This window comes from Sorex fumeus, unplaced genomic scaffold, assembly GCF_029834395.1.
Source record: "Sorex fumeus unplaced genomic scaffold, SorFum_2.1 ptg000006l, whole genome shotgun sequence".
Taxonomy (NCBI): domain Eukaryota; kingdom Metazoa; phylum Chordata; class Mammalia; order Eulipotyphla; family Soricidae; genus Sorex; species Sorex fumeus.
Window position 1 is genome coordinate 60077375 of NW_026606063.1, and position 142154 is coordinate 60219528.

A 142154-nucleotide genomic window follows, 5' to 3' on the forward strand; every position below is an offset into this window, starting at 1 on the left:
CTTTTCCTCTCCTTCCTTTTCTCTTCCTCTTCTCCTTCTCCCCCTTCTCTTCCTCCTTCTCCTTATTCTCCTCCTCCACTTCCTCCTCTTGCTCCCCCTTCTTGCAAGATAGCTTTTAATTGAACAAAACTTACTTAGAAAGATCTTGAAGAGGGAAAGAAAACAATAAGTGCTCAAGAGAGCTTGAAAAAGCAAGAGAGATATGTGTTCCAGGGAGAAATGGTCTTGAAAAGCAAGCCAAATGTGCTCTTTTTTCATCTCATTTCTCTGATCCATTCAACTGCTGTCTTTTTTTAATACTCCACTAGACACGTTAGTAAATAAACAAAGTCTACACTGATAAACCAGGATAATCTCTCCAGTCCCAGGTCCTTATCCTTAATTGCATCAGCAAGTTTCCTCTGGCTGCCTGACAATTTAAATCACATTTAAATAATAGACATCCTTTTTTGGCTTTGTGTATTTACTTATTTGCAGTGATTGAACCCAGAGCATGTGGCTCAAACATACTTTCTACCACAGAACCACATCCAAGGAGCTCCTCAGTTATTGTACATGCCTGTACTTCCTGTTATCTTCTCTTATGATTTCTTTCCTTCTACCTATTTTGACTTTGTTTTTAAATTCCTTTTTAGTTTTTGTTTGGTTTCGTTTGGGGGCCAAATTAGATGCTGCTCCTAGCTCACTGGCTGTCACTCCTAGAGGTGCTGGGGGCTACCATATGGTGTTGGGGGTGCAATGCGGGGCTCAGCACACGAAGCATTAACTCCAACTTTTTGAGCTATCTCTCTGGTCCTCTTTCTTAGTTTATAAGAACAAAGCTTTTCTTTATGGTTTGGGCCCCTCACCCAGAGGCACTTAGGGATCGCTTACTCCCAATCTCTTGTGCTCAGGGATCACTCCTGGCAGCACAAGGGAATATGAGATGCTGGGAATCAAACCCAGGTCAGCCAACTGCAAGGCACGTGCCCTACCCCCGTACTATCTCTCTGGCCCCAAGAACCAGGCTTTTCAAGGATAGGGAACGTCCGGCCAGTCCCATGTATAACGTTGAGCCCCACATGCTATGTGTTCTGGCCGGCCCGCTGCTTGCCACCTGTCTGCCATGCTTTGTATGGCTAATGTCACAAATATCCAAATGATCCTTGGCAGAAAAAAGGTTCTGCATGCCTGCTTTCGATCATTTTTATTATTTATTTATTTATTTTACATTTTGAGTTACATCCCCAAACCCAGTGACTCTGGAGGTCCCAGCAGGCAGCAGAGCCAGTAGCCCCGGATACAGACTGGAATCCGATGAACTTCTCCATTGCAACAGTAGGTGGGAGATCTGGAAGGGCCCCTCGACAAATAGTGTCTAACGCTAGCGCGGCCCCTAGGGCCGGGGAGCCGGGGCTCAGCAGGCCGCAGGGCGCAGGCCGAGGCTGCAACCGAGCCCTAGCCGAAGGTGGGGGAGGCGCGTGGAGCGAGCGGGGGCGGGGGCGGAGCCGTGAGGGAGGGGTGGGGCGTGGCCGTACGGCAGGGGCGGGACCTCGCCGGCTGGGGCGTGGCCGCGCGGGGCGGGGGCGGAGCCGCGCGGGGCGGGACGGGGCGAGGCTGTGCGGCAGGGGCGGGGCCTCTCCGGGTGGGGCGTGGCCTCGCGGGGCGGGGGCGGAGCCTCGAAGGGCGGGGTGGGACGTGGCCTTGCGGCAGGGGCGGGACCTGACTGGCAGGGGCGTGGCCTCGCGGGGCGGGGGCGGTGCCGGGGAGCAGAGCCGGGCGCCGCGGGAGCGCCGGGGGCGCGGCCGGAGCGCGGCGGGCGCAGGAACCCGCGAGCGCCGGGCTGGCGGCGCGCGGAGCCGCCTCCTCGGCCGCCTCTCCCTGCGGCTGCGGGCTCGGAGTCCCGGGCGCGCGGCGCTGGCGCCATGTACACCTTCGTGGTGCGCGACGAGAACAGCAGCGTCTACGCCGAGGTCTCCCGCCTGCTGCTGGCCACCGGCTACTGGAAGCGGCTGCGGCGGGACAACCCCCGGTTCAACTTGATGCTGGGCGAAAGAAACCGGCTGCCCTTCGGGAGACTGGGTGAGCGCGTGCCCGGCGCCCGGGCGGGTGGAGGGGCGCTTTGTCTGAGGGTCGCGCCTCCTCCCCTCCGGGGCTTGCTCGAGCGCTTGCACACACAAAAAGGGTCCCTCTCGGGCCGGGTGCATCGTGGGCGGCGCCTCCGAGTCTCCGAAATCAGGCCCGCGGCTCGTATCTCCCGGCGATGCGCCCGACCATGACGGGTCCCTGCACCCGGGGCTGCCGCAGTTTGCGGGCTGGGGAGCCGCGTGTGCCCCCATTCCTTACGCCCCTCGGCTGGGGTTGTCCGGCGCAGTCCGTGTCCCCGAGGCCTGCGTGGGCACGGGAGAGGGACTCAGGCGTCTCGAGATGCCCGGGAGGATACGCCCTCCCCCTCCCCAACGCGGTGGGCTCCGAGAGATTAGGTGGGAGGATTTGGAAAAAAAATTAATGAATTAAAAATCCGGTTCCGAAAGCGAGGGCTTCTGAAGCGGGCCGCGCCACCAGGACGGGAAGGTAGGAAGGTGTCGGCCTCGCACTGCCCGATGCTGTTGCAAAGGTGCGTCTCCGCTGTCGTACACGCGCGGGTGTGGGGGGCACCTGCCCCGCTCCCTGCTGGGCGCCGGCTGTGCACCCCCACGTCTCCTTGGGCACCCCACATCTACTCCATCTACTCAGGTGGCTCCTCCCTGTAGGGTGACGTAACCCCAAGTTGTGCACAGGCTTCAGCTCGCAGCCCTGCCCCCTGCTCCCCCCCCCAACACGGCCCCCAACACACACACACACACACACACACACCCGGTTCCTGACCCCGGCGTGTGTGGCCCTGCCGCGGCCCTGCCCCGAGATGTTGGAGCCACCGTGTAGAGCCAGAGACTCCAGGGAAGAGATGAGAAGAGACGATAGTGCGAAAGAGAGGACAGTGCGGAAGCAGAGTCATCTCTGCTCCAAGGGACCCCAGAGGGCACGGGTGTCATCCCAGGGCATGGGCCAGGGCAGAAACCTGGTAGCGCTGCTGGCCAGCGGAGATGGAGGGTGTGGCGAGGGTGTCTGCATTCGTTAAGGGGTGGGGGGGTGATGTTGTGGCATGGTTTTCCCAGGGTCTTTAGAATGGCACCCTAGCCAACTTCTCCTGGTTAAAGGTTTTTTTTTTTTTTTTTTGCTTTTTGGGTCACACCCAGCGATGCACAGGGGTTACTCCTGGCTCTGTGCTCACCGAATCACCCCTGGCGGTGCTCAGGTGACCATATGGAATGCTGGGAATCGAACCCGGGTCAGCCGCATGCAAGGCAAATGCCCTACCAGCTGTGCTATTGCTCCAGCCCCTCCTGGTTAAAGCTTATGTACAGGATGAGGAGGGTCCATTTCATCCCTCCAGAAATGACTGCACAAAGGAGAAGAAAGCTTAGAGGATCTGGTAGGACACAGAAGTGCCAGTCCATGGTGTGGAAAAGGTTGGGGGTGTGGGGTTTCAGATGTGAGCCAGGGACTTGTGCCCCCCCAGGGTCCCGTGGAGTTGGGTAATGGCTGACACATTTAATCATCTGCTCTGCCTCCATGAATTATTGTCACCTCTGCCTGCTTCAATTCAAATGTTTATTGTTTGGTTTTTATTTTAGTAAAGTTCTCTGTCAATCAGTGGTTCGGATACAGGTGAGGGAGGGCCTCCCACTGCCTGGCTGAGACTCATTCTGTGCTCCAGTCCTGCACTTGCCAGCCCCGCACCAGCGATGGCTTTCCTTCACCCCCTGCTGGTACCACCTTCCTTCACCTCCCAGAAAGTGACTGCCCTATACACTTTAAGATACTACAGTGTCTGGGCTGGAGCAATAGCACAGCGGGTAGGGCGTTTGCCTTGCACGCAGCCGACCCGGGTTCGATCCCCAGCATCCCATATGGTCCCCCGAGCACCACCAGGAGTTATTCCTGAGTGCAGAGCCAGGTGGAACCCCTGAGCACCCCCCAAAAAATACTACAGTGTCTTCGTTCTCCTGTCTGCCTTGATGGCTGGCCAGAAGCAGGGAGTTTTCAAAGCCAGATGAAGGGCCTTTCTAGATAGATCATGACATCCTTGTGTGTATGTCCGAGTGAGAGTGAGGGCACAGTTGAGAGCAGGGAGAGGTGGAATAGAAAATGTTTCCCCCTTAATCCCCTGAGAAGGAACTGTAGAAGTAGCTATCTGCACATTTACAAAGTTGCCATCACAGTGTGCACTCCAGGGAGGGTGAGGAGGGAGACTGTGAGCTCAGGGACCAGACTTGTTCCTGTCTTCACCCCTCCCTGCCAGCCCTGCATGGGGAGTAGAGCAGGGCCTGACGGACCCACCCACCCAGCTGTTCTGCCCCTGCTGACGCTGTCATTTCCCACCAGTCCCATTCCCCCACTGAGCTGCCTCTTTCCTTCCTAGGTCACGAGCCTGGGCTGATGCAGTTGGTGAATTATTACCGGGGGGCTGATAAACTGTGCCGCAAAGCTTCCTTAGTGAAGTAAGTGCTCACCGGGGCCTCTTTTCAGCTTCTTACATGAGTGATTTTCTTGAACCTTGAAACACAGAAGCAAAGTTGTAATTGTTGGGCATGGAAGGGGGGTGGGGGGAAGGAATGCTGTTGGAAAAGCTACCAAAGACCAGTTTGAATGTTTTGCCCGAGTTCATCATATCTTTGTTGATGTATTGACCAATGAGACGGTCAAGACACAGAAGGGGAATAGGAAAGAAATTTATCTCATCTTGATGGTCCAGGTCCAGGGATCCCAATGGGTCTTGGAACTCTAATGAACAAATGATTCAAAGACTGAGGTTACATTTAAACATAGAAGCAGAGTGAAATCTTTTTTTCTAAGTTATTTTATTTTGTAAAGTAGTTTACAATATTTGATTACATTTAATATTCAAACACCGATCCCACCACCATTCTACCTTCCTCCACCATATTTCGGATGTTTCCATCCCAAAATCCAACCCCTGCCTCAAAGCAGAACTGAAATATTTTGTATTTTTTGTTACGAAAATCTGTGGAGAAAGCTAGAAAAAAAATCCTTAGGAGAAAGAGTGTGAAGATTGTTGTATTTACCCAGGGGTCATTAAGCCCTTCTATAAGAGATCACTGACATGTTAAAGGTTGAGCCTTGTGTTATATATATATATATATTTATATGTGTGTGTGTGTAAAAAAAAATGTATATTTCTCTCTAAGATTGGTTGCTTCCTGTTTTGAACCCTGTTAAATGTGGTGCAGTAATCCTGGTGTATGGGTAGTATTTGGTTTGAATTATCCTGCGGCCGTATTTACGGCTGCGCTGTCCAGTAATAGATGCACTGTGGGTGAGGCTTAGCCCAAGTGTGTGGAGAGCGGCCATGAGCGTGGCGGCAGTTGAATTCTGGAGATTTAATTGACTGCCGGGGCTGGGTCCCTTGGGGTGGGGAGGGGTCTCATTTGCCCCACTCTGGGGCATTCCAAGTGAAACAGCCTGGCGTGGGGTCTGGTGGCATGGTTATGGCGGATGTCATGTTGCTCCCTTCTGGAAGAGAAGGACATGGGATCTGGATGGTGGCCGATGATGTGACTATTTGACGCCAGCCAGAGTTGGGTTATGGGCGTGACTGCTGAGTCACCAGAGATGGGAATATGGGCCGTGGATCTCTATACCTGGTCCTGCTGAGCCCAGAGTTTTCAGTCACAAAATCCTGCATACCTGGGTTTTCTGGGGATTCACTCGTGTGAGGCTCAGCCCGAGTGTGTGGAGAGCAGCCTTGAGTGTGGCGGCTGCTGAATTGTGATGATCTTTGGCTGCCAGGGCTGGGTCCCTTGGGGTGGGAAGGGGTCTCACCCGCCCCCATCTGGGGCACCCCAAGTGAAACAGCCGGGCACGGGGTCCAGTGGCATGGTTACGGAGAGCATCATGTTGCTCCCTTCTAGGAGAGAAGGACTTGCCAGCTGAACGGTGGCTGATGACGTGATTATTTGGCACTAGCCAAAGGTGGGTAATGGGCATGACTTCTGAGTCACTGGAGACAGGGAAATACAGGCAGGGGATCTCCATACCAGGTCCCGTTGAGCCCACAAAAATCAGTCACAAAATCCTGCATACCCGGGTTTTCCAGGGAATTTCCTAGAATTCCCAGAGTGAAATCTTACAAGATTAACAATTTGTACTTATGTTTATATCAAAAACAAAGTAACATTCCCACATCCTAGTGTGGGAATGATATAAGGAGTACAAGATACATTTTATCCAAACATCAAAAGAGTGAGCAAGACACAGTTTAGGTGGGAGTGAATGGTCCTTCACACTGTTCAGAGTGCACCTTCTCCTACCTTATCAGCACAGATGTTCATCATAACCCCTATAGTCAGCACCAAGCTGTGGCTCTGATTACTCAAGACCTAACATTTGGATTTTTTTTTTCTTTTTGGGTCCCACCTGGAGATGCACAGGGGTTACTCCTGGCTCTGCACTCAGGAATTACTCCTGGCGGTGCTCAGGGGACCATATGGCCATATGGGATGCTGGGAATCGAACCCCGGTTGGCCCCGTGCAAGGCAAACTCCCTACCTACCGGCTGTGCTATGCTCCAGGCCCAACATTTAGATTCTGTGTTTAAATTTTAACATGAGGATGTTGCTGTCCTTAGTTAAGTGATATTTTAGAGGATTCTAACAATAACTTTAACTAATACATATAACAAAATAACTTTGGTACATAACATTTAAACTACTTCTAGTCTACTGTTTCCTCTCTCTAGTGGGGGCTGGGGGTAGGGCATGCCTGGTGGGCTCTAGCATGCACAGTCTGCCCTGAGCACTTGGAGCTATCTACTTGACCCTTTTTATTTGTTTGTTTATTTGTTTATTTTCCTTTCATTTGGGGCCCATATTCATTAGTTCTCAGGATCTACTCCTGGCTTTACACTCATGGATCACTTAGAGGACCATATGTGGTACTGGGGATCAAATTTGGGTCAGCCATGTGCAAGACAATGCAAGCAATAATATATTGTATTATTGCTGTCAGCCTGCCCTAGCTCTTTTTAATCTGACTTAATTGCTGTCCAAAGCTGCAATTAATGTTATCTTATTTTACTGCTTACTTAAAGCCTGCTGTCTCTTAGTGAGGCTCCCAAGGAGCTGAACTGAGCCAGGGATCCTTACATGAGTGATTTTGAGGGGAGGGCTCTCAAGAGAAACTTTCGGAAGCAAAGGGAGTTACAGCCAGGGAAGATGCCAAGTGAGAAAGTGATTGGAGAGAGAGTACAGGAGTTAATGTGGCTCACCTGGGTTCTGTCGCTGGCATTGGCATATGGTCCCCAGAGCACTGCTGGATGTGACTCAAAATCAAAAAGCAAAAATAAATAAATGTAAAGGAAGTGGTGAAATGGTTGAAGCTGAAATCTCATCTCAGCTTGGCACTATTGAGCTGGGAAGGAAATCAAACCTCTGAGTGGTAGCATCTTCAGACAAGGAGCCCAGACCAGTGAGCCATCAGCCGTGGGGAGAAGGGTAGATAGAGCATCCCCAGTGTTTCTGCACAGGGGCTGATCCCTGGAGAAGGGGCTTGCACAAATCTTTGGCAGTCCACATTCACTGCAGCCCTGGGCCCCCTCTTAAAGACTCTCTGGGTGGGGTAGAGCAGGATTTCCTCTACTGTTTGTCTTGAAACGGGTGGGCTATGGGCAGGAGTCACAGGCCCCAAACCCAGATGGAGCATTAGAGTGGAGAAATAGAAGGATGCAGCATGCCACAGTGACCACAGGCAGGAGAGCAGCAGCTTGAGTTCTAATCCCAAGTGCCCTTATTGGATTAAGCAAACACCTCGGCATCTCAGCAGGTACTCATAGAGCTTGTGAGCATTAAATAAAGTGAGGCGTGCGCGCATGTGTGTTTGTGTGTGTGTGTGTAAGGATTGTGGTGAGGATTGCTTGGATTAATAAAAGCGCATGTGTGTTTGTGTGTGTGTGTGTGTGTGTAAGGATTGTGGTGAGGATTGCTTGGATTAATGTATGCATAGACTCTTCCTGATGTGGTCCCAGGGGTCATGCTGTATAATCTAAAAGTCTTCATACTGTTCCAGAGCATTACTGCTGCTGCTCAGCTCTACTTGCAGCCCTCACTACTGCTGTTACCATTTTAGTGGGGAAGTATGAGATGTGGCACCCACAGGTCTGGGACAGGACTGGGACCAGTCTCTCAGATTTTTCCCACAATGGCTAGTAAATGGCTAGCGATCATTTGGGTGGACAAATGAATCATTTAGGAAAGAAAGCCCTGGAAGAAAATAGGATTCATTTCATAATGCCGTCCATCCCTCCCCGTCACTCACATTTTTTCCTGGGCTCTAGATATTTACTAGGCTGAGTGTTCATGAGACTGGCATACCTTTGCATTCAGCCTCACTGGTGCCAACCTCTTATGTTCCTTCTTTCTGTAATGGGTTCTCGTGATTTTTTTTTCTTTCTTTCTTTTTTGTTTATTTTTAGGCCACACCCAGTGGTGCTCAGGGGCTGCTCATTGGTCCTGGGGATTATACCTGGGCCTCCTGCATGCAAAACAAGGATGCAGCCCAAGCCCATCGAGCTCTCTCCCGAACCCGAGTTTCCTGATTCACTGGTTACACCTAGAGCAGAGTGAGCCCTCCTGAAGTTACTTATGTTTTATACCATGTATACGAAACCCATGCGTATGTGGAATACATATTTATATAAATGCATATATATATAAACATATATTTCAATGAAAGTGATTATTTTACCACAACTAGAAATAAAAAAGATAATGATGATTTTTATAGATTATTAATTTAGAGATTTTAATAAAATGCTTATTTTGAAGTTTTTGGGGGTTTTGGACTTTTTTGAATAGGGGCCATACCCAGCAATGTTCAGGGATTATTTCTGGCTCTGCACTCGTGAATTATTCCTCACAATGCTTGGGAGACCATATGGTATTCTGGGGATTGAACCTGGGTCATCTGCTTGCAAGGCAAGCACCCAACCCACTGTACTGACACTCTGGCCTTTGTTATGACATATATTTTTTTCTCTTTGCTTATTTATTTGTTTTGGTTTTTTTTTTTGAGCACACCCAGCGATGCTCAGGTGTTACTCTTGGCTCTACACTCAGGAATCACTTCAGTGGGCTTGGGGGATCACTCAGGGGACCATATGAGATACTGGGGATAGAATTCACGTTGGCTATGTGCAAGGCAAGCACCCTATCCACTACTCTCACTCTAGCCCCCTTGCTATGATATTGGACTATGAGTCTTTTCTGTCCAAGAATGAAGGCAGAGTTTTACTTTTAGAAATAGGAACAGAGATTGCTGTTAAAGATGGTGTCATCTGGAGAGGATCCTGTGAGTGAAATAAACCAGAGAAAAAAGGACAAGTATCGGATAGTCTGATTTGTCTGTAATATATAGAGAAGCAGACCACAGGAATAGACTATCAGTTGATAGTAAATCCTGGGCACTAGAGTACAGAACTAAGAGTACTGGGTTGCAAGGCAGGGGAGTAGAAGTGAGGAGGTGAAGTGGAACGAATACGAGGGCACTGGTGAAAGGTCCAGGTTCTTCGGTGGTGGTGAGGTGATATGACTGTGTGACATCAAAATCAGACTTGTCACCACAAGTGTCCACAGATAGCCTAAATTCTCATCATTCAATTAAAAAAAATTTTTTTCCCTAACATTGTGGGCACTTTTGGTAATGCAACAGCATTGTATGTCAGAGCTATAATCCTAACTACTCTTGTAAGCATGTTGTTGAACTATAAAAATATACATATAATTAAAATGAAAAGAAAATAGCACTCTGTGTCCTGGTTGGCAGCTATAATGAGGGAGCAGCTGGCCACCCTGGGTGGAGACCAGGTCTGAGTGGGTCCCGGCCTGGCGCTGACCGTGGATGGTGCCTGCTGCAGCTCTGTGCCCTGCAGGAGAACAGACAGGGCCTATGACTTCTGTGGTTCAGGAGCTGTCCACTTCCTTTGAGCCATTCAGGTATCGGGTACAGGACAGCTGTGACCCCTCTGTCACTGGGTGAAAGGACTCCAGGGGAAGTGATCGTGCCATCACAAATGAACACTCCTGCAGACGGCAGACTTGCCTCTGGCCCTTGGTGTCACATGACCAGATAGGGACTTTGTGACCAGCCTCTTCTCAGGACTTCCCAGGCCCCATGGGGCTCTGTACCATGAGTCACAGCTTCCTCCCATTACTTTAGGGCTTCTTGGAAACACAAGCAGGCCCAGGCTGTCTTTTGTATTTATTAGTATTTTATTTAATTTCTCAGGGCCATGAGGTTTCATCCTTATGTTCTGATCACAGAGGCCTGTTTCTGCCTCTGTTCAGTAGTGACCCTTAGTGGTACTGGAGGGACCATTTGTGGTGCTAGGGTTTTGAACCATGCAATGAAGAGCAGGCAAGGCAAGCCCCCTACCCACTGATACTTTGCAGTCTCAAGGTTGTCTGTAGGCTTTGAACTGGGAAAGGGTTTTCATTTCCCCTAGCCCAGGATGGTGGCTTGCTTTTGGGGTAAGGTGGAAGAGCACATCTAGTTGTGCTCAGAGCTTATTTCTGGCTCTCTACTCAGGCATCGTTTTGTTTTGTTTGGGGATGCGGGCACACCCAGCAGTGCTCAAGGCTTACTTCTTGCTCTGTGCTTAGGGATCACTCGTGACAGATCTCTGGGAACTGTATGTAGTGCTGGGGATCGAACCCAGGTGAGCCAAGTACAAGACAAACACCCTGTCCACTGTTTGATCACTCAGGCCCTGTGGCTTTTGAGTGTAAAAAAAAATAATTATATATATCAAAGTCTGGCAAGCTCCCCGTGACGTATTCAATATGCCAAACACAGTAACAAGTGTCACAATGGAGATGTTACTGGGCCTGTTTGAGCAAATCAATGAACGATGGGAGGACAGTGACAGTGATATATATATATATATATATATATATATATATATATGCACACACACATATATAGTGATAGTATATATAACGTACTATCAAATACTATCGCACTGACCCCAATTTTATTTTATTTTATTTTTTTCAAATAATAGAGTACTTTAATCCATAAAACAATAGTGTTATGTGTTATAGCCAAGTGTTATTGAGTATAGATAACTGGGAGACAAGATTGCACAGTTTATTTGTGGTCTATAAAATAGATATGCATTAGGGAGGGGAGAGGAATGAGCCATTGTGGAAAAAAATAAATAAATTAAAACTCACGTTTATCATAATCATCATCCAACTGCTTTTTCTTGACGCTTCTGAAGTTTTGATCTTAAGAACTTTACTATATCAGTTTGAAAAAGTAAAATAAAGTGAAAATTACAGTAGCATTCAAGCAGATTCACTCTGTTAAAGCTAAGAACATTTATAAGCTATTTCCAAAATTAACTAGCCCAATTTTATTTTAATATGTTATCTAACCAAATAAATCAAAAGCATCAGTTTGACTATAACTAGCATAAAATCAATAAGATATTTTTATATTACTTATTGAATTCCGACTCTTCAAAATCATGTGTATTTCACATTTGCAGCTCATTCTAATTCAGACAACTAATTTTCACCTGATATCCTTGATCTGTATTTAGATTTCATAAAAATGTATGGTGGAGGGAGGGGCTAGAGAGAGAGTGCAGCGGGTCAGATGCTTATCTTGCATGTGGCCTACCTGGGTTTGACCCCAGGAACCCCAAAGGATCCCCAGCCAGGCGTGATCTCTGAGCACAGAGCCAGGAGTAAATCCCAAGCACCACCAGGTGTGGCGCAAAAACAAACACAATTTATGTTAAAAGCAGATTTACCTTCCCATATTTGTTTCCATATTCATAAAAGTTGTTCAGTAACTAAATTAAATACCAAAACCAGGGACTGGAGCAATAGCACAGCAGGTAGGGCGTTTGCCTTGTATGCGGCCGCCCCGGGTTCGATTCCCAGCATCCCATATGGTCCCCTGAGCACCGCCAGGAGTGATTCCTGAGTGCATGAACCAAGAGTAACTCCTGTGCATCGCCGGGTGTGACCCAAAAAACCAAATAATAATAATAATAATAATAATAGTAAGTAATAAATACCAAAACCAATTTTTATTAAAATCATGTGCATGGGGTTGGGGCAGAGCAATAATACAGATAAGTGTGGCCCAACCCTGCACCCCCCAAATCACTTGCATATTGACAAATATTTTTATTTTATTCAAAAAGAAATTGATGTGGCTTTGAAGCAAAGGCATATCATTTTCAAAACTGTCCAAGTTAAAGACATTTATCATCTCTTGCTTCAACTTTCATTTATTCAAAGGAAGTATTGAATTAGTTGGAAAGAAACTAAATTAAAAATGATCAGCAATGTTTTTTTAAAAAGTGCTTTTCTCGCCAATTTGCATAATGCAGTCTATTGCTATTTAAATCTTCAGCAGATTGAGTCATATCACAAAAATAGGTAAAATCATTATTGTGTTATGAATTGGAACACAAAAACTCATACTCCCTCACTAGGTCTTTTTTCCCTTTCCTTGGAACTTTAACTTCCTCTTACGAAGTGTGGCTATCTGTGAGAAAATATAAATCAGAATGCTATTTTTAATATTTTTGATTATTGAACTAATGATCATTGAGTCAAAATAATTAGGTAATATCCTTTTAACTTAAGTTGGATTTTTCCCTTCAGTAAAGCTTTCTAATAAACTTCTGTCAATCACTGACCATTTTCAGAGACACAGTATCATATCATTCATTGGACTTTTTTTAAAATTGTAGTTTCGGTAGTAGAATTACAATATGGTTTTTTTGGGGTTTTTTTTTTCATTTTGGGTAACACCCAGTGATGCACAGGGGTTACTTCTGGCTCAAGCACTCAGGAATTACTACTGGCGGTGCTCAGGGATGCTGGGAATCTAACCGGGGTCGGCCACATGCAAGGCAAATGCCCTACCCACTGTGCTATCGCTCCAGTTCCGTCCCAAGATTTCTTTTTTTTCCCAAGAATCTGCAAGTCATTGTAGTATTTGCAAATAAATACTAAACCATTTGACCAACTGGTAGAATTCAGACAAGGTTTCAGGAAACTGCACAGTCTTTTTTTTTTTTTTCAATATGTTTCAAATGGTGTAATGTAACAAATGACTTTTTTTTTTTCTTTTTGGATCACACCCAGTGATGCTCATGGGTTACTCCTGGCTTTGCTCTCAGGAATTACTCCTGGCGGTGCTCAGGGGACCAAATGGGATTCGAACCCAGGTCGGCCCCGTGCAAGGCAAACGCCCTACCCGCTGTGCTATCACTCCAGCCCCACAAATGACATTTTTTAAAAAAATTTGAATTCATCTTTGATACTCTTAGGAAGTGCTTAGTGAGCAGTTCGTGACAAGTTTGCGCTTTTTTTTTTGGTACATTTTTTAGTCTTTTCCTCAAAATAATTCCTTCGTCATATTTCCATCTAATTGATTCCCTTTTTGTGTGCAAGAATGGAAGGAAGCACGACAGGCTCAGATGCTACTAAAATTTTGTTCATGAATTTTTGTTAGTGTGGCTGGAGAGATTGCTCAGAGGGTTAGAGCACTGTGTGGTTAGCCCTGATACTGCCTGTACTGCCTGGCCCCTGTGCTCCTCCTTGGGTGGCCTCTGGCCCCAGTGCTACTAGGCTTGAGAAATTCATATCATTGGGCCTGAGCCCCTTGGCTTCAGGCCAGGTACCACCAGGCCTGAAGTACCTGCAGTGACCCCTCAGCTTCCAGGCACAGCTGGGAAGGCCTGTCTCCGCTCAAATGCCTCCCCCCCACCCCCAAGAAAAGAAAAGGAAAAAAAATGGATTGGCAGTCAGTATATCAGATACTGATTTCTTTTTTCACTTTTATTTTTGGTTTTTGCTTTTGGGCCACACTTGGCAGTGCTCAAGGCTTCTTCCTGGTTCTGGGTTCAGTGATCACTCCTGGGTGGGATTGGAGGACCCTTTGGGGTGCCAATGATCGAACCTGGTTTGAGTGCATGCAAGACAAATGCCCTGTCCACTGGACTGTCTCTTCAGTCTGTAGTCCTAATTTTATTAATTTTCCACTGTTGAGAGGAAATTACTTGAGAAGTTCATTATGCATTTTCTGAAATGTTTTCTTTATAAGACGAGTAAACTGATTTTTCCTGCTAATTTGTGACAACAAACCACAGTTGCCTTTCATTATGAAATCAGTGACAGATCTTCCTGTTTTTATTTTTCCTCACTCTTATGGTCAAGGTCTAGCTTCTCCTAGAACTCAGCTTTTCATTTCTGCCTCTGTAGTAATGTCCTTATTTTAAATTTTGTCATACCGTTTTCTACTTGGGCAGGAGTGATAGCATAGCAGGTAGGGCCTTGCACGTGACTGTCCTGGGTTCTATTCCTCCGCTCCTTGGAGAGCCCGGCAAGCTACCGAGAGTATCCCGCGCACAGGGAGAGTCTGGCAAGCTCCCCGTGGCGTGTTCGATATACCAAAAACAGTAACGACAAGTTGTGAGACGTTACTGGTGCCCACTCGAACAAAGTAATGAACAATGGGAGGACAGTGCTACAGTGCTATTTTCTACTTAGAAGGACTACATATTGCACTTTAGTTACTGGTTAGGACTTGCTTAGCTGTTGCTATAACTTGTGCTTGCTGTGTAATTAACACATTATAATGTTTCATCACTGCATAGGGGAGAGAATTACTTGAGCTAACTCAGTCTGTCGTCTCTGAGCAATGTTAGAACAGCTCATGGACCTGACAGAGAAGCTGCGGCGTAGCCAAAGCCTCTTAGGCCATACAGTTGGTAAAGGGAAATGTCTTCCTACCAAAACAAGGAAGCCGTGCTTAGTGGAAACACTTTGTGATGCTTCCATTTTAATGTGAAAATTAAGCAGAACCTAAAGTTGCCTTCCAGGGCCGTGCGGACCATGTTTCAAGGGCTTTAAAACCATGTGACTGGCAACCACATATCAGACTATGCAGAGTTGAATATTCAGTGAGTTAGAAACTTAATTTTATTCTAATTTTGGGGATTTTTTTTTTGTGGGGGGCAGTGTTTTGGGCCACACTCGAAAGCCAAGACTTGCTCTTGGCTGTGTGCTCAGGTGTCCCATCTCTAGGAGTTTGGGGGACTAAATGCAGTGCTAGAAATTTTAGCTTGGGTAAGCAGAATGCCTTATTATATTCCCTGTCATATCTCTCTGGCTTCTAGTTTTCTCTTTTTTTTTTTCAAATAACTTTCCAATTACGTTGCCTTTAACTATAATATAACTTGTCACCTGTCATTTGTCATCCCGTCGATCATCGATTTGCCAGTAATGACTCCATTCGTCCCTGTTGTGTGCTAGTGTAGCCCAATGGCATATTGGGGGCTCTTGCAGGGTCAGGGGAATGAGGCCTGTTATTTTTACTGTTTTTTGGCATCTTGAATACGCCTTGGGGAGTTTGCCAGGCTCCGCCAGTATAATATGACAGCTTAACAAATTATTTTTTGTTTTTGACGTTTGCTCATATACCGATTCTTTTAGATGAATCTGATACCATTGAATATTGATTGTTCTCTGAAGGAAGAAGCATAGCTTAGCCAAGACTAGCACCCATGTCCCGCTCTCGTTCCTGGGTTGTAAGGGCCAACGGAGAGTTTGGACTTGGGAGTTGAGTCCTTCCATTCTGGCTCTTTGTTACTGTCATGGGGATCTTGGGAAATTTACTCCCCATGGCCTGATCCTGATCCCTGAAGTCTTGTTGCTGGTGTCCCAGCTCAGGATGAACTGAGAAAGGGGGTGAAACTTGACCTGGAACTCCTTGCTCAGCCTGGTTTCCTCCTGCGCTGTGTGATGCTTTGTGGGCTGGTGGAGGTGCTTTGAGCTTTCCCTTTTCCCTTTCTGTGAAGCCAGGCCATGCTCAAAGCAAGAAAGGAAGAGCTAAACTAAATCTCAATAATCCAAGTTCCCAGGTAATTTTCTTTTCTCACTAGAAAGCCCGGGAAGGTATGATTTTTACAAATAACCCAGATTGTTCAGTTCTCTCTTATTTTGGATGTGCTTAGTATGTGTTTACCTAAGACTCAGTGTGTATTTGCTGGAACAGTGTCCTTTGAGGATTCTTTCGGGTTATTTCCTCAGAGATGCATTTTTGTAGGTGCTTGACATGCAGGACATTGCCCCCACTTTGGAATGAATTAGAGTCTGACAGGTCTTAGTGATGTGCTACAGAGTGATTCAGTCTCTGGCCAGGAGGCTAATGACAGACCGGGGGTTAAGGAGACCAGCTTCACACTCCAGCCATACTCCATACCCAGGAAGAGCATGGGCAGGGGCTGGGGGGGGGGAGGGGTGACACATGATTTTTGAAGTGGACTAAGAAGGGTTCCCCCACTGTCATCTGTCAGACTAATCAAGACAAGCCCGGAACTGGCTGAGTCAAGCACGTGGTTCCCGGAGTCCTATGTGATTTATCCAACCAATCTCAATACCCCAGTCGCTCCGGCACAGAACGGAATCCACCTCCCCGTCAATAACACAAGGACAGACGAAAGGGAATTCTTCTTGGCTTCTTACAACAAAAAGAAGGACAAGGGGGAAGGCAACGTTTGGATTGCAAAGTCGTCAGCAGGTGCCAAAGGTGAGTTGGGACCACCAGCCTCCTTCCCTGGAGATGCCTGCTGTGCTCTATTCATGGTCGGTTAGAGTGCAGGGATGCCTTTACACAAGGTGATGGTCTACTCTGAGTCCTGGAGGGAGCATCCAGAGCTACTGCCATCCTTTTAAATCTCAGTGTACCCAGAGCTTCTAATTTTGGATCTCTCACAGACGTCTTCCCTTCAGAGGTCAGATGCAATAGGAGGAATTCCCCGCCGACTTGACTGCTACAGAACTCTTCATGTGCTGCTCAGTACCGCCCACCCTAGCAACCTCTCTGGCAGGCACCCTACTTAGTCCCTGCTGCTCCTCTGCAGCCTGACTCAAGAGCCCTGAGCCCAGGGTTCCTCCTCAGTCACCCTCTTCTCTGCTCTGGAAACCTAAGCGTGACCAGCCCTGTTGGCCCTGTACTGGCGGAGTCAGACTTTCTCCAGCTGTTCCTCCTGCTTCCACTTGAAATCAGAGCTGCCCCCTTTTTGTAGTCTGTGTAACTGCTGTGCCCCTCCTGTCTTCCCCCTTTCACTCAGTGATGTCTGCTCCTGCTAGTTCCCACCCCAGCCCAGCATCTGGCTTCCCTGAGCAGTTAGAATAAGCTGCTCCTTGACGGCCGCAGAGTCCCCAGGATGTGAGCCTGCACCTCTGAGTGCCTGTCGGGTTTCGAACCTCACTCACTTCTCGCTTCTTCTGCTCACACTCTGGTGTCCCACAGAGACTCACTTCCACGGGTTACCCTGTGTCCCTCACACTGCACAGTTTCCTAGTTGGAGAAGGCACTTCTTGTTTTATATGACCTCTGTGCACAAGGCTTTCTAGTCTTCACTCTGGCTTTCACCTCTTCTTCCTTGAATTATCCGTCAGTTAAACCAAACTCCTTCTGAGCACCAAACACTGGTGATTGTCCATCTCCTTTACCACGATGTTCGCTCCCTTTATAAAGACCTTCTGCTTTGTTTAGTTGTGTGTGTGTGTCCTTACTCCCTCACACAAAGGCACATAGCAGAGCTATGTTGTATAAATGGACAGAATTAGACTTGTGTTTTTGTTTGGGGGGCATACCCAGCAATGCTCAGCAGTTATTCCTGCACTCAGGGAATCACTCCTGGCTGGGTTCGGGGGATAGTTTGGGATGCGAGGGATTGAACTTGACTAGGCAGCATGCAAGGCAAGAGCCTTGCCCACTGTACTATCTCTCTGGCCCCTGGACAAGATTAGATTTATAATACAATTTCAGGCTAAAATTATTGGGAATTTCTCAATATGATCAACACATAAGCCCAGCCCCTCTTTATAGCTGCCATAATATGCCCTTTTTAAAAACCATTTCCAGCTTTTTTTGTTGCCTTATAAGGCATCTGACCATTAGTACTCGTACCTCTCCCCACTCTAGTGGCCCATCACCCTCTTTCCCACCAACCATGAGACATAAAGGCATCACCTGGGAGCTCCAGAAACGAGAAGGATTGGCCCCTTGCCATGAGCCAGGTACCTCACCCACTTCTCTTTTCTCCCCTTATGACCTCCTCCCGAGTGTTGTTTTCTGGTATGGTACTGATGGCAAACGGGGAACTGGGAGAAGTAGATAACACAGTAATTCAGAGAACCCCTGTTAGGTTTAGGTAGAATCAGGAGACCAAAGTAGATTGTGTCACAAAAAAAACTGTGCCATGTTTTTTGATTGGTAAATGGGTGAACAAAATGCAGTGTGTCCCTGTAATCGTATTGTCCAGTCATGAAAGGAATGAACTGCTGACAGATGCTGTGATATGAGAGAACTATGGAATTATCATAAAGGAAATAAGCTAAATACAAAAAAGGTTGCAGGCTGTAGGAAGTTATTTATTGGAAACATCTAGAACAGGCAGTTTTATAGACACAGAAAGGAAAGTGCTGTCAACTGATAACGGGACAGGATTTGGGGGGCCGTGATGGTAAAACATTTTAAAACTTGTAGTAATGATTGTGTCAAACTCCAGAACTGACTAAAAGCCATTGATTTATGGTACGTACAGCTATCAATGTTATTTAAAGGAGGATAGTACTACTAATTATTTCAGGTTTATGGACACTTTACATCCAGGGTCTTGCAGGGAATGGCCTTCTTCATTTGTTGGGACACCCCAGCCTTGCCACCATCTCTCTGAGATACAGTGTTGGAAACAGGTTTGTCAGCAGCATGCAGGATGCAGTCTCTGCAGTTATAGAGTGGCATTTCCTTTTACAGTGCCTTACCTGGTAAAAATCTGGAGAAATGAAGTTGCATGGCTGGAGCCTGCAAAGATAACTTTAGCCTTATATGGAGCAAGAGTTAGATCCTGTTGGAGTTAGACCCTTCTGGGGAAGGTCGAGGGAGACTGGAGGAAGAAAGAAAAGAGGAAGTAGAGGCCAAAGTGATGGTACAACAAGTAGGGTGCTGGTCTTGCATGTGGCTGATCCAGGTTCCATCCCCAGTACCAGATATGGTCCCTAAGTCCCACCAGGAGTGAGCCCTGAGCACTTATGGAACCAGGAGTAAGCCCTGAGTACTTCGAGGTGTGCCACTACTTCCCCAGAAAGGGAAGGAGAGAGGGAGGGAGGGAGAGAGGAAGGGGGAGCAGGGAGGGAGGAAGGACAGGGCAGAGGAGGAAGGGAGGAAGGAAGAGAGAAAGGAAGGAAGGAAGGAGGGAGGGAGGGAGGGAGAGAGCTAGCCACCAAGTCTCCTTGCCACTATTTCCCTGCTGTTGGCATTGATTTTCTGTCGTTGTTCGGAGCTTTTTCTCTTGGGAGGAGCCAGACTGACTGTTCCAATTCTGCCCTATCAGGTGAGGGCATCCTCATCTCCTCGGAAGCTACAGAACTTCTGGATTTCATAGACAACCAGGGCCAGGTGCACGTGATCCAGAAGTACCTCGAGCGCCCCCTGCTCCTCGAGCCCGGACACCGCAAGTTCGACATTCGGTAATGATCTGTCCAGAGCTTGGATTTTTTTCTTGTAGAGAATGCAGGGGTGTGTAAGGAGAGGGCTGGCAAGGAATGCGAGGGATGTTTCCATGTGTTTAATATGTAGCCAGGATATGTGAGCATAGATGAATGGGACTCAGTTTCTATAGGAAATTTTTTATTGTTTCCTTTCTTTTTTTATTTCTTGGGTTTTGTTGTTTTGTTGGGCTGTACCCAGCTCAATGCTTGGGGGTTACTCCTGGCTCTACACTTAGAAATCACTGCTGGTGGTGCTTCAGGGTTGCCAAGGGATCAAGCCTGGATTGGCCATGTTCAAGGCAAACACCCTACCCTCTGTATGATCAGTTTCTACCACCCTTCACCCCCCGCCTATTTTTCTTTTCTCTTTGTAGAAAAATAATAAGATTGTAAATCTCAGACTGGGGATATAGCTCAGCAGTCAGATACTTGCCTTGCATGTGTGATGCCCTGGATTTGAGCCCATCCTCCCGCACCAGGAAAGGAGTATTAATTTCCTATCTTCATGTTCTCTTGAATAAAAATTATTTAGAGATCCAAGGAAATCATATGAATACATAGGGGTGACTTAGGGAAGAAGCTAAAAGGTATACATATAACATGTGAATCAAACCATGATTTCCCCCCCCCTTTCCCAAGGACACCCCACCAAATAGTATATCCTTACTATATGACTTATGTTCCTTCCTTTAAGGATTTCATGAACATCCATTAGGTTCTTTTTTTTTTTGAGTGGGGGTGGGGGTCACACCCAGCAATGCTCAAGGATTACTCCAGGCTCTGCACTCAGGAATTACTCCTGGTGGTGCTCGGGAGACCATATGGGATGCTGGGAATTGGACCAGGGTTGGCCGTATGCAAGGCAAATGCCCTACCCCCTCTACTATCTATCGCTCCTTCCCCAGGTTCTTTCGTTTTAATTTTCTCAGCAAAAGGTCTAGCATGGAGAAGACAATTGTCTGATGCTTTCTAAGGCTAACCAGCCCTTGGGACCTGAACAGGTAGGGTATTTGCCTTGCACATGACCAAACTGAGTTTGATCCCAGCATCATACAGGGTCCCCTGAATACCGACAAGAGTAATTTTTGAGTGCAGAGCCAGAAATTAGCCCTGAGCACCATTGGGTAGGTGACCCAAAGAACAAATAATGATGATAATAATAATAATAATAATAATGATAATAAAGCTCAACAGCCCTCTTCCTCCGCAGATTACCCTTGGCCTTGCCATCAAGGAGACTCATCTAATGACTTGCTGCTTCACCAGTCCTAGGTCAGGTTAGCTTTAAGGAGCAATCTTCTTCTTCAGATTATTAAGAGAGCAAACACAGAACACAGAGGTAACATAGATTAATTTTAAAAACTACCCACCCAGGCTAGGGAGACGGCTTACAGGGCTAGGATGCCAGAGGCAGTTCCTGGACATGACTCCCAGGCTACTGGAAACATAGAGAGATGGGGGGAGGTCACTCATTCCCGACTCTGTGCAAGCCTGGAGATTTCACTCACAAGTCCTGCATACCTGGGTTTTTCAGCAGATTCACTCATGGGTGAGTCTTGTCTGAGCCTGTGGCATCGACCAGGAGCACAGCAGCGACTGAGTCCTGGAGAATTTCAGCCACTGGGGCTCTGTAGGGGCAGGGAGGGGGACTCACCCATCCCCCTCTGGGTTGACCTGGATAAGACAGCCTGGCACGGAGTCTGGAGGCATCTCTATAGTGTATCATTCTGTGCTCTCTTCCAAAAGATTTATTTATGAGGCCAGCCTTTGCTATCTTGGCTTAGCTCCTGTAACTTTAGCACCAGCCACCTTCCAGCAAAGGCTGGGGAGATGATGTGTGTGTTGCAGGAAATCTTTGGATACCTTGAGTAAACCAGTGTTTGATTGACTTGCAGGAGCTGGGTCTTGGTGGATCATCAGTATAACATCTACCTCTACAGAGAGGGAGTGCTTCGAACTGCTTCAGAACCCTATCATGTTGATAATTTCCAGGATAAAACCTGCCATTTGACCAATCACTGCATTCAAAAGGAGTACTCAAAAAACTATGGCAAGTATGAAGAAGGGAACGAAATGTTCTTTGAAGAGTTCAATCGGTACCTAACAAGTACTTTGAATGTCACACTGGAGAGTACTATCTTACTCCAAATCAAGCATATAATAAGGTAACTTCATTGTCTCTTTTGGAAGATTGTGCCTCTCAGGTTTTTCTATTTAAAGACCTAAGAATAAAATTTATCTGTTACATTGCTTTATTTTCTCTTAAATATGGACAAGTTCTATGATATCACTTCTTATACTGCCAATTTATGTCTTTCTCTTTATATTTATTTTATTTGAACAGATTTTTAAGGTGTAATTAGTTTTATTAATATTTTCAAAAAGTCCATTTTTGCTTTACTTTCTTTTATTGTTTTCAGTTTCTTTGATTTATGCTCTTTATTTTTTGCATGCTTCTGATGACAAGGTGTTGATTATGTTTTTATTTTCTTCATTTTTTTTTCTTTTTGTACCACATCCAGCAGAGGGACCACGTGGTATAGAGGATCGAACCGGAGCTCCAGCATGCAAAGCTGTCTCTTTATTTATTTATTTTTATAGAATCACCATGAAATACATGTAGTTACAAAGCTGTTCACGTCGGGTTTCAGTCATACAATGTTCTATCACCTGTCCCTCTGTACATTTCCCATCACCAGTGTCTCCAGTTTCCCTTCCCCCAACCTCCACCTCCCACGAATCTGCCTCTATGGCAGGTACTTTACTTCTTTCTCTCTTCTTTTGGGCATTATGGTTGCTGTACAGGTACCAAAAGGTTATGATTGTTCCTTTTCAGCATGCACCTCTTATCCAGAGTTGATCATTTCCAACTCTCATTGTCAACAGTGATCCCGTCTCCATCCCAACTGCCTTCTCCCCCAGCACTTGAGGCAGGCTTCCAACTGTGTACCAATCCTCCTGGCTCTTGTTTCTATTGTCCCTGGGTATTAGCCTCATACTATATGAGGCTTTTCATATAGCATAAATGAGTGCAGTCATTCTGTATCCGTCTTGCTCCTTCTGACTCATTTCACTCAGCATGATATTCTCCATGCCCAACCATTTATAAGTGAATTTCATGACTTTGTTTTTCCTGGTAAAGCCAGCTCTTTAGTCCTTTGAGCTATCTTTCAGCCATGGTCTGACCGTAATTTTGTCAGGGAGTGGGGCATTCAGATCTTACCCAATGGTCTTCAGAAGATACTTCTGCCACTGTGCTTGGAGAATCATATGAAGTACCAGGGCTCACACCAAAGTGGGTGGCATACAAGGCAAACCTTGAACCTATGCTAAATCCTTCCATTATGGAGAAGAAGAGCATTGGTCTATACTTGTGTATTTGTCTTTATTTTTTTCTTACTTGTATCTGGTTTTACTCCAAATATTTTGAAGATATGTTATTATTAAGTACATATACAGTAGAGTTATTTCTCTCCCAGGGGAATTGACCACTTTGTAATTATGTCATTTTTGTCATTTTGTCATTATTTTTTTTAAGTTCTATTTTGTTTAATATTAATAGAGTCAAAACAGCTTTCTTTTAATTAGTGTCTATCATATCTCTCTTTTTTTTCTTTTTGGGTCACACCCAGTGATGTATAGGGGTTACTCCTGGCTCTGCACCCAGGAATTACTCCTGGCGGTGCTCAGGGGACCATATGGGGTGCTTAGAATCTAATCCGGTTTGACCATGTGCAAGGCAAACACCCTACCCGCTATGCTATCACTCCAGCCCCTATCATATCTCTTTCTAGTCTTTACATCTACTGTATTATAATTTACTCTATTTTTTTTAATTATTATTATTGTTGTTACTTTGGGGTCACACCAACCATATGGGGTGCCGGGGATTGAACCCAGGTCGGCCACATATGAAGCAGATGCCCTCCCCACTGTACTATCTCTCTGGCCACCTATTCTATTAGGAAAGTGAGTTTCTAATAGATACTGTATAGTTGAGGTATTTTTTTCTATTTTTGTTTTGTTTTGAGGGGTTTGGACCTATAGCTGGTGGTGCTCAGGGACTACTCCTGACTTTGTGCTCAGGGATCACTCCTGGTGGCACTTGGGCACTATATGTGGCGTCAGGGATTGAACTGGGATCTGCAAGGCAAGTGCCCCTGCCTGCTCTACTATCCCTCCGGATCACGCCATCGATTTCAGCATTTCTTTCTTTGAGAGTGTTGGGAGTTTGGGCCTCATTTGGCAGTGCTTGGGTCTTATCCATGGCTCTGGGCTCAGGGATCGGTCCTGGCCTAATGGGTCCAGTATGTTGAAGAAAGAATTCCTATTTAGGGTGGGAGAGTTTCTTGATGTTCTGTTCTCTACCCACCCTCCCCTCTTTCTTCTGTGCAGTTGAGAGGATGGTCACTTATGTCCTATAAATGCTTTTTTTGGCACTTATGTTACGGACTCCCACCCCCCACCAGTCTCCCTCTAACTTTCCACTTGAGCTGAAAAAAAATTTACTGCATAAAAAAAAAAGTTCTTTAACGCAAATTTTAATCTTGAGAAGAGAAAGAATAATTTGTGTGTGTGTTCTGGGTTTTTTTTCTATGGATTAAAATATAGTCTTTCTGGGTCAGAGTGATAGTACAGTGGTAGAGCATTTGCCTTGCATGTGGCCAACCAGGATTCAATCCTCAACATCCCGTTTGGTTCCCTGAACCCCCCACCTCCCAGGAAGAATTTCTGGTTGAGAGTCAGGAGTAACCCCTGAGACTCACCAGGTGTGCCCATCCCCCACCCTACCCCAGAATACTTTTTTCATTTTTTCTTCCATGGTATTGTTGGGTTTTTCCTTTTTCTGTTTCGCCAACTATTTTTTTTTTGCCCATTTCTCCTTTCTTTTTTTTTTTTTTTGCCAACTATTAACTTCTAAAACATTCCTCAGACAATATATATTTTTTTCAATGTTGCAATTTACAGGCTTGACCCCTAGGATGTCACACATGCAATGTAGACCCTTTACCACTCAATTGCATACCTGACTTAACTGATAATATTTTTAAAAGCTATTCTAATTAAAACAGAAGTTTAGAGCATTCTCTCATAGAATGAAATAAGATACGGAAATAAATGGTGACTGCCTAATGTAGCTTAAAGATGAGTAGGAGAAGACCTATTCATCTAAAACCAGAGCACTGGTGGATATGCCCCTATCCCACCTGCCCACCAAAACCCATCAATTGGGATATTGGTGCTCTGGTTTTACTCCTGACTCTGGTGTTCGGGGATTAAACCAGGGTCTGTGCGTGCAAGTCAAGTGCCTTAACCCTGGACTGTCTCTCTGGTCCCTCCAATTGGTTCTTTTTTTTTTTTTTTTTTTTTTGCTTTTTGGGTCACACCTGGCGGTGCACAGGGGTTACTCCTGGCTCTGTACTCAGGAGTTACTCCTGGTAGTGCTCAGGGAACCATATGGGATTCTAGGAATCGAACCTGGGTCGGCCACGTGCAAGGCAAACGCCCTACCCGCTGTGCTATCTCTCCAACCCCCAATTGGTTCTTAAGGGAGTTGCTTTTCCAGATTATTTCTAAAGTTTTAAAAAAATATATTGGGACCACACCCATTCTGTTCTCAGAGCTTTCTCCTGGCTCTGTGCTCAGGAATTACTCCTGGCAGGCTTGAGGAACTATATGGGGTGCTAGAGATAGAACATGGATATTTCTAAACATTTTGACGTGCCTAGAAAAGTAATTTGGTGTGGGAGATGGTAAAAAGAAAGAAAAAATCATGTAAAATGAAATAAAAATTCATGATAAGTGAAATAATTAACAGTATTGAAAAAGACAGGGAGGGAGGGAGTTAGGAAGGGAGGAAGAGAGGAAGGGAAGGAAGGAGGGAGGGAGGTTGGGATTACATGCCCAATCTCAAGTACAGAGTTCTCAGTGCTCCACAGGCAGGCGTCTGGTTGTGCTGAGGAAGTAGCTGGAAGGGCTGAAGCTCACGCGTGATGCGTGATGTGTGGGTGCCCACATTCAGTCCCGGGCACACCTGTTCCTTGGAGCTCTGTGGGTAGCAGCCCCCACGCACTGCGGAGTGTGGTCTCCCAAAAATAGAGTCCTGGTTCAAAATCTCTCTTAGAAGGCAACCCCATGTAGTTGAGTACATGAGAGACGTTCCCCACATCTCTCTTTTAAACATGCAGCTGTGTAGAAGGTGGCACCTCTGATGCTCTTAATGTCATTGTGCCTTATTTCATTTTTGGAGATTAGTCACCCTTCCCCCTTGCTGTCATTGCAGCCAGTGGCAGATAGATCGGTGCAGGCTGGCCCCAGAGAACATTCCATGGAGCCAAATGGGCAGTAGGCTGGATCCTCAAGCCTCTTGGACTCATACTCTGGGGCATTCAGACAATGACTGAACTGCCTATCAATGTTTCTCAGAGCATATTTCCACAGCAAAAGGGACACAACTCTATTTTCTCCCATCAGTTAGTTGAGGGGGGGAAAATGATGGGGGATCTTCTTAAAACAAATGGCATATATGGTTCATGAAGAATAGGTTCACAGTGATCATGGATCATGAGTGAATCCATCTGCTGGCTTCCTTTCATAACCCTCTCTGCACTCGCAACACAAAGGATTTTTGACTCAGCTGCATAGACCCTCTGTGACTTAGGGAGGCTGTGCTCAACACTCTAGCATCAGGGATGGGATTCGGGGAGTTTGAGAATTGGGTATCAGGGCTGGGATTCAGGAATTTTGAGAATTGCTGCTATTCTGGAAAAGCAGCCTCTTCTAGTAAGACCAAGAGTGGCTACCAACTCTTGAGCGAATTTAGTGATGGGCTTAAATAATCTATTGGTAATAAATGTAAAAGAGAATGAAGTCAAATGCAGTTGTTTTGGATAGTGGCCAGGGGCAGAGTGATAGTTGATATGCTGAAAAGTATCGTATGCCAGTGGCCAGGTGAAGTCCCCAATACCATATAGTTCCTGAACATTGCCAGGTGTGACCCAAACACCACCACGCCCCCCCCCCCAAAAAAAAGATCACAAACAAACAAGAAAATAGCAAGCACACACCCTGTGTCAGGCGGGAGAGGGGACCAGTTCTGGCCTGATTTGAGGTCCCTGGCCCCACTTCTAAGAAAGTAGGGATGGAGTCAGGCAGTTCTGGGGATCGAACTCCAGACTTCATACCTGGTAGGCATGTGCTGTGCCACTGGACCCATCTCGCAGGTCTGGCAGCTGATTTCTGTTGAGTATGTGAGCCGAGTCCTTGTCCCATGTGCCTGTTCTTAGGGAGCTGTCCCCTTCCACCCACAGAAGCTGCCTTCTGAGTGTGGAGCCTGCCATCAGCACCAAGTACCTCCCATACCAGAGCTTCCAGCTCTTCGGCTTTGACTTCATGGTGGACGAGGAGCTGAAAGTCTGGCTCATTGAGGTCAATGGCGCCCCAGCTTGTGCTCAGTAAGTCCAAACACCATACTCAGAGTTGGGATCCCAGCTGGGAGGCACGCTCACTTCCAGGGCCCAGATCTTCAGGCCTGGTCTTTGGATCCCTGTACACTGCAGGCAGGATGGAGTAGTGAGCGGCGCCTTGGGGATATATGTGTGTGTGGCTGTGTTATTCCCTTGACCCCCTCTGTGCATGGGGGCACTTGATCTGATCGGGTGGTTAGTGGGCACCACAGGAGGGACCCAGAGCGTGACCTCCCCTGTGTCACTGTGAGCAGGGCTGGGGGTTGGGGGCCTATAACTCGGTTGGACATCCCAAGTGATACAGATTTTCAAATGTGTTTCAGGAAGCTTTATGCAGAACTGTGCCAGGGCATCGTGGACATAGCCATATCCAGTGTCTTCCTGCCTCCAGAGGAAGAGCAGCCGCCGATCCCTCCAGCTGCCTTCATCAAGCTGTGACGTGCCTCTGCAGCAGAAGCAACCCTGGGGGTCTGCCTGTAGGGGCGAGTGGGGCGAGGCCCAGCGCTTGGGGGCCAGGGAACTTGAAGAGAAAGAAGGCAGCTTCCTCCCCAAGGAGTGGGGGAGACGGGCCAACAACGACTGAGATTTGAAAACGGGGGCAAATTTCTTCAAGGGGGGAAAACAAAATAGAACAAAATATTCTTCTGGGTGAGGGAGGAGGGGACTGACCATGGAGCTGCCCCATCCTTTTAAGCAGCACCAGATCTACTTCCACAGCAGCCTCCCCAGGCTTGTGGCCCACTGCGCCGCCGCCAATAGTTGATATTTCTTCTGCCCGCTGCAGCCTTAGTGCCTTACCCCCTACCTCCACCCCATGTTACCCTTCAGTTCTGGGGCACAGATGGGATGTTAGAACGTTCTGGAAGTTGCTGGTGTGTTCCCGGCTCAGCCCCCACCCCAACACAATGCAGCACCGCGAGAATTGGGACAAGCATGCACCAACGGTCCTTGGCCTTGTGTGTCACCTTACTCCAGGCACCTAGAAGTGCTGGGGTGGGCTGGACATGAGGCCACAGAGGCTGCCCGTGGTCTGCTCCCTGCATGTGTCAGACACTGTGAGAAAGCCCCCCTCCAGCCTCTGAGCATCCAATAAGCATGAGAGAGAGAGAAAACAGGATGTCTTGCTGTCTTACTGATGTGGAGAGGGTGGGGCTTTGAGATATGGCTCTCAGTTCTCTGTGTTCCAGTCTGAACTCTGCACTTTTTCTATAAGCTCCTTTCCCTCTTTTTGTTTGTTTTGACTTTAAAACAAACCAACAACAACCCTCTGGTGTGGGTCAAGGAAAAGGCAACACCCTACTTCCTGGCTGTGCTTCCTGGTTGGCCGAAGGATCTTCCTGTGAGACAGAGGGAGCTTCCTTCAGGCGCAGGGGAGCTTTTGGGCCCTTTAGTTCTTCCAGACAACTTCTGCAGATTTCATAGGGGGTTGGGGAACAAAACGAAAATTATTGACTAGCCAGTCTAGGTATAGGGAGTAAAGGCATGATGTCAGGGGATGTTGAGGAAGGCTCATTTGGCTCGGGCTGAATGGGAAAAATGCTTTTCTAGAACAAAAGCCCTAGTGAGTGAGTGCCCAGAATAGAGAAGGTGTAATTGGCATCAAGAGCAAAATGAAATGATGTGTGGTCAGGGTCGGTCCTGGAGGCCCAGTACAGTCAAAAGGCATTTGGGGACTTGTGGGCATTTAACAGGAACCCACAGCTATGGAGAAATGTGGGGAATTGGGTTCTTGGCAGGTTCTGCATAAAGACAGGTTTGTGTGATAGGCCAGGCCGAATCTATACAATTCTAGAATTGTTTGGCTCCCACAGTGCTGACTCAGAAGCCAGGCACCGGAATTCTTAGGACCTTGGCAGATTTTCTGAGAAACACGAATCCAAGAAAATGAGTGACAGGTGTGAGCAGTCAGACCTTTGAAAGGAAGTCATCCCTCTCATTGTGTTGTGTTGGGTGCATGTTTCCAGTTGGATGGCACGGGGGATGGTCAGCACAGAACTGGCCCAGGCCCTTCCATGATGCCCTCGGCACAGGCATTCAGCCCTCACTCCCTAGCTGCTCTCTATGTGTGGTCCATGTTGTATTGCCCATCGCTGCAGGGGGTGTTGTGGATTTGTGGGTGTCAGTTCCCAACTTGGCTCTGTCTTTGGGCTGCATGGCATTAGAGGAGCCTGCTAGTCTCTCCGTGCCTTAGTTTCTTATCCTGTGGAAGTGATCATTTCCTGACCCATGGACTACCTCAGGGGTTTTTGATGAGGACAGGTGAGATTAGGGTGACACCAGAACCTTCAGTGTCAAGGTTCTTCATGCAGACCATCTGCTGGAAATCACCGGGCAAGCTTCATTTTTTGGTTTGTTTGTTTGTTTGTTTTAATGCTGGAGTCTGCATGTTTCCTCCCGCCCCTGTCGAGTGAAGTCGGAGTCTCGGGCCTCAGCATGCTTCAAGACATCTGCTCAGGAAGGAAGGACAAGCCTTGTCTTCAAAGAATCAAGCCAGGGTGAGGGCTCTAAATTGGCTTCTTTGGAAAGGGTAGGCACTTGTTAGAGAATGACGCTGTTGACGTGTATTTCTGCACTATCTAAGCAGCTTCTCTTTGCTTCTCATTATCGCATCTGGAAACATAGGCATGCTTCCCCTCCCACCAACAGTCCAGGAATCCTTGACAACAAATGTAAACAGATGTGAACTCATAGACCCACTGAAGGGGTGTCAAAGTTACCCATGAATCATGAGAAAAGCCCCTTCTTACACAGAGAATGCCTGTGGTCAGCACATACTCCGTTTTCTCCAGACCGCTGAAGTGTCTCCGTGTACCTGGCATGCTGTACTAAGTGTGCTAAGTGTGCTTCAGTCTCCACCAGTCTGGAGAGTCTCAGAAAGCTGGAAGGGATGAGTCCAACCTGCAGGAGGCAGTGAAGTTAACATGAAGTTAACATGCAGGGACTTGGCAGGGAATGGCTTTGCAGTGATCATGGTGGGCGCCTGTACTGAAGAGGACAGGTGACAATGGAACTCCTCCAGCACTGGGGTGCTGTGGAGAGAACTCAGTGATATCTTTGTCTCTGATCCTGGACATAATTGGTGCTTTAGAAGAAATGAACTTCTGAAGTGCAAGGTGATTTTATGAATGTCTAAAATGCCTGGAGCATTAAAGTTAACAATCTTTCAAGTATTTTGTCCCCTTTGGTTCTCTCGTCCACTCATGAGTATGGCCTCTCTCTCCTTGGATATCACTGGATGTTTGAGTCCATTATCCTTTGTGCAGTAGGTCAAATAAAGTAGGTCCTTTCTATAAAGGACCACAGTGGGAATAGACTAGACTTTGCAAGCTGTGTAGGGTCTTGATTGCATATTGTTTGCCCCTTACATAAGAAAATGGGGGTATAGAGAGAGATACTTGCCTAAATAAGAAGAGAGGGGCGAGGGTTATGGAGAGATACACTTGTCTTGCACATGGCTGACCCAGGTTCAGACCTTAACATCCCGTATGGTCCCTCATGCACTGCTGGGAGTAAGCCCTGAGAATAATCAGGTGATGCCCCAAAACCAAAATAAAAAGAGAGGGGCCCAGAGCAATAGTACAGCAGGTAGGACATTTGCCTCACACACAGCCAACCCAGGCTTGATCAATCCCTGGCATCCCATATGGTCCCCCAACACCACCAGGAGTTATTTCTGAGTTCAGAGCCAGGAGTAACCCCTGAGTATCACTGGTTATGACCCAAAAGGCAAAAAAAAAAAAGAATGTAAAATTTTAGCTTACATATCTTACAAAAACAAATCATATGGAGTCTGATTGCAGATCCCAGCATCTTGCTCCAGAATAAGGTCACAGATTGCCCATTTGAAACTGATTAACAGGGTTAATCATGGGGACCCTTGTAGCTGTCAGTTGAGGCCGTTGTTTCTCTCCTGTCATGTGTATATGAAACATGGTGCAGATGAGATGAAAGGAGAGTTACGTGTGCTTCCAACGTGGAGTGACGTTGAAAGGCATCTGAAACGAAGTAGCTTTCACAGCTAGATAACCAGAAAATCTTTGCTGAGAGTTCAGTAGAGCCATATGCCCGTCCGTAAGTCTCACATATCTCACACTTGATTATAGGTAGCACTGTAGCACTGTCCTCTTGTTGTTCATCGATTTGCTTGAGTGGGTGCCAGTAATGTCTACATTGTGAGACTCGTTACTGTTTTTGGCATATTGAATATACCACAGGGAACTTGCCAGGCCTTGCCGTGTGGGCGGTGTACTCTCAGTAGCTTGCCAGGCTCTCTGAAAGGGACAGAGGAATCGAACCCGGGTTGGCTGTGTGCAAGGCAAATACCCTACCCGCTGTGCTATCAGTCCAGATTATAGGTAGAAAAGACTTAATTTCTATGAATGGTAGCTGACTTGTAACATCTTGTGTGACGAGACTGATTCCTTTGGTCTCTTTCCCAGTGTCTGGCTTGGCTGCCTTCCCTGGTTGCTTCCACTTCTGTCACAGTAAAGGCACCAGGAACACTGGCTCAAGCATCTCACTCAGAGCAGTTTTTTGATGTCCCATGAAACAAAGTCCCTAAACTCTGAAGACTAGAATATAAGAATGCACAAACCCAAACAGGCAGCCTCTTCAGATCCTGAGCACAGACAGTACACAAAACTTGGGGCACTTTTTCTAGGTACATGTTTCATGTAGCGTCTTAAAAAAAACTGAGGGTCTCCCATGGTCCCAGGGGTTCACTAAGCATTTAAATACACGTTCTGCCCAGGCATTCCGAAAGACAGAGGAAAATTAGCCCATCCCCTGATGTATTTGGTGACGTGGCCAAATTTGAAGAGTTTTGCGAACAGCAAATTCACATGAGAGGGCCTCAGAGGAAAACGTGAGCCCCTGTGAAACCCTTTCCTTTCTTAAAACCTAGGAGAGCCAGCAGGAAATTAGCCAGAGACTTGGTGACAGTCCTGGAAAGATGTAATGGGAAATAGTTGTGTCTCCATGAAAACAGCACATTCTGTGACACTTCAACTGGCTCCATTTTCATCCCTCTCACCCCAGTCCACTGGGCCCTGGAAATGAACAGTCCCCATGGCCATGGTGAAGTCCAGCAGTCTGGAAGAGTGGAGTGACTTGGAGCTCCTCTAGACCATCACAGCTGGGCAGGGTGTTCTAGAGGTAGAACGTGTGCTCTGCATGGACATGGCCTGAGCTCAGTTCCCAGCACCACCAAAGAAGCGGGGATGGTTGGAGAGTTTAACAGGGAAAGCACTTACCTTGCACACAAACAACCTGGGTTCAATCCTCAGCACCACGGATGGTCCTCTGAGCCCCAGCAGGAGTGACCCCTGAACACAAAGCCAGAAGTAAGTCCTGAGCACTGCCAGGAATGGCCCCTGAGCCAAAAGCAAACCCGAAACCAAAAGAAATAGGGTAAGTGGGTGCCCAAAAAGTTCACCTAGTTGGGGATATTAGCACTTTTGTGGTAGGTGTGCTGTCATTATATTGTAGCCCTAACATACAACCATTTACACTACTGTAAGCTCATGTTACTTCATGGAATGAAGAATATGTATACTTTGCTTCAGTGGTATGGCAAGGAATACAGCTGGCTTCCAAAAATACATATTTAACTATTCACCCAATGTTTTAAGAAAAGTGCATTCTCAGTAAACAGCCATTATGTGACCCCTCTGACAGGTCCTTGTAAGCCCCCTTCTTTAAGATCTCCTGCTTATTTGCTTTCTTGGGAGTGTGTCTGCTTTTGAACAGCTTGTTCCCCAGGTGTGAAAAATAATCAGAAATGGTTTGAAATGTCAACTTCCTGAGGTATCTCCACGAGTGGGAACAAGGCTTTGTGAAGCTTCAGCACAAGCCTGCAAACATGCGCTCTCTCTCTCTCTCTCTCTCTCTCTCTCTCTCTCTCTCTCTCTCTCTCTCTCTCTCTCTCTCACTCTCTCTCACACACATACACGCACACATGCACTCACACACACACCCAGCCCACTAGCATGTGCAGAGGACACCTGGATCCCCTGTTTACCTCAGGCCAACCAGGGCAGTGCAGCAGGAGGTGGAGACTGCACTGACTCTGGCCCAGCTAGGTTTACAGGAGTTAACCCCTTTTGAAAACAGAAAGATTTGATGGTCCCAGGAAGTTAAGAAATCTTTCTTTAATCATTTTCTACCACTCAGCTAACTGAGCACAGAATTCATAGCCAACACAGCAAAAAAGATGGGATTTATTAAATTAGTTCAGGAAAACAGCAATAATCAACCCTGGAGAGGTCATTTTGGAAAACAATTTGGACACTCCTCAAAAACCTAGGAATTAAGGCTCTATGTGAACCCGCAATTCTACTTCTGGGCATCTACCCCAGGACCCAAAAACTCTGTTCAGAAAGACTTCTGCGCTCTGATGGTCATCGCGGCAGTATTCACAATAGGCAAAGTCTGAAAACAACCCAGTGTCTAAGAACAGATGATTGAATAAAGAAACAATGGTGTACATAAACAATGGAATACTCCCGGATTTTCAAAAAAAAAAAAAGATCATATAATTACTGCCACATATGGATTTGTTGAATGAAGTTAGGAAAGGGACAGACACATTGATTTCTCTCATATGTGGGATATAAAGAAACAGTAGGAGACTAACAAATGCCCAAGGGCAACAGAAACTAAGAATTAGTCTAAAGTAAGAAGCTGGGGCAGGGGGCTGGGGTGGGGAATAGGATGCCAGGGAGTACAGAAGCTGAGACAATGGTGTAGGTTTATGACACTCCGATAGAGAGTGTGATGTTGGAATGATTTATGCAAGAAGCCATACCATTAACATTATTGTAAACCATAGTGCCTAAAATAAAATTTAATTTAAAAAATATTAATAGGAGCCTTGAGCCCCCCCCATTAAAATCAAATTAAATCAAATTAAATTTAAAAAATACTATTAGGGCTGGAGCGATAGCACAGCGGGTAGGGCGTTCGCCTTACACGCGGCCAACATGGCCGACCCGAGTTCGATTCCTCCGCCCCTCTCGGAGAGCCCGGCAAGCTACCGAGAGTATTCGATATGCCAGACACAGTAACAACAAAGTCTCCAATGGAGACGTTACTGGGCCCGCTCGAGCAAATCGACGATCAACGGGAGGGCCTTTACCTTTTTATTAGGAGCCTTTAGCCCCCCCCCCTTTTTTTCTTTTTTTTGGGTCACACCCAGCGATGCTCAGGGGTTACTCCTGGTTCATGCACTCAGGAATTGCTCCTGGCGGTGCTCTGGGGACCATATGGGATGCTGGGAATTGAACCTGTGTGGGCCATGTTGGCTGCGTGCAAGGCAAACGCCTTACTCACTGTGCTATCGCTCCAGCCCAGCCTCCCATTTTTAATAACATGTAGAACTAGTCAGAATACGCAAGGAAAGAGAAAATACTATAAATCAAGTGGACACATAGCAGATATCTATAGAAACTTCCACCTAATAAATACACACGGAAAATTCTCTGAAACAGACCATATGCTGAACCATAAAACAAGCCTCAATTTTTTTTAAAAAAAAAAAGTTAATGCTTGAAATCACACTGTAAATGTTCTCTGACAACAGTGGAATAAAATTAGAAGTCATTAATATATTTGGATAAACCACAAACTATGTTGAACTTAAAATCACAGTTGTAAATAACCCAATGTCCACAGGTATTTTTCTTCCAGTGTGTGAAATAACTTTTACAGTCCTTAAAACAATAAAGACACTATGTTCATAAAAAAATTCATAAAAATTCAATTTCTATAGAATATACTATATATACTATAAAATATACTATAATGTAGAATATACTTTATAGAATATGATTATCTGGACCCCCCTAAAGAAAAACACAACATTATATGCGTGCAGTAAGGCTGCCTAAAAACAGTTCACTTCTGGACTGATTCTTAAAACATACCATCCCACAAATCTGCACTTGGTTCAAAGTTTGGAGTATTGTCCTTAGCATGTATTCTTGCACTCTTTTGTCCATTTTAATACACATACAGATTGCTTATGAGTTGATGGCCAATTGGTTCATCAGCCTTTTCTGCAACCTCATCAGCAGGACAGCAGGTCTTTCTCTGTCTTTTTCCGAGGTCTTTTTTTTTCAAGACCCTTCAAAGAACAATTTTTACAAATTTTCTTTCACTGAAATATTTTTTGATGATCCCATTAGCCAGTTAGTGATAACAAGCAATATAAAATAAATGACTGTGGGCTTGCTACAGATAAGGCTTGAGGCATGGTTGGGAAGATGGAGACAACAGTGGAGAGGTGACGGTCAGGGGTTGGTCCTGGAATATTGAATACCTGTAACAAGTCATCATAAACACCTTTGTATGCCATGGTGTTTAAATAAAGTGTGTGTTAGGGGGGGGAGACCCTGCAGGAATGGAGGCACATTATCCTCATAAATCATAAACCCTAAATCTTTACCAAAAATTCCAAAACAAATATTCTTTGTAGTTAGGTCCTGATCTGCAGGAGGAGTCTCTCCTGAAGCACTAGACCATGTTTAACCTGTTCATTCAAATCACACTCCCTAATCTCAGACTTGTGCCTCTGCAAGGAAGTATGAGCTGACAGACCAAGGACCTAGCTCTACACTCAAAAATTAGGAGATGGACAGGTTTGGAAATGGGAGGACCCATTTCTTCATAACCAGTGGTAAACAGCACAGCACTATTGGGTCTCTGGACATATTGGTGTGTTGGGATCTGGGCCTTACTTCCAATTAGAGACATAAGATGAGACACAGCAAGAGGTTTGTGAATTATGCATCTGGAATCTGAACATTCTTGGTGCATAAAATGATGTAACAGTGCAGCATCTGCCGTAAGTCCTATAGTAACAATATTAGCAATATGATGGTAAGCATGGAGAAATTTCCTGATGAGTAGGAAGCTCCGACTTTAACACCTGCTTTGTATGTTGTATTCTTATATAATTATATTTTTGGTGAAGGGGGATAGTAGTTTGGGCCACACCTAGAGATTATATGGGGATAGGGAGTTCTGTGCTCTGTGCTCAGGGATTTGATTTGGGACCAGCTGCATGAAAAGCAAGTGCCTTACCTCCTGTACGGTCTCTCCATCCATTCTAAATATAAGTGCAATCTTATAGCAAAGAAAGCTAAAGAAAAGTATTATTAAAACAGAGGAGGTACAGTGCTATGCTGCATAGTATGCATTAATACTACAAGTTTACAGGTTTTATTTAACACACACAGGCTGAAGCGATATCACAGAGGTAGGGCGTTTGCCTTGTACGCAGCCAACATGGCCGACCCGAGTTCGATTCCTCCACCCCCTCGGAGAGCCCGGCAAGCTACCAAGAGTATCTGGCCCTCCATTGGAGACTTTGTTGTTACTGTGTCTGGCATATCGAATACGTCACGGGGAGCTTGCCAGGCTCTGCCGTGCATGCGAGATACTCTCGGTAGCTTGCCGGGCGCTCCAAGAGGGGCGGAGGAATCGAACTTGGGTCGGCCATGTTGGCTGCGTGCAAGGCAAACACCCTACCACTGTGCTATCGCTCCTGAGCAGGTTAAATTTCTGTTTCTCAAAGGCCAAATGTGGTTTGAGATTAATGAAAATGACAATGCAGCATAACAAAGATTATGAAATGGAGCTAAATCTGTGTTTAGAAGCCAGAGAAGTAGCATAGGAATGCTTGCCTTGTATGCAGCTGATACTAGTTCCCCAGCACTACAAATTGTCCCCCAAGTACTTCTAGGAATGACCCCTGAGCTCAGAGAACAAAAATCCCTGAGCATAGCCTGATGTGGTCCAAACTCCCCAAAAGCTTTGCTTAAAGAGAAATCGTTATCCTTAAATATTAACATTGCTGTACAAGATCTCAAATGAATAACCTTGACTTTCATCTTAAATAATTTTAAAAAGAGAAAACTAAATCCAGAGTAGAGGGATAAAGAAATAACTCAGTGGACTGAAGCACAGGCTTTGCATGCGGGAGTCTGAGCATTGCATGATCCCCTGAACACTGTGGGAATGACCCCACAACCAGGAGCAGCCCTCAAACACTGTCGGGTGTGGCCCCAAAACAAACAAAAATTTTAAACACCGATTTTGAAATAAGTGAAATAGAGAAAACACACTAGAGAAGAACAGAGACCAGAAAGTGTTTTGAACAGCAACCATGTGTTAGCATCGGTCAAAACGGAACCAAGGTTGCATGCTCTAGCTGAAGCTTGCAACCTGTGGGGATCAGCCCAGGTAAAAAGAGAATGAGAGAAACGGACATTAACGACAGAATAAAGAAGGGCGCAAAATGGGTACACGTTAAAGAATAGTGTGAAGACAGTAAGCAGTAGTTGACTTTTACTTATTAGTATACTTTTACTTTTTACTTAGAAGGGCCTGAGCAATCCTAGAAGGTTCTCTGGCCCCTTGAAAGGGGGAAGCAGGCTTGTATACATCGATCATTTAACAGATTATCTCATATAGAACAAAGAAAACCATAATCAAACCTTTGAAAGTCCTGAGACTAGTACAGGAGGTAAGGTGCTTGCAGTGCATGCTGCAGAACTGGGGTTGAGCCTAGGCATCATATATTGGTTCCCTGAGCAAAAGGCAGGAGTAAGCCCTGAGCACACTCAGGTGTGGCCCCCAAAAAAGAAAAAATAAAAAAGTGACCCAAGAATAAAATCATCAGGAGTCTTGATTAAGAAATACACGGGCAGGAGAGATTCCAGAGAGACACAACACCACTTCTGGAAGAAGTGGGCATATGAGGGGTGGTGGAGGCCTTATGGATCACATATATTCAACTTGTAACAACGTGTACACTTTGGTGTGGTGTAAGTCTACTGACTGCAGTGTAGCACAGCTGCTAAAACACACACACACAGCAAACAGATGGAGCAGAAAGATGTCTGCGGCATCCCCCGGTGCATCCCCAAGTGCAGGCTCCCCAGCAGACATTGTTGAGCTCCAAGTTGGCGGCTTGAACACCGGGTGGGGAAGGCCCGAATCGCTGTGCCCTCCACACCTCCACTGGCCTCGACTCAGAAACGGCCAGGGAGGACTGAAGGCTGTAGCTGCACATGCCGACTGTATCTTTGGATTGAACCAAACACAGCCAGAGGGGTGCCCCGGGAGGGTGGAGAGTGGGATCTGGGTGGGCAGCCAGAGAGAAGGGACGAGCTGGCGACATTCAGGCTAGGTATAAGATTAGGGGGCTGGAGAGACCTCGACCGACCTGGGTTCAATCTGCAGCACCCCATACGGTCCCCATGAACCTGCCAGGATGAATGATCCCTAAGCACAGTCAGAAAAAAAAAGCCCGTCTTGGAGGGCCTGATTGGGATGGGAGATGTGTGCTGAAAGTAGACTATACACCCAACATGATGGCCACTTAATACCTGTATTGCAAAACACAACACCCAAGGGGCGGAGGGGGGGGGGGAGAGAAATGGAATGGAATAGTAGGAACATTGGTGGTGGAGAACGGGCACTGGTGGAGGGATGGGTACTCCATCATTGTATCACTGAAACGTAAGCGTTGGAGCGATAGTACAGCTGGCAGGGCGATTGCCTTGCACGTGGCCAACCCGGGTTTGATTCCCAGCAGCCCATATGGCCCCCCACCAGGAGTAATTCCAGAGTGCAAAGCCAGGAGTAACCCCTGTGAATCGCAGGGTGTGACCCAAAAAAGCAAAAAAAAAAAAAAAAAGTTTATAAGTCTGCAACTGTACCTCACAGTGATTCACTATAAATAAATAAATATACATACATACATAAATTAAAAACTGGAGCACAGCTGGGTGTGGCCCCCAAGCAGTTTTAGTTTGTTCTGCTCTGTACAGTTTTAGTTCGGCCCTTTTATTCCACGGCTTGCGTTCGGAGTCGACCCTATAAAACCGGAGGACCAGGCGGGACTACATTTCCCAGCAGGCCCAGGGCGCCGGGCGCCGTCCTTCCGGGCGCGTGCGCCGCGGTGCTGCCGGCTGGCGAGGCAGGCGGACGGCGGACACATGGAGCCCGACGGCTGCTGGCGGAGCCTCCCGAGCGGGCCGAGCCTGAAGCACCTGACCGACCCGGCCTACGCGATCCCGCGGGAGCAGCAGAAGCCGGCGCTGCAGGATCTGACGCGGGCGCACGTCGAGTCCTTCAACTACGCCGTGGGCGAGGGGCTCGGCCACGCGGTGCAGGTGAGCGCCGGGGGGGGGAGGGCGGTGGGGTGGGAGACGCGGGCCCTGGGCGGACGCGGAGGGGGAGAGCCGGCTCGCGGCACTTCCACTCCAGGGCACGCGCGGGTGCCCCTGCAGCCTCTTGGGTTTGTGGGTGATCGATCGGGAGTCATCGGGTGTTGCAGGACAGTCTCTGGGCGCCGCGTGGAAGCGAGCGGGGTTTGCCCGGTGCTGGGTATGAATGAGACCCAAGCCCCGCGGGACGCGCGCCTATTCGGATATATACGGCTCTGAAACTGTATTTCTTACATTTGCCGTTTCAATTTTTCTCTACACCCCGTGATTTACAAGGTTGTTTATAACGGGGTTTTAAGGCATGCTGTGCTCCCACCAGCAATCTCTAGAATGCAGTAGCCCTGCACTGTAGCACAGTCCTCCCGTTGTTTGTCGATTTGCTCCAGAGGGCCCAGGAATGCAGTAGTTTCAGGCATGCAGTAGTTTTAGTTATTTAGACTACCAGCAGAATGGATGTGGCTTTCTGCCTTTAGACTTCATGTCGCCCTGTGGTGTTATGAGTAGTCCTTGTAGAATACAAGTTTGGGACGCCTTACAGGAAAACCCCCTTGGAAATACGAGCAGTTAAAAAGTAAAATTAATTTTGTTTCAGGCTATCCTGCCTTTCGAATTTGCTTTTAAAGATGAACGGATTTCCCTTACGATTGTGGATGCTGTCATCACGCCGCCCTCGGTTCCCAAAGGGAGCATCTGCAGAGAGTTCAGCGTCTACCCGGCAGAATGTCGGGGCCGCAGGAGTACCTACAGGGGAAAGTTGACAGTGAGTACAAGTGACAGTCCATGACTTTCACATTGAACTTTCTAGGGGTAGAGGTTTTGGGACCTTACCTGGTAGTGCTCAGGGATCACTCCTGGCAGTTGGGGATGCTATATGGGGTTCCAGCTTGTCCGTGTGCAAGGCAAACACCCTATCTGCTGTACTATCCCTCCAGCTCTTCACATTGTACTTTTTTTTTTTCTTTTTGGGTCACATCTGGCGATGCACAGGGGTTACTTCTGGCTCTGCACTCAGGAGTCACTCCTGGCAGTGCTCAGGGGACCATATGGGACGCTGGGAATTAAACTCGGGTCGGCCCCATGCAAGGCAAACGCCCTACCCGCTGTGCTGTCTCTCCAGCTCCACATTGTACATTTTTAAGAGGAAGCTTGGTCCCTAATAAACTTGGGGTGAGGATTCTCCTCTCAGTGGATCCCATGTTTGAAATCCGTAGCATAAAGTCATTTAACTTGTGGTCGTCTTCAGCTTTCAGAATATTCATTTGTTCTTGTCAACCGGAGATTGTCATTTTGATGAGATGTTTCCTTTTCTTTTCTGTAGGCTGATATCAGCTGGGCAGTGAATGGAATCTCAAAAGGAATCATTAAACAATTCCTTGGCTATGTTCCCATCATGGTGAAGTCCAAGCTTTGTAACTTGCACAACCTTCCTCCACGAGCTCTTATTGAGCACCATGAGGAACCCGAGGTAATCACGGGGGTCCCAGGTGCTGGAAAATCAAGTGGCAAGAGACAGGCAGCCTGGTGGTTCTTCCGCTTCAATTTCTGAATAAATAAAAGTGCAGCCTTAATGTTTTGTCTGCCTGCTGAGGCTCAGAACGAGTCTCAAAAGACACAAGTTTGGAAAGTGGCGAGGCACTTAAAAGTATTATTGTAGGGGAGACGCAGGCAGGTTTCCTCTTAATTTCCTAGATTACATATCACGATCATCCTGTTGTTCGTCGATTCCCTTGAGCAGGCACCAGTAACATCTCCTTCTTCCTAGCCCTGAGATTTTAAAAGAGCCATTTCAATGCTCTTTCAGGATTAGGAGAATGAGACCCATCATTGTTACTGGTATTTGGCATATTGAGTACGACACGGGAAGTTTGCCAGACTCTGCTATGCGGGCAGGATACTTTTGGTAGCCTGCCAGGTTCTCCAAAGGAAAAATAAGATAATAAGAGGTTGCGCAGCCGCAAGTGTGGCCATGTGCTTCCGGGAGCTGGGTTTTAATAGTCTCTGCGTCTTGCCCGTTGATGGGACCAACCTGGCGCTGGTGGCAGCTAGTGGATGTAACGCCTACCTACTGGAAGATGGGGGGTCTGGTTGGAGAAGGCCCAATAGATGTAATAGATTACATCTATTTAGGGATATTTTTGTTTATGACTCACAAACCTGTTCTTTAAAATGTCTGCATTACTGCTACTAAGATTTTGTGATTTGTATGATTCCTCTGTTTCCTTCAGCACTCTCAGGTGACCTGGCATAAGGGAGCCTGTGTTTGGGGAAGAGATTTTGGGGTGCAGACCTGGGTCTCCCAACCCAGCTACTCTACTTAATCAGTCATGTGTCTTTGGAAAGTTTAATCTCCCTGAGTCTCTGTTTCCTGCTAAAAATGGGCCATAGATCCACTCATGATGAGGATCAGACTTAATAACAGTCTGTGATAGGTGATTCATAGTATGCGATTAATATTAGTAGCCTATGATAGAAAGGGTAAAGGTCCTCCCGTTGATCGTCGATTTGCTCGAGCGGGCCCAGTAACGTCTCCATTGGAGCGATAGCACAGAGGTAGGGCATTTGCCTTACAAGCGGCCAACATGGCCGACCCGAGTTCGATTCCTCCGCCCCTCTCGGAGAGCCCGGCAAGCTACCGAGAGTATCTCGCCCGCACGGCAGAGCCTGGCAAGCTCCCCGTGACGTATTCGATATGCCAGACACAGTAACAACAAAGTCTCCAATGGAGACGTTACTGGGCCCGCTCGAGCAAATCGACGATCAACGGGAGGGCCTTTACCTTTACCTTTACCTATGATAGAAATGTGATATTGATGCCTATTAAAAATGATATGTATAGCTAATCCAAATTTCTGATTTCCAAAATTTTTCTTTTTCAATTTATTTATTTTAATTTTGGGCTCACATCTAACTGCTCAGGGTTTACTCCTGGCTCTGTGCTCAAGGATCATTCTGGGTGGTGCTTAGGGTAGTTCAGGAACTCAAACCCAGGTCCACTGTGTGCATGGCAAGGGCCTTACTATCTCTCAGCACCAACATACTTTTTCTTCCTTTTTTTAAAAACTCAGTGAGCCAGAGAGATCGTACAACATGCAGGGTGCTTGCCGTGCACCAAGCTGACTTGATCCCCGGCATCAGGGTTCCCTGAATACAGCCAGTGTACCTGCAGTGCCTGAAGTAAATCCTGAGCACAGGTGTGACCCCAGACAAAACACAGCAGCTTAATGGTTACTGTTTTTTCTTTTTGAAGTATATTTGTGTGTATGTATATTTAATGTCATTTGAAGACTAAGGGCATTGTAGAAAACAGAGAAGCAACTTAGGTTGGGCCTTGTGCGTAAAGGCCTTGATTTCCTTCGGTGCTTGTCTAGATGTCTTGGAATTCCCTCATGCAAAGTCTGTGCTCTATCGCTTATTTACGTTTTTGTGTTGTGGGCTATACATGGTGGTAGTCAGGGCTTACACCTGGCTCTGCACTCAGGGATCTCTCTTGGCCAGTTGGGGGAGCCTGTGGAGGTCAGGGATCAAACCCAGTTCAGCCATGTGCATGGCAAATGCCCTGCTGGCTGTGCTATTGTCCCGGCCCCTCTGTCCAGCCCTTAAGCCACCTTTTATGGGCTGGATGTCGATCTGGTTGGGCCCCAAGGCTCCACCATAGGTTCACCCATGGCAGTGCAGACTGGGGATGTAGAGCAGTCACTATGGGGCCCTGGCTTGGTCCACGGGCTCCTGGCTCACCCTGGGCTGGTGGGGATGGTAACACAGCCCATTTCTGCACAGTTTCAAGGAGGCCTGGAGTCCTGTTGGACCGGTACCCCTCTTGCCTATTGCATTGCCTCTGGCCAGCAGTGAGGTTATTGGTTGCAATATTGAGTTCATAGTCACTTTTGTCTTTGACAAATTTTGTTAGGTTTTATAACAATTCTCTTGGCAGGAAATGGGAGGCTACTTTATCATCAATGGCATTGAGAAAGTCATCCGAATGCTGATTATGCCTCGAAGGAATTTCCCTGTTGCCATGATAAGACCAAAGTGGAAAGGCAGAGGCCCTGGTTATACTCAATATGGTAAGCTGTGGTGGCTTTTGGAATGTTCTTGTAGAAGTCTTAAGCCATTCTTTTAAATAATTTTTTTTAAATGTGGGGCCAGATGTATAGTTCTGTGAGAGTCTGCTTTGCACACTGGAAGCCCGGAACTCCCACACCACAGTAATAAGGGGGTTGGAGCAGTTGTATCATAGGTAGGGCGTTAGCTTGCATGCACCTGGCCCATGTTTGATTCCTGGCATCCTCTATGGCCCCCTAAGTACCACAGAGTAGCCCTTGAGCATCTCCGGTGTGGCCCCCAAACAAAATAAATGTACTGTGGGGCTGGAGCCATAGTACCGTGGATTATCTGTGTGCATAGTACAGTGTGCAAAGACTCCTGCTTTACACACAGCCTGCATTTGATCCTGGTGCGACATGGTTTCCTGAGCCCTGCCAGGATTGATCCCTGAGTTCAGAGCCAGGAGTAGTCCCTGAGAACCACCAGGTGTGGCCTCAAAACAAAACAACAACAAAAAAAACTGTTAATAAGAGCAGTAAAAATCCTGGGGCTGTGGCTCCTCTGGCTACTTATTGAGCTCGTTAATGGCCATGATCCCAGAGACACAAAAATGAATCTCGGAACCCAGCGGCTTTCTAGACTTAATTAGACTTTCCTCTGGACTTAGTCTTTCCTCTAGACTTAATTACTAAAATTTCAGAATTCCAAAATTGCTCTGCCGTTATTGTGCTATTCATAGTCAACAATAACAAACAAATTGTCTAATGATGCCTTTTTGGCGGGTCTGAGTATTGGGGGAAAATTCCAAGTAATAATGGTGTGTCTTTTGTTGAAATATTGAATGTAATTAGAGAGAAGGTAAAGTGGAAATCACCTGCCACGCAGGTAGAGGGAAGGGTGGGATGGGTGTTTGATCATTGTATGTCTGAGACTTAAACCTGAAAGTTTTGTAATTGTTCTCACGATGATTCAGTAAATATATAATAATAATAATAATCATGGGTCTGGAGTGATAGTACAGCAGTTCAGGAGCTTGCCTTGCATGTGGCCAGCCCAGATTAAATCCCCAGCACCACAGATAATCTACCAAGCCCAGCCAGCAGTGATTTCTTTTTTTGTTTTGTTTTGGTTTGGTTTGGTTTGGTTTTGAGTCACACCAGGCAATGCTCAGGGGTTACTCCTGGCTCTTCATTCAGGAATTACACCTGGCGGTGCCTGAGGGACTATATGGGATGCCGGGGATTGAACCCAGGTCGACCGTGTGCAAGTCAAACACCCAGGAGAGGTTTCTTAATGCAGAGCCAGGAGTCAGCCCTGAGCGTTGCTAGATGTAGCCAACTCCCTCCTTTCCCCCAGAAAAAAGTAGAATCCTTTTCTAAGCTATCTTCTCAGTCAGTGCCCAATTCCAGGAGTGTCCCATTGATGTTTCACCTTAGTATTTAAGCAGTGTGTTCTGGTTGAGCTAGAACATAGATAACTATAGCACTGTAGCACTGTCCTCCCCTTGTTCATCGATTTGCTCTAGCGGACACAGGTAATGTTTCTATTGTGAGACTTGTTACTGTTTTGGGCATATTGAATACGTCATGGGTAGCTTGCCAGGCTTTGCCGTGTGGGCGGGATACTCTCAGTAATTTGCCAGGCTCTCTAAGAGGGATGGAGGAATCAAACCCGGGTCGGCTGCGTGCAAGGCAAACACCCTACCCGCTGTGCTATTGCTCTATACATCTTGTTTCTATAATAGTGTTTTAAGTTGGATAAAAGTCTCTTCATTTGGAGCGCGGGGGCCACAGCTGGTGTTGCTTAGGACTTACTTCTGATTCTGCATTCAGGAATGCTCTTATCAGGGTTCAGGGACCATTTGGGATTCTGGGGATTGAACCCAGTAATCTGCAAGCAAGGCAAATACTCTCTCTGCTGTCCTCTCTCTCCAGCTCCTGTCCATTTATTTTTTTACATTACTTGATGCAGTATGTTTTAGCAATGTTTTCCTGAATTAACTTAAATTCTGAATGGTTTAAATTTGTTTGTTATTTCTGCCACATTTGCCGAGGGCTTAATCTTGGGTCTGTGTTCAGGCGTCATACCTGGAGGGGCTTAAGGGGCCATACTGGGTGCTGGGTTTGCTGTGAGTAAGACAGACACCCTCCACGCTGTCTCTCCAGCCCTCTATAGTTCTTTTCTCCCTTTGTACTTGGTTTGGGAGCCACACCTGGCAGTGCTTAGGGGCTATTCCAGGTGCTTGGCTAAGGGGGACAGGGGTGCCAGAGACCAAACCTTGGCTTCCTGCGTGCACACTAGCCCTTTGGACTGTCTCCCCAGTCCTTCCGTTGGGGCTGGTGTTCGTGCCATAGTCTCTTGTTCCCTCTATAGTGTTGGGGCTACGCAGTGCTTTGTGACAGCCTCTGCAGGGGACTAGGAGTGGGATCCTGTAGGATTTGGGGACTTGCTCTGGATGTGACCTTCAAAGACTTACTACATTTATAGTTCTGGTTTCCCACCCATGGAGACTGAACTCTTCGGGACATTTGGCATGATCTAGAGACCTTTTTAGGGGGCGGGGGGAGGGGCGTTCAGTATCTCCTGAGTGGTTTGGGTACTACTTATTTCTGAAAGGAAAAAGTCATTCAGAAAAAAAAAAAATGATTGCTGCTGTGACTGTCTTACTAAAGTAGGGATCAGTGTTGCCAAGCCTTTCATTCTGTTCCAACAGGCGTTTCCATGCGCAGCGTGAGGGATGAACATTCTGCCGTCAACATGAACCTGCACTACTTGGAGAATGGCATGGTCATGGTGAACTTCATCTACCGGAAGGAGCTGTTCTTCCTTCCCTTGGGATTTGTGCTGAAGGTGGGTCTGACCTACTGGGTGTTCTTTTTGTTATGAAGATGGCTTGGAGTGGAGCACCACTACAGTGGGTAAGACACTTGTCTTACACGAGGCCAGCCTCAGTTTGATTCCCAGCACCCCATCTGGTTTCCCGAGCCCATCGTGAACAGAACCAGGAATAAACCCTGAGCATTCAGGCCTGCCTGCACAGCCCTTTGGACAGTGTTTCTGGCAGGAATTCCAAAAGCCTGGGGCTTGGGAGGTTTTGGGGAAGTGTCAGTGGGGTGCAGGTTTGAAGGCTGCAGGATGACTGTTGGTTTCGGACTGATGACTGGGTGTTGGATTCCCCTTGGTGCAGGGGCGGGGGCTCGGGGACAGTTGTCCTGTCAAGGAGCCCGGTGACTATTTGACCATGTTCTCTGTTGCACAGGTCAGCCCTGACTTGGTTGGGGGCTTCCAGTTGTGAGCACGAGGACGCAGTGTCCACCAGGTGCTCAAATCTGACAGGCATTCACACAGTGCCCTTATTTGGAAAGTTGTTTTCGGGTGCAGAGAGGTTGCACCTGACAGTGCTCAATACTTACCTCCTGGCTCTGTGCTTGTGGATTACTTGTTGCAGTGCTCCACGAGCCATTTGAGGTACTGGGGGTAGAACCCAGGTCAGCTGCATGCAAGGCAGATGCCTTCCCTGTGGTCATAACTCTCTTGCCCATGGAAAGTTCTTTTTGTTGTTGTTGTTGGGTTTTTTTTTGGGGGGGGGGGTCATAGCTGGCGATGCACAGGGGTTACTCCTGGCTCTGCACTCAGGAATTACTCCTGACGGTGCTCAGGGAACCATAGGGGATGCTGGGAATCAAACCCGGGTCAATGGTGTGCAACGCAAACACCTTACCTGCTGTGCTACCATTCTAGCTCCAAGAGTTTGTTCTTTTCTTGGATATTAAGAAAGAGAACTTGAGAAGAAAACACTAATGACCAGAAAACTATTTTTCTCCTCCAGGCACTCGTCAGCTTTTCTGACTACCAGATATTTCAGGAGCTCATCAAAGGGAAGGAGGACGACTCTTTTTTCAAGAATTCTGTGTCTCAGATGCTGAGGATTGTCATGGAAGAGGGCTGTGCCACACAGAAGCAGGTCCTCAATTACCTTGGCGAGCGATTCAGAGTCAAACTCAGCCTTCCAGACTGGTATTCAAATGAGCAAGCTGCAGAGTTTCTGTTCAGGTACGTGTGTCTTTCACAACTGTGGGTTGTGAAAGGTAGCCACGTGCCTCTGGATTATTGCGGGCTGGGCGAAAGTGGTCTGGGAATCAGATGGGGCCGTAGACTCTACCCCAGCAGAGTCGGGGCTGGCTTTGTTCCTGCAATCAGCCTCATCCTTCAGTTCCCTTTTTTTTGTACATCTTCCCCCTAGTGTTTGGGCCACACCCTGCGGAACTTTGGACTTACTCTTAACTTGCACTCAGGGCTTGCTCTTGACTAGGCTGGGAAGCTTTATGGGATGCCAGGGATTGAACCCAGATCAGCTGTGTGCAAGGCTTCAACTGTGTGCAAGGCAAATGTCCTACCTACTGTACTGTCACTCCAGCCTTTATTGTACTTTTTAACTTGCATTTTGGAATGACTTAAAACTTGAAGAATTGTTAGAGTAGCTCAAAGGACAGGAGTGCATTAAAGCTGGGTTTCCACTTCAGCATTGCGTGGTGCCCTGAGTATCCAAGTTGCCCCACAGAAAAGTTGTGAAAAATTAGTACAGTGTACACTTGAAAGATTTGGTAGCTAATTTGGGTGGGTAGCGGGGTGAGGGGCGGGAGTTGCCACACACAGTGGTACTCAGGGATCACTCCTATCACTCCTGGTAGTGCTTAGGGGACCATATGTGGCATCCGAGATAGAGCCAGGGTTACCAGCATACAAGGCAAGCATCTTAACCCCTGTATTATCCCTGCGGCCCAATAGTTAACATTTTACTGCATTTGTTTTATAACTTATCAGCTTGTGGATCAATTTTTTTTCTACCTGTGCCCCTTGAAAGTGGCAGGCATCATGTCCCTATATTTCCCCAAGGTGGTGACTTTGCCTAAGGTAATCACTTTGTGATAATTAAAGAAACTCTGCTCTAGACCAGGGGTCTCCAAGGAGTAGCCATCAGCAACATGTTCAGTGCTCAAGTGGCTGCTGCAGCTGAGATACGGAAGTATTAAATTTATCTTTTATGTAACTTGAATTCATTGGAATCTGGTTCGGTCTAACTGGCCTGCCAGTACCACGTAGGCCAGTGCTGTTCTTGGCCTTTTACGTGTGTCTCGTTCTTCGTTGATAGTGCCCATAAAGTTGAAAACCAGTTTCTCTAAAGTGAATAAGAATTTTTTTGGTTTCGGTTTTAGTTTTGGGGCCACACCCATCTGTGCTCAGGATTTACTCCTGGCTTTGCATTGAGGGATCACTTCTGGTAGGACTTGGGGGACCATATGGGGTGTCAGGCATTGATCATGGGCCATCCTTTTTTAAGACAAGCACCCTAGCCCTATGTCCTCTCTCTGACTCTGATAAGTGAGAACTTTTATGTAAACCTGAGTTAAGATGATCCGAAGTATAAGCAGATTTTTTAAAGGCTTTTTCTTTTCTATTTTAACAGTCAGTGCATCTGTATTCACCTGAAATCCAGTACTGAGAAGTTTTATATGCTCTGTCTCATGACCCGGAAGCTCTTTGCTTTAGCCAAAGGAGAGTGCATGGAGGACAATCCTGACAGTTTAGTGAATCAAGAGGTCCTTACACCAGGGCAGCTCTTCCTCATGTTTCTGAAGGTAAATGCATGCTACATTACCCAGGGTCAGCAGTGCCTCTTGTGGAAAGGTGTAACAAAATCGGCGGCCATATTTCCTGCACCTTCAGGGCTGGGGGTGTGACGCAGTAGCAGAGCACTCACTCTGCTGGGTTTGATCCCCAGTGCTACCAAAAGAAAAAACAAGACCCACATGTTTATCCAGCTGACCCTAGGTACTCAGGGGAGATTGGTTCCAGAATCCCCTGGTATACCAAATATGCAGTTGTTCTAGTTCTTATGTAAAATTGCATAGTACTTATAATTTATATACTTTTCCATCTATTTTATTATTTTGTGAACACCCAGCGGTGCTCGGGGCCTAGTCCTGGCTCTGCTCAGGGAACTGTTTTTTGGTGCTGGGAATCAAACCTGGGTCAGCCACATGCAAGGCAGTTCCTCGCCCACTTTACTATCTCTCCAGCCCTCATAATTTAAATTCATCTCTAGATTACTTATAATACCCAATGCATCATCTGCCGTTCTTTGTTTTGAGGCCAAACCTGGTGTTGCTCAGAATTTTTTTCCTGGCTCTGCTTTCAGGGGTCGCTCCTGGTAGGGCTCAGAGGACTGTATGAGGTGCTGGGTATTGACCCCGGGTTGCCTGCATGTAAGCCAAGTGCCCTAGCCACTGTACTATCGCTTTTAGCCCACTGTGTGAATCACTCTTACACTGTGTCACTGAGGAAATGACAGGAAGAGAGTCTACATGAATCAGTTCAGCTCTGAATGCCACAGTGGGCCTAATGTTCCAACGCCTGGTGTGGGAACTGCTGATGGGAAAGCCTTGCTGGGTAAAGTGCTAGTCTCCACAACGTAGATCCTTTTTTGTTTGTTTGTTTTAAATTTGCGTGCAGGGAGGTGGCATTCCTGGCCATGCTTAGTAGGGTATGCATTGTGGGAACTCAAACTACCACCTTAAACATGCAAGTCCCTAGGGGTATGGTGCACCAGCAGGTCAGCCTGTACCTGTGGGGCAAGTGCGTCAGCAACCTGATGCTGCCTTCAGGCTTCTTGATACCCCCAAATTGCTGCTATGCCTTGGGCTGTACCCCAACAACTTGGGACCAAGTTTACCAAGAAATTAAACAGTCGAAAGTTAGGCACGCCCATAAACCACCTCTGGCTCAGCTATACAAGCTCATTTATTGGCCTTATTTCAGAGACCCATTTATTGGCCTTATTTCAGAGACCCATAGATAAATCTCAAAAAAGATCAAAAGCTGCAGTTAATCTTAGACCCATGCATGGCTGAACAGACGGGGGTAAATTGAAGGGGGTGGTTGTGTGTATAGGGAGGGGAGTTGACCTGGTGCCTGCCCAAGCAGAGCCCCTGGCAGCCACTTGCTTCCAGAATCCAAAATCGCTACCATATTCCCAGCCTGACTTCACCATCTCAGGATAGACTTTACCAAGATAACAGTCTGTTGAAAATTCTGTTATGTAGGTTGGGTTTTGTGACTGAAATCTCTAGGCTTTCTCGGGGTCGGGATGGGCTACCTCCCCCTACCTCCCTGTACTTCCAGAAGCCTTGGAAGTCACATCCACACCCCAAAGCTGCCACCCAGTTGAAAAGCTACTCCAGCCTTACTGTCCCATTAAAAATACCCGAATGCCCTGAACGAACATTATGACCTCTTAGTACCTGTATTGCAAACCATAATGCACAAAAGGAAAAGGAGAGAGAGCAAGAAGGAAAGTGCCTCCCATAGAGGGAGATGGGGGGTGGGGGACTGGGGGATGGTGGTGGGAAAACGGGGGACATTGGTGATGGGAAATGTACGCTGGTGGAGGGATGGTTGCTGGTTCATTGTATGACTGAAACCCAATTATGAACAGCTTTTTTTTTTTCCTTTTTGGGTCATACCGGTGATGCTCAGGGTTCTCCCTGGCTCTGCACTCAGGAATTACTCCTGGCGGTGCTCAGGGGACCAGACGGGATGCTGGGGATTGAACCCGGGTCAGCCACGTGCAAGGCAAACGCCCTACCCGCTGTACCCGCTCCAGCCCTAGGAACAGCTTTTATAATGATCTATCTTACAGATATCCAGTTTTAAAAATATATATATTTTAAAGTAATGTAGAGTCCTGTGCTCTGCCACTTGAGCCAAATCTGTCCCCAATCCCCTTCTTTTCTGTTTTGATTTCACACGAAGAAATGTAATGTGGAAAAATCCACCCGAAAAGTTCTTTCTAGGGGCTATACCACCTGGTGTGTAACTGAGGAGTGCTATGCTTGGCCGTCTTCAATGCGCTTCTAGTGGTTTAGTAGAGAGAACATGAAATCCTGGTCATAGCACTAGCGGTGAGCTGTAACTGGCCTCCCGCCACACATCGCACTTGCCTTGTATGCAGCTGACTCCAGTTTCATCCCTGTCAATTATCCCCGACTCTCTGTTAAGAGTCACACTTGAGTATAGTCCCAGGATTAAGCCCTGAGCACAGCGAGCTGGTTTGGGGCCCAAACACCCACTTAAAAAGAAAAAAAGAAAAGACTTTTTTAAGGGGCCAGAGAAGTAGTTCAATGGTTTGAGCATGTGTTTTGCACTCAGGAGACTGGGTTCGAGCTCAAAACCTTACGTCACCTGTGCACTGAGCCAAGAATGTGTTCCAAAACCAAGGGACATCTTTTTATTTTAATTTTGCCCCACCACAGGGGACATTTGACATTGCTGGAGACTGGCAGGGCTTGGTGGATACAGCTGGTATCTGATGGGTGAGGACTGGGGTGCCCCTGCACACCCTGCATGGCACAGATGGTGCCTCTCCACAGAGAAATCTTGAGTTGGAGCTGGGTGGCACCAGGGCCAGGGAACTGCCACGGTGGCTTGTGATGCTCCATTGCACCCTCATATACCCAGCACATAGATTGGGTATTTTCCATGACAAGCGTATAAACTAGTGGTCCTTTGTTCTGGATGTAAAGTTTGTGTGGGAATAAGGTGGAAACCTGTAGTCATTAAGACGAAAATTTATATTTTTGCACTTCAGGAAAAATTGGAAGCTTGGTTAGTATCTATTAAAATAGCTCTAGACAAGAGGAGTCAGAAGACTAATGTGTCCATAAATAATGAAAATTTGATGAAGATTTTAAATCTGGGAACAGACCTAACAAAACCATTTGAATATCTTCTTGCTACCGGGAATCTACGTTCTAAAACAGGTGAAATTAGATAGACTTTATTTTAGCTAGTGCTTTTAAATGATTGCTTAAGATTTATCTGTTACTCAGATTTTTTATTTATTTTAATTAAAATGTCTCTTTTGCCCATCATAAACTTATCAAGAGAGAACCTTATTTTTATTTATTTATTTTTTTTTTGCTATTTTTTTGGGTCACACCCAGTGATGCTCAGGGGTTACTCCTGGCTCTGCACTCAGGAACCACTCCTGGCGGTGCTTGGAGGACCATATTGGATGCTGGGAATTGAACTCGGGTTGGCCACGTGGAAGGCAAATGCCGCTGTATTATCACCCCAGCCCCGAGAACCTTATTTTTAAAAAGAAGAGATGTTCTTCTTGAAAATGAGCTTCTCATATCTGCTAAAATTATACTTTATTTGAAATTTTGACAAGCGATTTGAAGAGCTTTCCACAAAATGTCCATTTAGTATAAATCCAGTCTAATATTGAGATACCTTTTCTGTGCCTGCTACTCTCTAGAAGATAAGAGTATCTTATCTCTCTAGGGAAGGGTTTTCTGTTCTCAGGGATTCTTACATATGCCCATTAGTAAACAGGTTGTATCAGAGGGGCTAGGGCAAAAGTAATTAAATTGAGGACCCAGAAACATTTTTTATTTTATTGTGCTGGTCTGAGACCCAGGACCTCACATGTGCTCTACTGAGTTATGTCCTTGGCCCAATTACTGCTGTTATTTTGGCAGGTAATTCTGATGCCGACCTGGACCAGGGCTAATAAATATCTCTGTATTAGTTTATTGTATTACATGATCTCACTGTATTTCTTAGTAGGCTGAGAAATCTCTCTAACCCTATCTAACCCTCCTAGTTGTATCCCTTTGACTTGCTGTTTATAATATTACTCATTTGTGTTTCCTTCAAAGGAGATAATGGCAGAGAGGATAAGGAGCCAGTTGTTTGAGCCAGACTAAAACATCTGGTGTGGATCCGGGGATTTTACTACTTCTAACTCTTCTCCCTCTCATCAGAGCTGAGGAAACTTCCTAGTAGACCTCTCTGATCTAGAGTGTGCCCTGAGGTTTTACCTCCTTAACTTTTTACAAATTGGTTTGTATGAGTTTGGTCATTTCTGAATGACTTTTATTTCGTTAAGGTCTTGGCTTCCTGCAAGATTCCGGACTCTGTGTTGTGGCCGACAAGCTGAACTTCATCCGCTATCTCTCCCATTTCCGCTGTGTGCACAGAGGGGCCGACTTTGCTAAGATGAGGACCACCACGGTGCGCAGGCTGCTGCCCGAGTCCTGGGGCTTCCTGTGTCCCGTGCACACCCCAGATGGGGAGCCCTGTGGCCTGATGAACCACTTAACTGCCGTGTGTGAGGTTGTCACACAGTTCGCGTATACAGCTTCCATTCCAGCTTTGCTCTGCAATTTGGGTATGTGTTGTGCTATGATGAACTGTCTTTGGTGGGGGGTGGTTGGTTGGTTTGAGGGGCCTCCAAAGGAGATTGACATTTCAGTGCAAGTACCCTGCAGTGCCAGGGATTGCCTGGAGGTAATCAGGGGCCCCCAACGCCACACCTGGCAGTGCTTTGGAAACGTGTGACCCCTGAAATTGAATCGGGGTCAGTTGCACGCCAGGTAGGCATCGTCACTTGTCTGCTTTCTCCAGCCCCTGGTTTTGATCTGGTGCAGAAGATCATGTTGGGCTTCTTTAGGCCAAGCAGATTATTAACTGCACATATTAATTTTTTAGTCTTTTATGCAGACTAGTCTTTGTCTTTTACTCTTTGTTTCCTCTTACAAACAAAAAATAAAGACTATTCAAGGTTATTTACAGACTTTGGGAGGGGTTAAGGGGGACTTTTTGGATTATACCCAGCAGTGCTCAGGGGACCATATGCAATGCCTGGGCTTGGACCCAGGTTAGCTACATGCTGTTTACACACTTCTATAAAATATATGGTAAGGCTTTTTGAAAGAGTAACAATGAATAGGAAAATTACCAAAGTGATGGTATTTTTTTGGAGTTAGTCTCCCTGTGTCTCTGAATTAGGAAGCAGTGTCAGTTCACTGACTAGAAATGTACTCGCTGTGCACGCTTTTTGGTGTAGACAAGGGGGTACCTGGTTATCTCTGACATTGGGTAAGTTGTGGAACCTCTGTCATCGTCGTGGAAGTGTTCTGATGAGATGGTCCTGCCTGTTCATGTCGCCAGGTGTCACTCCTGTGGATGGAGCGCCGCATCGGCCCTACAGCGAGTGCTACCCCGTGCTGCTGGACGGCGTCCTGGTGGGCTGGGTGGACAGGGACCTGGCTGCAGGCATCGCACAGTCGCTTCGACACTTCAAGGTGAGCTCGTGTGTTTATGAACTCCTGATGCTTTCTTAAACATGAATTCTTAGAATGTTTAAAAGTGACATTCGTGATTGTGCTTGATATAAGGGAGTTTTCCTTAATGACCAGTACTCTGGGACAGCTTATGAGCATGGCAGCCTCTGATCTGGAAGAACTGCTAGAATTCCCCCATGAAATCAGCCATTAGTTGCCTGAAACCCTTGTTTCTAATATGAGAGTATTAAGCTTTCTACTTCTATCGAGGTTCTTTTTGATTATCTGCATTTCATCTTGGCTTCATGGCAGTAGGTAAAGTAGGCCAATTGTGATTCAGTAGTTTCCACCCTTTGTCATTGGGCTATCTCTGTCAGTGTTCAGGGCTTACTGTGCTCAAGGATCACCTCTGGTGGGGCTCAAAGAACCATATGTGGTGCCAGAGATCGGACCCAGGTGGGCTGCATGCATCTTACTTTACTATCCTGCTGGCCATTTGCATTTTCCTATTCAGGTTAAATGAGTAATTGTTAATACTTTTAGTACTGAAAATTTAAGTTTATTATGTTGCCATTTTCTGTAAGTCATTTGTTTCTGGTTTTATTTTTATTATTGTAATTTATTTACCTGAACTGGTGGGGGGGGGGGGCGGGTGATTTTTTTTTCTTTGAATTTAGGGTTTTTTGTTTTTTTTTTGTTTTTTCTTTTTGGGTCACACCCGGTGATGCACAGGAGTTGCTCCTGGTTCATGCACTCAGGAATTATGCCTGGCGGTGCTCAGGGGACCATATGGGATGCTGGGAATCGAACCTAGGTCAGCTGCATGCAAGGCAAACACCTTACCCGCTGTGCTATTGCTCCAGCCCCTGAATTTGGAAATTTTATCTCTTTTCTTTTTTTTTTCATTTAATTGATAACATATTTAGCTGCAAATTCCCTTAAGCTTAGTTTTTTTTTCTGTTTCTCTCGGCTTTATTTTGTGTTTGTGCTGGGAGCTGTTCCCAGCTCTGTGTGCTTGGAGTGGAATAGGGGTGTGAGAAGGCATTCCTGGAGGTGTGCAGGGAACCCTGTGGTGCCAGCCAGGGTCAAACTCGGGACCTCCTAATGCAGGGTTGCACTCGGCCCTGTGAGGTCTTCCTGGCATATTTCCCCAAGTTCTGACATGGAGGAGGTTTTGTTCTGTTTTGTTTTTTCACTTTCCTGTAATTTTGGTTTGTGGTTTTTCCTTTTGCCCAGGAATTGTCTGGGATATGTTGTTAGTTTCTCAGGTGGAAGGACTTTTTTTTTTTTGCACCCGGTGACGCTCAGGGGTTACTCCTGGCTCATGCACTCTGGAATTACTGCTGGCGGTGCTCGGGGGACCATATGGGATGCTGGGAATCGAACCCAGGTTGCCACATGCAAGGCAAATGCCCTTCCTGCTGTGGTATTGCTCCAGCCCCTGGAAGGACTTTTTTAATTGAAATATTAGACCTTACAAATGAACCCAGGGCCAGAAATAGAACTCAAGAGATAATGCTTTATGTAGAAGACCCTGAGTTCAAATTCCGGCACCTTGGACATGGCTTCAGAGACCCCATAAGCCCTACCAGGTATGGCTGCAGCAAACTTGGTAAATAAATACCAGCTGTTTTTCATCATTAAACACCATTGTCACTGTTGTAGACGTTCAAGATTTCATTTACTATGTCTTCCTCCTCTGTGTCCTTGGTTTACTCTCCGCCCAGTTTCTCTCTCATTACTACTTTGCTGGTGGTGGGGGCTGGCCGGTTGCCTGACTCCTCTGCGACTCATGCCGACCCCCTGCCCCCGCCTGATTTGCACCTCTCCTGGTGCCACACACGTAGCTGCCACCTCATTGAACTCTTCTATGTTGGAAACAGGTCTTGAAAGAAAAGAGAATCCCTCCCTGGCTGGAGGTAGCCCTTGTTCCTATGACTGGGAAACCGAGTCTCTACCCGGCCTTGTTCCTTTTCACCACTCCTTGCAGACTGATGCGGCCTGTGCAGAACTTGGAGTTGGGCAAAGAAGAACTAATTGGAACTATGGAACAGGTACGGAGAGGATGAGTGATGGTGGGTGTCTGTGCTTGTGTAGCATTGCAACTTTTAAAGGCTCATGACTAAAGTTTTTGAAGTACCAGAATTGTCACAGTGCCAATTTGGCGTTCCAGAGAAAGAAGGTATTTTTTGCCTCTAGTGGCCAGCAGAAAGCCTGGTATGAGGAGGCAAAAATGACCTTACTCCACCGGCAATGTTGAACCCCAGAACATTGGAGATCACATTATCCACATTTCCCACCCTGCTGTGTTCTCCACATGCCTTTGTCTCTGGCTGTACGTCAGGTGGTGAGGCTGAAATAGTCCGTTTGACTCTCATTCTGTCTTAGTCAACATCTCTGCAGCTATGAAACTTTGGCTACTTAAGTTAATAAAACAATCCTTCTCTCCCTTTTGACAGTTGGACTAGGATAGATCTGGGGCCTGGGGGAGGCAAGTGCTCTTCATGATTGGACATATCCCCGTGGGCCTGTAGTAGGTGTGCCCATGACTTTCAGGAAGGTTCCTCTCGAGTCTTGGGAGACTGTCAGAGTTTGTGTGCTGGCACTCATGGATGCTTTACCCCTTGACCTGGGTCCTTCCAATTTTCCAGCTCTTCATGAATGTCGCCATCTTCGAGGATGAGGTTCTCGCAGGCGTCACTACCCACCAGGAGCTCTTCCCGCACAGCCTCCTGAGTGTCATCGCCAACTTTATCCCTTTCTCCGATCACAACCAGAGCCCACGGAACATGTACCAGTGCCAGATGGGTAAGGTGGATTGGACAGCGGTGGCAGTCACAGGAGAAAAGTGCTTGAAATTTTTTCTGTTTATCCCAAGTTCAGAGGATGGTTGCAGAAGTAGGGCAAAGAGCTCCCATAAGCTCTCTATACCTGTAGTCCATTAACAGTTTGTCCCCTTTGTACTAATTTTTGGGGAGGGTGAATATTTGATTCCCACCCAATGGTGCTCAGCCTTCCTGGCAGGCTCTGGGGACCATATGGGGTGCTAGGCTCAAACCCAGGGCATCATATTTATAGCATGTACTTTACCACTGAGCTATATCCCCAGCATAATTCCAGATACATGGAACCATGTGTGCATAATTAGGGGTGCACCAAGGAATTGGTCCCAAGGTCTGGAGTGTAGTTCAGAGGCAGAACATTTGCCTCACATGAGCTTTTAGTCCCCAGACCCAGCTGTGCTTAGAGCTTACTCCTGGCTCTGTGCTCTTGGCAGTACTGGGGTACCATATAGAAGTGCTGAGAATTGAACCATGTGCTATCTGTTTTATGTCTGCATTATTTTATAATCGAGGGAAACTAAAATGTTACTTTGTTTTGTTCTAGGTAAACAGACCATGGGCTTTCCACTTCTTACTTATCAGGACCGATCAGATAACAAACTATATCGTCTTCAGACTCCACAGAGCCCTTTAGTGAGACCATACATGTACGATTATTATGACATGGATAACTATCCAATTGGAACAAATGCCATCGTTGCTGTCATTTCTTACACTGGCTATGACATGGAAGATGCCATGGTAAGTTTTATCTAGAAATAGAGACCTAGGGCTCAAGCAATAGTACAGTGGGTAAGACATTTGCGTATGCATGCAGCTGACCCCAGTTCAGTCCCCAGCACCACATATGGTCCCCTGAGCACCTGGGTGTGGCCCAGAAAACCAAAAAAAGGAAGAAAGAAAAAGAAAAGAATAGAGATCTGGGCCCAAGACAATATAGCAGGTACAGCAGGTAAGCCTGCACATGGCCAATCCGGATGCCAGGAGTGATCCATGAGTGCAGAGCCAGGAGTAAAACACCATTGGTGTGACTCAAAAACCAAAATAAAGAAGAGAAATTCAGTTCTGTTCTTTCAAATATTTCTGGTGTAGCGCAGAAGTCGGGGAATTACCTGTCTGTGTTGTAGTTTAGCAGAACTGCCTGGAAAAGTTTCATAGATCCAGTCTGTTTCATAGATCAGTTCTTTCTTTTGACTGCTGTGTAGTAGTCTGTGGTGTGTATAAATAAACCACAGTTTAACCATTCATCTGTTGAAGGACAACTGAAATGCCTCTAGTTCTTTGTTATCAGAAATAAAGTTGTTATAAACAATTCATATACAGGCTTTTGTGCGAGCACAAATGTGGGAATGAAATTTCTGGGTGATAGGTCATTGTAGGCTTAATTTTATAAGAAACTAAAATCTTTTCATAGTGGCAGTAAAGCAATGTAGCAGGAGCTGTGTCTTCACCAGCACTTGGTCTTTTTACTGTTTTCTTTTTCTTCTTTGTTTTTGAGCCATCCCTTGCTGTGCTCTGCCTTTACTCATAGTACTTGGGGAACCCAGTGGGATGCTGGGGATCAAACCCAGGTTGGCACCCTATCTGCTGTACTAACGCTAGCCCCGAGGTTTTAATTTCTAACTCTTTCATACACTCTGAGATGAGTGATGGACTATTTCTGTCTCCAAGTGCCTGTGTTTGGCATATGTTTTTTGTTAAATGGGTCTGTTAAGCTCCAATTTGGGTGATAAGCCTGACGAAACACTTAGTATTTAAATATACATATTTGAGTGCACAATATGGGTAGGTAAAGGTAAAGGCCCTCCCGTTGATCATCAATTTGCTCGAGCGGGCCCAGTAACGTCTCCATTGGAGACTTCGTTGTTACTGTGTTTGGCATATCGAATACGTCACAGGGAGCTTGCCAGGCTTTGCTGGGCGGGCGAGATACTCTCGGTAGCTTGCTGGGCTCTCCCACAGGGGCGGAGGAATCGAACTCGGGTCGGCCATGTTGGCTGCGTGCAAGGCAAACGCCCTACCTCTGTGCTATCACATGAACAATTATAAAGTAGTTGTGTACACTTATCTTTTTATGCATACAGCCCTTCGAGCCATCTCCCAAGCCTGCATGACTATGTTTTATGCCACTTCTGTGTATCTGGGTTTTAATAGTATAGGTGATTTTGCAAACATGCATAGGGATTATGGTTTCAGCCTTACACTTTGCCCAAAGTGCATAAAGCCCCTGAAAGCCCTCTAATGGGCCCCTGGAGTTCTGAAACTGAATCCCAGTTATCCTAAACCAGTTACAGTTCTCCCCAGTTTTATTTGAAAATCCTTATTTGTCCTTGGTTTCTTCTATTAATGATTTTTTTTTTTTTTTTTTACCTACTAGATTGTGAATAAGGCTTCCTGGGAACGAGGATTTGCCCACGGAAGTGTGTACAAGTCTGAATTCATCGATCTCTCTGAAAAGATCAAACAAGGAGATGACAGTCTGGTGTTCGGAGTCAAGCCTGGGGACCCCCGGGTTTCGCAGAAACTGGATGATGATGGCTTGCCTTTCATTGGCACCCAGCTGCAGTATGGAGACCCATACTATGGCTACCTGAACCTCAACACCGGCGAAAGCTATGTGATGTACTATAAGTAAGTTTGGGTACCTAATGCCAGCTGTACAGGCTGCGATTCCAATGAACTTGTTGGAGTTTAAAAAATTCTCTTCGTGGGAGAGAGTTTAGTTGAAAGTAGTAAATTGGTTACTGACTCAGCCATAACTGAGTTAACATTTCTGGTTTTGTTTTTGGGCTACACCCATTCATGCTCAGTACTTACTACTGACTGTGTGCTCAGGAGTCATTCCTAGCGGAACTTGGGAGGGCTCAATGAGCTATGCCAAGAGTAGAACCTGGGTTGGCCATGTGCAAGGAAAATGCCCCATCCACTGTACTCTCTCTGGCCCCTTGAGTTAGCGTTTCTTAAATAAGACAGTTCCTTTAGTTGTACCTCCCTTGTTTTTCTCTTTCTCCTGTCAGTCTGTAATGCTCGATGAGACAGTGATTATCATAGGACTATTAAGACAGCTTGGGGCCAAAGAGGTTGTGCGGTAAGCTAACGTGTAGGCTTTGCATGCAGGAGGCCTGGGCAAAATCCCTGCCAGCCATTGCTTAGTCTCTCCCAAGCACTGTCAGAAGTGATCTAAACACAGAGGCATGGGTAGCCTCTGAGCACTGGCTTCTACCCCTCCTCCCCCCACCCCCCCCAAAAAAGAAACTGGTATTCAAGCTGATCAGCTCATACAAGTTGTTAGGAATATTTTGGTTAATTTTGCTTCATTTTTTAAATTTTAGCATAGTTTACAACTGAAACTTACTTCAGCAGTGGGTCTTCAAAATTTTTCATTTACTTCTTTTTCTACTATGTTTACAGATGAACGTAATTTTAGTGAAGTGAACTATAACCTCATTCATACAATCTCTAAGTTTAAGCTTGGTTTTTGGGAGGGTCCCAGTTGGGGATGTTCAGGGGTTACTCCTGGCTCTGCACTCAGGAATTATGTCTGGCGGTACTTGGAGGGACCATGTGGGATGCTGGGCATCGAACCCCAGTCAGCTGCACGTGCAAGGCAAATGCCTGACTCGCAGTAGTATTGCTCCAGCCCCTAAAACAACATAATTTTCTGTTTTGGGGGCCATACCTGGAGGTTCTCAGTCTTCCTCCAGGCATTGTGCTCAGGGGTAACTCCTGGAGTGATCAGTTGGTGATCTGGGGACTATGTGCTGTGCTGGGGATCCAGGTCAGCCCTGTGCAGGGCAGGCAGGGGCCTTTCCCTCTGCCCGCCCTTTCCATTCCTAAACCATAGCGTTAACTTTGACTGTGGCTTATTCTCCCCTCTAGGAGTAAAGAAAATTGTGTCGTGGACAACATCAAAGTGTGCAGTAACGACTCTGGCAGCGGCAAGTTCAAGTGTGTGTGCATCACCGTGCGGGTGCCCCGGAACCCCACCATTGGCGATAAGTTTGCCAGCCGGCACGGGCAGAAGGGCATCCTGAGCCGGCTGTGGCCCGCAGAGAACATGCCATTCACGGAGAGCGGCATGGTGCCCGACATCCTCTTCAACCCGCACGGCTTTCCCTCTCGCATGACCATCGGCATGCTGATCGAGAGCATGGCAGGGAAGTCGGCGGCGCTGCACGGGCTCTGCCACGACGCCACGCCCTTCACCTTCTCCGAGGAGAACTCTGCCTTGGACTACTTCGGGGAGATGCTGAAGGCAGCCGGCTACAACTTCTACGGCACCGAGCGCCTGTACAGCGGCATCAGCGGGCTGGAGCTGGAGGCCGACATCTTCATCGGCGTGGTGTACTACCAGCGCCTGCGGCACATGGTCTCGGACAAATTCCAGGTCCGAACCACGGGCGCCCGGGACAAGGTCACCAACCAGCCCATCGGTGGCCGGAATGTCCAGGGCGGGATTCGGTTTGGGGAAATGGAGCGGGACGCGCTGCTGGCCCACGGCACGTCCTTTCTCCTGCACGATCGCCTCTTCAACTGCTCGGACCGCTCGGTGGCCCACGTGTGCGTGAGCTGCGGGAGCCTGCTCTCCCCCTTGCTGGAGCGGCCGCCGCCCTCCTGGTCGGCCCTGCGCAACCGCAAGTACACCTGCACCGTGTGTGCCCGCAGCGACACCATCGACACCGTGGCCGTGCCCTACGTTTTCCGATACTTTGTCGCCGAATTGGCGGCTATGAACATCAAAGTGAAGTTGGACGTCATCTAACTGCAGGGGGCCTCCCAGAAGAACAGATGTGGCAAATTATGAACTGCAACTCGATGGGGGTCGGCATTACTGGGTTACTTATGTATTTTTTATCCCCCCCCCCCAAAGGTGTTAAACTTTCCAGTTTAGCTCAGGATTTCCAAGTCTCCTGAGATAGATCACAGAAATATATTTTCAGCACATTTGTTCAAGACTTCCACAACTGCCTTCTTTAAAGTATGTTAGGGCCAGAATGATAGTGCATAGCAGGTAGGGTGCTTGCCCTGCCCGTGACTGACCTTGGTTAGATCCCCAGCATACCACATGGTAGTGTGTCATCTTCTTCCCCCCACCCCAGAATCACTGGAAGTAATTGCTGAGTGTAGAGCAGGAGTAACCACTGAGTATCACCAGGTGTGACCCCCCCCAAAGCCAAAAACATACATTAGTACTAGAAGGCTGGAAGGGGGGAAGCCCCTTCCCAGATCCAGGTTCTCAGATTCCCCACTCTCAGAGGCTGATTTGTACAGCAGAACAGACCAACACAAAGCTTAACTCCAGACACGGTTTTATATTATACTATTACATGAAAGTGGAAACCAAAGGTAGAACTGTTTCTAACAGATTTATTGAAATGTGGTCGCTTACCCTGAACACTCTGCATGTATGAACTGTGTGGGAGCTCCACACACATATCTGCCCCTCTGGAGGGTTCCTTCCTCCGTGTCCTCTGCATTGTTTCGTGGTTTTGTTTTGTAGCTTAACACTGAATTCGAACCCTATTCTCTTAGCAAAATTAACATGTTGCTGTACAGCACGGTTCTGTGAACTGCAGGCACACTCAGAATCCAGGCATCCTGGGTGGCAGGACGTCAATCCGGTGAGCAGCAGCTGCCTTTCTCCTGCTGCCATCACCTGACTCCGTCTCCAAGCTTGACTATATTTCAGTGACCCTGCAGTAGGGCACATCCTCCAGTGTTGGGCCTTACCCGGCTGCTTTCCTTGTGTGTCCCATGGCCCTGACTCCACGGTGTGGCAGACAGCAGTGCTTCCTTCTCGGGGGCTCTCGGTGCTCTCTCCTATGTACTTGGTACATTTTCTCTGTTCGTTTATGGTGGGTATTGTTTCCACATCTTACAAATAATGTTACTAAAGTTTAATACAGATAAAGTATATTTTGCAACATTTTCAGTATGGAACGGATCTACAAATTACATTGATATTTTATATTTTTTAAAATACTATATAAAACCAGTGACGGCTTTTCTGTTTTGTGTACAGTATTCATTGTGTGGCAGTATCGCCCCCTGCCCGTGTTATTTGTGCTGTTCTGTTCTTTGACTATTGGAGTGCTGCAGCCGTATACATGTCTACACTTTTGCAAGTAAAAGATGCTAGCTGAAGTCAAAAACTTTTTCCAAGGGAGCAGAGAGAAAGTACAGAGGTAGGGCGCTTGCCTTGCACATGGCCAGTCCGGATTCAAACACTAATGCGTGTCCTGTGAGCATCACCTGAGCATACATGAGCAGCACTGAGCCAGGAGTAAGCCTGGAGCCCCACAGGGAGTAAACCCCCACCACCCAACCCCTGCAAAAAAAGAAGAAAAAATTTTAAGATGAATCTTAGGAGTCTGAATTATCTTTTCAAGGTGTATGCAGATTTGGCTCCCTTAAGCTGTAGGGAAAACAGTACCACCTAGTCCCCTAAAGCTGCTAGGACTAGCACCACCAGGTATAGCCTCCTGAAAGCAAATACAAGTGCTAGCCGCTCTAAATGAGAGATTTCCTAAGACAACGCCCTTTGGGCCGCGGACAGAACAAAGACTGCAGCCCCGAAGGCAGAATGCGCTTGCTTGCACGTGGTCAACCTCTGTTTGGTCCTCCAAACCCTGCCAGGAGTGACCCTTGAGCACAGAGCCAGGAGTAAACCCTGAGCAATGCTGGGTGTAGACCCCAGCCAAGCCCAAACAAACTTTGTAACTGGTGTGTGAGGCTGAAGACTGGCTCCGTATGTAAAACGTATGTAAATCACATAAACTATATATTTAATCCTTCCCTGCTTCCTCTTTCCTAAAGGGTACCATATTCTGTTAGAAACATTGAATGCCATCTTTTGCACACAAGGTTCAAGGGTGGGGGGTGGCGAAGCGAAAGCACAGCGGGTATCTTACTTTCCTTGCACACGCTGACCTGGGTTCAATCCACAGCATTGCATTTGATCCCCCGAGCCCCACCAGGAGTGATTCCTGACTGTAGAGCCAGGAGTAACCCCTGAGCGTGGCCGAGTGTGACGCGAAAACAAAAAAACAATAAAAGTGCTATGATGGGGGCTAGAGCGATAGCAAGACGGGTGGGGCGTTTGTCTTGCACGCAGCTGATCCCGGTTTAATTCCCAGCACCTCATATGGTGCCCCAAGCACAGCCAGGAGTAATTCCTGAGTGCATGAACCAGGAGGGACCCCTGTGAGGGGTGGGACCCAAAAAGCAAAAAAAAGGGGGCTGGAAGATAGCACAGCGGGAAGGGCGTTTGCCTTGCACGCGGCCATCCTGGGTTCGATTCCCAGCATCCCATATGGTCCCCTGAGCACCGCCAGGAGTAATTCCTGAGTGCAGAGCCAGAGTAACCCCTGAGCAGCACCGGGTGTGACCCAAAAAGAAAAAGTGTTGTGAGATAACGCTGTTATCTTCACTTTGCAGCGGAGACTACCGAATTTCCTCTTGCTCACTAACAGCTACTACGACCACACCTGCACCGTGGGCTTCGTTTCCCCTAGCCAATCGGAAGAATTCTGCACACTAGATGGCAGGCCTGAGGCTCGTTCTCCAATCCAGGGAACCCCAACCGTTAGGCACGAAAGGGGAAAGGCCAAGGAAGGACAAGTTTGTGGACTGCCTGCAGGGACCAGGATTGGATCTCTCCGACTGGAGCGGGGGTGGTGGAGTGCTGGTGCAAACTAGGGGGGAAACCCATGCGAAACCGGCTGGAGGTCCGGCTCTTGCAGGACTCGCGCCTGCATCTGCGAGGGCGAGGAACCGCGGCGAGAGCGGGGAGCTGGGGCGCTCGCAGTGCGCAGGGGCGCGCCGACCGTCTACCGCGCACAAACAGCGGGGGCGGCGCGCAGGCCAAGCACACTCGCTCTAGGACCCTGGGGCCAACTCCCGACACTTCCGGTGGCTCCTGGGCTCGGGGTGGGGGCGGCTGCTCTGGGCGCCGCCGCCAAGACCGGCCGAGGCGGGGAGGAGCGCGAGGAGCGAGGCGGCCCCGCCCGGAGGCGAGGGCTTAAAGGGAACGGCGCTCCCCTCGGAGGGAAAACAGACCCGGCGGGAGGGGCGGGGCCGGGCGCCGGAAGGGGCGGGGCGAGCGGAAGGGGCTTGCATATGTGAGTCGACGCCTCCCCTTGACGTCGGGAGCGACCGGCTTGGAAATGTGAGTAGGCACCGCTGAGCCCCTTGCCCCGCGACTGGGCGCCTGGGCCCCCTCCAAGCTCCGGCCGGGGGGTGCAGTGTCCTGCCTTGGCAGCCCCGCCTGCCCACTCTCGCCGCCGAGCCCCTAGCGCCCCGACTGCCACGTGGGCACCCTCGACCCCCCAGCCCCCCCGGCACCCAAGTTCTGCGCCCGCAACGCAGACTCAGTTTCTCTCCCTGCCACCCTAGAGCCCCCACGAGTTCAGTAGCTTCAGGGCGCCTGGACCAGCGACCTGACTGCCTCCCTCGTGACACATAACCTTACCCCCTTAGAGCCTTCCAGATAAGGCAGGGTACCCAGACCTTACCTGTAGGGCCCACAGACCCCAGTGTACCCCAGACCTCTCCTGATGAGCCTACCGACCTCCCCCAATGTCCCCAGGCCTCACCTGTAGGATCCACAGGCCTCCCAGTGTCCCCAGACCTCACCTTAGGACCCAAAGACCCCCTAGGGCACCCCCAGGTATCACCTGTGGGCTCACAGATCAGTACTCCCCAGAACTAATCTGTAGGACCCACAGACATGCAGCATACCCCAGACCTCACCTGCAGGACCCACAGACTCTCCCAGTATACCCACATATCCACAGTGTACCTCAGGCCTCACCTATAGGACCCACAGGACCCCCCAGCCCCCTTCATTGTAGCCCAGACCTCACCTGTGGGACCCAAGACCTACAAGTATACCCTATACCTCACTGTAAAACCAAGCCCAGCTTTCTGGACTTGGTCTTCAAGAATCACAACAACCTACAGCACCTTCCCAGTGTACCCTAGAGTCCCAGTCATGCCCAGATCTTCCAGATCATTCCTCTAGGACCCCAAACCCAGCTCTCACTTCTGAGACCCCTGTTCTCAGATTTGGTCAAGAGGCCTCTTCCCAGATCCCAAGACCTCACCACTTGGACCTCAAAACCTGACTCTTGGCTGGGAGGCTTGTTGGGCCATACCCGGCTGGTCTCGGGGATCACTCCTGGTCATGGATGTGGTACCAATGGGGGTCTGGATGTGGTACCAAGCATCCAAACCAGTTGGCTACATCCCTTACCCACCATACCTACTATACTACCGCTCCAACCCCTCAAAACCTCACTTTTGGGGTCTGGAGAGATAGTACATCAGGTAAGATGCTTGCCTGACATGCCCCCGACCTGGGTTCAATTTCCAGCATTCCTTATGATCCCCCACATTCTATATGCACTATCGGAAGTGATTTCTGAGCAGAGTCAGGAATAACCCCTGAACTTTGCTGGGTGTGGTTCCCCCCCCCCGAAAGAAAACCCTCCCTTTTAAGAACTCCAAGTTCCAGGTTATCCCTAGAATTTGAGGTTTTCTTTCAAAAAAATTTTTGTGGGGGGGCCGCAACAGACATGGTGCTCCTGTTGACTCTGTGCTCAGTCACTCCTGGTGGGTCTCAGGGGACCATATGGGGTACCTGGAATTGAACCTAATCAGCTGTGTGCAAGGCAAACACCTGACCTACTGTGCTGTCACTCCAGCCCCTTGAAATTTTATTTCTAAGGCCTTAGTCTTCTGTATGATTCCAAGGTCTACTGGGGGTGGGGGAGTGGGGGGTGCCTGGACTTCAAGAACCTTCTTCCAGCACATCTTCAAAGCATGTCTTATGACAATCCGAGGCTTTTCTGGGGCTCTCCGTGATTTCCCCAGAAGCTCCCAGCTAGCTGACCAGCCCCAAGGAACCCGGCCCCACCTCTGTCCCCCTCGACTCCCAGACCCGCTTGAGACTTCTCAGACCCCCAGGTCAAGTTCCCCAAGTCACAGCAGCCTGCCGTGTCCCCCAGGCAGGCTGCCCTGGAGATCACCGCCCGTTACTGTGGCCGCGAGCTGGACCAGTATGGACAGTGTGTGGCCACCAAGCCCGAGTCATGGCAGCGGGATTGCCACCACCTCAAGATGAGCATCGCCCGCTGCACGTCCTCCCAGTGAGTGTGGGGACGGGCAGGCCGGCAGGGGGGAGAGGCAGTGACCCACGACGTCCCCCGCCCTGAAGTGCCCTGCCCGCCCCCCGCAGCCCCATCATCCGGCAGATCCGCCAGGCCTGTGCCGAGCCATTTGTGGCGTTCGAGGAGTGTCTCCGCCAGAACGAGACGGCCGTGGGCAACTGCGCGGAGCACATGCACCGCTTCCTGCAGTGCGCCGAGCAAGTGCGGCTGCCCCCGTCAATGGGAGAGGTAAGTGGGGGGCTTCACGCTGCCTCCAGCCCCTCTGCCCCTCAGACATGCACTCCGGACTCATTGCCAGAGTGATAGCACAGTGGACAGAGCACTTGCCTTGCACGTAGCCCGCCTGGGTTCAATCCTCAGCATCGTCTATGGTCCCCCAGGCTTTCCAGGAATGATCCCTGAGCACAGAACCAGGAATAAGCCCCAGACTCTCCGCAGTCTGCCCCACGCGGATCTTCACCTTTCACAAACCCTACTTTGCTTCCCATCCTAGCCACCACCCCCAGGCTCCTGCCCCAGGTGTGGCCTCTTGTCTTACCTGCCTGTAGTTGCCAGTGAGGGACCGACAGCGTCTTTACATCAAGTCATGTCCGCTCTGCCCTTTGCTGACCTCACCTGCCTCCTCCAATGTCCCCTCCTTCTCTCCTCACTGGGCTCCCTGGCACAGGGTGAGAATGAAAAGACCTGCTGCAGCTCCTAGTTCCTCCATGACAGATCTCCAACTATTTATTTATGTATTTATTTATTTTGTTTATTTATTTTTTGCTCTTTTGGGTCACACCCAGTGGTTACTCCTGGCTCATGCACTCAGGAACTACTCCTGGCGGTACTCAGGGGACTATATGGGATGCTGGGAATCAAACCCAGGTCAACCACGTGCAAGGCAAACGCCCTAACTGCTGTGCTATTGTTCCAGCCCCCAGATCTCCAACATTTTAACAGCATGTGTCTTTGGGGGAGCTTCACAAACACTGTGATTTGTTGCCTCCCCTGCTGGACTGGGAGTCCCAGAGACAAGAGTCCCATCTTTCAGCACCCCCTCCAAAGGCCCTCGGTTGGCCCCCACCTCTACTAGTTTCCAGGGGAGCTATCTCTTGCCTCTGTGCCCCATCCTAGCCCCAGTTCTCTCTCTTCTCTTCAGGGCTGTGCCTCAGGTCAACTCAGGCTGGAATCCCAGTCAACCTGGGAGCCAGAGTGATAACACAGTGGGCAGAGCACTTGCCTTACATGCAGCCGACCTGGGTTTGATCCTCAGCATCGTATATAATCCCCCCAAGCTCTCCAGGAGTGATCCCTGAGCGCAGAACCAGGAATAAGCCCCAGGCATTATCAGGAATGGTCCCTGAGCACAGACCCTGGGGAAAAAAAAATCTGAGAGCTGCCAGGTGTGGCTCCAAAACCAAACCAAACCAAAGCTCAGTAGTACCTGACCATGCTCAACTCTATTTGGAGACCTTTCGATGGAGGCTGACACGGAGGTTCGGGACCTCACCTGTGCGAGGCCCTGGGTGGGATTCCTGACCTGTCCAAGGCCCTTCCTTCCCTCCAGTTTAAGCCTGACCTCCCAGTGCAACTCTGGGGCCCCTGGAGATGGGGCAACTGGTTCCCGAGTCTTCCCTTTCCCTGCTTTCCCCCTTCCGGGCAGGGTTGTCCCCTCTGCATGGGTGCGGTCTCCTCCCATCCGTGTTTCGCCCAGGTCTGGGCTTTCGTGTCCACGATGATGGCTCAGCTCCTGCTGGTGGCACGCTGGGCTGAGACCCAGAGACCCACACATGCCAGACCTGGGCTCAGTGCCACGTCTCCAGCAGTTTCCTGCCGCCTGATCGCCTTTCTACCTCCACGGGGCTCATTTCCGTCCAGTCTCGACGTCACTTCCTACAGAAAAAACGTGCCCCTGGACCCAGTTCTGTCCCAATACCCCGGAACTCCTGTCCCTGAGCTCCCTCCGCCCACCGTGTCATGAAGGCACCGGCCAAGCGCGAGCTCCAGCCCTTAAGCTCCTCCCCAGCCCCATGACGCTGCTCTTGACCCCGGCTCTTGCTGTACGGGGCTGAGCAACACTGGGCATATTTATTTCATTTGTTGCCCGGAAGCAGAGGGGTTTTGTTTGTTCGTTTGTTTTTTCCTGATTTTAATTATTTTAATGAATCATCGTGAGATACATTTACAGACTTACAGACTTTCATGGTTGCGTTTCCGTCAATGTTCAAGTACCCACCCCTCCACCATGCCCATTCTCCACCCCCAATGTTCCCAGTATCCCTCCCCCGACCTCCACCGCTTCCCACCTCTTGCCTCTGTGGCAGTCACAATCCCTTTTTTTTTAAACAAAACAATTTAATATTTTGTAAGCTCAAGTGTTAACATGTTGAGACTCTAATATTTAACCTGCATACATAAATATTTAACAGAATTAAATAGCTGAGGACTAAGTTCAGAATTTAGAGGATTATAGACTTCATTTAGTGCAAATATTTAAGGAATTTAAAAAATTTTAATACTCTGTTGCCTAATAATCACAGATTTTATGTCAAATTAAAAAATATTTTAGTCATCAAGATTGACAGTTTTGCAATACAGTGATAGGTTTTGTGAATATAACATTGCAACACAGTGACCCTCCCCCCCCCACTCCCTGCACCCCCAAACCCCACATAAATGTCTTTTTCTTTCCATACCTGTGTCTCAGGGTTTATTGTCATCTCTCTACCTCCTGCCCTCCAGTACCCCACATCTCACTGTCAGGGTAAGGCCAGCTCAGTAGACTAGTTCTCAGGTTCTGTTACTTTTGGCCTTTCCTTATTCCTTTCTATGCTTCTTTATATCCCACATATGAGGTCATTCTGCATCTTATTGCTCTCCTTCTAGGTGACTTCCAGGCACAATCCCTCTTACTCTCTCTGTCCTTTTGGGTGTTATGGTTTGCAATACAGGTAAAAAGAAGCCATCGTGTTTGGTCCATAATATACTTTCAACATGCATCTACTATTCCAAGCGATCCCTCCAACCACCATTTATTTAGTGCTCCTCTCTCCTTCCCAGCTACCTTTTCCCCCCAGCGCATGAGACCGGCTATCAAGCTGTGGGGCAGTCCTCCTGACCCTTATTTTAACTGTCCTTAGGTGTTAGTCTCCTATTATGTAACTTTATATTCCACAAATGAGTCCAGTCCTTTTATGTCTGTCCCTCTCTTTCTGACTCATTTCACTTAGCATGATACTGGCAGCAGAGTTTATTTTTTTTTAATTTTCTTGAAATCATACTTTAATATAATTTAAGAATACCAGCCACTTCTTTTTGTTTGTTTGTTTGTTTTTTTTCATTTCATTTCATCATCCTGTTAATCGTCGATTGCCTCGAGCAGGCCCCAGTAACGTCTCTTTCATCCTAGCCCTGAGATTATATTCACGGCTCTTTAGGAGAATGAGACCCATCATTGTTACTGGTATTTGGCATATTTGGTAGGCCACGGGGAGTTTGCCAGACTCTGCCCTGTGGGCAGGCTACATTCGATAGCCTGCAAGTTTGTCCAAAGTAGGAATGAGATAATAAGATGTCTCTGCCCCCGCGCCTGGGTGTTCCTTCCCGGAGTCCCTTGGAGGGGAGCGGGTTGAGCTTTCCTCCCCGCCCCGACCAGGGCTACGGCAGCCGAAGACCTCCAGGACCAGCCACCACCGTGCTGCTTAATTATTTATTTATTGAATCACTGTGGGAAAAGTTACAAAGCTTTCAGGTTTAGGTCTCGGTCATGCAAATATCAAACACATTTCCCTTTACCAGTACTTACTTTTCACCACGAAGAATCCCAATAAACCCCCCCACCCCCCCCCCCGCCCCTCCCAGTGCCTTTGAGGCAGATGAATTCTAGTTAACACTCTATCTACTTTGACTAGATTCATTGTTTCGATAAAAGATGCACCATTATTATTTAGAGTTTACCCCCCCCCCCATCAGACATGCTGAAAAAGCATTGTGAAATGATTTGCTTTCTACAGCTGGGTTCAAGAATTAAATGATGGTTTTGGATTTCTGCTATTTTATTTATTAACCCTGGAAGTATTTCTACTGAGAGTCAGATAATTAAGAGATTGGTGTCTGTGCTCTGGAGCCATGGCCGTGCCGGAGAGCTGCTCATGGGGGGCAACTGGTGACCTTGGTAGGGCGTGAAGGATGAGCGCGGAGCGCCCCCCTTCCCATGAGGTTTTAGTCGCCCCGTCACCACTGACTCATACCTGGCTTTCCACAAGGCTCCCAAATGGCTGCCATCTTTCTTTCCAGAGGGGAGAAGGCGGAATGGCAGCAGTTTTACCTAAGGCTTTTGCTGCTGGGTCACTGTAATGATTTCAGGCCCCCGGCTTGGGCTTCCCAAATACAGCAAGTCTTCCCTCACTTACCACGGTGCTCCCCTGCGACCCCACGCAGGAGACAGCCGAGCTGGGTCCTGTGTGGCTTTGTGGTCCCGGACCGGGCACGGGAGAGGTGCTAGTGGCTGCTGATGTGTTTCTTTTTGCAGGCCCCACCACTTCCTGCCTCCTGAAACTGTTGAAGGAAAACTGGACTTTGTGTCTTCACCGTGAAGAGTGACCAAATGGGGTCTAGGGGCCATGGACATGGGCCTGGTTTCCTGGACATCAGGACTCACAGTAAATAAAGAATTTGTCTACCAGGTTTTGATTCTGCTTTTGGCTGCTGATGGGGGCCAGGGGTTGTACCTCGGAGCTCCTGGGCCTCTGTTCCCTGCTTCACCTCTATGCCACAGAGGGTTCTAGAGGAGGGCTGAAACTCATTGTGTGTCTGGTTTTCCATGAAGTAAAGTCATTTCATTTGAAGAAATTCACCAGGTGGGGCTGGAACAGTACAGTGGGTAAGGCACTTACCTTAGACATGGCTGACCTGACTTCAATCCTGGCATCCCATGTGGTCCCTCAGGCACTACAAGGGGTAATTCCCTAATGCAGAGCCAGAAGTAACCCCTGAGAATTGCCAGGTGTGGCTCAAAAACAGAAGGAAAGAAAAAGAAGTAACGAGAGAAAAATTGACTAATAAAAATGTAAAGGGAAGGAGAGAGACGTGTATTAAGAGACAGCATAGGCTTATCTGGGACAGAAAAGGCAGAAGCTCTGTGGTTTACTGGGGCTGAGAGAACCCTGTCTTCCCTTGGAACCTTTGCCAGTAGCCCTCCCGGGACTCCCACTGTGTGGAAGTGAAGAGGTCCTTTTTCCTCCCACTGTACTATTTACCAAGAAGTCACTGATAACTGGAGACCAAAAGGACCATAAGCAGCACATCATTTTTTTTTAATTTTTGTTAGTGAAACACCATGAGGTACAGTTGTAGACTTACAAATTTTTGTGCTTGGGTTTCAGTTATACAATGATCGAGTACCCATCCCTCCACCAGTGCCCATTCTACACCACCACTGATCCCAGTATCCCTCCTACCCCCCATCTCCCCCATCCCACCCTGCCTCTGTGGCAGGCATTCCCTTTTGTTCTCTCTGTCCTTTTGGGTGCTGTGGTTTGCAAAAGAGACATTGAGTGGCAGTCATGTTCAGTCTATAGTGTATTTTCAGCATGCTTCTCCCATCCTGGGAGGATCCTCCCAACACCCTTTATTTGGTGCTCCCTTCTCTATCTGAGCTGCCTTTTCCCCTAGCGTGTGCGGCTGGCCTCCAAGCCATGGAGTAAACCTCCTGGTACTTGTCTTGGCTATTCTTGGGTATTAATCTCCTATTTTGTTACTTTATGTCCCCCAGATGAATGCAATCTTTTTATGTCTGTCCCTCTCTTCCTGACTCATTTCACTTAGCATGATACTTTCCATGTAGTACCATCTGTATGTAAATTTCATGATTTCATCTTTCTAACAGCTACATAGTACTCCATTGTGTAGATGTACCAAAGTTGCTTTAACCAGTCATCTGTTCTCGGGCACTCAGGTTTTTTCCAGATTCTAGCTATTGTAAACAGGCAGCACATCATTTTCTCCCGAGTTCAGCACCAGGTGATTGAGTGGCGTGGGGATTAGTGGTGCAGATGAAAAAAATCTGGGCTTTATTCTTTTGATTTTGTATTTGGGGCCACACCAGGCTTACTCCTGACTCCGTACTCACTCCTGGTGAAACCCAGGGACCATATGCAGTTCTGGGAATCCAATCTGGGTCAGCCATGTGCAAGTTAAGCACTCTACCCACTCTACTATCTCTCCAGTCTCTTGGCTTTATTCTTGAGAAAACGGCAGAAACAGTCATGCAGAGAGGACTGGGATATTCCTTTACTGAATGGGCTGCTTGGGTCTGGGGCTTCACCAGGCCCAAGTTTGTTCCCCAAGCTGTGAATTTTACCTTCGTCTTTCTGTGTCGATGTAACGCCGATTCCACTTTGCCTGAATGACCCTGAGTGGATTCTCCTCCAAGTCAGTGAACAAAGTGTGATGCCAGACAAGCAGAACTGGAGGCTGCATTTGAGACCACCCCTCAGTTGCCTCTCTTCCAGTGGCTCAGACCGGCTTCTTGATGTGGTAGACTCGAGACTCCAGCAGAGCAAGAGGGCAAACATCCAAGTTGGCATCGTCACCACATTCTCTGAGGCCAGCCCAGAGTAGAGATGGGAAGACACCCCCACTGTGGCTGTAAGGAACTTGTGCCCAGATTTAAGTAGCTGTTCAAGATTCTACCTGGTTCATGTGTTTGTGTGAATAACTCTTATGTTGCTATGAATTTCTCCCGTGTTCTGAATTTTTAGAACTTGGTAATAGCATCTCTATTTTGTAAAATTATTTTTCATTATAAAAGTGTTTGACTTGCGTTTGCTCAGCTTATGTCTGTCCTGTGTCTTCACCCCATTGAAAGAAAGAAAGAAAGAAAGAAAGAAATAAGGCCCTCCCGTTGATCATCGATTTGCTCGAGCGGGCCCAGTAACGTCTCCATTGGAGACTTTGTTGTTACTGTGTCTGGCATATCGAATACTCTCGGTAGCTTGCCGGGCTCTCCGAGAGGGGCGGAGGAATCGAACTCGGGTCGGCCATGTTGGCTGCGTGCAAGGCAAACACCCTACCCGCTGTGCTATCGCTCCACCCCATTGAACCTGTCATTGAAATGCATGATGAAAAATAGTGATTGCAGTCTGGGGAGGGTGTGAGAGTCAAAATAGCATTTTTTTTTCCCTTAAGCAAAACAAAATTGATCAGTGAGGTATGGACATGATCCAGGTTGAATCCAAGTAATTTGGATCCCTGCCTTCACTGACAGGCCAGATATCACGGCCTGCGTATGGTGTGTGGGGGTAGCTGATGGGAAGACGAGAATGTTGCCAACAAAACTGGGCGATGGGGCTCCCCGGAGCAGAGGTCTGGTCACTACGGCTATGCTCTGACCTTGCTGCAGGTAGGGGAGAAGTCACTGGAGACCAGAGTAGCTCTGTGATACAACAGGGAAATTAAGATCAGCAAAATGGAAAAAAGGACACGAAGACTCTGCCTTGAGAACACAAACCTGGGGAATCGGGTCCAGGGCAGCATGTACGTTCTTTTTATTTTTGTCTGTCTGTAAGGGGCCCCACCAGGCCTCCAGCCAGTGGGACTTGGAAGGCCATGTGGTACCAGGGATCAGATCTGGACCCTTTCCTTTGAACCGTCTCCAGGCCCCCAGCATGTATACTGTTTTGGAGGGGAGCCATACCTGTTGATGCTCAGGGCTTACTCCTGTCAGGCTAGGGGCCAACTGGGGGTCCTGGGGGTCAAACCTGGGTCGGCCTCTTAGAAGGCAGATGTCCTACTATTGCTCCAGCCCTATCGGTACATTTGTGTTCTTATACATATATACAAAACCTAGAAAGAGGAATGTAAATACAGTAAGGCATATATTGTCTATATTAAACAGATGACATTTCTTTCAGAAGATATAGAAAAACAGGCTGGAGAAGAGGTAAAGCACTTGCTTAGCATGTGGCTTTAATCTCCACACTGTATATGGTCCCCTGAACACTATCAGGGGTCATTTCTGCTCCCAGAGTCAGAAATAATCTCTTAGAACCCCCCGGTGTGACCCAATCCCTCCTCCCTCCCCCCCCAAAAAAAGACATTCAAAACATAAACTTTATTCACTTAAAGTAAAAATAACCTTAAAAATAAAAATAGAGGAGCTGGATCGTGGTATGACCGAGATCCAAGCACAAAAATTTGTAAATCTACAACTGTACCTCATGGTGTTTCACTAATAATAATTAAAAAAAAAAACTCAATCTATTTAGAAATCAATGATAGCTTGTATTTTGCTTTCTTGCTGTACATTTTAATAAGAGGTGAGGACCAAATGTCTGACAGCTGAAACATTTCCTGCTAGAATGCAAAAGATTCAAATAGTCTGGTCAAATCTTTATTTTGTATGCTGTAAGAGAAAGAACATGCAATTTGATGGAGCTGATCAGTGGTATTGAGAGGGCTATTTATATGTCTCAGGAACAGGCAGGCTGATGAAATATGGGGTAGAGAATGTCTGAGAAATCTGCACAATGCTCAATTTCTTATATGTTAATAAGATTTGATTTCCCCACATGAGAGTATAGGTGACAGTGCATGTGATGTTGGAGCTCGACAATGAAATGTAATACCAGATGCATAGTTGCTAACTCTCTGATTTTTAACCAAGTTGCCCTTTTCTATGACTCAATTTTCTCATCTGTAAAATGGGGCCATAATCATATCTACTAGGGGTCTTGACACTCAAATAAGTTAATACTTGTATGGCACTTCAAATGATGCTGGGAATGAAATAGATTTCTCAGAATACATGTTATTATTACTTAATAAATATCACATGTCTGGGAAAAAAAATAGAGGAGCTGGAGCGATAGCACAGCAGGTTGGGCATTTGCCTTGCACCAGGCTGACCTGGATTCGATTCCCAGCATCCCAAGCACCGTTAGGAGTAATTCCTGAGTGCATGAGCCATGAGTAATGCCTGTGCGTCGCCGGGTGTGACCCAGAAAGTGAAAAATATAAAATACAAATAGGCCAGAATGAGATAGGGCGTTTGCCTTGCACATGGCCAATCTGGGTTCAATTCCCAGCACCCGATAGGGTACTCTGAGCATTGCCAGGAATGATCCCTAAGCACAGAGCGAGGAGTAAGCCCTGAACACCTCAGAATCTGGCCCCAAAACAAAAACAATTTTAATTTAAAAAATTAAAAAGTTACAGTTAAATAATTTGGCTTTGTTTCTTTTTCTAACAATAGTTCACTGAACCACTGTATCTTTAGGAATGATTATTTCATTTGGTGCAAAGTGGGAACTCTTCATTATTCCATGATGAGTGCTTTTATTGAGAGGATGTTTAGCCTCATCTAATTGGACTGACACCAGGAATCCAGCATGATTTGGGCTTGCTGAGCGCAGAGCCCAAAATGAATTTTATGTAATTAAGTAAAATTTTTTTCATTAAATTCTGTATAATCTTGAGAAGCTGGAAACATCCAAAATGCACCTTTTACAATCTTTTATATCACAGGCACGTGCATCACACCTCTTTTGATCAATATTAAGCACAAGATATCTAAGATTCTAAACTAGTAAGACTGTTTTCATTTTCTTGGAGAAGAAGCTTATAGACTGAATGGGATGTGCCAAAATTTACATCTGTACTGTCTGCCAAATATGCAAATAAATAAGCCATGTCTAGTTTGGGGAATAAGAGATCAGCAAACTTTTGTTTTCTGAGGTTTCATTAGAACTATAGAAATAAGATGACTTAATCTTTGTTTTTAGGCCACAGCCAGCAGTGCTCAGGTCTTATTCCTGGATCTGCTCTCAGGGATCACTCCTGGTGGGCTCGGGGGACCATGTGGGGTACCAGGGATTGAATTTATTTGGCCGTGTTCAAGGCAAGCGCCCTAACTATATTTAATATGATTTGAAACTCTGGTTTTCACATCAATTACCCAAGATCTTGGGGAGAGAGCATGTGGTTGCTGTCTCCTGCGGTTGCTCTGGAGACAGTGATCCTCGGTTAGACTGGATTGAATCAGTGGTGCCATCAGCAGTGCAGATCACAGGACATTTTTGTTTCACTCTGAATTGTGAACTGTGACGACTCCATTTCACAGAGAAACCCAAGGAGCAATCAAATGTGCTCAAATCAGCTGCTATGCCTGAGTCAATTCCGGGTCTGCTATTTTTTCAACTGAGCTCTGGTGCCTTCCTTAGGGAGACAGAGAAAGCTTCCATTTATTTATGAATGCTTTCCTGTCTCATCCCAAACTCATCCAGTCTCCATAAGTGCTTTCGTATATCTCTGCCTAGTACACACTATGGTCTGTTTCCTACTGCAGTTATAGATGTCCTCTCACTCATCACTAACATATTAGTGGCCATTTGGTGATTCCGAGTCATGCTGGTTTTGGTATTGTAACCATTCTCATTTTTATTGTCTCAACTCCTAGAAAAGTCATGAACTTCTTTTGCCAGGTTAAAAAGGCCGACAGCACCATGGTTTGTTTTTGTTTTGTTTGGGTCCGTACCTGGCAATGCTTTGAGATGTCTGCTACCTCCCTGCCCGGGATCACTCCCAGTGATGCTCAGGGGACCATACACTGGCCTTGAAGCCAGTTCTCCAGCCCAACCTAATTCTATCTTTCATTTGTTTGTTTTGGGGATGCCCACAGCCATTGATGCTCAAGGGTTACTTCTGATTCTGCACTCAAGAATTACTCCTGGCAGTACTCAGGAGACGATATGGGATGCTGAGGACAAAACCCAGATCAAACGTGCAAGGCTGGAGTGATAGCACAGTGGGTAAGGCGTTTTTCTTGCACACTTGGCCAACGCGGGTTCGATTCCCTGGGTGTGACCCAAAAAGCAAAAAAACAAGAACAAAAAAAAAACATGCAAAGCAGACACCCTACCTGCTGTACTAGCTCTCTGGCCTCAAACTAGTTCTGACTTAATGTAAAGCACAGCAATGAATTCATCACCAAAAGCAGACTTCAGGGCTAGACTTCGAGCACCCACTTTGCAGGATGGAGGCCAGACTTTGATCTATCACTACATGATTCCCCAAACACTGCTAGAGGGCACCCCTGAGAACAGAGTTGGGAGCATGCCCAAATTTCTGATGGGATTGCCCCCCCACCCTAACCCCACCCCAATTAAACAAAACCACAACCACAGTACACATACACTGCACAGTTTCATCACATTCCTGAGAGGGACAGAGTAGCAATCTATTCATCACTGTGTGTCATGTGTCAGGGGATAAAGAAGCACAAGCCACTATGGTCGGGAGCTAACATCCAAAATTTCATCTGTGGGGCTGGAGCAATAGGACAGTGGGTAGGGCATTTGCCTCACATGCAGCTGACCCAGGTTCTATTCCCAGCATCCCACATGGCCCCCTGAGCACCGCCAGGAGTAATTCCTGAGTGCATGAGCCGGGAGTAACTCCTGTGCATCTCTGGGTGTGACCCAAAAAGGAAGAACAAAAGGAAAAAACAAAATTTTATCTGCACTCACGTTTCTTGCCTGGGCCCCAGCTGTGCATGGCAGTCGCCCACTCGCTTTATCTGAGATCTTGGAAGGTCTCCGTTCTGACCCTGTGCAGAGCTCAGTCTCTGCTGCTACCGCCGCCACCACCATCGTCCTCAGCCTTCCTCTACCTCAGGTGATTTCATTCTTCTGGTTTCCCTGAAGGCTCTTCACCCACCTTTACCTCACACCGGGTCCAATTCATTAGGAAGTCCTCTGAGCTCCCTCTTCAGAGTACATCTGTCATCCAGCTAACTGCCACCGCCTCTGTTTGGAAACCCAGTACCAGCCATTGTCAGTCAAATCCAGGTTTCTGCAGGGCTCCTTCTGGGCTCTCCACACCTCACCCTCACTCCTGCCCTTAAGGGACTTCCCAGCACAATGGCCAGAGGCACATTTTCTCTCTTTTCTCGTTTTGTCTGTTTTTTCTCCCTCTTTTTGTTGTTATGAAGAACAGGGGTCCTCTCTCCATCCCAGCTACCTTTTCCTATAGTGCAAATGCAATCATGAAAGTGTAAGTCTGTAACTGTATCTCACAGTGATTCATTAAAATAAAAAAGAAAAAGAGGGGCTGGAGTGATAGCACAGCGAGTAGGGCGTGTAGGGCGTTTGCGTTGCACGCAGCCAACATGGCTGACACAGGTTCAATTCCCAGCACCCCATATGGTCCCCTGAGCACCGCCAGGAGCAATTCCTGAGTGCGTGAGCCAGGAGTAACCCCTGAGCATCGTGGGGTGTGACCCAAAAAGCAAAAAAAATAAAAGAACAGGGGTCACCTGACAGGTCCTAGGGTTCCCACTTTCTGTGGGCTGCTGCTCTGAGGCTGGGGCAATGCTGGGGACTGAACTCCTGCCTCTTGCTGAGTCTTTGCCAGGCCAGGGGTCCTTTTATTGTGCTGGTGCAATTCGAGAATGAACAAAGAGAGAGACAGCTCAGGGTAGGATAGTGAGTTTATTAGACGCTCAGTGCTGAGAACCCCAAGTAAAGGAGAAAGCCACTTGGAGCCCTGTTCGCTGAGGGGGTCTTTCTTTTATCCTCTAAAGGTGGGCTACAATCTACATACATTCTTATCTGTTAAACAGGGGATACAGAGGCTATAAGAAAAAGAAAAACAATCAATGCCTTATTTCCACACGGTATGGCCTTCAGGTGCTCAAAAGGAAAACAGTGTCAGTATCTCTTGCCCTTTTTTGGTGCAACCTTCAGGTACCATCTCCCCTGCATTCCCATAAATCTGTTGGGCCCAGTGTGCGCCCATCAATCTGGTGGGCTGGTGGGCCCTTAAATTGGTTAATTGGGGTCGTAATAAGAATGTTTCTCCCTCCCTCCTCTTGTTTAACTTAGGAGGTCAGATTCAGTTTCCCAATCCCCATCCACATTTTCTTAATTTTCATTACAGTGTCATAATTCTCATATACAGCTTCTTCTTCTTTTTTTTGGGGGGGGGGTCACACCTAGTGATGCACAGGGGTTATTCCTGCTCTGCACTCAACAATTACTCCTGGCAGTGCTTGGGGGACCATATGGGATGATGGGAATTGAACCTGGGTCAGCTGTGTGCAAGGCAGCTTCTAATTTGTTATTACACTTTGAATGTTTTTTTTTTTTTTTGGAAGAGAGGTTTCACTCCTAATGTTTATTCCAAGCAGTGCTCCGGGGATCTTGCAGTGCCAAGAATCAGACCTGGTCCCCCCATCTACAAAGAGAGAGCACCACCCCTGAGCCGCACCCCCAGCCGCCAGGGCTTGTGGGGGACTGCAGAGATGTGACTGCTCACTAGAGCACAGCCACGTCCTGGCAAAGCCTCCAAAGCCTGTGCACAGTATGGGCCCCCTCCTGGCTTCTGTGACATCATTTCCACCCAGATTCCCAGCTCGGCTTCCTCCCTCTGAGAATCTTCTGGCCTTGGCCCTGCCTCAGGGCTTTTGCATCACTTCTGCTGGGAACCTTTTGCAGGATAAGCAAATGAAATGTCACCCCTAAGTCTTTTCTCAACTGTCACCTTAAAAACAATTTTTTTTTTAGCATAAAATGAGGCCCCCATAGCCATGCCACTGGACTCCAGGCCAGGCTCTTTTCACTAGGTGTGCCCCAGAGGGGGGCAGGTGAGAGCCCTCCCTGCCCCAAGGGACCCAGCCCCGGCAGCCGACCTCCACTACCACCCTCCAAACCGCTTTCCACACGCTTCGGCCAAGCCTCACACATGAGTGAACATATTCCTGGACCAGGCTGCCACAACACATAAGACAATTCCTACCCATTCTCCATAATTACCACACCATATTTGATGGGGTTAAGACAGTAGGCAGCAAATCATAGAGGGAAATATATAGATATATATACATATATATGCATATATAAATATTTTTAGACATATATACCGAAGCTCACATCACCCAAACCTTAACAACATGTTAGTGATATCCTATAGAATGTCTTAATGGCTCCTGCCAAAATAGAACAGTCTTCACACAATCTTCACACTGTTTCCTACATGAACACTTCTTTGTAAGCATGTTTAGCAGTTCTTCATAACAGACAATACAAAATATATTCTTTCATTTGGGTTTTGAGACAGGGATTGGGGCTTAGGATGAAAACATCTCGAATCTGGTGGTAGGATTGGTGTTTGAGTATTAAATGTAATCAAATATTGTGAATTAACTTATAAAATAAAAAAAATTTTTTTTAATTTAATTTTTTTTAGTTATTTGGATTTTGGGTCCACACGGGGTGGTGTTCAGGGCTTACTCCTGGCTCTGCACTCTGGAGTCATTTTCTGGAGGGCTTGGAGAACCCTATCAAGTATCAGGGGTGAAACTTGAGTTATAAGGATGCAAAGCAAGTTCTTTGCTCATTATACTCTCTGGCCCTTCAAATGTCACCTTTTTAAAAAATTAATTCTATTTTCCAATAGTATCCATCCTGTTTTATTTATTTATTTGTTTGTTTATTTATTTATTTATTTTGCTTTTGGGTTATACCCGGCGATGCTCAGGGGTTACTCCTGGCTCTGCACTCAGAAATCATTCCTGGCGGTACTTGGGGGACCATATGGGATGCTGGGAATCGAACCCAGGTTGACTGCGTGCAAGGCAAATGCCCTACCCGCTGTGCTATCGCTCCAGCCCCCCATCCTGTTGTTTCATAGTAGCAGTGCCTGTGTATGTGCACACCAACGTTCCCTCCATTATTATCCCAGGCTCCCTTCCCTGTGCCTCTTACCCCGAGTTCAAATCACAGTTCTGCTGGCCATATCTCAGGGTTGTTTCCTTTGGGGATGAGTTAATTCCTTGCTTAGTTTCTTTATATTCCATATATGAGCAAGATCATCTGGTGTTTCTCTTTCTGAGTCACTTCACTTGGCCTGACACATTCCAGTTCCATCTAAGTTCCATCAAATTTCAAGGTTTTATATTTTCTGTGGGCCTCAGAGATGGTCTAGAAGTTAAGGCGCTTACCTTGCACATGGTGGACCCCAGTTCAATCCTTGACACCACATACATGCCCCTGAGCACTGCTGAGGGTCACTCCTGAACAGAAAAGCCCCTTGAGTACTGCCAAATATGACCTAATCCCTCCCACACACCAAAAAAAAAAAATCAAAATATTTCATTTTCTCTCAGATTTCATAAATTTGAATGGTGTTCCATTGTGTATATATACTACAATTTCTTTTGTTTTTTTTATCACACTTTTCTGTTCAGCACTTGGGTTGTTTCCAGGTCTTGGCTCTTGTAAATAATAATGCAGTTATCATAAGTGTGCATGTGCTTTTTTTAAATTAATGTTGTTTTTTTGGTAAGGGAAGTAGCTCAGGCCACAGTCAGTGTTGCTCTGAGCCTCTTCCTGGTGTGGATGAGAGAGGTGTGTGCCTAGAATAGTCATTCTAGAAGGAAACAGGGAAATACACTGCTCAATTTGAAGGAGAAGGCTACAGGAAGGCAGATGTGAATGCTCAGAGATCATCCTGCAGTTTTGTTTAAAATAAGGATAAACGGAAACATTAGACAAGTAGTAGTTGTAGATGAAATGAGGTGCATGTCATAATTTGAAAATAAAGATGCTGTGCATCTTTATTTGAACATGCCAAGTACAGCATAAATTATATTATCTCCGAAATAAAAACATATGTATTTGCTTTTTGGGTCACCCAGTGATTCCCAACAATTACTCCTGGCTCTGTGCTCAGGAATTACTCCTGGCAGTACTTGGGGGACCATATGGGATGTCGGGGATCAAACCCAGGTCAGCTCCATGCAAGGCAAATGCCCTACCTATTGTGCTATCACTCTGGCCCCAATTTTATATATTATTTTTTAAAATACTTGGTCCTAGTCCCTGCTGGTGGGCTTTGGGACTTGTCAATGATGGTATGGCTCTAATTTTGTATGCTAAAGCATACACATCAATAATATTGTAAGCCAGGGGGCTGGAGCAATAGCACAGCAGGTAGGGCGTTTGCCTTGCACGTGGCCGACCCGGGTTTGATTCCCAGCATCCCATATTGTCCCCTGAACCCTGCCAGGGCTGATTCTTGAGTGCAGAGCCAGGAGTAACCCCTGTGCATCGCCAGGTGTGACCCAAAAAGCAAAAATAATAATAATAATAATAATAATAATAATAATAATAATATTGTAAGCCATGTTACTTAGATTAAGAAAGAAATAGTACTTTCACATGGCACAAAGTTCAAAAGATACCCAGGGCTAACCATTGTGAAGTCTCTTTACCATTCTTGCTCTGGGGCACCAAGTTCTTACCTTGGTGGAATCGACCCAGATATGATCCCTGGCACCACATATCATCCCTCAAGCCCACCAGGAGTGATCCCTGAGCACCAAGCCAGGAGTGAGCTCTGAGTACTGTCAGGTGTGGTCCCCAAACCAAATAGTACTACTACTTTCTGGTACATCCTGTATTTATTCTTGATTTTTACTGATTGAGATTTTGTGGGGGCTGGAGCAATAGCACAGCAAGTAGGGCGTTTGCCTTACACGCGGCTGACCTGGGTTCTATTTCTCTGTCCCTCTCGGAGAGCCTGGCAAGCTACTGAGAGTATCTCACCCACACGACAAAGCCTGGAAAGCTCCCCGTGGCGTATTCGATATGCCAAAAACAGTAACAACAAGTCTCACAATGGAGACATTACTGGTGCCCGCTTGAGCAAATCAATGAACAATGGGAGGACAGTGCTACAGTGCTATAGAGATTTTGTGGTTTACAATACTGGTTTTTTGTTTGTTTGTTTGGTTGGTTTTTGTTTTTTGCTTTTTTGGGTCACACCTAGAAATTATCAGGGGTTACTCCTGGCTCTGAGCTCAGGAATTACTCCTGGAGGTGCTTGGGGGACCATATGCGATGCCATGAATTGAATCCAGGTCAGCCGGCCGTGTGCAAAGCAAATGCCCTACCCACTGTACTATCGCTCCGCACACACATAATCACAATACTACACCCATAATCAGTCCATATATTCTTTAGGCGCATCTCATGCATACACCTGAAAAAGCTTAATAGATGAAGACACTACCACATACGTGTCTGAGTATCTGCCACCCCCCCGCCCCGCTTTTTATACTGATGATGCAAACTTCATAATGTCGTTCCGTCCTTTTTTCCACCTACAAGTTTTACTTCGCAATCATTTTGGTTAGTACATAATTTTCTTGTTCTTTTTACAGCTTGGTAGTGTTGTCATAGGTAGATGTAGAAAAGGAATTATATTTAAAATCAAGTCAGGCCAGAGAGACAGTACAGGAGGAGAAGAACTTGCCTTGCATGCGTCTGACCCTGGTTGTACCCCCGCACCACCTAGGGTCCCCCAGGCCCCACCAGGATCTGTCCTGAGTGGAGAACTAGGAATAACGCCTGAGTGCCTTTGGGTGTGGTCCACTCCACCCCAATAAATAAATAAAATTAAGTATTGTTGACATGTACGTTGGACTCTTACCTCTTGCTAAGGTCCCTAGGGACGTCTATGTAACTATGCTTATCACCAAAAGGATTAACCTCTGACAAAGACTCAGTGATCAAAATTTAATTAACTTCCTCTTAGTCGTTTGCCCACCCTTCTCCCTCCCAGTTTTTGGGCCACTCTTGTCGGTGCTCAGGGCTTAGTCCTGGCTTTGTGCTCAGGGATCACTCCTGGCAGTGTTCAGAGGACCATATGGAGTTCTGGGAATTGAACCAGGGCTCCAGCATGGGCTCCAGCCTGTTGACCTGTCTACCTCCACTCCCCTCTTGCTTTTTTTATGCATGCTATGCTGGCCTCCCACCTCTCTAGATATCCCACCACCTTCCCCCCTTTTAAAAAAAATTGGATACTATTTTATCTTATTTTTTTTCAATTTTATTTTCATAAAGTTGTTCACAATCATTGATTATATTCACTATTTCAACACCAATCCACCACCATTAGCCCTTTCCTCCACCATTTATTTCAAATTTTCTCACCAACACTAAAACCTGACCCACAGGCAGATGCTAAATAATTTATTTTGCCAAGCACAAAATTTGTAAGCCTATAACTGTACCTCATGGTTTTTCACTAATAAAAAAAAGAAAAAAAAAAGAAAAAAAAATAATTTATTTTGTATTGCTTGTTATGAATAGTATAGGATATCTAAAACTTTCAACAATTAGGGTCCAGAGGCATCTCTGCAGCGAGCTGCTCTGTTCCGAGATTCATTTTGAATCTCTGGATCATGGCCATCAATGTGTTTAAATGGCACCCAGGGCAGTTCATGGGTGTGACAGCCAGGACACCGGAAGGGTGGGGAGGTGGGGAGGGGCGGCCCATAACCACCTCCATGTGGCCTGGAGTTCTTAGTCACTGGTCCTGCGTACCTGGGTTTTTCTTCTGGAGGTTTGTGGCAACCGGAGTTCATCTGGAGTAGGCGGAGACAGAGAACGCATCTGAGGCTCCCTGGTGAAACCAGCGCTGCACAGGATCCGGGAAGATCTCTGTGGCAAGCTGCCATCTTCCGAGATTTATTCGTGAGCTTCTGTATCTTGGCCACTAATGTGCTTAAATGGCACCCGGATGCAGTTCGTTCCACCTCTTCCCCCTTTTTACACAGTGTATCCTTCAAGGTTTAAGCCAGTCTCTTATTCTCTGCTCCCTGCAGTGATCTCATTCATTACCGAGAATCTCTAACAAATGAATTGCTCACAGATGGCTCTCTTCAGTGCAGGCTGCCACAGGCTTCTGCCTGACTGCTCAGGCCTTTTCTTAGACTTCTTGAGGGAACACTCAGCCCCAGCGTGTTCTGATGGAAAGCATCATCTTCCCCAGTATGTCATTTCCTTCGGCGGGCACCCTCTTTTTCTTTTTTTTTTTTTTTTTAAATTTATTTATTGAATCACTGTGGGAAATGTTACAAAGCTTTCAGGTTTATGTCTCAGTCATGCAAATATCAAACACATTTCCCTTTACCAAAACTTATTTTTTACCATGAAGAACCCCAATAAAACCCCACCCCCCACCCCTCCCCGTCCCTGTGAGGCAGATGAATTCTAGTTAACACTCTATCTGCTTTGATTAGATTCATTGTTTCAATAAGATTCACCACTATTATTTAGAGTTTACCCCCCCCAAATCAGACATGCTGAAAAAGCATTGTGACGTGATTTGCTTTCTACAGCTGGGTTCAAGAATTAAATGTTGGTTTTGGATTTCTGCTATTTTACCTATTGACCCTGGAAGTATTTCTACTGAAAGTCAGATAGTTAAGAAATTGGTTTCTGTGTTCTGGAGTCGTGGCCGTGCTGGAGAGCCGCTCGCGGGGGGCAACCGGTGGCCTCGGTAGGGCGTGAAGGGCGGAGCGAAACGCCCCCTTCCCATGAGGTTTTAGTCGCCCCCACACTCCCGGCTCATACCTGCTGTCCACAAGGCTCCCATGTGGCCGCCATCTTTCTTTCCAGAGAGGAGAGGGCGAATGGGGCAACACCCTTTCCCCTCCGGCAGACTTGATGGGCTGGATCAACGCATAGTCCGTTCACTTTTCTGCTCTAAGCTGCTGGGTTCTGCATTAAGTCCTTGTGCTTCTGGGGCCATGGCCGTGCTGGAGAGCCGCTCGCGGGGGGTGACTGATGACCTCGGTAGGGCGTGAAGGACGGACCGGAACGCCCCCCGACCCATGAGGTTTTAGTCGCCCCCCACTCCCCCGGCTCATACCTGCTGTCCACAAGGCTCCCATGTGGCCGCCATCTTTCTTTCCAGAGGGAGGAGGGCGGAAGGGAGCAACACCCTTTCCCCTCTGGGCAGAAATGATTGCCTGGATTAACGCATAGTCCTTTCACTTTTCTGCTCCAAGCTGCTGGGGCACCCTCTTTTTCAACTCTGCCTCACGGCTCCCAGATCTGGGCACCCCAGCACTGAATGTCCCAGTGTGCCTGGGTCACTTCTACTTTTATTTTATTTTTATAAGGTTATTCGCAATAATTTATTACAGTCAATGTTCCAACACCAATCCCCCAATACTTGGGGGCTGGTCCCAGTGGTTATGAAGCTCCTTTTGAGGATCAGTGTTGTTTTAGGGGCTCCCGCATGATAAGCATGAGCTGCAGCCCTGAGAGCATCTCCCTAGATTTAAATAGCACTGTAGCACTGTCCTTCCGTTGTTCATCGATTTGCTTGAGCGGGCACCAGTAACATCTCACAACAAATTGTGAGACTTGTTGTTACTGTTTTTGGCATATCATATACGTCACCAGGAGCTTGCCAGGCTCTGCCGCACGAGTGAGATACTCTCGGTGGCTTGCCAGGCTCTCCAAGAGGGGCTGAGGAATCGAATGTGGGTCGGCCGCGTGCAAGGCAAACGCCCTACCTGCTGTGCTATCGCTTCAGCCCCTCTGTAGCACTGTAGCACTGTCCTCCCATTGTTCATCGATTTGCTCGAGCAGACTCAGTAACGTCTCCATTGTGAGACTTGTTGTTACTGTGTTTGGCATATCGAATACGTCACGGGGAGCTTGCCAGGCTTTGCCCTGCGGGCGAGATACTCTCGGTGGCTTGCTGAGAGGGGCGGAGGAATCGAACCCGGCTCAAGGCAAATGCCCTACCTCTGTGCTATCGCTCCAGCCCTCCAGCCCCCCTAGATTTAAATAATTTTTAAAATTTTATTTACACACCATGACTTACAACGGTGTTCATAATACAGTTGTCAGGAGTTTTTGATGTTTCAACACCAATCCCACCACCTGAATAACTTTCCCTCCACCACTCTCCTCATTTTCCCAACCACCCCCCGCCTGTCCCTGAGTAGGCAAACTATAATTTGTTCTGTATTGCTTGTTCCAACCAAATGGCTAAAAGAATTATAAAAAAAAAAAAAAAAAAAAAAAAACCTCCAGGAAGGGGGCTGGAGAGATAGCACAGCAGGTAGGGCATTTGCCTTGCACGCGGCCGACCCAGGTTCGATTCCCAGCATCCCATATGGTCCCCTGAGCACCGTCAGGAGTAACTCCTGAGTGCAGAGCCAAGAATAACCCTGTGCTTTGCCGAGTATGACCCAAAAAAAGCAAAATAAAATAAAATAAAAAATACTCCAGAAAGGGCGTGGAATCATAGCAAACAAACCAAAAAAAAAATATTGCGAAAATTGCTGTATCTCACCACAGGGTTAAGTCTTTGACAGTTTACCGAACCTGCTGTTCTTGTACTTGTTTGTTGAGCTTAGTTGGCTTCTGTGTTGCTTTCTCATCTAATTTGGTGTGATCCTACTGGGATTTCAGTACTGTAGAATTTGGAATTGTGGCATGGCTATGGATCCTGAAGTTTCTGCATAAGTTCAGAAACTTAAGGATCTGTAGAACTGGAGTGAGTCTCAGCAGAGATTCTTAGTGAAGCTGTGGAGTCAGGCAATTGGTGTGGTGGCAGGAAGGGGTGTGGGTACAGCTGCTGGGGCTTTGTCATGCCCCCTCCTGAGGGTACCCCAGAGTTTTTTGCCAGAGGACCAGCATGTCCGTGAACTTCAGCTGCTTGTCTTACATCTCCTCAGAGATTTAGTTTGTGAATCTGAAGAGCAGGGCTGGAGGGTGAATGGACATGCCAACCCTAGCTCTAAGATTTTTTTGGGCGGGGGTCACACCCATCGATGCTCAGGGGTTACTCCAGGATGAGCGCTCAGAATTACTCCTTGCAGTGCTTGGGGGACGATATGGGATGCAGGGGACTGAACCTGGATCAACCATGTACAAGGCAAATTCCCTAACCACCTAAGATTTTTGGCTGGGTTCAGGGAGCGATGGTGTTCAGTGCTACTGGGAAGTAGATCGTTATATAAGATCTGATGTGTGAGTATCAGGTACTTCTGGTGGGATGTAAAATAGAGCACCTGTTTTGAACAGTCAGGCCAGTGCTCAAAAAGTTAAGCATGGAGTTAGTTACCCTTTGATGTACCAATTTCAGTCCTAGGTACATTCTACAGTCGAGAACAGAAAATGAATGTTAATGTTTGCAAAGGCCAGAGAAATGGCTCAAAGGATCAGAGCTCTAGCTAGCACTGGGAAGTTGGGGTACCACAGTGCTAGGTGTAGCCCCCAAGCATTGCCAAGTATGCCCCCACTCAAAAAAAAAGTGTACAAAAATGTTCACAGCAAGTTCAAACACCAAAGTGGAAAAAACCCAAATATGAATCAACTATGACTAGATAAGAGGGTATGTCCATATGTTCAATAAAGACCAGCTGCAAGACAGAATGACAGCTTGTCCATGCTCTGACACAGGTGCATCTTGAAGACCTTATGATAAGTCTTGAAGACCTTATGGAAGCAGCTGCAGGCTTTCTCTTCAGGCCTGTGTTCTCCCTTTTTTATTTTTGCTTTTTTGGGTCACACCTGGCAATGCTCAGGGGTTACTCCTGGCTCTGGACTCGGGAATTACTCCTGGCAGTGCTCAGGGGACCATATGGGATGCCAGGGATCCAATCCGGGTTGGCCACATGTAAGGCAAATGCCTTCCTGCTGTACTATCGCTCTAGCCTCTGTGTTCCTTCTTGAACATGCATCTCCCTGGCTGTTCTTGCTTTTCCCACTCTGGAGAAGTCCATGTTGTCTCTTGAACACACACATGCTTCCTTTCTTTCACTACCCCCACATCTTCCTATGTGAGTTTCATGTAATTAAAACCTATTTTTAAAAACATAGAAGGTAGGTTCAGAGGAAAAGATATGCATGGTTTAATTAATATGGTGAGTTTTTTCCCCCTTTTTTCTTATTTGTGATTCCACCTCATTCTTTTTTCCTTTCTTCTTATTTTTAATTTTAATTTATTTTTTAATGTAAGAATACTGCTATTTATTCAGCCACTGATTAGCTGATCCTTTCTTTTTAAACACCTGTCCCTTCACTAGTGTACATTTCCCAACACCAGTGTCCTCAGTATCCCTCCCCTCCCCTCACCTCTATGGTAGACACTTTTCTTCTCTCTGGGTGTGTCTCTCTGTCTGTCTGTCTCTGTCTCTGTCTCTGTCTCTGTCTCTCTCTCTCTCTTTCTTTCCCTCTCTCTCTCCCTCTCTTTTTGGGCACTATGGTTTGTAACATAGATACTGAAAGATTATCATGTATTTCCCTTTATCGACTAACAACACTCAGTTCTTGTCCAGAATTATCATTTCCAACTTATTCTCATATTGGTCCTTTCCCTATCCTAACTGCCCCACACACATTTGTGGCAAGCTTCCAACCATTGATGGGTTCTCTTGGTCAATTTATATTATATTTGATAATTTATATGGAAAGGTCTGAGTTTACAAATCAGAGTCAGTAGATTCATGGTTACCAGGAACCAGGCAGGTAAGGAAGTGAGGAGTGAAAGTTAATGAGGGACACACAAAAGAATCTTGGAACCTAGTAGCTCGCTGTAGAAATGCCTTTGGACTTTGCAATAGGTCTATTTCACAGGGCTAGTCCAGACCGGAGCAGGTGCTGTCCTTCCTTCTGCCTGGCCCCTAGGAATCCCAGCAGCCAACATCTTCCAGAACTCAATGAGAAGCCCAGGTACACAGGAGCAGTAATGGCAAATGCCAGGACTCACAGGATAGGGGAGTGGAACTGGTCCCTTTCGTCCCCCTCCAACCTCTGATGAGACTCTGAAATGATGCCCACCAACTGCTTCCAGCTACTACTTAAGCCCCTTAATGGCTGTGATCCAGAGACATACAAACGAATCTTGGAACTGAGCAGCTCGCTGCAGAGATCTCTACAGACCCGAATTATTAAAATTTTAGAATTCCAGGAATGCCTGGCCACAAGAGTGGCTGCACAACATCTTATGCTATTCAAAACAAGCAATACAAAATAAATTGTCCAGCATTGCCTTTTTGGCAGGTTTGAGTGTGGTGGGAAAATTCCAAATAATAATGGTGGATTTAGTGTCAAAATATTGAATGTAATCAAAGTGGAAAGAGAGTATTGTGGAAATTGTCTGCCACATGGGCAGGGGGAGGGTTGGGATGGAGTAAGGTGGGGGGATACTGGGGAATTTGGTGCTAGAAAATGTGCACTGGCCAAGGGATGGGTGTTTGATCATTGTATGACCAAAACTCAAACATGAAAGATTTGTAACTGTATCTCACGGTGATTCATAAAAGAAAAAAAAAAGAAAGTTAATGAGGGGCTAGTGATTGTTTTGCATGCAACTGATGCAGGTTGGATCCCCAACACTCCCTACGGTCCCAGAGCCAGCCAGACATGATCCCTGAGCACAGAGCCAGGAGTAAAGCTCTAAGGACCATCTGGTGTGGCCCTAAATAAAAAATAAAGTTAATTAGGAGAGTTTTCTTTTTTGGAGTGATAAAAATGTTCTGGAATTAGTCGTGATAATGCAACCGTGTGAATATTATAAACCAATTAACAGTGCCAGGGGGGTCCCCATTCCTCTGATGCTCCTGGGACAGTCAACTGAGAGCTGCAGTGACCCGCAGAGAAAAAGCTTCCTCAGCTTGAGCCCGCCAGCTGAAAGGTGGCTAAGAGGTGGCTGAGACAAACTGTCCCAGGAAGCCAGTTACAGGGAAAGAGAGCAGGAAGCACATCGTTTTGTTTTGTTTTCTTTTTTTTTTTTTTTTGCTTTTTGGGTCACACCTGGCGATGCACAGGGGTTACTCCTGGCTCTGCACTCAGGAGTTATTCCTGGTGGTGCTCAGGGGACCATATGAGATGCTGGGAATCGAACCCAGGTCGGCCGCGTGCAAGGCAAACGCCCTACCCGCTGTGCTATCTCTCCAGCCCCGTTTTCTTCTTTTTTTTAAGCTATGATTACTATTTTATTTTTATTTATTTATTTATTTATTTGGTTTTTAATTGAATCACTGTGAGAACAGTTGCAAATCTTTCAGATTTAAGTTTCGGTCATACAGTGATCAAACACCCATCCCTTCACCAGTGCACATTTTCCACCACCAAGAACCCCAGTATACCTCCCATCCCACCCATTTTTGTTTTTGTTTTTTTGAGCCACACTTAGCTGCACTCAGGGCTTGCCACAGGGAGGCCTGGGACTGCAAAAAAAGATTTCTGATTTAAGTTCCCTCTGTGTGTTTTTTTTTTCTTTTTGGGTAACTCCTTTTTTCTGCACTCAGGAATTACTCCTGGCGGTACTTAGGGGACCATATGGGATGCTGGGAATTGAACCTGGGTTGGCCACGTGCAAGGCAAATGCCCCACCCACTGTGCTATCGCTCTGGCCCTCAGTCTTGTCCTTTAGGACAAGAGGGGCATTCTCTACAATTTCAACCATGCCTGACCAGGCAACTTTTCTGATTTCTAATATTTCATTCTCCTTGGGTTTCAAGCTCACTGACAGTTCTGGAAGGCCTGTAGCACTGTCCTCCCATTGTTCATTGATTTGCTCAAGGCTAGCCCAGTAACGTCTCCATTGTGAGACTTGTTACTGTTTTTGGCATATTGAATACTCCAAGGGGAGCTTGCCAGGCTCTGCTGTGCGGGTGAGATACTCTCCGTAGCTTGCCGGGCTCTCAGAGAGGGGCACAGGAATTGAACCCGGCTTGGGTCGGCTGTGTGGAAGGCAAATGCCCTACTCACTGTGCGATGGCTTCAGCCCTGGAAGGCCTAGATGCAGAAGAAACAAACAAAAAGCTAAAAAAACAGAATAACAGGCTAAATTGCCTTCATGGTTTTTCAACCTCATCACTATTGGCATTTAATTTAATTTATTTTTTTGTTTCGTTTTGTTTGGGGGCCACGCCCGGTGATATACAGGGGTTATTCCTGGCTCTCCACTCAAGAATTACTCCTGGCGGTGCTCAGGGGCCCCTATGGGATGCTGATTAGTTCCATGTTTCACGTGCTATGGTGTGGGATGAGCACCGGTTAAAACTTTTATTTGACCTTAGAAGAGAGCTTTGGAGTCACCCCTGACAGCAGTCAGGAGCTACTTCTGGTTCTGCACTGGGTACTGCTCCTTGCAGTCCTGGGGAGACCCAACAATGCCAGAGGTGAAAGCAGGGCCTTCTGCATGCAACAGCAAATAACCTGTCCCTGGTCAAACTCCTCTCTGCTGGGGCATGGGGTTCTAGCTCAGTGGCAGGATTTCTCTCTCTCTTTTTTTTTTTTTTTTTTTTTTTTGCTTTTTTGGGTCACAGCCAGAGATGAACAGGGGTTGCTCCTGGCTCATGGACCCATTCCTGGTGGTGCTTGGGGGACCATATGGGGTGCTGGGAAACGAACCTGGGTTGGCTGTGTGCAAGGCAAACGCCCTACTCGCTGTGCTATCTCTCCAATCCCTCTACTTTCTTTTGGGGGCAGAACTAGGAGCACAGAAGGGAATGGACCAGGAGAGAGGTGTGTCTTTAAGCACTGAATCTCTCTGGTCTTCCGCAGAATGGAGTTGGAAGTCTTCCTGTGAGCCCGTGACAGTGCGCTGAGATGGTGTGTGCTGCCAAATGCAGCAGATGTTGCCTGGAGCACAGTCTCAGGACCGTCAACACCTTTCAGCACTTTTGGAAAAGAATTCAAGCTTCAGTCAGTACCATCCCTTCATGAATATTTTAATAACTATACCCATGCTATACCCATAGCATTTTTTCCAACTTACTTTCAAATGTTTCGTATCATTTGATTATTTATAATATTTCTTAGAAATAGGTTGAGCGGATATAAATTCCAACTTGATTTTTTTGGATAGTAAGGCCCAGAGAATGAGCGTGATTTGCTCCTTATTTGTCAAAACATGAGCTATATATAAAGTGTAGCATATTTTAGTTGCAAGAGAAATGGCTGAAGGGCTGAACTGGATGGAGGAAGTATGCCAGGTGTGTCCCCTGAGCACAGAGCCAAGAATGCACCTTAAGCATTGTGTCACTCTCTTCCCATGCACATACCCTCAAAGGGCTGGAGAACATGCTTGGATGTGGGAGGCCAGCAGTTGATTCCGAACAGTGCAAGGTTCTCCAAGCCCCACCAGGAGTGACCCCTTAGTGGAGAGGCAGGAGTAACCCCGAGTATCACTGGATGCGGCTCCCAAACCAAAAGCCACAGCCTAAACCCAAACAAGCCTATTCCTGTGGCCCAGCGGACTCTTAGAAAGGGACTCAGCCTTGAGTGCTTAACAGTCACGATCTCAGCATGGGCGCCTTAGTCCTAGGGAACCTGGGAGGTGTCTGCAGGTCTGCTGGTCACTGCAGTACGTGGACACCACCACTGAGTCTCCACATGTGCTCCACATGTGTGCCATCTACTCCTGTGAGCTACGGCTTATAGGGAAGTAGTGAATTCCATTGGGGTAAGCAAATCCTTCCCGTGCTGTGTGGCTTCACTTATTTTTAGTGCCGGCCACTACTAGGATTTTTACTCTAACTGAATAAGACATAAAATCACTTGCTCAGCATCTTTCCAAAAAAATTTTGTGGGTTTGTTTTAGTTTTTTTTTTTTTTGGGTGGGGCCACACCCAACAGTGCTCAGGACTAACTCCTGGCTCTGCACTCAGGGATCACTCCTGGCAATGCTCAGGAGACCACATGGAATGCCAGGGATTAAGCCCAGATTGGTCACATGCAAGGCAAGCATCCTACCTGCTGTACTATCACTTTGGCCCCTCAAATATTTTTTTTTTTTGGCTTTTTGGGTCACATCCGGTGATGCTCAGGGGTTACTTCTGGCTCTGCACTCAAGAATTACTCCTGGCGGTGCTCAGGGGACCATATGGGATGCTGGGAATGGAACTCTGGTCGACCGCATACAAGGCAAACGCCCTACCCGCTGTGCTATTGCTCCAGCCCCTGGCCCCTCAAATGTTTTTGGAATAAATTTCTGCAATGTCTCCAGGGACAAAGAATATTTTATTAGGTTCTTGTTTTGGTTTTATAGGAGGTGCTTCTATTGGCCACTCCAATGGGTCATACCTGCCATGATGGGCTCTATTCCTCTGGGAAGAAAAACAATAAAGGTAAAATGGTCATATTGTGTGTCTGGAACCCCACCTGTTCTTCAGTGGGCTGGATTCTGAGTCCCTAAGCCTCTCTAACGAACCCAGACAGACAGGGTTTGGGTGCAGAAAAGCACCAATATCTACCAGTGCAGCTTCCTGTGAAACAAACACTGTAATAAAGAATGATCGAAGTAGATATTGCCAAATCGGTATTGTATTAAATCACATTTTATGCACTTTTAATTTTTTCATTTTTAAAATTATTTTTGTATTTACTTTTTATTTATTAAAAAGTTATGTAATTACCTCTCAATATCAATATTGCAAACCATAATGCCCAAAAGGAGAGAGAGAGGGACAGAGGGAGGAAGAGAGAGACAGACCGAGAGACAGAGACAGACAGAAGGAAAGCACCTGCCATAGAGGTGATGGGAGGGTGATGGGGAGGGAACTTGGGGACACTGGTGTTGGGAAATGTATACTGGTGAAGGGATGGGTGTTGGAATACTGTATGACTGAAACACAACCATGAACAGCTTTTTAATGATTCAAAAAAAGTTACATATTTTATTTTTAAATTTTCCAGTTTTTTTTTATTTTTAGATGCAGTGATTTACAGTACTATTGATGATCAGTAATATAGCACAGAGATTTACAGTACTTCAGAGAGATAGTACACCAAGGAGGGCGCTCTCCAGCCCCTAGTACTTCTTGTTTTTTGTTTTCAACCGGAAATGATCTTCCTAGAGAGACCTGTAAGAGGTATTGGTGCAGACAGGCTGACCTCACCATGCTGCCTTTCCAGGGTCGGTCAGAGACCCTCTCTCCTCTCTTGAATAGTCGGTTGTCTCCAAGCCCGCGGCAGTTTCTGACTCGTACGCTAGAGGGCGTCATGAGCTCGGCATCCTCTTCCCCTGCCAAGGGCTGGAGAACACAGATGGGTACATCGCCTCCTCAGTGCCAACTGAAGGAAGGTCCTGCACGCTGCCCACATGCTGGTGCGAAGCATGCGAGAATCAGGGGTGTAGGAGGCTAGAGGAAGGCGCTTCTGGATTCTCCCCAAGCCGAGTCGTTTTGCCTTGGCAGATGCTCAGCCAGGCTCAGCCTCCACTGGACCCTGGCGCCCAGGATCATTCCCTTCCTTCCAGGTCCAGGACACTCACTTCTGCTCAGCATCTGGAGTATTGATTGATTGATTGATTGATTGATTTTTGGATCATACCCGGCTCAGGGGTTACTCCTGGCTTTGCACTCAGGAATTACTCCTGGAGGTGCTCAGGGGACCATATGGGATGCTGGGAATCGAACCTGGGTCGGCCGCATGCAAGGCAAACTCTCTACCCCCTGTGCTATCACTTCAGCCCCTGGACTAGTTCTTTCCAAGCCAAACGGGCTGAAGGTGCGGGTGTGGGGGGCTGCTCGTCAGGGTGTGGCCATGTTAGACAATGTCAAAGCCAGGCTGGGAACTTGGAGCCAGGAAGTCTGGCTGGGAAGAGGCTTCAAAGGGCAGGAGCGCTTGTGCTGCCGCTTACAGCCCTTGGTTCGAGTCGTCGCTCCACCAGAAGTGATTCCCGAGCACCAATATAAGAGTAGCCCCAGCCACCGCCCTGTATGACTCAAAACCCCCAAGATAAGTCATGAGGTCAACTTCGGGTGAGATGTCGGGGGAGATGTAGGGCGAGGGTCTGGTGACCTACATACAGACTCAAATCTTGTGCCAAGCAAGCAAAATTCAACCTCTTGGGGGCTGGCAAGATGAACTGGGGTTAAGTCACTTGCCTTGCTCACTGCCAAGCCGGGTTTAGCCTGGCTTCACAACACACTATGATTCCTCAGGCGATCCCTAAGCACAGAGCCAGGAGTAAGCCCCAAGCATTTGTAGATGTGCCCCCTCCTACCAACAACAACACACACATACACACGCGTGCGCGCGCGCACACACACACACACACACACACACACACACTTAACATTTATTTTTCTCCTGATGTGAATAAGAAAAAACGGGATCAAGAGTTTTATAATGAGAGAACTGAGGTCCAGAGAGAGGATGTTGCTTGCCCAAAAAAAAAAGTCCCAGGTGGTGGGACTGATGTCAAAATATCGAATGTAGCCAAAATAGAGAGAGAGAGAGAGAGAGAGAGAGAGAGAGAGTATGGGGGAAATTGTCTGCTACAGAGGCAGGGGAAGAGTTGGAACTGGGGTGGGGTGGGGGAAATACTGGGGATTTTGGTGGTGGAAAATGTGCACTGGTGAAGGGATGGGAGTTTGACGATTGTATGATTAAAGCTCAAATATGAAAGTTTTGGGGCTGGAGCGATAGCATAGCAGGTAGGGCATTTGCCTTGCACGCAGCCGACCTGGGTTCGATCCCCGGCATCCCATATGGTCCCCCAAGCACCGCCAGGAGTAATTCCTGAGTGCAGAGCCAGGAATGATCCCTGAGCATTGCTGAGTGTGACCCAAAAAGCAAAAAAAAAAAAAAAAATGAAAGTTTTGTAACAATTGTATCTCACGGTGAATCAAAAAAAAGGGGGGGGCGCTAGGGGAAATAATAATAAAATAAAATTCTGAATAAAAAAGAAAAAAATGTGGAGTCCAATTCAATCAGTTTAATTAATGGCAGAATAAATAGCAGTACTTCTACATTACATTAAAAAATAAAAAATAAAAGTCCCAGGGTCCCTTTCTAGCCAGAAACCTGTCTCTGCTGTTTGCACCCTGGTAGGGGCCCAGTGGAAACACAAAGCCGCAGTGTTGGGATTTGCAGAGTGGCCTCCCCTGGCCCCTGGCTGCCCAGGGAGTTGTCGGCCTGAGTTGTTGCTTCATTTCCTCTCCCTCCCCGCTCCCCACCCCATGTAGCCTGGCTTGGAGAAAGCAACCAGAGCACAGTGCCCTGGCCTTCCTGCTGAGTCACAGCGATGTGGCTGGGTGGGGCCTGGGGGCAGCGGGGATCTGGAGGTTTGGGCACAGTCCTGCCTCCCTCCCACACCTTCCCAATGACTCTCTCCAACCCAGGGGCGCTGCCTCATCCACCCACCTCCCCATGATTGGAACATTTCATGGACCTGGATTGTCTTTTTTTTTTTTTTTTACTTTTTAGTTTGGGGCCACACCCGGCAATGCTCAGGGCTTCCTCCTGGCTCTGCACTCAGGGATCACTCCTGGCCAGCACAGGGGACCATATGGAACAGGAGCTGGGTCACCTGCATGCAAGGTAAGTGTTCTGCCTGCTGTACTATCTAGCCCCAGACATGATTTCCTTTATAAATAACTTTTCCGTTGAGGGTCTGGAAAGATCATGCAGAAGTTCAGACTGTTATCGCACATGTAGTCAACCCTGGCTCAAATCCCTGGCACCACACATAGTCTCCTGAGTACTACTGCCCGACTAACCCCTGTACTCAGAGCTGGAAGTAAGCCCTGTGGGGCTAAAGTGATAGCACAGCGGGTAGGGTGTTTGTCTTACATGTAGCTGACCTGGGTTCTATCCCTGGCATCCTGTATGGTCCCCTGAACACCGCCAGGAGTAATTACTGAGTGAAGAGCCAGGAGCAACCCCTGAGCATTGTTGGGTGTGACCCCAAAAGCAAAATTAATTAATTAATTAATCAAAAAATAAAAGAAATAAGCCCTGAGCGCTGCTGGGTGTGGTCCCAACACACCCACACACAGAGTTTTTAATCAAATTAGTATTGTGTTATATATATATATATTTATTTATTTATTTTTGCTTTTTGGGTCGCATCTGGCGATGCACAAGGGTTACTCCTGGTTCTTCACTCAGGAATCAACCCTGGTGGTGCTCAGGGGACCATATGTGATGCTGGGAATTGAACCCAGGTCGGCCACGTGCAAGGCAAACGCCCTACCCACTGTGCTATTGCTCCAGCCCCATTGCGTTATAATTTTGTACAGTTTTCAGATGTGCATCATTTCGATTCAACCTCTGTATGTACTACAGACCTCTGAAGTCCATCCCATCCTTCACCCTCTGAAGCCTAGTTCCATCCTTCCCCATACAACTGATCCTCGGATCCATTTCACCCCCCTCCTGGTAGACTCTAATTTGGTTTGACCATTTAAAGTTTAGTTTCTCTCTGTTTACTTTGTTCTGTTCCTTTGTCTTCTACCCACAAATGAAAACAGACAGTATTTGCCTTCCCCCTTCCATCTGGATGCAAATTGCTGCAAATGGCAGTGCCCAATTGTCTAGATGCCCCATCTCAGGCTTTCCTTTGCCAACCTGGTCCCCCTTGCCAGGAGACTCACTGGCCTTGGGAGGCTTGCAGGGGTCTTTCCTCAAGTCTTCAGCTAAAGATGCCTTAGTAGAGAAGCACACTGTGACAACATTACCAGCCTCAGGGACACTTGTGAGACACGGCTGGGTCTGAGATAGAGCAGCTGGAGGAAGAAGTCAAGATCTCCAACTAACTCATAGGAGTTATGGGGTGGGTGATGGCCACTAGCTTAGGCTTCAAGGCCTCTACCAGCAGTGACACACAGAAGGTGAGGGCCTGAGAATCCAGTCTCAAAAGAACAAGGTCGCGAGAACATTGCAAGAGTCAAGGGAGACAGAGGGGATGTAGAGGTAGGACAGTGGGTAGGGCACTTGCTTTGCATGCAGTCAACCCTCATTCAATTCCCAGCACCACATGTGATTCCCCAGGACCTGTCAGGAGTCATCCCTGAGCACAGAGCCAGGAGTAACCCTGAGCATCATTGAGTGTGATGGCCCCCTCCCCCCCAAAAAAAATCAAAAAAGGAAAGGGAGACATATACCTGTTCAAAGGATAAGAAAGGGAGAAAGAACCAGAAGTAATTAGTCATTGCTCTGTGGGGTGAAAACAGAGTGGAAAGGATGAAGGAATGAAGGGGAGAGGCTTTTGCCAAAAATTCTCTCTTGGCTCCAATCAATCTTGTAAAACATCTTTTTTTTTTAATGGTGAATTCATTTTTAATCCTCCAGAATCCTTTATTTTTTTAATTTATTATTATTATTTTTTTGTGTGAAACATCTTGTTTCACATCTTAAAAAAAATATAGGGTCAGAGGATGGGGCAGTGGGTAGGGGCCTTGTCTTGCACATATCTGATCCAAGTTCAATCCCTGGCACCCTTCTGGTCCCCTGAACCTCACCAAGAGTAAGCTCTGAGCACTGCCAGATGTGCCCCAAAAATAAATAAATAAATAAATAAAATTAGGGGCCAGAGAGAGAGAGAGAGAGAGAGAGAATCAGGATTTAGGTACTTGTCTTGCATCCTGCCAACTCTGGTTTGAATTCTCAGCACTACATAGGGGCCTTTGAGAAGCACCAAGGGTCAGTCCTGAGTACAGAGCCAGGAGTATGTTCTGAGCACATTCAGGTGTAGCCCCTAAACCAAAATAAAATATAATAAATAAAATAACAAAGATGGAAAATGTTGGACTGACTTTGCAAGGAAATAAGCCAGAAAAATGCCTTTTGACTTTTATTTTACCCTCTGGGGGTCAGATAAATCCATCCCTTACTATTTGTTTGTTTGGAATTTTGGTTTTTTGTTTTGTCTTGTTTGATTTGGTTTATGGCTTTTTGAGTCACACCTGGTGATGCTCAGGGGTTACTCCTATCTCCTTATCTCTGCACTCAGGAATTACTTCTGGCGGTCCTTGGGGGACCATATGGGACGCTGGGGATTGAACCTGGGTCAGCCGCGAGCAAGGCAAACGCCTTCCCATCGTACTATCACTCCCGCCCTACTGTCTTTTACGATGTGTCCAGTCCTGTCCGACTAACCTCTGACACCTGTCAACAGCATGGGCTGCCTCTGTTCTACATCCGAGTGTGACCACAGGCGGGACTATGCTACTGAGGTTTGGGACTAGATTCTTTTCTGCTCACTGTCCTGGGATCCTATTTTGGATTTAGCTTTGTGCTGGGCATGGTTGTCTGAAATAGTGCCCTGGGTTCCTGAAACCTACCATCTTACTGGTAATATTTTTTATCAGTAAGGATGAAAAGTGTCATCCTTACTGATAAAACTCATAAAGATACCAAGGCCAGGACCCAGGATGACTCAGTAGTAAAAGTGTCTGCCTTGCATGCGTGAAGTGGGGAGCTCGAGTCCCTGTGCTCCAAGCCTAGTTCCAGTGTCCCTGTAGTGCAGGACCCAAAGTTTGAACCCAGGTGTGCATGTGAGGACTGCAGGCCAATGTCTGACCTCCAGCAAGAACCACAAACACGGGTGTGTACGACCCCCAGCCACTATCAAAACGAAGGGTTGAAAAACCATACAGAGGGCTGGATTGACAGTACAATGGGAAGAGCTCAGCCTATCTGGGTTTGATCGCTAATACCTTTATGGTTCCCTAAGCCCTACCAGGAGTGATCCCTGAGCACAGAACCAGGATTAAGGTAAACCCTTTGCGGAGGGTCGAATTCTGAGCACCTCTGTCCTTTGAGAGTTGAGTCAGGGCTGGCCCTGTCCTTTCTGTACTCAGTTAAGAGTGTGAAGCCCAGCGTCAAAGAAGTCACCTCAGTGATTCTGCACACAAACCTGCAAACCCTGGAGAGCACCGTGGTGGAATAGTGTGAACACCCCAGTCTGGTCTGCGCATGGCTCCAGGCTAGGGAAGCAGGATGACAAGGTAATGGGAAGGTAATGGGGAGGAGAGAAATCCCCCCTTTTCTTTAAAATTAAAAATAAAGTCTAGGGGGTTAGAGCGATAGCACAGCAGGTAGGGCGTTTGCCTTGCATGAGGCCGACCTGGGTTCGATCCCCAGCATCCCATATGGTTCCCCGAGCACCACCAGTAGTAAATCCTGAGTGCATGAACCAGGAGTAACCCCGGTGAAATGCCAGGTGTGACCAAAAAAGAAAAAAAAAAGTCTAGAGGCTACAGTGTTATCACAGTGATAACAGTTATCACAGTTATAACAGTTATCACAGTGATAACACTTGCCTTGTACACAAACAGGGTTCAATCGCTGGCACCCCACATGGTACCCTAAATTTACCAGGAGTGACCCCTATCCGCTGTGCTATCACTCCGGCCCCAAGAAAGCCAACAGGCTTTATGCTGCGCTGGGCACTTGGCAGAGGCTGGCAATCAGATAGTCAATTGGAAGCAGAAGGAATCTTAGTAAGTAGTAAGTAAGTAAAGGCCCTCCCGTTGATCATCGATTTGCTCGAGCGGGCCCAGTAACGTCTCCATTGGAGACTTTGTTGTTACTGTGTCTGGCATATCGAATACTCTCAGTAGCTTGCCGGGCTCTCCGAGAGGGGCGGAGGAATCGAACTCGGGTCGGCCATGTTGGCTGCGTGCAAGGAAAACGCCCTACCGCTGTGCTATCACTCCATAGGATGTTCATATCAGTCCAGAGCCTAAATATCTCCTGAGGTTTGGGGATCAAACCATCAGGACTGAGAGCCAAACAGACCTAAAAAGATCTTAGAGCTGGACTGGAGTGATGATCCACTGAGGAAGGTGCTTGCCTTGCACGTGGCTGACCTGGGTTCAGTTCCCAGCTCCATGTATGGTCCCCTAAGTTTTACCAGGAGTGATCCCTGATCACTGAGCACTGCCAGGAATGGCCCACAAATCCTTTCGCTGAGGGATAAACCTAATATATCATTCTCAAATTGCTGCCTCCGGGCAGGGGGTGGGGGGTGGGGTTTGGGTCACACCTGACAGTGCTCAATGGCTACTCCTGACTTTGTGCTCAGGGATGAGCTCTTTAGGTGCTCAGGGGACCCTGTACAGTATTGGGGAGCAAACTCTGGTGCAGGCAAGCACCTTACCCCGTTATCCTGTATCTCCAGCCCCTGTGGAATCCACACATCTCACTTCTCTCCCAGGAGATAGCCTTTTCCTGGCCCCATGAGTCTGTTCCTAGCTGTCTTTGATGCCTTCTGAGTGATCCAGATGAGATTTGCTGAGCACTCCTGAGCCCTGGACCAGGCCGAGAAGTCCTCGCTTCCCTGTGTTTACAGCTCCTGCCTGGAACCCCACATCTTCCTCCCTCCCAGTCATACTGCAGGATCCTCACAGACCAACAGACTCCGGAGGGAGCTGGACTGGGCGAGGCATGCCAGGGCACTGTCCTCTGTCTTTCATTCCTCACATCCCACCCCAGGGGTGTTTATCTTTTCACATCCTGCCTGGGGGGGGGGGGGGTGGTTGTTTATCTTCTCACCTGGACTACGGTTGTGTGGCCAAGGGCAGGAGACAGATCTTGCTCTGCTTTTTGCCCAAGAATCAAATGCAATGTTGGGTTGTTTTTCAATTTAATGTTTGATGAATGGGTGTTTTTCTTAAAGTCTGGTTTTTCTTAAACCTTCTAAACCACATTTTTCAGGAAGATTTTTTTTCTTCTTTTTGGGTCACACCCGGCATTGCTCAGGGGTTATTCCTGGTTCATGCACTCAGAAATTACTCCTGGCGATGCTCAGGGGACCGTATGGGATGCTGGGAATTGAACCCAGATCGGCCACATGCAAGGCAAATGCCCTACCTGCTGTGCTATCGCTCCAGCCCCAAGAGTTTTTTTCTTTTACCATATGACCCTGTATAGACACATAGCCATCTAAAACTGGAATTTCAAAAAATAGTACTGTTGGATACATTCTGATAACTGATCTTTTATTGCACTTAACAGTTCTTTTGGGGGCTAGAGACTTGGTATAGTGGGCAAGATACTTGCCTTGCATATGGCCAACCCAGGCTCCATCCCTATTGACCCCTGAGCACTGCCAGGTGTAATTCCTGAGTGCAGAGGCAGAAGTAACTCCTGAGCACCAGCTGTACCCCACCAAAAAAAAAGTTTTTTTGGAAGGAAGGGGCACTGGGAGCTACTTTCTATTCTGTGCTCCTGTTGTTCCTTGTAGGGTCAGGCCAGTGGGGGTGGGGGTCCATGTAGTGCTGTGGATCAAACTTGAGTCTCCTGCATTCAAAGCATGTGCTCAGCCAATGCACCCATCTCTCTAGCTCCTTCACTTTCTAAAAAGTGTTTCCCCGGTGTTGAGACCATGGTTCAGAGGTAGGCATTTGCCTTATATCATTTGTGAGGCTCTGGGTTGAGATTCTTGGTGCCACACGCATTCTCTCTCTCTCTCTCTCTCTCTCTCTCTCTCTCTCTCTCACACACACATACTCACGTACATTCATACACACTCTCAGACACGTGCACTCACATACACACTTTCACACACACTCATATGCACACTCTCACAAACACTTTCACTCACACACACACACTCACATGCATACACACTCTCAGACGACTCACACACATTCACATGCACACACATTCTCTTACACACATTCATATGTACTCTCACACACGTGTACTCCCACACACTTTCACATACACTTGTGCACACTCTCACACTTTCACACACACTCACATGCATACACACTCTCAGACACACACACACTCACATGCACACACACTCACACATACATACATTCATATACACTCTCACACACATGTACTCACACATACACTCACATGCACAAAGTGTTTAGGGGGACTGGCAGGTGGAACATGACAATTCTTCTTTTCTCCGGCACTGCTGTGGCTCCAGAAAGAGGGTCTCCCCTCGGGGCTGGAGCGATAGCACAACAGGTAGTGTGTTTGCCTTGCACGCGGCCAACCCGGGTTTGATTCCCAGCATCCCATATGGTTCCACCGAGCACCGCCAGGAGTAGTTCCCGAGTGCATGAGCCAGGAGTAACCCCTGTGCATTGCCAGGTGTGACCCAAAAAGCCAAAAAAATAAAAAATAAAAAGAGGGAAAGAGGGTCTCCCCTCCCAGGCAGGATCAGGTCAGCATTGGGTGCGAGAGCCTCAGCAGCTCTGATGCTGGACCAAGAGTGTCAGTCTTGGTGAGCAGAGGCATGATGTCTTCGCTTGAGCATGTCTTCCTTTGATGTTGGTGGGCCCCACGGGTGGCTCATGTGAAGTGGGGAGGAGAAAGACTGTCACTTTCTCCCGATGCCTCTGCCACCCGGGACCCAGGGTTACTGGGTTCTTGTCTTGCCTTGCAAAAAGCAATTTCAGGAGTACACGAGCAGTGAAATTACATAGTTTTTATTTGGAGGTTTTGAAGGGAAGGAGGGAAAGAAAGTGGGAGAGTGGAGAGTTACAAGCTCAAGAGAGAACCCGGGCTTCTCCAAGGGTAGATAGGGCCCCTACACACATCCCAGCATTAGACAGGAAAGCATGAAAGTACACATCTCAAGAGGGGAGATGCGGGCGACACATGTGCTGTGCTCAGTCACCGCATGTGCTCGGCCACATAGCACACGGGTTTTGGCAGCAACTGCGCAAACTTCCTTTGTTCAAGGTGGCCTTTATTAGGGTTTCTCCAACCTGCTCCCAAGTGGGGCTTCTACCTAGGTCAAAGTCCGTTGCTAGGGAGGTTACCAAGGGGGATTGGGAGTGGTGATGGTCTTCTGTGAAATTCCTTTCCTGACCTTTTGTTTCTGCAGGAGCTTCTGTTGGGGGTGGAAGGGAGGGGGTTGGTCCAGCCTCCTTCGGGTCTGTTACAGACTGACACCAGTTCTCCATGAGGTCAAGGCTATTCCCAGGAGATTTACTGCCATTGCCTTGGGAGGGGCCCTTCCCTATCTGCCTGCCTACATCACCTTGAACCTGCCTATTCATCCTTTCCTGTTTCTTCCTTTCAGTTCCCCTTCACTCTTATAAAACAGCAGCGTTGGCCACGAGTCACCAGCAGTCAAGGTTACACAGAAGAGGGTGCAGGAGGGAAGGCATTTGCCCTACTTGCAGGCTAGCAGCGGGGACCCCACTTTGAAATCCCTGCACCACAGAGGGTCACTGAGCACCACCAGGGGTCACTCCTGAGCACAGAGCCAGGACTAACCTGAGCACTGCTGGGTGTGGCCCCCAAGACCGACCCCCCCTACACAGCAAACAGAAAACAAACAAAAAACTACCCCCCACAGTAATCATTTTTACCAGACACACACAAAAATCCCCCACAAGTAATACTGGAACAATGGTGGAGGGAAGTGGACACTGGCGGAGGGTGTGGTGTTGGAATGTTTTGTGCATAAAACAAAAAAGCAGGGTGGCTTAAGAAAAAAGACAAATCCCCTACAGTCTGTGTGTTTTCCCAGCTGTATTGTGGAAGGGGGTTGCTAGAGGCCGCACCCAGCCGTGGTCAAGGGTCACTCCTGGTGGTGCTGTGGATCATACAGTGCCAGGGATCAAGCCAGGGTTGACTTCATGCAAAGCAAATCTACACTCCTGTGCTGTCTCTCCTGCCCCAGCTGTATGTATGCCGTGTACAATGCAATCCTTTATTTCTTTTTCCTTTGCTCCCAGTTTTGGTGGTACTCGGTGGCTCCAGAAGTTGCTACTTTTTTGGGGGGGATCACCCCCAGTGATGCACAAGAGTTACTCCTGGCTCTTAACTCAGGAACTACTCCTGGCACAACATGGGATGCTGGGAATCGAACCAGGGATGGCCGCATGCAAGGCAAATGCCCTACCCGCTGTGCTATCGCTCCAGCCCCCAGAAGTGGCTACTTCTGACTTAGAGTTCAGAAGTTGCTTCTAGTGATGCTCAGCTGTGCCGGAGATTAAATAGGTACAGGATCTGGGGCTCCTGCTCGTGCCGCAGACTTTTGAGCTGTCTTCATGGGTTGCGATTTTTTCTCTTCTCTCTTTCCAGTACAGTACAGTGGAACTTTTTTTGCATGGGTCTACCTGAGTTCAATCTCTGGCACCACATGGAGTCCCATTGCCAGAAGAGATGGCTGAGTGTAGAGCCAGGAGTAAGCCATTAGCATAGCCAGGTGTGGCTCAGGAACTGGAGGGGAAAAAAGGTGGTGACCGAATGGTCAAGGATGGACTTGAACTCTTGCTGGTAAATCAATCTCAATGCTGATTTAAGATGATCCACACCTGACACCTATCTAATGTCATAAACCAGTGTTACTTTAATGAAGCCGATTAAAAAGGAATGAAAACAATAATCCTGGACTTCAGGTTGAACTTTGGCACTCAAAGCAAATTCTTGGGCCTAATATTGCTAGAAATGAATGAGAATGGACGGGGGCCCAGCAGGGAGACCCCAAAGGTTTCCTCCATTCCTGTCCCACTCTCACCCAGCCCACCTGCTTGTCAGGCTTCCTCCTTCCAGCTGAAACTCCCCCTGAGCTAGTGGTGCTGGAACACAGAGTTGAAGTTGGGTAGAGTGCCCAGGGTCTCCAGGATTCCAGGGCAGAAACCCTTCCTGTAATTGTCAGAAACGATTCTGGCACTGAAACGGGAATAGTGCATTGGGAAAGCAAAGTCCTGATTCTGTTGGTGCCACATAACCTATGGGACAGGAATAGAAAATATCATGAGATATCTCTCCTTTTTTTGGCAGGGGGGGGATCACACCCGGCGATGCACAGGGGTTACTCCTGGCTCATGCACTCAGGAATTACTCCTGGCAGTGCTTGGGGGACCATATTGGGAGGCTGGGAATTGAATCCGAGTCAGCGGCAAACGCCCTACCTGCTATAGCTATGGCTCCAGCCCCTGAGAGTCACTCTTCCAAAGGCCTCCTGACTGAGAAGGAGACATTCCAGAATATTCCCAGGGGATTTTACCGGCTTCTGGGCCCCCACTTACTTTGGGCCTTTGATTTTTCAAACTAAGATCGTACTGCCAGCTGCAAGGGCCTGTGCTCCATTCACAGCACCTAAGGCAGGGGGAAATGGGTAACTTTATAAACTGAAAAATAATAATAATAAATAAAAAGTAAAAGGACTAGGGACCAGAGTGATAGTACAGCGGGTAGGGCATTTGCCTTGCATGCGGCTGACCTGGGTTCGATCCCCGGCATCCCATATGGTACCCCAAGCACTGCCAGGAGTAATTTCTGAGTGCATGAGCCAGGAGTAACTCCTGAGCATCGCTGGGTGTGACCCAAAAAAGAAAAAAAAATAGTAAAAGGATTAGGGAGTTTAAAAAACGAAAACCAAGACTTAAAAAGCTGGGGTGCCGGCTTTGCTGGTGGGAGCCCTGTCTTCCATGCTTGGCAACACGTGTGTGGGCTCCTCTCCCTTCCTCCTCAAAACAAACAAACAAAAAAAAAAGAAAGAAAAATAAATCAACCAAAATGAATGAATGTACCTAGAACTAACGCTACAGAGTAGGCTATGTGTGTCTCCATCCCTCTTGTTTGCCACGCAGAAAAGAGAACTCAGCTCTTGCTTCTGGAACTTCTTCATTTTCGTAAAGAACAGTAGGTCACAGGCACCCCCTCCCACCCCTTCCACCCCCCACCCTCCCGCAGTGCGGAAGCTCCGCAGCCCAGGCTCAGACCGCTGGAGTCTGCCTCTTCCTTGTAGAATTAACATAACTAAAGGGCTCTTTGCGCGGGCAGGACAGGGACTTGGTGTTAGACTGAGTGGGCGGCAAGCTGGCCACTTGCTAAAGTAACCCAGACAGCCTCCGTGGTGGTGGTGGTGGTGTGAGGCCAGCTGAGCAGAGACTCTCCACGCAGTGCGTCAGTGGGAAACCATGCTGGAGGGCCAGGAGAGCCCCAGACAGGGCGGTCCTCTGCTGGTAGTCTTGGGGGATAAACGGCTTCCGGTGGCCACCTGCCTGAGTTGGTCAACACTGAGGGGAGCTGCAAGCTGAGGACCAGCAGCAGAACTGGGTCAGGATGGGCTGCTGGACTGGGATGGGTGTGCGTGTGCGTGTGCGTGTGTGTGTGTGTGTGTGTGTGTGCGCGCGTGTAGAGTGGGGGGCTGTGTGGAGGGGTGGAGCTGTCCTCTGGAGTAGTCACACTGAGCCTAGTGCTCTTTCCCTCTGACCCACTTGCCTTTCTCTGCACACCCTCCCCAGCCCACTTCCACCCCCAGGCCCACTGTGGTTCTTCTCCCACCTGAGGCCTTTGTCCTGAAGATTCCGAAAAAGATTCCGAAGGCTTTAGACGCTATAGGCAGGGCCTCCCGGGAAGGGCTACCACCTCTGGCAGGCTGGGACCTGGCCCCAGAAGGGAGGGGTGGACTGCTCTTTCTTCTTCTTTCTATTTAAATTTAAATTTTCAGGGGCTGGAGAGATAGCACAGCGGGTAGGGCGTTTCCCTTGCACACAGCCGACCCAAGTTCGATTCCCAGCATCCCATATGGTCCCCAGAGCACCGCCAGGAATGATTTCTGAGTGCAGAGCCAGGAGTAACCCCTGTGCATTGCCGGGTGTGACCCAAAAAGCAAAAAAAAAAAAAAGTTTTCATAAAGTTGTTCATAATAGTTTATTAACTCAATATTCCAACACCAATCCCACCACCATTACACCTTCCCACCACCATTATTTCGGATTTTGCCACCACCATCCAAGCCTGCCCCAAGGCAGATGCTAAATAATTTATTTTGTATTACCTGTTATGAAGAATCGACTGAAAATAATCCAAAAAGCTTTCCTTAGAGGAAAGTGTGTGAAAATTGTTGTATCTCACTTTGGAGCCATAAAGCCTCTGTATAAGAGATTACTAACGTGTTGTTGCAGGTGAGCCTTATGCTACATATGCTAATACATATATATGTACATATATGCACTGTAGCACAGCAGTAGGGTGTTCGCCTTACAAGCGGCCAACACGGCCGACCCGAGTTCGATTCCTCCGCCCCTCTCAGGAGAGCCCGGCAAGCTACCGAGAGTATTCGATATGCCAGACACAGTAACAATAAAGTCTCCAATGGAGACGTTACTGGGCCCGCTCGAGGAAATCGACGATCAACGGGAGGGCCTTTACCTTTACCTTATATGCACTGTAGCACTGTCCTCTTGTTGTTCATCGATTTGCTCGAGCGGGCCCAGTAACATCTCCGTCGTAAGACTTGTTGTTACCGTGTTTGGCATATCCAATACATCACGGGTAGCTTGCCAGATGCCAGGATTTGCCGTGTGGGCGAGATACTCTCCGTAACTTGCCGGGCTCTCTGAGAGGGGCAAAAGAATTGAACCCAGCTCAGCCCGCACGCGAGGCAAATGACCTACCACTGTGCTATCGCTCCAGCTCCAATATATATATATATATATTTATACACATATATATATGCATATATGTATTTTTTTTATCAAGGTTGATTGCCTTAAAAAAAAAGAGATTGGCTACCTTCTACCTTACACGCCATCAGATATGTTGTCCTACTCTTGGTATATCAGTGGCATAAAGCATGAGATGGGCATGACTGCTCTTTCTTTAGCTCGGGTGAGAACTGTGACTGCAGCTTAGATCCTGAGCTGCCGCAGCTGACAAAAAGAAGTGCAGCCCAGCCGTGCTGAAATGAGTTGAGATCTCACCTTTCTGCCTGCTGCCACTTCTACTCCCAGTGAAAACGAGGTCATCTCATCCCCCAACTCTGCCAGACATTGGGAAGGATCTCTGGGGAAATAGGCCATAAAAAGAAGGTAGAGGAGGGCCCTGGGGATAGTCCAAGGGTTAAGATGTTTGCTTGGCAGGCAGTTGAGCTGGGTTGGATCCACGGCACCATGTCCCCCAAGCCCAGCCAGGAGTGATGCCTGAGTGCAGAGCCAGGGGTAAGTCCCCTCCACAAAAAAGTAGAAGAAGAAGTAGCATGGTCTAGCTGCTAGGGGGCAAGGCACCTGGGGGAGTTCCCATAGGTGGCCCCCAGGTCCACTCAAGTTGTAGATCGGGTTCCGAAAAAGCTAACTAACATCTACTCTTCCTCTCTCTCTATTACATTCCCATCTTCCGCAGTCCCTCCAGCCTCTTAGTCTTCTTCCCTTTACCCCTGGGTGTAGGAGTTCACCCTCTGTATTCTACCAGGGCATGAAGAAATGAAGAGATGCTCCAGGAACATGCAATGCAGACATGCTCCCTTACTGGGAAAACAAGACAAATCAAAGGGCCCAGGGGGCTGGCCTGACGCCAGTGTGCACGACACATGTTGGAGTTTGGGAGTTGGGTGTCGACCAGCGGTCCACTCCACTGAGGGCTTGGATCTGGGTGTGTAGGCATACACGGAGGGCCTGACTGCAAAAGGAAGGTTGAGGTATGAAAGCAGGAGGGATGTTTCCCATGGGGAAGGAGGGGAGAGACCTGGAGAAGGTCCCTGTGTCTGGCGAGGTCTCATTCCACTCACAGCTGAGGTTTTTGCATAGGTGAAAGATGATAAAGGCAGGAAACAATCCAGAATATGTGCCTGGGGTGGCACCTGAAAGAAGGCCTAATTTGGGAGAAATTTCTAAGACCTTAGAGGTTTAAAGTAGAAGATGGAGAACTTAAGGGCTGGAGATACAGCGCAGGAGTTAAGGTTCTTACCATGGAGATATATATATATGTATATATATATTTTTTTATATGGTCCCCTGATCTCTACTGGAAGAAGGTGCAAATCTCACTCTTCCCCCACCCCAACCCCTCCACCCCCCCCCCCAAAAAAAAGAAGTTGAAGAATTCAAAGGATGCTAGGCTTGAAGTTTCAGGGGAATCTTCAAGAAAGAGACAAGAAAACACGGGGCTGGAGTGATAGCACAGCGGGTAGGGTGTTGGCCTTGCGCACTCGGCCAACCCGGGTTTGATTCTCAGCATCCCATATGGTCCCTCGAGCACCGCCAGGAGTAACTCCTGAATGCAGAGCCAGGAGTAACCCCTGTGCATCGCCAGGTGTGACCCAGAAAGAAAAAAAAAAGAGAAAGAGAAAAGAAAATAAGCCATCTGCAATCCAGGTTGTCCCAAGAAAGTGCACTATCCCTTACCTCACAGGGTCTTGTTGAAATGTTTCAGTGATCCTCTTCTGTGGATGTGAGGGGGAGAGCCATGTGCTGGGAGCTTGAGCCACACCCAGTGGTGCTAACTCAGGCTGGGAACCATATTGGGTGTCAGGGATCAAACCCAGGTTGGCTGCCCGCGAGGCAGGCCCTGAACCCCTGTGCTCTCTCCCCAAGGCCCCTCTGCTTCTCTTTTGGAAGCAACACAGCGGGCGTGGTAAGAATATTGGGCTAACTGCCACAGAGGCAGGGTGGGATGGGGGGGGAAATGGGGGTGGGAGGGATACTGGGATCCGTGGTGGTGGAAAATGGGCACTGGTGGAGGGTTGGGTATTTGATCATTGTATAATTGAAACCCAAGCACAAAAATTTGTAAGTCTACAACTGTACCTCGCGCTGTTTCACTAATAAAAATTTTTTAAAAAACCAATATATTGGGCTAAGAATCAGTCCGTCGGGGAATGGCTGCCGGGCAGGGCCAGACTCTAGGATTCCAAACCACCCTCCAGCTTACTTGCTGTGAGACCATACTCAGACTCTCATTTCCCTGAAAGAAGGGGTGTAAAAGTTTACCGTACTCTTTCACGCCCTACCCCACCCCCATCACACCATTGTGAAGGTAAAATGAGGATCCCTGGAGTTCTAGGGGAAGGCCCAAACACAGAATGTACAGACTTTAGAAATCACTGCCAGAGGACTTATCCTTTTGCAATCGTAATTCGATTCCCTGTAGCCTAAATGAACAGAGAACATAAATATTTAGAGTCCTTTAAAAATATAGTCTGTGGGGTTGGAAAGATAGTACAGAATCTAAGACACCTGCCTTGCATGGGACCAATCCCCGTTTGAACCCTGGCACCACATATGGTCTCTGAGCACCCCCAGGAGTGATCCCTAAGCACAACTGGATGAGACCTAAACCCACTCCTGAGGGGCTGGAGCGATAGCACAGCGGGTAGGGCGTTTGCCTTGCACGTGGCCCACCCGGGTTCAATTCCCAGCATCCCATATGGTACCCTGAGCACCGCCAGGAGTAACTCCTGAGTGCAGAACCAGGAGTAACCCCTGTACATTGCCAGGTGTGAGCCAAAAAGAAAAAAAAAGTGTGATGTGTGGTGAGTAGAGGGGCAGTGAGGCTAGAGAGTGCCCAGGCATGAGCCAATTGGCAAATGATGGGCCCCGAGGGGTTCTGCGCTTCCCTCTATTGGAACTGAGGAACTCTGTGCCCAAGAGTTCCCTAAGGGTTTGGTCCAGTTGGATTTGGGAAGGAGCATGGAGGGCAGCTCACCATTGCACTTTCCAAATCAGCCCTCTCTTCTGTGTCTTTTCTGGAGAAAGTCTGTGTTGAAATAGCTAGTGCTTTTGGTTGAGTTCAGAGTACTCAAGTGGGAGTGCTCTGGGTCAGTTTTGTAAAGGAAAACAGGCAGAATCTGTGCATAATGGATGAAACCACCCACTGTAAACACATTTTATCTTATTTTAGAGGAGGTCACACTCGGCGGTGCTCAGTGGTTAATCCTGACTCTGTGCTCAGAGATCAACCTGACAGTGCTCTGAAGACCATATGGGATGCCAGAGATTATACCCTGGTCAGCACAAGGCAAGCGCCCTACATGCTGCACAATCTCTCTGCCCTAAAGAAATAGGAAATATGTGGGGTGTGTGTGTGTGTGTGTGTGTGTGTCTGTCTGTCTGTCTGTTTGTCTGTCTGTGTCTGTGTCTGTGTCTGTGTCTGTGTCTGTGTCTGTGTCTGTCTGTGATTTTTTGAGGGCTACACCTAACTGCAGCAATAAAACTGACTAGCCAAATAATCCAGGAACAAAGATGGGAGGCCTTTCCCTTCCCAAGGCTGTTATCAACGCTGTGGCTGTCACGGGTTGGTCCTGAATGAAGAAAATTGAGATCCCAGAGATGGGCTCGGGGCCGAGGCAGAGGCCCCAGCATGGAGCTGGGGATCCTCAGCAGGCGGTGTCGGCCTCTCTCGGCGCGCACCTCAAAGGTCCAGAAGTGCTCAGGGGCCTTGTGGGTCTGAGGCCTGGGACCAGCCGGATTAACTTGGCACACCCTGCCCCATGCCCACCGACAGGGTCTCTCTGCAGGGTGGGGTGACCTCGGGACCCCGTCAGGAGGGGACCAGGGAGCCCTGGCAGGAGGTGCCAGGCAGGTGCCCAGGAAGTGCCCCGACCTGCACAGCCTCCTGTGACGGGGTGAGTGGCCACACCTCCGGGGCTCCGGCCCTGCCTCTGGGCTCTGCCGATGTGTCCGCTGACCACTACCTGCCCTCCGACTCTGCACAAGGCAATGCAGCCGGACACGGTGCTCTTGGCTTCAGGAAGTTCCCTGGAGTCCGAGGAGGGACCCTCAGCTCATGCCCCTTGCCTGCCCTGTCCTCTGCTCTGACACACTGACCCTGCCCAGGACTGTGCTGCTTCCCCCAGCCCTCAGGTGCCCGCGGCGGCCGAGCAGACAGACGTGAGAGGAGCATGCAGAGCCTGTCTCATGTCACCACTGATGTCACTGTGTCACCTGTGATTTCATGGGTCACCTGTACATGTGTGTCCCTCACGATCTCATGTGTCTCCTGTGATCCCATGTATAAGTATCGCATTAATCATGTACATATCACCTGTGATCTCACGCACATGTCACCTGTAGTATGTGATCCCATGTGTGATCCCATGTGTCACTGTGGTCTCATACAGGTCTCATACAGGCGTCAACCTGTAGTCTCGTGGACATGTGTAATCTGATCATATCTGTGATCTCATATGTGTGTCACCGGTGATGTGCATGTGTCATCTGTGTTCTTGTACATGTGAGTCACCTGTTTCTACAGAAGCTCACCCCCGGTCTCCTGTACATGCGTGTCATTTGTGTCGTTATACATGTGTCACCTCCCTCTCAGAGAGCCCGGCAGGCTACCAAGAGTATCCTGCCTGCATGGCAGAGCCTGGAAAGCTCCCTGTGGCATATTCGATATGCCAAAAACAGTAACAAGGCTCACAATGGAGACCGTTACTGGTGCCTGCTCAAGCAAATCGATGAACAACGGGAGGACAGTGCTACAGTGCTACACCTAACTGTGGCTGAGGGGCTATGCCCAGCTCTGTGCCGGATAGATGGTACAATGCAGGTGTGAAATCCACTCAGTTCACCCTCCAGTCACAGGAAATAGTCTTGATATAGAAAAAAGTGAAAGTTGGGGTTGAAATGATAGCACCTTGCACATGGCCAATCAGGGTTCAATTATAGGCACCCCATATGGTCTTCCTATATGCACAGGAGTGATCCCTGAGTGCAGAGCCAGGAGTAAGACCTGAACATAGCTGGGTGTGTTCCAACAACCAAAAATAAAAATTAAAAAAAGGGAGTTTTGTCAATATCTGATTGAAAAGAATGTGTTCACAAAGTCTATCATCTAAACATATCGGGCAATAAGAATCTTCTTTCTTGCTTCTTAAACTGAAATGCATCTCTGATTCCTGGGGTCCTGGTTAAAATATGAATTCAAAATCAGTAGGTCTGGGGTGAGACCAGGCCTCATGCTAGCTCCCTTGCTTGGCCCAGAGGCCATACTTTGAGGAGCAATTCACTAAGTAGAGGACGAGGGCCCCCCTCACTGGACCAGGGCTTCCCTGTGCAAATACTGAAATCAACTTTTCTGCTCAAAAGTCTCTTCTACTAAGGAGCTGTTCCAAGTTACTCAAAGTCCTCTTTGAGTCCCCTAAGACCTACAAGACGGATCCCATGGAGAGTGGGAAGGTCTTTCGTCTGGGATGGAGCGTGGGCTGGCTGGCCTGGCGCAATCTCCTGTGCCTGAAAATGTCTACTGTGGGATGGACAGATGAACTGACAGAGAGGCTCTGGGGGGGTGGGAGGGGTTTGATGGGGGTGGAGCTTGGCAGTGGGGTGAATGACTGTCCTGGTCTTTGGGGTACCTGTGCCCTGGCTAAAATTGTGCCCAGAACAAAATTCTAGATTTGAGGAGTTTGGTGTGTTGGGTGAGGGCATGGGTCACTCTTGTTGACCCACCAGGGCCACCGCAGACTGTTGACCAAATGGACAGTGGTTGATGTGCCCGAGGCGGCAGTGGAGCTCCTGATGCCCGTTCCCTCTGGGATGGCTGCGTGGATGATTCACATCCTGTTGCCTCCTCAGTCTCCGTCAAAAAAGCCACATTTCCTGGGGTGGAGTGGCTGGAGCTGGCCCCGTTTCCCTGCTGCCCCAGGATCTTCGTCACCCCTGGCCTCTGAATTTCTGACGTGCCTTTTCTTTTCTGCTTTCCCAGGAGGAGGGAGGAAGTGTGGCCTCAGAGGAAATGGGTCGTTGCAGTTTTAGGTCTCCGGAGAGAGACGAAGAAGCGCTCAGGAAGTCCAGGTGGGGGATGTGGCTTAGCAGTAATGCTGGCTGAGAGAAGCCTGGGTTGATGCCCCGACACTGGCAAGGACACTGGGGTGTCTGACCTGAAACTGGTCTGAAAGAGAACCAGAGACCCGGGGGCCGTGTCCAGCTCTAGGAACTGTGCTCTGAGTCCCTCTCCAGAGTCTTAGGCCAAGTCCTTTGTCCAAATGTGTCAACTCAAAACCATGTGGAAGAGCCCTGGAGACAGCGGAACTGTCAGGAACTGACCGATGCAGGGCCTTATCCAGCTCTTTACTGTTGTGGGAAGCCATTGCCCAGGGCCAGGCTGAACCCCTGAAGCTTCCTGAGAGCTTGGAAACACCTCCCATTCGCTCATCCTTTGGCAACCTTCCCCGGACCCTAGCCAGGGAAGAGATGTGAAAACTGGATGGCCAGTCTTGTTTGACAAAGAATGAGGCGACGTCTGAGGCCAGCCCAAGACTGCTTCCCAGGTGACATGTGTGGCCCCCTCCTAAAATATTGAAAAACCTTAAAATGAGGCTCAGTGATAGAGCATATGTTTGGTTTGAGGCCCTGGGTTTGATGCCTGCCACTGCCTAGTAAACACATAATCAAATGATTTAAACAAAGAAGGAAAATATAACTTCTGGTTAAGCCGAATTTGTTGTGGTAGGGGAAGGGGTGGGGAGCAGGCACTCGAAGGCATCTCTGAGGCTCTCAGGAGACCAGTGAGATATGTATCCAGAGACCCCTGATGAGGATGGATATGACCCCACAGCCATCTGGGATGAATTACTTCTCAGTCCCCAGGTCTTCCGACTCCACATTCTACTTGGTGAAGTCCCACTTCTTGGAAATGTGGATCTTCTGCTATCCAGGGACCTTGAACTTGCCCCAGTTCAGTACCTCTATCCCATGTTCCTTGTTCTGTAGTTTGGAGCAAATGGACATAAGGACTTGGCCTATGTAGTCTCTGGCCACTGTGTCCTGGGACTTTCCACAGATTTGTTTGGAGCCTGAGATTGGGACCAGGATGAGAGCAGACAGGAATGTCCTCTGCAAAAGGCTATCTTCTAGAACAGCTCCCACATACCACAGGTGGTGACACCACCAAGAGGGCTTGCTGTCTGCGACCACTAAGTTCCCGGCCCTGCTGCAGAGAACACAGTTGGTATGATTTTTTTTTTCTTTTTGGGTCACACCCAGCAATACACAGAGGTTACTCCTGGCTCTGCACTCATCCCTGGCGGTGCTCAGGGGACCACATGGGATGCTGGGAATTGAACCCGGGTTGGCCTCGTGCAAGGCAAACGCCCTACCCGCTGTGCTATTGCTCCAGCCCCACAGTTGGTATGATTGACTGAGCTGAAAAACAATTTTGAGAGGCCAAAGTGATAATACAGTGGGTAGGGCACTTGCCTTGCACGTGGCAGACTGGGTTCAATGCCCAGCATCTCTTATTATTCCCTGAGTCCTGCCAGGGGTGATCCCTGAGCTCAGAGCCAGGAATAAGTCCTGAACACTGCAGCGTGTGGCCCAATCAGTGCCAAGAAAGAAAGAAATAAAGAAAGAGAAAAAGGGAGAAAGAAAGAAAAAGGCATAATTTTTAAAGTATTGTCTGCAGGAATTGACTACAGGTGGATTTTTACCTTGTAAGACAGATTTCCTTTCTTTTTTTTTTTTTTGCTTTTTGGGTCACACCCGGTGATGCACAGGGGTTACTGGGTTACTCCTGGCTCATGCACTCAGGAATTACTCCTGGCAGTGCTCAGGGAGACCATATGGGATGCTGGGAATCGAACCTGGATTGGCCATGTGCAAGGCATATGCCCTATCCACCGTGCTATTGCTCCAGCCCCCCAGATTTCCTTTCTTGAAAAGACTCAAGAGGTCAGTTTTGCTTAGTTTTGGGGCCACACTTGGTGGTGCTCAAGAATCTCAAGGAACACTCCTGGCAGAGTTCAGAGGACTGTATATGGTGCAAATAATTAAGCCGGGTTGACTGCATTTGAGGCAAACACCTTACTCCTGTACTATCTCTCTAAGTGAGGAGGACAGTTTTTGTTATCTCTAGCCTATTACCTCTAGTTACCTTTTATTACCTATAGTTAGGCCAGTGTGTGAACTTTATTTCTGAAGAAATCATATGTCCTTGAATTCCTGCTTCTTATTGTAGGGAAACTGGGGACAATCTGTTAGGTAGTTAGGTGTCCAGAATTCAACAAGATTCCAGCGGCTTAAAACACAGGCTGTAAAAGTGGGAGTTAATACAAATCAGGAGGAAGGAAGGAGAGGGTAAATGTGTTGACTTAAGTAAAAATAAGAATCAATATCCAAGGCTGTCACACTTGCTTCTGTACTTCCTGGCAGCCTGGGGGAAAACTCTGGCACCATGGAACTCCATCAGGTCCTCACTGGCTCAATGTCGGCCGCATCTATTCTCTAAGCCTCTGCTAAGTTTCTTCTTCGCAAAATAAAGTGGAAAAGTACCCATCTGAGGTTACTTTGATTTGGGGCCACATCTGGCGGACCTCAGGGCTTACTCCTGGTTCTTGCTCAGGAATTAATCCTGGCAGACTGCGGGGACCATATGGGGTGTCAGGAATCAAACCCAGGTTGGCCGCATGTGAGGCAAACACCTTACCCACTGAACTATTGCTCTGGAACTCTTTCTTCAGGTCACAACCTGTGGAACTCAGGGGACCATCCGCAGTGCTGGGGACCAAACCCAGGCCTTCCACATGTGACGCAGGTATTCAGCAAGTTGAGTTATCGTTCAGCCCACACAGTTCATATATATATTCTTTTTGGGTCACACCCAGCAATGTTCAGGGGCTACTCCTGGCTCTGCACTCAGGAATTACTCCTGGCCTTACTAGGGGGCCATATGGGATGCTGGGGATCGAACCTGGGTTGGCTGCATGCAAGGCAAACGTCCTACCCACTGCACTATCACTCTGGCCCTGCAGTTCCTATTTCAACATGGATTAAGCATGGCCTCTAGCTAGTTGTTGAATCAAGAGCACATGCACCTAGCTGGCACTACCATGTGTGAGATGCCAGTGGAGAAGGGTTTGGAGTACATTGGTGGATCTTCCCAGCAGCCCTCGGAAGCAGAGAGTCTCATCCTCACTCCCCTGTGAAGAGGAAATTGAGACAGAGCATTCATTTGCTTTGTTTTGGTTTGGGGGCTACATTTAGGGTGCTTTGAACTTACTTGTGGCAGTGCTGGGGGAACCCGCTGCGCTAGCTATCTCGCATGATAGGGGTGAGTAGCTGGGCAGGCAGCACAGCCATACAGGGTACTACAACCACCAGACCAAACGGCCTGGCGAGATCAGAGAGAGAAAACAGTGCTTTGCTTCCAGCAAAGGAGTATCATTTATGCACATCTGCCCACCCTCTCAGCTACAGCCATTGTGTGAGAATTGGAACCAACAGTCCTCTGCTTTCTTTCTTTTCTCTTTTTTGCTTTTTGGGTCACACTCGGTGATGCACAGGGGCCACTCTTTTCTCTGCAGTCAGGAGTCACTCCTGGCGGTGCTCAGGGGACCATATGGGATGCTGGGAATCGAACCCAGGTTGGTCGCGTGCAAGGCAAACGCCCTACCCGCTGTGCTATCTCTCCAGCCCTTTTCTTTTCTTTTCTTTTTCTTATTTTGGGTCACACCCAGTGATGATCAGGAGTTACTCCTGACTCTACACTCAGGAGATACTCCTGGTGGTGCTCGGGGAACCATATGGGATGCCGGGGATTGAACTCAGGTGGGTTGCATGCAAGGCAAATGACCTACCTGCTGTACTATTGCTCTGGCCCCTGCTATCTTTTTTTTTTTTTTTGGTGGCCACATCTGGGATGCTCAGGTCTTATTCCTGACTCTCAGAGGACTAGATATTTTTCACTGAAGCACATGACCATACAGACTGTTGGGAATCAAACCTGGGTTGGCCAAGTGCAAGGAAAGCTCCTTTTCTGCTGTACTGTCTCTCTGGCCCCATCATATCTTTGCCTTCTTTCCATTTTCAGGGCACAGTAACTCCTCTCTATAGGCAGAGCTCCCCACTACCTCCATGGGCTGTAGCCTGGTCAGTGGACCAGCACTGCTCTCTCACATACTCCAGGAATCCAGAGAGGACATAATTCATTTGCAATGCAAATTTTTTGAACTTTGAGCTCTCCCTTTCTCTGTAAACCCAACCCAAGGTTACTGGATACTATTCTCTCACTTTCTAGGAGAATTGCCTTGGCTACCCGACCTCAAAGAGCTACTACCATAGAACAAAAAAGAAGGCCCACAGATAGAAAAAAAAACACCCATATTTTGGGGCCATAAGTTATAATCAATGTCCCTACAAATGACTGCTTAGAAAATGACTGTTTTAGGTGGCAGAATTTGGGGCTTGGGGCAGGTGGAAAGGATTGTTCAGTGACAAGTAGGATCTGACTAGCAAGAATGAGAATTGGGCAGAAGAGAGAGAGGTCAGTGTGTAAGGTGCTTACTGTGCAACCTGGGCTTGATCCCTGGAATCACATAGGGTCCCATGAGCACTGCGAGGAATGATCCTTGAGTGCAGAGCCAGGAGTAAGTCCTGAGCACTGCTGGGTGTGGCCCCAAAGCAAAATAATTGAAAATAAAAAAATGTAAAAAAGGAATGAGGCTGTGAGTTGGATCCCCATGGCTTAAGTTACAATTCCCTGAGTTAGTTTCCCAAAGTGATGTGGCCGGACAGGACAACCAAACAGAAATGACAGGGAAAGTCCTCGGCAACCACCTCAGCCTGCCTCCAGCCAATAAGAAGTTACCAAGTAGCTGGAAAGCCCCCTAAACCATTGCCAAAGACAATCTCCCCTTATGTATTATGTAATGCTGGAAGATTAAAAACCCTTCGCACCCGTGGCAAGGGGTAGCTGGCTCAGAGGAAGCTGCCACTGGGTTGGTGAGCCAGATGGTATGTCGAGCTAGCCAATAAAGACCCTTTGCTTGTTGCATTGCAACTTGTCTTCGTGTGATTCCTTGGGGGGAGATTTCCATCATATTTAACACTTGCATACTTAGAAGTACTTAGAAGCTTAGCCCCTGCAGCTCTGCTTCTTGGGTCCTTCCCAGTGACAACAAAGTGGATGCTCTCCCACGCACTGAAACCAGGTGTGTGCAAGTACCTGGCCAAGAGTGTGACTCCAGGGAGGGCCAAGAGTGTGCAGCTTCCAGGTTGGGTACAGAGCACCAGGGCAGGCTCATATCTGAGACTGCTCTTCCCAGCAGCAGAGACAGTAACGAAGAAGACAAAGGGGGGCACTGAGGATAAAACAGAACATTAAGACCTTGAACAGATCAAGGGCACCTTGTTATCGGGGACCTTGTTCTGCCGAATAACCTTGAAAGGAAGTAGAGATGGAGGGAGGAGCACATTTTAAGGCACTGCAATTGTCTCAGAATTGCATTCCTGGGTCAGTGCTCCCGGATATGTACTTTCGTGGGGGGGGGGGGAGGGGGCATGACCTTAGGACATAGAACTTTCAAGTTATTCAGATTTCCTTCAGGTGTTGTAAGTGGTTCAGAAGTTCAGGTGGAGTATATGTCCCTACATGCAATCTGCAAGATCTTTATTTCCACTAGACAATGTTCTGTTTTGGCTAGTGATGCCCTTGCCCCCACCAATAAAAAGTGGGGGGAGGAGCAGGAGTGAGTATTGTGGGGAGGGCACTTGCTTTGCAAGTGGTCCACCGGGTTTGATCTTTAGTATCCCTCATATGGTTCCCTGAGCCCTGCTAGGAATAATCCCTGAGCACAGGGATTATTTGCCTGTCAATCCCAGCCCCTGCCCCCCCTCAAAAAAAAAAAAACAACCAAAAACAACAACAAAAAAAGTAGAGGAAGGCTCCAGAAGATTCTAAGCTTAGCAAGTATTTATGGTTGGAATTTTTTCATATCCCTTTAACCCTGCCAAGAGGCCACGACCTTAATCTCCCATGGCATGATTAGTCAGTTTGATCTTAAGCCGTGTAATGAAATGCCCCCAAAGTGGAGTAAACCTTATTAACGTCAGCGCCACTTCTCATATCATGGGGCGGAGGTGGGTGGGACGGGGGGGGGGGGGGGTTTGGAGGGGAGTCTAGGAGCCAATCTTCAAAGTCATAGGAACGCTGGCTGAATGCTACTGAGAAAGAACACACCCAGGCTTCCAGGGTGAAAGAGGGCTGTTCTCGGAAAAAGCATAAACGGATATGGGCATTTACGGGACAGCTACTGAGCTCTAGCCGCGCTCAGAGATAATGTCTTTAAATCCCCCTTCCAGGCAGGAGCGATTCACGCCGGGGAGAGGGTGGGGCCGCGACTCGGCTCTGGCTCCAGGTGCGGCGCTGCTGCAGGTGAAGGAGCCGGGATCCGACCCCGCAGCTCGGTCCTCACCCTCACCGCCCGCCCCGCGCCGCGCCCCGCGCCGCGCCCCGGCGTGGGCGCAGATCCTGCATGCAGGTCCGCCGCGGGGACAAGAGTGACCCACGGCTCCCGGTGGCTCCGCGCCACCACGAGGGAGACCAGCGGGTCCTCGTGACTCTCCAGACTGTTCTGGCACCAACCGGGTGCCCGACTGCGGGGGTGAGGAGCGACCACGTGAGCCCGCTCCCTCCCGCCGGCGCGCGGGGACGGTGCCCGTCTGGCCAAGGGCAAGTCACAGGGGCGCGACAGCGTGCCAGGACGGGATCCGCAGCCCGGGCGCCGCGTCACGCGCGGGGACGGGCGGGAACTCGGCCGCCGGGCACGTCAGGTCACCAGGGCGCCGACAGGGACGGGGCCCGCGCGGGAGGAAGAGTCCGCGTGAGCCGGCGTGACCGAGACCTCCCGCCGCGGAGACGCGGGTCCGCGCGGGCCGCCGGGCCAGGGCGAGGCCCTGGGAGCGCGGGGAGCACGGGCCGCCCCGCCCGGCCCCGCCCCGCTCCCCACCAGGTTCCCGCAGGGGGCGGGCCGCCGGCTCGGCCGGACCAATCAGCGCCCCGGAGCTCGGCACGTCATGCAGGGGGCGGGCCCCGGGCCGGCGCGCGGCGCGATGGGTCACGCGGGACGCGGCCCGGCTATAAGTAGGGGCGGGCGGAGCGCGCGGCCAGTGTGATGGCTGCCGGCGCGCGCGGCCGCTTCCCGCTTCCCGGCCGCTAAGGCGCCCCCGAGCCCGGAGCCGCCGGCGCCCCCGCCCCCGCCCCGAGGGACCCGCTCGTCTCCCGCTCGTCTCTCGCTCGGGCCCCCGCGTCCCTTCTGGTGAGTGATGGTGCCGTCGCGGCCTCGGCGGGCGCGGGGGGCCGGAGCGGGGCCGCGGCGCGCGCGGGAACCGTCCTTTTCCGGCCCTGGGCGGGCGGGCGGGCGGGCGCGCGCGGGCCCGGAGTTCCCGGCGCCACGTGCCAGCCCCGCCGCCTGCGCGCCGGGCCGCACCCCGCACCCTCACCCCGCACCCCGGCACCCCAGCACCCCGCCCGGGCCGCGCTGCCATTGTTATCTTTCTCCACCACCCCCCAGGATGAACTCGCGTCCTTTCTCTTCTCCGCCATGGAATTGCGCTCCGTGCTGCTAGCCCTCGCGAGCCCAAGGAATCGCAGACAACAGATGCCCAGACGCAGCAGCGTATAGCAGTAACTCACCGCCCCCACCTCCTCACTCACTCACGCCCCCCAACCAACCAACCCACCCACCAACCCACCCAGCTCGGTGTCTCGTGCCGCAGTTTACAGTATTTAATTTTTTTTTGTATAATAATATTATTTATTACAGCTGCTTTTTTTTTTTTTTTTCAAAAAAAAAAAACACCATACCTCATATTCTGTTTACACGCCTCGGAAAAGCCGCTCAGTAAATTCCCTTTCATTCAGTCAAGCACCACTTGCACGACAGCATGGCATCCACCACCGTGGCGACGCTGGTCGCCAGCACGATCGCCGCCACCGCCGCGGCTGCGGGCTCGGATAAGAACTATCTCTGGATGCTCATCCTGGGGTTCGTGATTGCGTTCGTCTTGGCCTTCTCGGTGGGGGCCAATGATGTGGCGAATTCGTTCGGGACCGCCGTGGGCTCCGGGGTCGTGACCCTGAAGCAAGCCTGCATCCTCGCCAGCATCTTCGAGACGGTGGGCTCGGTCCTGCTGGGGGCCAAGGTGAGCGAGACCATCAGGAAGGGCCTGATCGACGTGGAGATGTACAACGAGACCCACGGGCTGCTGATGGCGGGCTCCGTCAGTGCCATGTTTGGTGAGTGGGCTCGGGACAAGCCCTCCCCCCCCAGTGGCCTCGCGGTCACTGGCTAGCGTGGTCACTGGCGGGAACCTTTATCTCTCTTGCGAAGGTGCTTTTCCTTCGGCCCGGGTGGGGAGGCCGCCTCCCGTTTGCTTGACTAAGGCCAGGCTCTTGCAGGTTCTGCTGTGTGGCAGCTGGTGGCTTCCTTCTTGAAGCTTCCCATCTCCGGAACCCATTGTATTGTTGGCGCCACCATTGGTTTCTCCCTTGTGGCCCAGGGATCGAAGGGGGTCAAGTGGACTGAACTTGTGAAAATCGGTATGTGTCCCTCTACTTTTTTTCCCCCCGTTTATTTATTTACTTATTTATTTTTCAGGTTTTTTTTTGGTGGGGGGGGACACACACCCAGTGATGTCTAGGGCTTGCTGTTCACTCCGCTTCAGCATCAATCCTGGTGGGGCTCGGGGGCCATATGCAGAGCCCTGGGGGATCAGATCCAGTATGGTCCAGGGCCAGGCCAGTGCCTTGCCTGCTGTATTATCTCTCTGCCTGTATTTCATTTAGTGGCATTATGTTAGGAAGCATGTGTGGGGTTGAAAGGAGTGAAAGGCGAAAGGCTACAGGAGAACGCTGATATTTAAGATGGGTTCCCCCCCACTCCGATTTAACACCAGTTGACTTTCTTAATGTGTTCTATTCCAGTGATGTCTTGGTTTGTCTCCCCGCTGCTTTCTGGTATCATGTCTGGAATTTTATTCTTCCTTGTTCGTGCATTCATTCTCCGCAAGGTAATGTTTCCCTTCCCTTTTTTCTTGACCTTTTAATGAGTCACATTCAATGGTATTCAGACTAGGAGCGTTTTTTTGTGAATGTGAATGGTGGTAGGTATGTGGCTTTGGGAAGTTGGGAAAAAATTGTTTATTACGGCTGTTGTGTGCTGCTCTTACATGTTGCCTAGTTCTCCGAAAGGAGCAGGAAGGAAAGGAAAAGAAGCCGGAAAGAAAAACGGAATGGATTCGTATCTTTGGTGTGCCAAGAAAAAGGCTGGAGTCTGAAAAAATTTGCCTGTTTATTGAGTCTTTTAAGTTTATATAAGTCCAGTCTGTTTATACCAATTTGAATTGTATGCTTGGGGCTCATATGACGGACCCCTGTGTTTTTTCTCAGCAGCCAATTAAATGGAGTAGCTTGGGTCTCTGCAGTTATTTCCTCCTGAGGAGACTCAGCTTCTCACAGTGAGTTAACTGTGGTTTTTCAAGTAGGTATAAAGAACCAATAAAGGAGGTGTGTTGGTCTCTCCTGAATAAAAGTCAGATCCCCATTTAACTTCCTGCTCGTTTGGAATTGCCTTCTGGGAGGGCCCTGATACAAAGTTTTAAACTGACCCCAAAATAAAAGGGAACATCAAGGCATGTGTCATTGAACTGAATAAGAATAAATGGATTTTCCTCAGGAAACAGTTACTTTTCTGGAGCAGCTTTTAATGGTCTAGATTAAGTTACCAAAAATGCTTCTCAATTGTAGAAATCTGAGCAAAGGGAAGGTAGCTCGTACCTTAAGGGGATAAAGAGATGTTCTCACCACTTGTTTGGTCTCATTCTAAGATGCTCCAGGAAAAGATCTGTACTGCTTCTCTTCGTAAGTTCTCTTACTGGTGAAGTCATTCACTGATCACTCTTATATAGACACATTTTAGTAGTCTGTAGCTGTAGAGTAATTGGAAAACTTGAAATATCTGTAGCTTGATTAAATTTATGAGATCTTTAGTGTTTTTATTAAAGCCATGTAACTTGCTCTATGCGCACAAAGTAGGAGAATTAGCTTCTCTGTTACGGATACCAGCTTTGTAAAGGTTTGTAGTGGTCTGTGTTGATTGTTGGGAAGCAGATTGTTCTGGGAAAAAGTAAAAAAGTAAAGGCCCTCCCGTTGATCATCGATTTGCTGGAGCGGGCCCAGTAACATCTCCATTGGAGACTTTGTTGTTACTGTGTCTGGCATATCGAATACTCTCCGAGAGGGGCGGAGGAATCAGCGGGTAGGGCGTCTGCCTTGCACGCAGCCAACATGACCGACCCGAGTTCGATTCCTCCGCCCCTCTTGGAGAGCCCGGCAAGCTGCCGAGAGTATTCGATATGCCAGGCACAGTAACAATTGTTCTGGTATTGAGAGATTTTGTATTTCTCAAAAGAAACGTGTCCTTTTCTGGAGAGGGAAATGGTGGTGCTCTGGGGTGCGAGGAGGGATTCTCGGGTGCTCGGGTATTTGTACCTCCAGTTCCTGGGAAATTTTAAGTTATCTTACATTTTTGTCACTTTGGGGAGCCATTCCTGGCAGTGCTCAGGGTCTGCTCCTGACTCCCTTGTCGGGTCCCTCCTTGCTGTGCCAGGGTTTGAGCCCAGGCCCCTGCATACAAAGCATGCACTCCACCTGTCCTCTCACCAGCCCAAAAGTCATTTATGCTGGACCTCCCCAGTGGTGCGGGGTGGGGGGGCTCCCTGAATACTCAGGAGGCTGTGTGGTGCCAGGGAGTGCCCGGATATACACGAGGCATGTGCTCAGCCTCCTTCGCTGTCTCCCTGCCCGGGAGTCTCTTTTCAGTTTGGAATCCCATGAAGTCTATCTAGTCTGCCCACAGATAATTTTTTCAAAAGCAGGAACTTCTTACTCCTTGGAACAATCTGTCATATAGTGAGGGTGGGTATACGGCTCAGTGACAGCTTTCTCTTGCCTGGTCTGGCGCTGGGTTCAGTCCCTGCAACTGGCTCTGAGATAGTGGAGAGAGCTGTTACTGTTTATAGAATTGTTATGAAGACTCCCAGGAAGGATTTTTTTGATTCGTTGGAGAATTCGCTACAAGTTTATTCTTATGATTATTTACTGCATTATTTCTTTACTCCACTGAGCAGCACAGTGTGACCCCCTTCCCTCTGCCTCAATTAAATTGTGCCCTTCCTTTCAGCACTGTCTGCCGAATATTTCTTCTATTTTTTTGTTCTTTTTTTCACCATACCCAGCGATGCTCAGGGCTTATTCTTGGCTCTGCCTTCAAGGGTCACTCCTGGCAGGCTCAGTGGATGATACGGGGTGCTAGGCTTGGCTCCAAACCCTGGGTCCCATGCACTTTGCTGACTCCAGGGCCCCCTCCCCGAGTTTGTTTGTTTGTTTTTTGTTTTCCATTCCACACTCAGTGCTTGGGGTCATTTTGGGTAGTTCTCAGGGATCCTGTGCCAGGAATTGAACCCCAGGCCTCCTGTATACAAAGCATATACCTCCAGTCTGTTGAGAAAATTCCCTGTCCATTTACTTTTTCTGTGACATTGTTTAGTACTGTACATTATTCCTTATTAGCGTGGCACTGTCAGTTCTATGTAAGAGCAGGAACTTTGTCTCATTGATTCCTGTATTGCAGTGCCCAGGCTTACGCTAGGCACAATCTGTTGAACGAAGGATTGGCTACTGCACAGTGGGTTTTATCCTAAACCCTTGGGTAAATCATTAATTACGGCATTTATCATACGTCTAGATGATGTTGCATGTATATTTGTTTTAAATCTTTGAGGATATAAAGGGAGAAATAGTCTAATATCTGGGTCTGTTTTGTGTATTTTTTGGGGGGTTTTGGTGGTTTGGGCCACATCTTGTGCTCAGGGATTGCTGCTGGCTGTGCTGGGTGGTTGCTTGGGATGGTTTGTGGTGCACGGGACCAAACCAGATCCATATCCTGCATCTGAGGACAACAGTGCCTTAACCTCAGTTCCCTCTCCCCAGCCCCAAGTCTGTTTCTGCTCTCTTAAATTACATAGGACATCTACAGAGATCCTCTTGGGTTTCCTTTGACTGGATGTAGCAGATACTCGAGAAAGAACACTGGGTATTGAAAAGGATCATTTAGAACATTACCAGTGACTGGCATCAGTAGCCTCAGTTTGTAGATAACAAAAAACCCTCCTTTCTGGCCCCTCTCCCCCCCAAACCCGCAAGCTACACCTTGAGAAAGGTGCGGATGAGATTAACCTCAGTGTGGAGATGCCCTGGGAGCGCCAGGTTGGCCTGGCATTGTGATTTGTGAACCTGCTCTTTGGCACAGGTCTGTGGAAATAGGTTAATGTTAACATGGTTTGAGCCACGCTGTGTGCTTCCGCAGAGTAGTCCTGCTCCTCCTGGGCGCCTGCACGCAGAGCCCGTTCTTGGCTGGCTGAGCTGGGTGCTTGACCTCAGCCCTCACAGCTTTTAAGGTATTGATCTTAATATTTTACAGGCAGATCCCGTTCCTAATGGTTTGCGAGCTTTGCCAGTTTTCTATGCCTGCACAATTGGAATTAACCTCTTTTCCATCATGTATACTGGAGCACCATGTAAGTACATACGAAAATATTTAAATGTGAATTTAAAGTTGTTTATAAAACTTGCATTAAATGCCCAATTTACCCCTTTTTGCTTTACAGGGCTGAAATCTCCTAGAAGGTGACTGGCCTGCGCCCATTTCAGAAGGCTGCAGGCTAGTGTATGCTGAGTTAATCTAGATAGCTTTTCAACCAAAGAGACCTGCTCAGATTCTAAATCACTACAGACCTTTTACTCTTTAGTCTTCACAGGATCCACCGATAATTTTCTCCCTCCCTTTCTCCTATCTTGCTAAAAATACTGGAATTGATGCTGATCTCCACTACTGGCTACTGAAGAGTCATTAGTTATATTATTGGTCTTCAATAACTAGTCATTTAGGACTGGTTTACCGGATATTCTTTTTTTTTTTTTTTACCTCCTAAGTGGAGCTACTTTTGTTGCTCCGTGCTAAGTTTACTCCCCTGAATCTGCTTGAATGAGAAGAGTTGGGATTTTTAACACCTGGCCTCTTAAGTGCACTTGGAAGAAGGATTCATGCAGCTAAGAGGAAAAATAATCTGTGAGAATCTGAGATTGAAATGTTGATTGCTTTTACCATGGGACTCAAAGTATGGATTAAATTATGATAGTACATGTTTAATTTAGCAACGGAAAGAGGGTTGGTAACCTGTAACTTGTTAGGCCCATTGCCCTTTTGGTTTAGAACATAGGTAAATTCAAATTGTGACTAAATTTCATGTATATTTTACTTAGATCACTTCAGAGTTGACAGCAGGGTTACTGTTGTGACTTGATCAGTTTGCTGTCTAGGTTCATTTGACTTGGTGGTCTTTGATCAAATTGGTGGTTTTCAGTCTTTGGCTGACATACTGGAAGAAATATATTGTACATTGCTGCCCAGGCCACCTCCTTATGCAGAGGGAGAGAGGAAAGGATAACTGGAATCTTGAGCTACTTGACCTGACTGCATTGTGTACTCATGTTTTCGAATACTTTTTTTTTTTTAAGCAAATAATGCTTGTTATTGCTCGCTAAATTGGTTTAATTTCTGACTAATGAATTAGAAGTGGCTTCTTAAACCTCACTGAAGTGTGTCACTGACTGAAAATGGAGCTAGCTAAGTATTTTTAATTTTGCCTTTATTTTTTTTGAATAACCAGGAGAGAAAATGGGCAATTTTATGAGAATATTGATTTTACTTAGGTGATGCCAGACTTAAATGATGCAAGCAGAGGAAAACTTGCGTGCTTTTTCCATTCTGTTTTAAATTTGGTTCTTTGTGCTAAATTTAAGTCCCCCATGGGATTTTCTTTAATGCATTCATTTATGTGGTGTCAGCAAAGCACGTAATTCAGTGAAGTTAGAAACTTAAATTTTCGATCATTTTGGAAAAGGCACCGTGGTTATTTTCTGTCTGTGGATCATTGCAAGAAAAAGTCGTTTCCCTTTTGATTCAGAACATAGGTAAATATAAGTTGTGATTGAATTTCATGTATATTTTACTTTGATCACGTGATCAGAATATACTATAGGAATGAAAAGGAAGATAGTCCCTGGAAATTAAGCTTGTTGTTTTGTTGTGTGTGGGTGGGTGTTGGGCCTCACTTGGCTGCTCAGGGATCACTCCTGGCAATCTTCCGGGTTGCTAAATTCGAACTGGGGTCAGCACCTTAATCGCCGTGGTTTCTCTCTGGTTACCCGAAGTTTTCAAAGAAAAGGAACCTCAATTAAAACAAATTTTTGATCTTTGTGTTTGGGCCACACCCAGCAGTGCTCAGAACTTTCTCCTGGTTCTGTGCTCTTCTCTTGGCGGGACTCAGGTGACTATAGCCTGCTGGGGATGGAACTTGAGTGGGCCAGGTGCAAAGCAAGTGCCCTGCCTGTAGGCCAATTGCTTTGGCCTGAGGAACCTCAGTTTAAAGAGGTAATGTGTGTCTATTTATTTTTGCCCCCCAGTGGTGCAAGAACTATTCTTAGGGTTTTGCTTGGGTCACTTTTGGAGGTACTCGGCACCATCCTGTTGGTAGTGCCAGGGATCAAACCCAGGCCTCCCCCATGCAAAGTTTGTGCTCCGCCTGTTGAACCATCTCTCGAGCCCCCACCCTTCTTTAAGTGCGGAACAGAATTCCCTTTTAAGAATATTTAATTCAGGGAGCAATAAAAGTTCTATAAGTAGTTGAATTCTTAATAAGTACAAGCAAGGCAACCACAAATAACTATTCTCGGAAAACTCTTATTTAACTTTCATGTTTAAATAAGATTCTTTGTTTCTGTCAATTAGGCTTAGTGGCTGGTAGTCTGTTGACGTTGAAATAAGCAGGTTGCTTACTTTACAATTTTGAGTTCTGTGGAAGTCACGCTAAATATGTTAGTGAATTTACACTGAAATGTTTTTAAAGTATTATCTTTGAATAGGCGCTAGTCTCATTTTCTGTGTCTAAGTTTTGATCCTTAAATTGTTAAAAGATTTTACTGGGGGCTAAATGCAATGGCTTGTGTCCTAATTCCCACAGAATTTTATCCGTATGACAAATGTGATGACTGGGATACATCCCTTTTTTAACATTAAAGTCTATCTCATCTGCGAGCACCCATCTTTTTCATAGCTAGCCGCAGATTCTCAGTGCAGTTGTTCTTGCTGTCTTCAGAGCAAGGAAGCAAAACGAGCAGGTGAAGGAGCTTGGAGTCTTCAGTCTGGCAGTGTCTCGGTGTGGGGGCTGGTGGGTCTGGGATTCAGATGACTTGTCGAATTTTTCTCCCAACTCTGACCGCAGCAGCACAGTGAATCCTGTGAACCAGAGACTGATAGCAGCTATACAGGGTGATGGGCTGGCTTGGGCATCCCCAGAGTCTCTTGAGGAGGGTTTACACGTGATTACAGGGGGCAGTTGCCCTGGGGTTTTCAAGATGCACCATTTTATCTCCTAGTGCTGGGCTTTGACAAACTCCCTCTGTGGGGTACCATCCTCATCTCGGTGGGATGTGCCGTTTTCTGTGCCCTTATCGTCTGGTTCTTTGTATGTCCCAGGATGAAGAGAAAAATTGAACGTAAGTAACAAATGATAACAGAACTCTTAAGTAAAATTGTGCTTTTTTTTCTGTCTCACTGGGCTACCTAGAAAAACCATTTAGATTGATGGGTGGTAAAAATCAAAGACTGTAAATGTAAATTTGCGAGTATGTGTTTATGGTCCAGACTGTTCTTGCTGCAGTGGACCATGGCTTTAATTGTATTCTACGTATGCTATGGAGAGGTGGGTAGGGATGCCCCCGTCGGCCAAGGAAAGAGTTTTATTTATGAAATTGTGGGAAGTGGGTGAGAGTGAGATAAGACCTTGAAGTAAAGGAAACAAAGTTAAAGGGAGATAAGTCCCATTGCTGAGATAGGAACAGTAGGGAGGCCCCAGGAGAGCAGGGATGCAGGTGGCTCCTGGGCTGAAAGCATGATCCCCAGGTTAAACTACACCCTTTGATCACAGCCAGTGCCGTGTTCGATGAACACAGTGAAATGTTGATTTCTTGCCTAGTGTTCTGCCAACTGTTTCTCCCATTTCAAACTCAAAATCTGACTTGAGCTTTGGTTAATTCTCAAAACTCAACAAATAATAGAGGTCAACATTTTCAAGGCTCCTCACCTTCCTGGCTGTAGTCTTAGAATCTATTATGCCCTTTTCCCTGCACACACTCAGTTGGCGATGGAGGTGGTTCCTTAGACTCTAGGAGATGCGCAGACTGCAGCAGCTTCTGGAAGATGCTGCGTCATGCAGCCTAGCGAGGCCCTGTGCTGCTGTGCCAGGCACTCAGTGGGCAGAGGCTTTAGCTATCTGACTTGGTTTGTTTCCCTGTCTGGGCAAGAAGAGACCGGTCTTGCTAATGTTTTATATACTGGTCTCTATTTAGCTGGATCTTGAAAGAATAGGGAAGCGTAACTGGCCTGGACACCATAGGCAGGAAATCATTCCTACCTGCCTATGAAATGTAGGGTTGTAAGTTAGAACTCTGAGGGGTATCTCTTGGTTTTATTGATACGGGAATAAAAGTCTTTTTTTAATTGCCTGCATTGAGAGGTGTAATTTTTGAGCTCAGAACTGGCTTGTTTGAATTTTCATTAACATAAAACTTGTACATGAATATACATCAGATCTTGCAAAAGCCCAAAATACTTTTTGTTTTGGATCTGTACTCGGAAGTGCTGAGGCCCCTTGTGGTAGCAGGGCTGGAAAGAGGACTCTGAACACAAGCTCCCGTATTTCCAGTCCAGCTCTTAGAACCACCTCTCCAGCCTTAATGTTTTCTGCTGAAAAGTTTGCAACCTCTGATATGCAGGGTGTTCTGCATCTGAAGAAAGTGAGATAAGGCTTTTGAAATAGACAGGGCCATTAATCCCGAATTGTCATGGAAATTTACATTTGTACTATGTACTTGGAGATAATTTATTTTTTTTGAAGTGGGGACAGGGGAGATGTGGGAAAAGTTGGTTTGGCTGGAACCAAACAACCCCAACCCCCTTCTTTTCTAGGAGAAATAAAGTCTAGTCCCTCTGAAAGCCCATTAATGGAAAAAAAGAACAATTTAAAAGAAGACCACGAGGAAACCAAGTTAACTCTCTGTGACTTGGAAACCAAGAGCCCTGCTTCTGAGGGCGGGTCTGCTGAGGCGCCCCCTCTGCGGGCTGTGGTGGAGGAGAGAACAGTGTCCTTCAAGCTCGGAGACTTGGAGGAGGCTCCAGAGCAGGAGAGGCTTTCTAGCGTGGACCTGAAAGAGGAAACCAGCATAGATGGTGCCATGAACGGTGAGTGGGGTTCCCTGGGTGGGTGGGGAGTGCCCCTGGCCGCCATGTTCCTTCTGAGGAGCTTCATGAGTTGGACCCGGTGCATTCTGCTACTCTTTTTTTTTTTTTTTCCTTTTTTGGGTCACACCTGGTGATGCACAGGGGTTACTCCTGGCTCTGCACTCAGGAATTACTCCTGACGGTGCTCAGGGGTCCATATGGGATGCTGGGAAACGAACCTGGGTCGGCCGCGTGCAAGGCCAACGCCCTACCCGCTGTGCTATTGCTCCAGCCCCCATTCTGCTCCTCTTGGGCACCACTGATGCCCTCTTGGTTCCTGACCAGGTGCAGTGCAGTTGCCGAATGGGAACCTCATTCAGTTCAATCAGGCCGTCAGTAACCAGATCAACTCCAGTGGCCACTATCAGTATCACACCGTGCATAAAGATTCTGGCTTGTACAAAGAGCTGCTCCACAAGCTGCATCTTGCCAAGGTGGGAGACTGCATGGGGGACTCTGGTGACAAACCCTTGCGACGTAACAACAGCTACACCTCCTATACCATGGCTATCTGTGGCATGCCACTGGATTCATTCCGTGCCAAAGAAGGTGAGCAGAAAGGTGACGAGATGGAGAAGCTGACATGGCCCAATGCAGACAGCAAGAAACGCATCCGCATGGACAGTTACACCAGCTACTGCAATGCTGTGTCTGATACTCACTCAGCCTCTGAGATGGACATGAGCGTCAAGACAGAGATGAGTCTGGCTGACAGGAAAGGGAGCAGCGGCTCCCTGGAAGAATGGTCTGACCAGGACAAACCAGAAGTCTCCCTCCTTTTCCAGTTCCTGCAGATCCTCACAGCCTGCTTCGGGTCATTTGCCCACGGTGGAAATGACGTCAGGTCAGTTGACTGCCTCTTGGTGTCACTCATTTTGTTCTCACGCTGCATGTCCCTTCTTTGAGGCTGTGATGTGGCTGTAGTACTTAGACTGCCAGTAGGGACACTACGTCATCTAGAGCAATCACTAAACTTACTTGTCCTGCTACCCCCTTGTCAGGAAAAACAAAGGCCGCTGTCCCCTGGAAATTGAGCTTTTTGGGAGAGGGAACCACACTGGACCACACTCGGGGATCTCTCTAGGCAGGGCTCTGGGCACCATATGGGGTGCCGGGGATCTAACCTGGGTAGCTGCGTGCAAGACAAGTGCCTTGCCTGCTGTGCTCACCCTCTGGTCCAGGAAATCCACTTTTTTAGGTGAACAAACCGCCTCACCTCCAGTTGCACCTAAGGCTGTTTACCTCTTTTCTTCCTACCCCTGATAATTTAAGAATTACTCAGCACTTCCAGGAATTTCCCCAAATTCCACTGATCTGATGAGGTAATAGCTATTGACTTAAGAGTAAGATTATTTCAATTACTGCTGTATGATGAATTAGATTGATCTAATTTTTTTTTTTGTGGTCCACAACCTGTTCAGTGAAACTTCAGTTGCTTTAGACCTTGTTTAGGGACAGAGGTCAACAAACATGGTGTGCTCCTAAGATCAGATCTCGGTTTTTCTGTGTAATGTGAAATTTCATTTATTTCTTTTTTCGGGGAAAGGGCTCATTTGCCACATTCACTTGAAAGTTCAACCTTGCCAGGTCTAATTCAGTCTGGAAAGTCATCTTTGCCCTCCTTTTTCCTTCCAGCAATGCCATTGGTCCTCTGGTTGCTTTGTATCTGATTTATCACACTCAAGATGTTTCTTCCAAAGTGGCGACACCCATATGGCTTCTGCTGTTTGGCGGTGCTGGTATCTGCATTGGTCTGTGGGTTTGGGGAAGGAGAGTTATCCAGACCATGGGGAAAGATCTAACCCCAATCACACCCTCAAGGTAAGTTTGGTAAAGCAGGTCTTAGGTTAATGCTTATTTTCTTAGGAGACATAAGTATACATTGTGTGGCCTCTTAAAGCATTCTCTAGACTGTTCTATAAGTTTATTGTTGGTATAAATCCTTTAGTTTGTACTTGTCTGTCCCTTACAAAGGCTCTTTAGCCCCATTGTCTTTTTTTTTTTTAGACCAAATAATTGAGAAAGCTGTGTGTTAAAATTGAATTACTAAATCCATGTACTTTGTCATGGGACGTACTTTGCTTGGGATCTAATACTAGTCTTTGTCAAATTTTTCAAAGTTAAATTGCAAAGTATATTATCAGATTTCTGGAAAACTTAAAAATTGAATGTTAAAGGGGAATAAATATGATGTGGCAAAGTGGGATTCAGGAGTTAAACCTATTAAGGATGTGGTGAAATGTTCACTGAGTAAGCCAAAGCACGACTGACTGGATCTGAGGTAGTGTTAGCGGGTCACAGATACCACGTTCCTCTCTGACAAGTTGTCATCTCTTTGTGTCTACAGTGGCTTCAGTATTGAGCTGGCATCTGCCCTTACTGTGGTGATTGCATCCAATATTGGTCTTCCCATAAGTACTACACATTGTAAAGTAAGTGTGAGCTGTTCAGACACGGTGATTTACACTGTGGTTGGCGTTTCAGGAACACAGTGCTGCTCTGCCACACTGACCATCAGAGTGTTGGCATCCCTTCACAGCTGTTGCCAGGTTCCCTCCCACCCAACCTCTCCACCTAGCACATCCTGTTCTGCAGGGTATCTTTTGTTGTAGTAATAATATGCTTGTTTGACTTGGGTTAAGAAAATTTACCATTTTCCCAAGGGATGTGAGGGATTGTAAAGTGCTGGTAGGGTGCTTGCCTTGTAAGTGGCTGACCCAGGTTTGATCCCTAAGCATAGAGCCAGGAGTAAATTCTGAGCACTGCTGGGTGTGGCCAAAAAAAAAATAGTATGTAATTGGAGTTTTGAAGAATCATAAATTCAGAATAAATTAAAGTAAAAAACCTACTTTGCATGTGATGTCTGTGGTTTAGTCCTTGGTATCACAGGAGGGAAAAGAAAGTAAAGGCTTGGGGCCAGGATGATAATATAGAAGATAGGATGTTTGCCTTGCCTGTGGCTGACTCGGGTTTGATCTCTGGCATTCTATGTTGTCCTCTGAGCATTGCCAGGAGTGATTGATTCCTGGGTGCAGAGCTAGGAATAACCCCTGAGCATCCTGAGCATCACTGGGTGTGACCCAAAAAAGAAGGAAAATCTTAATTGGTTAAGCAGTTCGGCTATATTCCCAAATGATGCCAGAGTCCTTGTGTGCAGAGCTAGCATATATATCTCTCTGGGACTTGATGAACAGTTGAAAGGCATTTTATGTATTGAATTCTAAGATTACTTTATGGCCATACAGTAACTATTGGAAAAGGAAGAAATGAATACTCCCAGGAATTCAAGTTATGGATTAGCTTCTCTAGAATCTCTCCCCCTAACTATTTGGGATAATTGATCTAGATAGAACTTTGGGACCTAAACCTTAATAATTTGATTTTCTTTTGTTAATGAAATTATTACTAATGTTCTTTTTTCCTTTCTTTTTATATTTTGGGGGGGGGTCACACCCAATAATGCTCAGGGCTTACTCCTGGCTCTGCACTCAGGAATTACTCCTGGCAGTGCCTGGGGGACCAAATGGGATGCCGGGGATTGAATCCTGGTTGGCCTCATGCAAGGCAAACAGCCAACCTGCTATACTGTCATCACTCCAGTCCCGTAATGTTCTTCATTATTAAAGTAACTTATTAGCTCAGACGGGAAAAAGAAAGTGTTCATCACATCATAGTTTGATTTGTGACTAGATCTAATGAATGGAATTTCGTAGTGCCTCTATTTCCTGAGCAGTCTCTTTCATGTGACCCGGTGTCATATAGCAGTTGGGGGCTTCTGGGCTCTGTTTACACCAGTGACAATTTAATCACCAGTTTTCTTTCCCCCTCTCACCTCTCTCTTAGGTGGGCTCTGTTGTGTCTGTTGGCTGGCTCCGATCCAAAAAGGCTGTTGACTGGCGACTCTTCCGCAACATTTTTATGGCCTGGTTTGTCACAGTCCCCATTTCTGGTATTATCAGCGCTGCTATTATGGCCATCTTCATGTACGTCATCCATGTCGAGTGAAGCTTGGAGTTTCAAGTGTCTGGGACCACCATGCACATTCCCTCTCCTCTGAAGAAGGATCACAGTATTACCGAAGGCTGACAGGAGCTGTTCAAGTTGGGGAGCTGCAGGAGGGAAGTGTCATTTGTGCTATACTTGCTTTTGTGCTAAATATGACTTGTCTCAAAATTAGCTCTGTAAAATAGCTGGGTCTCCCCTGATTCCTGTCGAGGCCCCTTTCCTCCCGGGCTGTGAATTCCTGTACATATTTCTCTACTTTTTGTATCAGGCTTCAATTCCATTATATTCTAATGTTGTCTACTGAAGATAAAGTGATTTTTTTCCCCCCCCCATTTTCGACAACCATACAGAGCCCTTGACCGATTGCGCTCTCCCTTCTCCCTGGGTTCACCAGCTTCTGCCCTCAGTGCACAGGGACTTCACAGCAAATGTGACTGAAGCTTTCCTGAGTGTCCCCCACAGAAACAGTCGTCTGTGCTCTGCCTTCTGTTGGCACTGGCAGGCTGGATTGCATATGTGGGATGTTCTTAAGGGTTCTGTGGATGCAGTGAAAATTTAAGTTAGTAGTAACTTCTTTGCAAACATTTCATTGACTTACTGCTAAGAAGAAGGAAAAAGCCTTCTGCCAATCATGGTTATTTCTTGAAGATTGCTGGCATTGTGGGATGGATGAATGAAGTGGAATTTGATCTTTGGGCAACTTACATGGGATAGCCTTTCATGTTCATCTGTCTACCTCTTAACTGAATAAAAAGGCCTACAATTTTTAGAAAACTTGTTCTCGTGGTTTTTGTTCATATTTGAAAAATACAGGTTTCTGGGTGTTATGTCATTGTTAGCAGACTAAGACAAAGAAGTGAACCACCATCTAACCTGAAGCAGCCCACACATCTCCCTAGGTAAATTTTTTATTTAATAGGTTTGGGAACCACACCTAGAAGTGTTCAGGGTTTCACCCAGGAGTCCTGAATGCAAAGCATGAGCTCCAGCCCTTTGACTGCCTCCTAGCTTCTCCACATTACACAGCTTGTGATCCAGAATCCATAGGTTGTTACTCCGTGTGGGCTGTTGTATTAGTTTTGCAGTTTCCCTGGGCAAACCAAAGTCATTTCCCCCACCATACCTCCAACCCTACACCCACCTTGCCTAGTACTCTCCAGACCTCTCCACCTGTTGTCTTTTTAACCTTTTAATCAGAACAGTATAGTGTAACCCTGCTTTGCCAACTAGGCTGATGGTTTCTGTTCTGAGTTCATTTTAGGAGAATGTTTTTAGAAGCCAGTCTGCAACAAGAATAAGTTTATGGCTATATTGATCCAGACCTAAAATTAGATTACTGTTTTGGTCCAGGTCTTTCGTCTTTTTTTTTTCTTCTTTTTGGGTCACTCCCGGCTTTGCACAGGGGTTGCTCCTAGCTTTGCACTCAGAAATTACTCCTGGCAGAGCTTGGGAGTACTAGACGGATGGTGGGAATTGAACCTGGATTGGCCGTGTGCAAGGCAAACATCCTACCTGCTGTACTAACGCTGCAGCCCCGTTGTTATCAGTTTTAATGGTCATAAACTGAATAGACACACAAATATGCTATTTGATATTAAAACATTGTGCTAGGCTTTTTATGTATCTTTAATGCTCAAGAGCTTTATAGTGATGTGAAATGATATTGTGGTTTTGATCTGCAGATGACTGGTTAAAGAAACTGATACATTTAGACAATGGAGTACTATGTAGCTGTTAGAAAAGAGGAAGTCATGAAATTTACATACAAGTGGTACTACATGGAAAGTATGTTAAGCGAAATGACTCAGAAAGAAAGGGATAGACATAGAAAGATTGCATTCATCTGGGGAACATAAAGTAACAAAATAGGAGACTAACACCCAAGAATGGCCGAGATTAGTACCAGGAATTTTACTTCATGGCTTGGAGGCCAGCCACACATGCTATGGGAAAAGGAGCTCAGATAGAGAAGGGAACACCAAATAAAGGTGTTTTGGAGGATCCTCCCAGGATGGGAGAAGCATGCTGAAAGTAGACTATAGACCAAACCTGCTTGTCACCCATTGCCTCTTTTGCAAACCACAACACCCAGTAAGAGAGAGAGAGAACAAAAGGGAATGCCCTGCCACAGAGGCAGGGGGGAATGGGGGGAATGGGGGTGGAAGGGATACTGGGATCCGTGGTGGTGGGAAATGGGCACTGGTGGAGGGATGGGTATTTGATCATTTTATAATTGAAACCCAAGCACAAAAATTTGTAAGTCTACAATTGTACCTCATGATATCTCACTAATTTAAAAAAAAATTGAGCAGTAAAAAAATAAGCTATTAATAATAAAAATCTTTATATTTTGCCTTATCATAACATTTAATGAATAAGTCAACACAAAAATTGATAAATACAATAAAGATATTTGGATGTCAAAAAAAAATAAGAGCTTTATAGTAAGTTTTAAAATTATTTTGCAGACTGAAACAGGCCTGAAGAACTTTTGTGCGCTTTCCAGTATTAGCAAAGTATGCTTGTAGTCTTTGTTTCTGAAAAAAAGAGAGAAAAAAAAGGCCTTGAGTAGATAATTGAGCACCCAGGAGGGAGGGGCCCAAGGAGATGGCCATGAAAACTAGTTTTAAGCTTTGAATTGAGGTTCTGGGAGAACCCTGAATGATTTTAGCTTCCTCTCATTGGCTGGCTGATCTCATATGCCCAAAGATACCCAGTAGCCTTTGCCAGTATCTCCCGCTTGCCTCAGGACTCTGAAAACAGAAAACACTTGACAAAACCTTAACAAAACAAAAACTTGAGAAAACACCAAGGACATGTTTCCCGGGGAGGAGCCTCCTAGAGATGGGAAGAGAGTTTGCAGTGCGCTGGGCACACAAGCCCAGCAGAATCTTGAGGCCAAGATTTGAGAGGAGACTACATAGTGCTTTTTCTTTACCTTTTGTTTGCTTGGGGACTGCATCTGGCAATGCTCAGAGGTTACCTGGCTCTGTGCTCAGGGGGACTCCATGCCGGAGCTCACACCCAGGTTGGCACTTTTTTTTTTTTTCTTTTTGACTCACACCCAGCGATGCTCAGGGGTTGCTCCTGGCTCGGCACTCAGGAATTACTCCTGGCGCTGCTGGGGGGACCATATGGGATGCTGAGTATCAAACCCGGGTCGACAGCGTGCAAGGCAAACGCCCTACCGTCTGTACTATCGCTCTGGGCCCCCGGGTTGCCACTTGTAAAGTAAAAGCCCTACCCACTGTACAATTTGGCCTCTAGATAATGCTTTTTCTTCAAAGTACAGCATGTTCCTTTGTTTTTTAAAATTTATATTTTGGCTTTTGGGCCATATCCAACAATGCTTACTTGTGGCTTGCACGCAGGGACCATTCCTGGTGGAGACTCAGGGGAGCACATTCGGTTTGGGACCAAACACGGCTGGCCACGTGTAAAGGAAGTGCTTTTTGCTCTGTCTTATCTCTAGGTTATTAAGTCACTAAGATACAAGTTTCTTAGTAAATACATTGTGATCACTGTCTCTGCAATTTTTTTCTGCATGTAGTGACATTTTTTTTTAAATTTTATTTTTTTGTACTTTTCTCAAGTCCATCCTAAACCTCTCCAGCAGTTGTCTAGTTCCCTTTTTAGGACTGATGAGAAGCAATTGAAAAATTAACTTTTATTTTATTACAAAAGTGTCAGACAGTTTTGACCTCTGTACCCTAAAATTCCTCCTCATCATCCTGAATATGTCTTTTACTCCTTTGTTGCATTCCCTGATTTCTGTAGTAGCCCCTATTGTCTTTCTTGATTCCATTCATTGCTTGTTTTTTGTGAGAAACACCGACCAGCAGAGAGTTTTGGCGAGGATTTTTTTGTTTTTGTTTTTGATACTTTGCATGTCTGGACATGCTTTCATTCTGCTCTTTGTTTTCTTTTTTTTGGTTTTTGAGCCACAACTTGTGCTCAGCCAGGCTCACTCCTGGTAGAGTGCAGTGCTGGAGATAAAACCCAGGTCAGCCACATGCAAGGCAAGAATCTTACTTGAAGTACTACCTTTCTTAGTCCCACTTTTAATATTCTGTAGTCTAAAGCCTTTCTGATAAGTTTTGCATATGATCTTTTTCTCTTTGGAGGCTTATTGGGACATTTAGTTCCTATGTGTTAGAAAGTTAGCAACTTTTTTTTTTTCTTTTTGGGTCATACCCGGCGATGCACAGGGGTTACTCCTGGCTCATGCA

General features: G+C 47.5%; 4 protein-coding genes across 4 annotated transcripts; all 4 read left to right on the forward strand.

Annotated features, from left to right (window-relative positions):
* The first annotated feature begins 1746 nt into the window (after positions 1-1746).
* TTL (tubulin tyrosine ligase) lies at positions 1747-30258 on the forward strand. Its single transcript, XM_056128870.1, has 7 exons — positions 1747-2061; positions 4445-4523; positions 16421-16653; positions 19469-19604; positions 21521-21790; positions 26936-27079; positions 27415-30258. Exons 1-7 carry the CDS (start codon positions 1905-1907, stop codon positions 27527-27529), a joined length of 1134 nt encoding a protein of 377 aa, XP_055984845.1. The 5' UTR covers positions 1747-1904; the 3' UTR covers positions 27530-30258.
* An 8832-nt stretch (positions 30259-39090) lies between these two features.
* Positions 39091-62945, forward strand: POLR1B (RNA polymerase I subunit B). The gene is made up of 15 exons (XM_056123484.1): positions 39091-39270; positions 39917-40084; positions 40643-40789; positions 43256-43388; positions 46082-46218; positions 47198-47421; positions 48836-49007; positions 52016-52187; positions 53321-53602; positions 54385-54518; positions 56381-56551; positions 57149-57305; positions 57885-58081; positions 59718-59971; positions 61220-62945. Exons 1-15 carry the CDS (start codon positions 39094-39096, stop codon positions 62100-62102), a joined length of 3408 nt encoding a protein of 1135 aa, XP_055979459.1. The 5' UTR covers positions 39091-39093; the 3' UTR covers positions 62103-62945.
* Positions 62946-65049: 2104 nt separating this feature from the next.
* On the forward strand, positions 65050-72175 carry CHCHD5 (coiled-coil-helix-coiled-coil-helix domain containing 5). Its single transcript, XM_056129172.1, has 4 exons — positions 65050-65067; positions 67307-67488; positions 67578-67710; positions 72023-72175. The coding sequence occupies exons 1-4, from the start codon at positions 65050-65052 to the stop codon at positions 72044-72046; spliced, it is 357 nt and encodes a 118-aa protein (XP_055985147.1). The 3' UTR covers positions 72047-72175.
* A 52215-nt stretch (positions 72176-124390) lies between these two features.
* Positions 124391-138699, forward strand: SLC20A1 (solute carrier family 20 member 1). The gene is made up of 10 exons (XM_056123595.1): positions 124391-124757; positions 124920-125060; positions 125445-125530; positions 129001-129097; positions 132018-132137; positions 133609-133881; positions 134206-134764; positions 135556-135741; positions 136268-136352; positions 137764-138699. Exons 1-10 carry the CDS (start codon positions 124406-124408, stop codon positions 137923-137925), a joined length of 2061 nt encoding a protein of 686 aa, XP_055979570.1. The 5' UTR covers positions 124391-124405; the 3' UTR covers positions 137926-138699.
* The last annotated feature ends 3455 nt before the right edge of the window (positions 138700-142154 follow it).

What these genes read in the sequence shown, in the direction of transcription:
- TTL (XM_056128870.1), top strand. Translation starts at nt 1,905, where the DNA reads ATGTACACCTTCGTGGTGCGCGACGAGAACAGCAGCGTCTACGCCGAG. An exon ending in GTCGTCAGCAGGTGCCAAAG is followed by an intron (nt 16,654 to 19,468) that starts GTGAGTTGGGAC and finishes CTGCCCTATCAG; the next exon opens with GTGAGGGCATCCTCATCTCC. An exon ending in CAAATCAAGCATATAATAAG is followed by an intron (nt 21,791 to 26,935) that starts GTAACTTCATTG and finishes TTCCACCCACAG; the next exon opens with AAGCTGCCTTCTGAGTGTGG.
- POLR1B (XM_056123484.1), top strand. Translation starts at nt 39,094, where the DNA reads ATGGAGCCCGACGGCTGCTGGCGGAGCCTCCCGAGCGGGCCGAGCCTG. An exon ending in AGTCGCTTCGACACTTCAAG is followed by an intron (nt 54,519 to 56,380) that starts GTGAGCTCGTGT and finishes TGTTGGAAACAG; the next exon opens with GTCTTGAAAGAAAAGAGAAT. An exon ending in CATGTACCAGTGCCAGATGG is followed by an intron (nt 57,306 to 57,884) that starts GTAAGGTGGATT and finishes GTTTTGTTCTAG; the next exon opens with GTAAACAGACCATGGGCTTT.
- CHCHD5 (XM_056129172.1), top strand. An exon ending in GCCCGCTGCACGTCCTCCCA is followed by an intron (nt 67,489 to 67,577) that starts GTGAGTGTGGGG and finishes CGCCCCCCGCAG; the next exon opens with CCCCATCATCCGGCAGATCC. An exon ending in TCCTGCAGTGCGCCGAGCAA is followed by an intron (nt 67,711 to 72,022) that starts GTGCGGCTGCCC and finishes TTCTTTTTGCAG; the next exon opens with GCCCCACCACTTCCTGCCTC.
- SLC20A1 (XM_056123595.1), top strand. Translation starts at nt 124,406, where the DNA reads ATGGCATCCACCACCGTGGCGACGCTGGTCGCCAGCACGATCGCCGCC. An exon ending in GACTGAACTTGTGAAAATCG is followed by an intron (nt 125,061 to 125,444) that starts GTATGTGTCCCT and finishes GTTCTATTCCAG; the next exon opens with TGATGTCTTGGTTTGTCTCC. An exon ending in CATAGATGGTGCCATGAACG is followed by an intron (nt 133,882 to 134,205) that starts GTGAGTGGGGTT and finishes GTTCCTGACCAG; the next exon opens with GTGCAGTGCAGTTGCCGAAT.